This window comes from Dendronephthya gigantea, unplaced genomic scaffold (genome assembly GCF_004324835.1).
Source record: "Dendronephthya gigantea isolate DGI-Jeju-01 unplaced genomic scaffold, DenGig_1.0 000009F, whole genome shotgun sequence".
NCBI lineage: Eukaryota > Metazoa > Cnidaria > Anthozoa > Malacalcyonacea > Nephtheidae > Dendronephthya > Dendronephthya gigantea.
Window position 1 is genome coordinate 485,531 of NW_021163019.1, and position 137,222 is coordinate 622,752.

At 35.8% G+C, this 137,222-nt stretch overlaps 8 protein-coding genes, 1 long non-coding RNA gene and 1 pseudogene across 10 annotated transcripts; 7 read left to right on the plus strand and 3 right to left on the minus strand.

Moving 5' to 3' along the window:
• Window positions 1-203: 203 nt before the first annotated feature.
• Window positions 204-827, minus strand: LOC114517612 (neurexin-4-like). The gene has a single exon (XM_028537399.1). It carries the CDS (start codon window positions 825-827, stop codon window positions 204-206), a length of 624 nt encoding a protein of 207 aa, XP_028393200.1.
• Window positions 828-3,783: 2,956 nt separating this feature from the next.
• Window positions 3,784-4,403, minus strand: LOC114517769 (neurexin-4-like). Its single transcript, XM_028537586.1, has one exon. The coding sequence runs from the start codon at window positions 4,328-4,330 to the stop codon at window positions 3,833-3,835; it is 498 nt and encodes a 165-aa protein (XP_028393387.1). The 5' UTR covers window positions 4,331-4,403; the 3' UTR covers window positions 3,784-3,832.
• A 30,390-nt stretch (window positions 4,404-34,793) lies between these two features.
• LOC114517738 (isoaspartyl peptidase/L-asparaginase-like) lies at window positions 34,794-49,086 on the plus strand. Its single transcript, XM_028537549.1, has 7 exons — window positions 34,794-34,875; window positions 35,563-36,013; window positions 40,607-40,733; window positions 41,088-41,238; window positions 47,460-47,855; window positions 48,025-48,197; window positions 48,358-49,086. Exons 2-7 carry the CDS (start codon window positions 35,574-35,576, stop codon window positions 48,544-48,546), a joined length of 1,476 nt encoding a protein of 491 aa, XP_028393350.1. The 5' UTR covers window positions 34,794-34,875; window positions 35,563-35,573; the 3' UTR covers window positions 48,547-49,086.
• On the plus strand, window positions 37,110-40,119 carry LOC114517739. Of its 2 annotated transcripts, XR_003686417.1 has the most exons (4): window positions 37,110-38,031; window positions 38,237-38,768; window positions 38,868-39,012; window positions 39,376-40,119. It is a non-coding gene; the product is annotated as an uncharacterized LOC114517739 (long non-coding RNA). The 2 variants fall into 2 exon arrangements; XR_003686416.1 differs by having other exon boundaries at window positions 38,237-39,012.
• Window positions 49,087-56,205: 7,119 nt separating the features above from the next.
• Window positions 56,206-76,739, plus strand: LOC114517613. The gene is made up of 5 exons (XM_028537401.1): window positions 56,206-56,302; window positions 57,672-57,768; window positions 59,805-60,739; window positions 69,817-74,496; window positions 74,887-76,739. Exons 3-5 carry the CDS (start codon window positions 59,818-59,820, stop codon window positions 76,521-76,523), a joined length of 7,239 nt encoding a protein of 2,412 aa, XP_028393202.1. The 5' UTR covers window positions 56,206-56,302; window positions 57,672-57,768; window positions 59,805-59,817; the 3' UTR covers window positions 76,524-76,739.
• A 16,272-nt stretch (window positions 76,740-93,011) lies between these two features.
• On the minus strand, window positions 93,012-97,021 carry LOC114517586 (riboflavin transporter 2-like). Its single transcript, XM_028537372.1, has 3 exons — window positions 95,912-97,021; window positions 95,082-95,269; window positions 93,012-94,328 (listed from the first exon to the last, which is right to left on the minus strand). The coding sequence occupies exons 1-3, from the start codon at window positions 96,903-96,905 to the stop codon at window positions 94,134-94,136; spliced, it is 1,377 nt and encodes a 458-aa protein (XP_028393173.1). The 5' UTR covers window positions 96,906-97,021; the 3' UTR covers window positions 93,012-94,133.
• A 509-nt stretch (window positions 97,022-97,530) lies between these two features.
• Window positions 97,531-107,973, plus strand: LOC114517820 (annotated as a pseudogene).
• A 61-nt stretch (window positions 107,974-108,034) lies between these two features.
• On the plus strand, window positions 108,035-120,899 carry LOC114517711. Its single transcript, XM_028537512.1, has 4 exons — window positions 108,035-110,399; window positions 111,341-111,395; window positions 111,704-112,294; window positions 120,153-120,899. Exons 1-4 carry the CDS (start codon window positions 110,055-110,057, stop codon window positions 120,788-120,790), a joined length of 1,629 nt encoding a protein of 542 aa, XP_028393313.1. The 5' UTR covers window positions 108,035-110,054; the 3' UTR covers window positions 120,791-120,899.
• A 3,475-nt stretch (window positions 120,900-124,374) lies between these two features.
• On the plus strand, window positions 124,375-126,317 carry LOC114517615 (contactin-associated protein like 5-3-like). The gene is made up of 3 exons (XM_028537403.1): window positions 124,375-124,698; window positions 124,893-124,941; window positions 125,659-126,317. The coding sequence occupies exons 1-3, from the start codon at window positions 124,375-124,377 to the stop codon at window positions 126,315-126,317; spliced, it is 1,032 nt and encodes a 343-aa protein (XP_028393204.1).
• Window positions 126,318-134,465: 8,148 nt separating this feature from the next.
• On the plus strand, window positions 134,466-134,990 carry LOC114517616 (neurexin-4-like). Its single transcript, XM_028537404.1, has one exon. It carries the CDS (start codon window positions 134,481-134,483, stop codon window positions 134,988-134,990), a length of 510 nt encoding a protein of 169 aa, XP_028393205.1. The 5' UTR covers window positions 134,466-134,480.
• The last annotated feature ends 2,232 nt before the right edge of the window (window positions 134,991-137,222 follow it).

Sequence of the window (137,222 nt, forward strand, 5' to 3'; positions counted from 1 at the left end):
TAACTACAAACATAGAATGATCTATAAGATTATTTATATACATAATATTATACACAAAGTAATCTTAATATTTTTCGCGAATTCTAACTCCATGGGCAAATATGAACACGTTAACAAGCCTGATTTCACAGAAAGAAATTGGGCAGAAATTTCGCTCTCGCGACTAATTGTTAAATACAGTATGATCAGTTATTTGTTTTATTCTAACCCCAACAACGCAACTTTCCCAGTGTGTGATATCCTTCCTCTCTCTCAGCTACATCGGCCTTAGTATCTCCAAATGTCAGTTCAGTAACCGGAAGTGTGTTCTTGTCTGTCAGGTATCCACTGTCTTCACGCCATGTTTCGTCATTCTTGTCACAATTACATTTCTTTTTACCTGCACAGCTGTTGGTCATTCCGCAGGCACACTTTCCACTGTCGACTGCCGCTCCACCCCAGTAATTCATCTTAGAACCTTGACGTGATACCCACCAACCATAATATACATTTGTGGGGCTGTACCAGATAACGCTATGATAACATTCGTATTTTATGAACTGCTCGCAATTTTTTGACTGTTGAATAATGGCAACGATCGCCTCCATGGGAATTTCGTAATTAATAATTCTTTGGTAAGAACCTGCAGAAGCATAATCCTTCACAAATGTTTTCGATTCGCTGTCATGTCCAATCTCTGTCACGCCAACACTATTCTTTGAGGTCATATTACAAAATACCGAAACCGATGATTTAAGTCCTTGTGGCTTTAGAGAATACATTCCACTATCAGCTAAAGGGTCCTGTATTCGTAAAACGGTGCAAGAATTGTAGGTATCTCTCGACATACCTGTCATAACAACGGTCTTTGTTACTACTACAAAAAAATTGAAAATAACTTTGATCATGCAGGTGTTTTAGGTCTGGATTTAGAATGGACGCTTTGCATGTTTCTCTCTCATGTAAAGCGTGGATGAATTGTGGATGGACCAATGAAAAATATCAGCTATCTTTGGCATTATTAAAATGGTTGTATAAATTAAAAAAGTGATTTAAGATTTAGTTAAGAGGGAGTTTGAATTTCTCATTTTAAGAACATTGAATTAAGTTGACATTTACCGGCGGCATTAAATAATAACCTACTGCACTATAAAAAATTTTAAAATTTTTACTGGCTTGCTTCGTGAACTTGTTAAGCGTTATACCTGAGGAAGGATTTCCCGTTGTCTGAAGAGTGCTTGGTAGCGGGTCTGGTTTTGGACGAATCTATATAAAAGAAATAGTGTGTACCGAAATCATGGTGCAACTAATCTCCCCTAGACCCATTCGTTCAAAAGACAACTACATGTAAATTTAAGTCCTGTGAGAATTTTTTCACTTTCTTAATATTAACCGTGCAAGAAAAAAGTTCACATGTGAAACGGTCTTTTGTAATATAACGTGAAAATACCTACTCAAAGAAAACGTTTTGACTCAAATAATGCATGTCTTTGGCACTGTTCTAGACGTTTAATTGTTATAATTCTATATAGTCGATCAACCATCAACCATTTGTGACTTTCGAAAATTATTTGCGCAACAATTTGCCGATGTTGGGCGAATGAAGAGTGATAGGACCTGAATGTCACAAGATTTGCAAAATTAGCACATATTGTACGTTCAATCCTGCCAAAAAAACCCGCGGAAAAACTAATATAGAATATCGGTTCAAATTGGTCTGTTTAATTTTTCTTCTTTATAATGAACAAAATTAATAATGGTAATTGCACTAAGTAGAGTGCAATTTGGTGTGAAATCAAACGCGTGATTACAAAATCGCACGACCGCAAAGCGGGAGTGTGATTTGTAATCACAAGTGAGATTTCACACCAAAATTGCACGACACGAAGTGCAATTTCCACTTTACTATATTCATTTTGAAATCGTACAAAAGAGTAAACAAATTCAAAACGACTTATTGGCTGAAAGAGCCGAAAACGGTGTAGAATGTGAGTAATTTTCATCTATTTTTGCGGGGCATTTAAAAATACAAAATAATAAAATGTTGTGCCATTTTCCCTTGTAACTCGATTGGATAGTTACACTGAAATACTAAATCTGATTGGTTATTGTGGTGCCGAGCTTCAATCTCATCGACCTTTGCCGATTTGCTGACATACAAGACCCATCTTTTATGCAGTGTATACTGCATTCTAACTCAGTTTCAGCATGTTTTGTTTCGATGACATGATTCGCTAAATATTTGCCAGTAGTTTTACTGAAAAAGGTTTGGGCGAATGAGCAATTACCAAGCTGGAGTATTCCAGAGAATAAAATTAACGCACTAATGCCTGGCAAGGCAGCCATTCTGATAGTGAATGTGACGATCACTCACATTTGTGTGATTTTTAAATTAATTATATAGACGCAATATTGCATGATTGTTTGTCGTAACAACTTTAATTTATTTTCTAATTTAATTATTGGATGGCCATAGTCATAAATAATAAATATTAGTGTTAGGAAAAGTTAGACCAGGTGTTTTGAGATCACTATTAACGCTTTTATACAGTGAATTTGCTTGTAATTCACAATGCAATTTTTTTTAAGAGATTAGTGAAGTTCTTCAAATTGCGTAGTTGCCGAGTTAACATCTCTGAAAGATAGAATTTTATTACAAGTGGCATAAAAATTTGAAACGTGTATTACGGTCTTATAATTGGAAGTGATCCAATCTCGGTCTGAAAAGAACATGTCAAATTGTATTTTGCAGAGATGTTCAAATCGTATCTCAATCTCAAACAGCCCTAGAGTATTGTAACTTTGAAATAATAGATGCTAATATTGCATTGTAATATTATATAGTTACAGTCGCCGTTCATCAGTTTGGCGAACGATTGATTTTAACCGCCATGCAGTGTGGGAGTTGCTTCAGATAATTAAAAATTGAAAAGGCTGAAAGACTAAAAATATCATCCTGAAAGTCAAAATTCTCATCATCTTTTAGCTATAATGTTACAATTTTTCATCGCGTGTGACTGTTCATGCAACTGCATAATTATATTAATTAACGTTGCGCATGCAATGGGAAAATATGAAAAAAATGGCTCGAGGAATTACATAATTGTCTTTTTCTAAGTCTGGCTGCTCAATAAGAAACAATTTCCCCTTCATTTTGTCAAATTAAAGATTATAGTTCTATGTTATTACAAACAATCGGGCAAAAAAACCGACGTGATATACCCACAAAACATAACATAGCTAATATTATACAAAGAAATGTTTCTCGATCCTGATTGGTTGATTTCAGTGCATTTAATCCCAAACAGTATAGTGCAAAAATTTGTAACAGTGCAAATTTCTGTAACAACAGTGCAAAATCCTGTTACAAATATATTCTCGAAGATTTCCTTGCATATCATTACTACGTAATAGTAGAATTTCTCGTGCAAGTACGGATAAACACTCACTCGTGAGTTTTTAAAGACTCGTCCTTCGGACTCGCCCTATTTTGCAGCCTTTAAAAACTCATTCGTGCTTGTTAATCCGTAAGTGCACTCGAAATTATACTATAATATACTATAAATATTACCTATACTAAGTTGTCACCCAAAAAATGAAAAATTACTTATTTTTCCACTCTCAAAATCCTGAAACGAATATAATAAATCCGTTACATTGCCTATATAACTAAAGAATATTCTTGTCTTTGACGTTTCACTGATTAAATCTCGTTAGGTTGTTTACTTGGTTTTATGAGAATAAAAAGCATGCATGTAAATTAAGGTAGGAGGTATTTCGAAAAGAGGTCTGTTTGCGAGGAGATCGATCGTTTTTGAAGATATTTCAGCAAAATAGGTTTTTCCTCTTTATGCTAACCCCAGCATCTTAACTTTCCCAAAGTATGATATCCTTTTTCACGTGATGGATCCGAGGTATCTCCGAATCTCAGTTCAGTAACCGGAAGCGTGTTCTTGTCTGTCAGGTATCCACTGTCTTCACGCCATATTAGGTCATTCTTGTCACAATTACATTTGTATCCACCTGCGCAGCTGTTGGTCATTCCACAGGCACATTTCCCACTGTCGATCGCCGCTCCTCCCCAGTAATTCATCTTGGCACCTTGACGTGATACCCACCATGAATAATACGTATCTGCAGACTTGTATCTGAAAACGGTATGGTGGCATTCGTACTTTATAAACTGCTCACAATTCGTGGACTGCTGCACAATGGCGACAATGGCCTCCATAGAAATATTGTAGGTAACTTTTCTCTGGTAGGAACCAGGTTGATGATATCCTGTCACGTAAGTTCTCGATTCACTATCATGTGCAATCTCTGTCACACCAACACTATTCTTTGTAGTCATGTTACAAAATACTTCAATCGAGAAGTTGAGTCCTTGTGGTTTTATAGAATACAATCCACTACCAGCTGAAGGGGTATTGTTTCTTAAAACGGTGCAAGATGTCCCCGGTGTCTGCGAAGGGCTCGCTGGATCTGAATTCTCTAATATCTTTGTAAAAAAGAAGAATATACACTATAGCCACGCATGGACTGTCTTGTCAGCGTTAAAACTGTTAAGACCCAGACAGACAGGACCTGATTTGGCAACGCGGCGCGATTTTTCAAAGATTTTATTTTCAAAAAGCAAATAAAGTTTAACCTTCATTAGATTCTTGTTGATTACTTAACGATACTACATTTTTACTGCTCTGGCGGCCATATAGCTACTCCAAATTTTTGGTACCAGAATTTAATTTATATATGCTTCTGAAAGCTAAAAATTCGCGACGCGTTGCCGTGCATCGCGTCCAGTCTGTGTCGACCTTTATATAGGTATATTTGGTACTGCGCTGGACCAGTTTGTCAGTGACATGCATGCTTTAAAACCAAGCTTTCTAAACTTTTATTATTTTACATATCGTCAACAAACGTATACTAAAATTTGCTGCCAAAAATTCTGTAGATTTATTCACTTATTTTTCAAACATAAAATAATTTATATAATTGTTATATAATCGTTTTTTATTTCCGTACAGTGGCGTAGCCAGCCAGACGATTTTGTCCCGCTATGTAAATTTCGAGTTGTTATAGTTATTCATGTCTTTAGAAATCTATTGTTTTCACAGTCAGTGAACAGTCCAGGGGCGCCGTGGGTGTGCTAATGTAGGGGTGGCCAAAGGCAACATTATTCCGACCAGCATGTTTTTTTCCCGACATCTTTATAAGAAAAAAGTAATGAATATTGATAAAACTGACAGGGGGTTTTGGGCAAGGACGCGCATGCATTTGCTATGACAAAGATCACGAGCTACGTCTACTAATTTAAATTGACGCTTCATGCACAATGAATATGACCGATAAATATTCACGTTTTACATACGCTTTTCAATTGAGTAGTTGAATAATTTTTGACACAGTTAACTGTTTTTGGGAAAACTGTATTACAGAGATTTCTAATCCACATGCATTAACAAATAAGGCGATACGTTATTTCACGATACTCTATTATAGCTTTGTAACCCCTTAGTGGATGAACATACAGCGTATTCTATACGCAACATTTGTTTATAACCAAAATATAAACATATTCGCAAATGCTTCAATCCTCTCATCAGTTTACTTCTTCTGCTGTACTATCGTGGTACCTTATCTTTGTATAAACTTCAGGAACCGTTTGACTAAAAGTACTATAAACTTGAAAAGGATTTGCTGTAGCTCCAGCATTCTGATACCAAACATGCTGGTGTTTCTTTAGACAGTCACCATATAATGCAATAAACTCACTCAACAATAAATGCGGTCGAAGATACATCGCCATTCATCGCGATTTTATCGCGCCAATCTCCGACATTTCGAAAATTACATTCCTTGCGTAATGTTATATTAATAGAAACTATGCATGTTTATCGGAAACTGGAAACGTTCGGAAGAAACAGCTAGTTTAGCCTGCGCGACAACAGTATAATAAAAACTTGGGGTAGTGTCGTACCGTATGATATTAGAAATAACCGCGTCTATTTTCTGATAGTTCAAATACTTTTTGGTTGTTCAGCATAACACAGCCACAAATGCAAAAATAGCTTAGTCTCTGTTATGATTGATATACTCCGACAACATGCAATGTTCGTAAATTTCCGACAGGTTTGAATCCTGGAGGGGGCCATGGCCCCCCCGGCCACGGCGCCCCTGAGTGAACACTAAAATATTAGCATAGCGGGGAAAATCGACAGGCTGGCTACGCTACTGTTTCCGTACTTTCAACTTGTTCAATTTAATTAAAAAAGCAAAATTAATAATTTATAAATTTATAATAGATTATTGTCATTTTTTCTTTAAATCGCGTGGCAATCAACTATGGGTATATGTCTTTTATATGATTTAAAAAAAACAATCTGCAAGAGTTGTAAGTAAAGATCGCTGAATATTGCATTTCTATATATTATTGAATATTGCAACAGAATATTGCAATTAACTTATACATGAATATAAGTAAACTTTGCATATAAAATTAAAACAACGTCCTAAATTTTTAATCACTTTCCAATTTGCGAATTTTTTGTTAACTTTGAAAAATTTTTTTCGGTTGGAAGCGTTTTTTTAACAAGTTATACTATACAATATTATACAAAATTTGTTAACTTCGCATGGCTTTATTTTCCGCAATCTACATACAAAATTTCGCAACCGCAGAACAAACAATTTTATATCTCGATTTTTTTACTCCTTACCTTCTTAACAACGTAGATGTGCTTGAACTCTGGGTCGCTCTTGCATTCAGCATTGTTCGATGTGTCTTGAAGGGTCTTGCTATTGAGCTCACATCGACCTTTACCGATTCCTGAAATCTTGTAATTAGCAGACACACACGATATATGTCGAACGCAATGCATACTGCATTCCGACTCAGTTTCAGTATGTTTTGTTTCGATGACATGATTCGCTAAGTATTTGCCTTCGTTTTTGCGAAAGAATGCTTGGGCGATTACGCCTTCGCCTGGTTGGGGTATTCTAGAGATGAAAACCAACACGTAAATGCCCAGTAAGACAGCCATGTTACCGGGAGTGAAAATACAGGTCTTGCGCAAACTAAAATTGCCACATTTATTAATCATGTAAAATATCATTTACAAATCCTATTAATTTATTTTCTCCACCCATATATAATTGATTTTCACTGCTATGAGAAAATGTTTGCAGCGATTGTAAAGGGTTTCTAGATCGATTGTTTATGCCTATATACTTGATGCGATTGAAACTGACACACAAGTTGTTAGGTTTTGTTTAAGCTGAAATATTTCCAGCGATTTACCGTAATCGTGACGTGATTTATTTCATCTTCGACTCGTTTAACTTCGTTGTAAAATTAACATAAAACGGATATAAAATATGATATATCTAAGTTATATAATTCGATTCGCTTATATCATAGTCGAGCAATCCCATGCAGAAGTATCATCCAAGCATCGTAATCCAAAAAAGCTTTATATCATAAGCTTTAGCGCTATTTGTGCGATCACGCAACAGCAGGCATCTTTATCCAAACCAATTAAGTCAAAAATTAATCTCCTGAGTGACAATTATTGTTTTCCCACGTCTGCCTTTTTAATTTATAGACAGTTTTCTTTATTTTGTTCACTTAAGAGTAGTCCTATAATGTGGCTCATATAATTGTATAAAAAGAAAGATATAGGTATAGCCGCTATGGGAATTTGACATTATTATCTCTAAATTCTGTTCGAGCTAAACGTTTTGTATTACGTTCGGTCTATCTAAGTGAAATAGCGACTATTTATTTTAGATAGATCGTATTTATTTCAGATAGATCATATTTAGAGCCTGTAAAACGTTTAATACTGGACAATTTACTTTATTCTAGTTCCACTTCGAGGCAAAAATATTTTGAAGTAAATAAAAGCAATTCCGTCTTTCCTGAGTTAAAACCTAGTTTGTTATCGTGTTTACAAAAATCGTCTATTTTCCACCATTGGATGTGTCTGGTGTGGGTAACTATAGTGATTGAAGATTCCTAAAAGTATTTTTTCACTCAGAGCATCTTGGCTTGCAATATATGACATGAACATATTTTTATATTTTTCCAATTTTTCTGTAGTGGACCACCTTAAAATTGAATGCTAAAATCCGGAAAATAAAATATAAAAACTGTCAACACTTCACATATATGCGCAATCAAAGTAGAAGATTATTCGAAAAGAGTTATAGTTAGCAAGGAGATTGTTTTCGAAATTCCCATGGGTGGCTATTCTTTTTCGCTGTTTAAAATGTTTCTGTAAGTTTTTTTTTCTTTTATTGTAACCCCAGCATCGCAACTTTCCCAAGTATGATATCCTCTCTCCTGTGTTGGATCTGCAGTATAACCAAATCTCAGTTCAGTAACCGGAAGAGTATTTTTGTCTGTCAGGTATGCGCTGTATTGCACTCAGACGAACGATTTGCTTTAATATTTTATTAGTTTTTACAACACACAATGCCTTGCATTATTTAAACTATACGTAACTCACTTCACTTGAATATATTGATTTAATTGATCCTAAAGAATCCTATATGTCCCAATTTACACGCGGTACCAGTTCGGTATGGGAACAGATCAAATTTCGTAATTATAATAAAAAGCCGTAAACGCTTTTATCAAATTGACAAGAATTTGCTATGATCCGACTAGCAATTCTGATAGGAACTATGATCCGATATAAATTTTCTATAATTGACTATAACAACAAAAAGATGTCAATATGAAAATAATGTAATATTTTGATGTGAATTAAAAGAGTTAACCATCGGCTATTATGGTCAACGTCTGATCTAAAGTTTTGTTAGTCAAAACTATCATATCAATCATATCAGAAGTGTTACTACACATATTCGTCAACCCCAGCAACGTAATTTTCGTAGCGTATGATTACCATGCTCAACAATAGCACCAGTATCTCCAAATCTTAGTTCAGTGACAGGTAGTGTGTTTTTGTCGGTGAGATATCCACTGTTTCACGTAATACTTGATCATTTTCGTCACAATTGCAGTCTCCTCCACCTTCACAGCTGTTGTTCACTGCACACCCACATTTTCCACTGTCAACTGCCGCTCCACCCCAGTAATTCATCTTTGAACCCTGACGTGATACCCACCAACTCTTTCGTTCACCCTCGTATACAAATGTGCTTCCAAGGCATTCATACTTTATAAACTGGTCACAATTCTTAAACTCGTTCATAATGGCACGATGAACGATCTGCTCCATGGAAATTTCATAGTTCATCGTTCTCTTATAAGAACCTGTAGCTTCATATCCGTCCACAAGTGTTCTTGATTCACTGTCATGTCAAATCACTGTCACACCAACACAATTCCTTGAAGTCGTGTGACAAAATACTCGAAACGAGAAGTTTAGTCCGTTGGGCTTAATAGAATGCATTTCATTTTCTTCATTTTCAGCTGATCGATTTTTTCTTCGTATATTTTTGCAAGAATTTTCTAAACATAAAAAAAATATTAATCTAGCTGGAGTTACGTTTCCCTAGCCCAGTCTTAGTATATCATCCTTTTTGAACGGGAGATTTTTCCTTATATAGCAAATTCTATATTTGTGGTGAAGCACGTCAATACAGGGGTTGATCCAGCACTAGTGCACTAATTTACATGACACAAGAAAACTGCGAAAAATAACCACTTTGTTTTGTAATGCAAATTAGTGCACTAGTGGTGGATCCACCCCTGCGTCAATAGTCTACCAAAACTTCCATCAAATGAACTGTATACATCACGACTACGTTCCATGAGTTAACTTACAAAAATTTCAAGTTTTGCCAACATAATAATTCCAATTGGCGTAGAGTATGGGGGGGTTGAGGGGCTGGAGCCCCCAGAGAAATCTTATTGTTGGGGGGGAGGCTTTTGATAAAAAGTACAATATGTACCAATTTATATCAAGTATTTAAAATTTAGGCATTCTGATTGGCTTTGCCTAAAAAATGTAAACAAATATGGCAATTGATTCAAAACGAAATTCCTCTTTGTTATACCTGTAAGGACATTTTCGGATGTCTTTGAAGTATTTGACGGATCTGGAGTCGTAGGTATCTAAAAGGCAAGACTATGTCGTAAATACCAATACAACTGTCATCGCGAAGCAATTTCATTCAAAGCACAATATTGGCCATTCCCATGCAAGTTGCAGTTGAGGACTAGGCCTTGATAGATTGTGACTTTTTAGGGTTTTGAGCAAATTTTTGAGTTTTGACGAACCGCCAAAAACTTTTATCATCTGAAGCAACTTTTATCGGATCAAGAAACAAATGGGCAACTTTAATTTTTTGCACTTCAGATCAATTATTCTTTTCCCAGAATTTACTAGCACAATCGATCAAAGTTTATTGAGGAAAAGATACTATATAGATGTTTTCAAAAATCACTGAAAACTGTGTATAAAATCCCATAAGGTGGAACCTATACAGTTTGCTGTTTAACTTATTTTGTACTTCCCTTTCGCCTTTTAAGGAGTGTTTAATCATTTTGCTGCTGACGTCAGCATAATTTAAAAAATTGTTCTGCGGTAACTAAAGTAAATTTAAAATGCGAAAAAAATTATAATACGCGTACAAGGCCTCTTTTAACCTATCAATATGAAAGGGCTAAGGCCGTCTACATGTTGGCACCCACAGTGGAGAATTTTTACCCTTAGTAACACAGTCATTTTCATAGACAGTGACATGAAGTAAAGATTACTTTATTATCAACATTACAGGGAGAGGCCCCATTTTTGTAGCAGGTCTTGTACTCGTAACGCATTACTTAATTCATTTACTGTCATACAATACACTCCCTCTTCACTGCGCGAACGTAGCATAGATTAGCTTTATCTTAATTAGCCCAGCTGTCCCTAAGAACACCTGCTGTGTAATTTAAGAGTAGCGTAGCCAGCATCGATAATATAATTACTAACATAACATAAAGTATATGAATATAGCCCGCTACTACAATTTGCCAACGTGTACGTTAGTACGTATGTGTTTATAACTTATCTGAATTGGCGACATTCAATCCGTTATATGGTATGAATTTCGTGCATGTTCTGCAAATCTGTATTAGCTGCATGATACACAAGCAAAGCATAACACCGAGGCTTAATTAACCCGCAATGCAGGTCCCTTTCAGCGGTTACTGCACAAAATTTCAAGGCAAAATTTTTCTCTATTTTTCTACGTGAAGTATAGACGTTATAGCTAGTTTCCAGCATTATTACCTAAAATGACGTCGAGAATAGTAATACAACTGAAAGGGACGTGATTGAAACGACTGCCCAGCAATGCGAATCAAGACGAAATTTAGATTTTAATTCGGGTCTTGTTTTGAAGCATATATTGCACTTTTAACATGACTTCAACTCACGAAATTAGTTCTTTCACTTTATTTATTGAATATATAATTATGAGCTTGTCATGATTTTGGACGACTTTTTGGATAACACAAGTTTTGGTCTACAGCACATTTACACCGCAATCAAATACAATTTAAAGATCGAAATATATTTTTTCAGCACCCTGCCCAATGCCCAATTTACTGTAATATGCTTAAGCACCAGCGCTCGGTACGGCTCTAGGACGAATCGTCGGGCGGTATAATCAAGACATACGAGGTTGTTTCTCACCTCTTGAAATATATCAATGTGTTCGAATTCCGGGTTACTCATGTATTCATTGTCGTCAGGTGTGTCTTGAATGGTTTTGCTGTTGAACTCACATCGACCTTTACCGATTCCAGAAATTTTATAGTTGACCGAGACACATGATCCATGCGCAACGCAATGCAAGCTGCATTCAAATTCAGCTTCCGATGACATGATTCGCTAAATATGTCCCAATGTTTATTCGAAAAACTGCTGGAACATTTAAGCAACAGACTAACTGGAAGGCTCTCGAAATGAAAATAAACGCACAAATGCTCAAGAGAACGGGCATTTTGAGATATAACGCACTTGCCTTCAACGCTTATTAAAATGAATATTAAAAGCATTAAAGCACTCTTTGTTTGTGTATTATCGGGTTTTACATGCACTCGTTCACGAACAAGGAACTCGAAGTTCAATACTGCGGTCGGCTTCGCCTCGTGCAGTATTGAACTTCTCGTTCCTTGTTTGTGAACTCGTGCATGTAAAACCCGATAATGCACTCACAGAGTGCTTTAATCCTTAATTACTCATCTTAATTCCGTACATAGTTTTGAAAATTCTTTAAGGCAATTTTGTTCTACAGGGTGTCCCAAAAAAAACGAAAACTATTGAAATGACCCATAACAATGTAATTGTTAGAGTTTGAATGCCTAAGCACTCTGTTGGGACCCACAGGTGTATAAATGTTTGCCATAAGCATTTTTATGCATGCATATGATGCAGTAAAATTTGCTCGTACGTGAAAATGATATTTATTAACAATATTTAAATGTGCATTTCAATCACCATGACCTTCGACATGTCCCCTTTCTGTAGCAACACAAAGCATTTAGCATTTTACTGAGTTGCATTAAATCCCCATGGGCTAAAATTCGTGAACACGGCATTCAAATTTTAACAATAAGTGATTTCAATAGTTTTCGTTTTTTTTGGGACACCCTGTAGATGATTGCATATAATTCCTTAAAACAAAAGCAAGAACTTGCAGTTGTTCGAGAAGGATATCGAAAGCTCATCAAAGAAGCTATTAAGTCTAAGAAGCTATTAACTAGTGGCAGCTTAACGATCTAATCGCCGCTTGACAATCGTAAAGTGACAGTTATACATTTATATATCGTAAGTACTAAGCGTTTAATGAATTATGAAGAAAATTGCGAGGATGCTTTCGTTATATTTTACGAATGGGAACTCCTGTAATGGGGTTCCTGCTCGTAGTCAGGACTGAGTTTCAGCATCTTGATCACGAGGTTGAAACAGCCAATTGCGGTCCGTGACACTTACCAAAACAGTGCAGAAGATATATTATAGAGCAAGGTTTTACGATTATACTAAGGTATAATCATGCACTGATAATACCACAATACTCATGGCCTTTTAACTTTTGCGACAGTGGGATTTTAATAGCAAACTTTTAGAATCAGGCTTCCCTCAAGAGGCCCTTTTATTCTGGCACTTCTACTCTCAAACAAGACGGTTCTTAGATCAGGCACGTCAGGAAATTTGAAAATTGAACGAAATATTACTTATATTTTAATGTGCATGTCTACGTGGCAAACGCTTCAGTGAGTCGTTAATGCAGAATTCAAATTTAGTTAGGCAAATCCGGTAGTGGGAATTAGTAAAATTGAGTTGAAAAAAATCAAAAGTGAAAGTTGTCAAAGTCTTTAAGGTTTTAAAGGATTTTCAATATAACTAGTAAGTAGGTTTCAATCAAGAGTGCTTAAATAGAATTTTAGGCAATTTTAATTGCTTAAAGCTTAAAAGCTTTCTTTTGTCTCGACTCTCATCTGAAGCATCGATTCAATACAATGAATAACTGTCAAAATAATGACACCCCATGCAGGCATGAGACGACACAGCTGTTAATTGCGATAGTTAACTACGACAGTTAACTATATGTTCCTATCTTTTGCCAAAAACCCATAGATGTATCAAAAAGAACTAATGTTTCAAGTAAGATATCATTAGCTATTGTAGTAACGTGACGTCGACAGTTGAGGATAATTTGCGTCGCAACCAGAGAATAACCTTGTTATAAAGTAAAACCACATTATTAAGTAAAACTCCGCTAACGCTAGGTTCAAGGACTCACGTGCACGAGAATTAAAATTTGCGACAAACATAGCATTAGCAACTAAAAGTTATATTGAACTAATAGCGCTTAAGCATCGGCTAGACATGCAGGCGGTGTATTTTGTGTACATTTTGACACATATATTTAGCTTATACTCTGCTTCACCAAGCTTATGCAACTGTGTACATAATTGGCACTCAATAACACACTGAATAAAAGAAAAAATCGCTAACAAAAATCTCGTCGGTGTGATTGGGCTTTAAGAATACAACCATATCATACCATGCAGTTATTGCCTAAATTATACCTCTTTAAGGAATTTTAAGAAAAAGTTAGTTGTAGTAATTAGAATTGCACAAAATAACTTTTTTATTGATCAATTCGATAGGAGCCTTTCCATTTTTTCAGAAATTGTTCGAATGAATAAATGGATTCAGCAAGTGAGCAGTAAGAGATTGTTCGGACGTGCCTCCATAATTGCACGATTGTATATGAAATATGCATTATCATATTAAAATGTCTTATAATATGCCTATCTACTCTGCAGTATCACTAAACGCGGCAGTAGTGGACGAGTTATCATAGTGGATGTTAACCGTTAATTAAAGGAAAGTTACATGAAGAAACTGATTCAAAAGTGTTCCAAACGTTAATAGGCGAACGGGTTCACCTCAAGATTGCAGTTGAAATTGTTGACAAAAGAACAAATAGATGTCATGTTTCAAAATGAAATTTAGTTGGGCGCAAAAAGTTTGCTTTTATGCAAATCAGACGTTCTCGGTGAAAATTCTTGAGGTAAACCCGCTTTTAACGCTTGGAACACTTTTGAATTAGTTTCTTCATCTAACTTTTCCTTAAACGTTGACTTCCATTGAGATAAGTAGTCCACAACTGCCATGTTGTATGTGAATCAAATTCGTTGCGAAGTTCGCAATTTCGTTGCGAAGTTTGCGCCAAACCACAGTAGCCCTCTAAAGGCCCACAACACATGCAGACCGGATGCGATGCGGCAACGCGGCGCGAATTTTCAACGTTTTTAATTTTTTTAAAATCAAATAAATTTTAAACCATCATAATATTCTTGTAGATTACATAACAATAAAACATTTTGACTGCTCTAGCGTCCATAGTTTCTAAATTTTGCTTCCAGAATTTAATTTATATGCTTCTGAAAACTCAAAATTCGCGTCGCGTTGCCGCATCACGTCCGGTCTGTATATCGATTTTAACAGGCGCGCATGCACGCCATAGTATGTGACTGGTATTATATTTATATTAAGTAAATTAGCTTGTAGGTACACCACGTAAGTTTTTAATACTGCAAAGCTTCCGGTCGTTCACAGTTAATGGAAGGGGGATGGCTAGGCTACGTACCACGTGACAAAATATGTTATTGTCCACTTTTTATTTTGGTCATGTGACCAATAAGCGGTATCAGTTAATCAGAGCTATAAGCTCTATTACATTCACAAGCGTGTTCACTGAACTCTTCCGAAAGTATTTTGTATTTCGTCCTTGTTTCGCTGCGTTGAATTTTTCTTTTGTTTCGAGGCGTATTGTGGTCATGGATGATGGTATAATCGCGCTTTTTTGGCCGTTCCACTTGCGGAAAGCACGATCTGTCGCTATTTCCGATTCCGCGTGTGTCTGCTTCTGATAGTGATCATACGAAGCAACTTAAGCAAACAGCCCGCGAAGAATGTCTTCGTTTAATATTAAGAACTGCAGAAATTACAACAGACCTAAAGAAAAGGATTGAAGCAAACAACATATTTTTTTTGTGAACGGTATTTTAAGCCAGAATGTATCACAGCTGGTAAGCGTACTTATAGTCTATTACTTGTTTGTATGTAGTTTGTTTGGCAAGAACAAATGAAATTGTTACAAACAACCAAGATGGGTAGAAGGTACTACCCCCAAACTATTCGTTTTGCCCTTTCCCTCCATGAAAAATCTCCGTCAGCTTATCGAGAGTTACAGGAGAGTGGCGCCCTTAAGCCGCGTTTACACTATATATATATATATATAATATATATATATATATATATATATATATGTATATATATATATATATAATATATATATATATAATATATATATATATATATATATATATATACACCCGTTTGCAAAAACGTTGGCCGCAGATAGATATATAGATAGATACTCGAAATCTAATTAGAATTGCATATGTTGTGTAATGTGATTGAAATCCCATGCAAATGTAATCATATGCAATTCTACGTTTTTGCAAATGGGTATATATATATATATATATATATATATATATATATATATATATATAATATATATAAATATATATTAATATATATATATATATATATATATATATATATATATATATATATTATATATATATATATAAAGAGCCAGCCTTTCAACATACTTGTATATACATCAATATACAAAAAAGTAAAATGAAATAATAATTTTATTTTACGTTTCGGGGCAAGCCCCTTCGTCAGAAACGAAATAACAATCTGTTCACCGTCCTTCAAACCTATATAGCCTAATTACCTGAAAATTAGCATAACCATACACTTAACAATCTTTCCTCTCATTTAAACCTAATGGCACATAACATTGAATTTTTCTATCCAAAACCTTTCCCTTTCGGTCGGGTTATTAGCATTTGTATTGTCAATAACTCGAACCATAAATTGAAATTGGATTATGTAATTGATCTTGACAGAATGCAATAAAACATCGGTTGTTGCTAAAGGGGATGGACGAGAGGTAGGTGACCGTGAGAGGTCTGGGTCTGAGTTGCGTGTTTATTGCGTGTTCGTGGTAAGCGCGAGAACATCTTAATGAATGGAAATTTTGTAATTTTGGGATATATTTTCAAAGTCAAACTTCACAAAGTCAAAGATTCATTTAGGTTCAACTGCACAAATGAAACCAAACGATGTTGAAATATTAGAAAGATCTATATGCTATATAATCGAACATTTACGCAAGTATTAATAGGGCAAAATGTAGGATTAATGTTTTAACACGCAATTATAAAAGGCATGTACCGTGCGATATGGGGTTTCAAATGCTTTTATTTTCTGCATGCAGTTAGAAGTAAAACTGTATCCACCTTTATAATGGTAAAGCGATTTGCATTATAGTACAAAGTGGCACAGTGCTGAGACTAATTGTTTATTATATGTAAAGATTTACCATAACATCAGTCTTGTCTCCTAAATATATAGCTCCCACCCCCATCAGAATGTAATTTTTTAAGTTATTAAGTCCTTCCTTCACATAAAAGACAAGTACTTTTGTAACATCTAATGGTTTTCTTTACAATAACACTTTCTGTGTATGTATGGCAGTGTGCCAAATCATTTCATAGTTAAATAAATCCACACAAAATAAATAAGCCCCCAGCCTCTCAACCCCATTAAGTGGAATGTACCAACAAGTAGGCACAGGAGTACTGTCTGTATCACAATAAGATAGATTTATGAATCTCAGGCTAAGGTGCAGTACTGTGCAAAAGTTTTAGGCCCCCAGTCAAATTGTCACTTGTTAGTTAAATTCATGGTATTGCAAGACATGCTTGGTAGAAAGACTTGTAGTGGTCTTGCACTTGGTACAGCCAGAGACCATTATTGCGGCACAATGCCCACTCATTGACCTAACAAGCTTGTTTGTTACATCTGGATCAACAGCCTCACGTGATGCGAAAATGGTCTCTTTCATTCTTCCAGATGTCGAGATGGGCTTCTATCTGACCTCTTCCTCACTTATTCCCAAAAATGTTCAATGAAGTCTACGTCAGCAATCTCTTATAGCCCTGGGCAGGTCAATATCACTTTCTTTCAGGCTCTTTTCTGAATGAAATGGTGCCCCCATCTTACTGAAAGATATAATCTCCACCACAAAGCCATCTCATCTATTAGGAAAGTTCTAGATACAAGTCAAAGATACCATTTTCCGTATCTAGTCGAAAATTTACGATCTTGGGACTTTCTAAAAGGTGGAGAGAGCTTTGCGGTTGAGACTTCATCTTTGAACAAGATAGGGCACCATGTGACAGAGAAAAAAGCCCCACCGAAAGAAATATCAATCAGTTCAGGGCAACGAAAGAATTCTGACCTAAACCTGTTCGAATATCTCTGGGAATAAGTGAAGAAGAGGTCAGATAGAAGACCATCTCGACATCTGGAAGAATCAAAGAGACCATTTTCGCATCACGTGAGGCTGTTGATCCAGATGTAACAAACAAGCTTGTTAGGTCAATGACTGGGCATTGTGCCGCAATAATGGTCTCTCATGGTGGCTGTACCAAGTGCAAGACCACTACAAGTCTTTCTACCTAGCATGTCTTGCAATACCATGAATTTTACTAACAAGTGACAATTTGACTGGGGGCCTGAAACTTTTGCACAGTACTGTATGTGGGCAAGTAGTCCCTTTTTTCTCCAAAGGAGTTAATTAAAAATTAAATTCATCTGGGGACATTAAAGATTGAGGCATTAGAGTTATTAGTTACTATTATTAGCCATTATCTCAGGCAGAAGACTGCTATTCCATCTTTCCCCAGTAAATGTTTTTTACTTTTCACTCAAAAATTGCTAATATGACTATGCTGGTGTACATTAATCATTTAATTATGAGGTTACATGTCTGTACGTAGTATAACAAGAGAAACCTTGTTCAATAGAAACCTTGTTCAATGACAATTTGCGATTTTAAGAAGAAATAAAGTTGAGTAAATTTAATGTTGTGTGTGTAAATCTTTTCAACACAGTATTGTTACGCAAGGCTTCATTGTGTTCAGAGATACGTATATAAAAATAGCTATAGAAATAGAAGTAGCAAGAGCATGACAGGGATTAGTGATTAAGTTTTGCCACAAGATGCCTGAGTAAATATAATTTCGGCCCATTCGCAATCATTAATCACATTTCCTTTGATGCATGACATTTCGTGGGATTGAATAAAGTAGTAAGGTGAAAATATCAATCATCCTGTCAGAACGTGCACATCTGGATCAACAGTCGTATGTCGTTGCCAAGTTTAACTGTCATAATTGAAAATATGTAGGCTTTAGGCAGCTGCGAAGCTCTTATGTCAATCAAATGTGTTTTTTATAATGCGCGGTCGAGCATTTTAAGGATTACGTCAGAGAAAGTTTAATTCGATTAAAATAGTAGAATAAATAGTTAAGTTATAAAATAAGGTTCATAGAAACAATGTTTGATAATTTTAATGCTTGTCGATGATAAATATTTTAAGTTGTGAACATTAGAAAGTATTGATAGATAGAGCTAAAGACCAACTCGACTAATGCGTCTACGCCTTTTACAAACAAGATATGAGAGCTGGAACGAGCTTCTAATGCCAACCCCCATTTCTAACTAACAACGCTGATTGGTTGGATAAGGATCAGCCCACTCTGGTTGATGACGTTTACAGATGTCTCTCAACCGTTACTATAAAAGGGCGTGCACAACACTCCAACCTTCAGTGGACTGAACACGAGAGTGGACACAAGAACTTCAGACGGAACCCCGAAACGAGAGTGGACTAGCTTAGTAAAAAGCATATGAAACGTTAGGAAGCTCAACCTTTACAGAACCAACGACCGAAGACAAGAACGCAAAACGAAGATCGAGAAGTAGAGAAGAGAAAACGGAGAAAGAAGAGAACATTATTGAACTGTAGTAAAACCATTGTAAAAGATCTCCTACCTCGCGTAAATAGAAATAAAATCTACATAACAGTATATAATTAGCAACATTCTTATTATCTGATTTACAATGTGAGCTTAACATTTCACCCAAGAATGGCATGAATTTGAATTATTGGAATAGTAAGGTTTTTCTTGTTATATTAATTACAGACATGTAACCTCATAATTAATGTACACCAGCATAGTCATATCAGCAATTTTTGAGTGAAAAGTGAAAAAAATTTACTGGTGAAAGAGGGGAATAGTAGTCTTCTGCCTGAAATAATGACAAATAATAATAACTAATAACTCTAATGCCTCAATCTTTAATTTCCCCTGCATTTAATTTTAAATTTACTCCTTTGGAGAAGAGGGACTACATGGCCACATACCTTAGCCTGAGACTCATAAATCTCTGTTATTGTACACAGATAGTACTCCTGTAATTGCTTGTTGGCGCCTCTGGATATTGTTGAAAAATGTTTTTCTTCTAACTGCATGCAGAAAATAAAAGCATTTGAGACCCATATCGCACGGTACATGCCTTTAATTGCGTGTTAAAACAATAATCCTACATTTTACCCTATAAATACTTGCATAAATGTAAAAATACTTTCTAACATTTCAACATCGTTCGGTTTCATTTGTGCAGTTGAACCTAAATGAATCTTTGACTTAGGGCCTGTTCATATGAGCCGGGCCAGCCCGGTTGAGCCGGGCTAGCTCGCTTTTGCTGTTTTCATATGAGCCCGTTAAAGGCGAGATCTCGCTTTGTTCAGGCGAGATCTCGCCAAAGCCGGGCTGGCCTGGTTCCATATGAATGCAATTTTACAAATAAAGTAAAATAATATGTGAAGCGACATCCCGCCACTGCCGTGCTAGCCCGGCTAAACCGGGCTGGCCCGTCTCATATGAACAGGCCCTTAGTGAAGTTTGACTTTGAAAATATATCCCAAAATAACAAAATTTCCATTCATTAAGATGTTCTCGCGCTTACCACGAACGCGCAATAAACACGCAACTGAACCCAGACCTTTCACGGTCACCTCTCGTCCATCTCCTTTAGCAACAACCATTCTGCCAGGCGCTTCATTTGCCGCGTCCTCCCCAAGCACCCCTGCGCGCTCGCACATCTCAGCCACAGATCTCTATATTACGCTGAATGTTTTCCAATAAAGTGCCTGGGTACGAGGCTGTCCACGCGCCAGTACGCTCTTCAGGATTTCTTTTCTTGCTTTGCAACTTCGACAGACGATTGGTCGTCCTATAAGATGGTCTGTTCTACTGCGTTTAATGTAGCGTTGACCACTGCTTCCTTCAATTTTCTTCGCTTTCAGGGGCCGGTTGTATAAAACTCTTAACTACGTTTTAACTAATTCGATTTATTTGCCTTAAATGAAACTCTCAACAATTTCTGATGTGATATCATCCGAAATAACAGATCACGCAAAGGTGGAGGTGTTTGTATATACCTTCGCACTTCTATTAATTACCAGAAATACGTGCATGCAAAATCCCCTCGCCTGAAGCAATAAACATATATTTCCATCACTGAAATTTTTAGCGAAATTTCAATTCCTTTTTTAACACATTCACATTTAAAAATAAATGCTTTCCCAATAAAAATCATTTTAACGAAATTGAAGAATAAATTCAAAGGTGTCGTACGTTTGTTGATAAATTCACAAGTTAAACTTACAAAATACTTTTATGCTTTAAAATACAAAATCTACCTATTTACCTGTTCAAAAACACTCCAAAAATGCTTTAAAATCGTAGATTTTTCACCATCTATTTGAATCAAAGTTTCCTTATCCGAAAGCATCTTTTACTTTATATTTTAATCATTTTACGTAAAGCTTTCTTTTGTCTCGACTCTCATCTGAAGCATCGATTCAATACAATGAATAACTGTCAAAATAATGACACCCCATGCAGGCATGAGACGACACAGCTGTTAATTGCGACAGTTAACTACGACAGTTAACTATATGTTCCTATCTTTTGCCAAAAACCCATAGATGTATCAAAAAGAACTAATGTTTCAAGTAAGATATCATTAGCTATTGTAGTAACGTGACGTCGACAGTTGAGGATAATTTGCGTCGCAACCAGAGAATAACCTTGTTATAAAGTAAAACCACATTATTAAGTAAAACTCCGCTAACGCTAGGTTCAAGGACTCACGTGCACGAGAATTAAAATTTGCGACAAACATAGCATTAGCAACTAAAAGTTATATTGAACTAATAGCGCTTAAGCATCGGCTAGACATGCAGGCGGTGTATTTTGTGTACATTTTGACACATATATTTAGCTTATACTCTGCTTCACCAAGCTTATGCAACTGTGTACATAATTGGCACTCAATAACACACTGATAAAAGAAAAAATCGCTAACAAAAATCTCGTCGGTGTGATTGGGGCTTTAAGAATACAACCATATCATACCATGCAGTTATTGCCTAAATTATACCTCTTTAAGGAATTTTAAGAAAAAGTTAGTTGTAGTAATTAGAATTGCACAAAATAACTTTTTTATTGATCAATTCGATAGGAGCCTTTCCATTTTTTCAGAAATTGTTCGAATGAATAAATGGATTCAGCAAGTGAGCAGAAAGAGATTGTTCGGACGTGCCTCCATAATTGCACGATTGTATATGAAATATGCATTATCATATTAAAATGTCTTATAATATGCCTATCTACTCTGCAGTATCACTAAACGCGGCAGTAGTGGACGAGATCATAGTGGATGTTAACCGTTAATTAAAGGAAAGTTACATGAAGAAACTGATTCAAAAGTGTTCCAAACGTTAATAGGCGAACGGGTTCACCTCAAGATTGCAGTTGAAATTGTTGACAAAAGAACAAATAGATGTCATGTTTCAAAATGAAATTTAGTTGGGCGCAAAAGTTTGCTTTTATGCAAATCAGACGTTCTCTGTGAAAATTCTTGAGGTAAACCCGCTTTTAACGCTTGGAACACTTTTGAATTAGTTTCTTCATCTAACTTTTCCTTAAACGTTGACTTCCATTGAGAGTAGTCCACAACTGCCATGTTGTATGTGAATCAAATTCGTTGCGAAGTTCGCAATTTCGTTGCGAAGTTTGCGCCAAACCACAGTAGCCCTCTAAAGGCCCACAACACATGCAGACCGGATGCGATGCAGCAACGCGGCGCGAATTTTCAACGTTTTTAATTTTTTTAAAATCAAATAAATTTTAAACCATCATAATATTCTTGTAGATTACATAACAATAAAACATTTTGACTGCTCTAGCGTCCATAGTTTCTAAATTTTGCTTCCAGAATTTAATTTATATGCTTCTGAAAACTCAAAATTCGCGTCGCGTTGCCGCATCACGTCCGGTCTGTATATCGATTTTAACAGGCGCGCATGCACGCCATAGTATGTGACTGGTATATTATATTTATATTAAGTAAATTAGCTTGTAGGTACACCACGTAAGTTTTTAATACTGCAAAGCTTCCGGTCGTTCACAGTTAATGGAAGGGGGATGGCTAGGCTACGTACCACGTGACAAAATATGTTATTGTCCACTTTTATTTTGGTCATGTGACCAAAAGCGGTATCAGTTAATCAGAGCTATAAGCTCTATTACATTCACAAGCGTGTTCACTGAACTCTTCCGAAAGTATTTTGTATTTCGTCCTTGTTTCGCTGCGTTGAATTTTTCTTTTGTTTCGAGGCGTATTGTGGTCATGGATGATGGTATCATCGCGCTTTTTTGGCCGTTCCACTTGCGGAAAGCACGATCTGTCGCTATTTCCGATTCCGCGTGTGTCTGCTTCTGATAGTGATCATACGAAGCAACTTAAGCAAACAGCCCGCGAAGAATGTCTTCGTTTAATATTAAGAACTGCAGAAATTACAACAGACCTAAAGAAAAGGATTGAAGCAAACAACATATTTTTTTTGTGAACGGTATTTTAAGCCAGAATGTATCACAGCTGGTAAGCGTACTTATAGTCTATTACTTGTTTGTATGTATTTGTTTGGCAAGAACAAATGAAATTGTTAAAACAACCAAGATGGGTAGAAGGTACTACCCCCAAACTATTCGTTTTGCCCTTTCCCTCCATGAAAAATCTCCGTCAGCTTATCGAGAGTTACAGGAGAGTGGCGCCCTTAAGCCGCGTTTACACTATATATATATATATATATATATATATATATATATATATATATATATATATATATATATATATATATATATATATATATATATATATATATATATATACACCCGTTTGCAAAAACGTTGGCCGCAGATAGATATATAGATAGATACTCGAAATCTAATTAGAATTGCATATGTTGTGTAATGTGATTGAAATCCCATGCAAATGTAATCATATGCAATTCTACGTTTTTGCAAATGGGTATATATATAATATATATATATATATATTATATATATATATATATATATAATATATATATATATATATATATATATATATATATAATATATATATATAATATATATATATATATATATATATATAAAGAGCCAGCCTTTCAACATACTTGTATATACATCAATATACAAAAAAGTAAAATGAAATAATAATTTTATTTTACGTTTCGGGGCAAGCCCCTTCGTCAGAAACGAAATAACAATCTGTTCACCGTCCTTCAAACCTATATAGCCTAATTACCTGAAAATTAGCATAACCATACACTTAACAATCTTTCCTCTCATTTAAACCTAATGGCACATAACATTGAATTTTTCTATCCAAAACCTTTCCCTTTCGGTCGGGTTATTAGCATTTGTATTGTCAATAACTCGAACCATAAATTGAAATTGGATTATGTAATTGATCTTGACAGAATGCAATAAAACATCGGTTGTTGCTAAAGGGGATGGACGAGAGGTAGGTGACCGTGAGAGGTCTGGGTCTGAGTTGCGTGTTTATTGCGTGTTCGTGGTAAGCGCGAGAACATCTTAATGAATGGAAATTTTGTAATTTTGGGATATATTTTCAAAGTCAAACTTCACAAAGTCAAAGATTCATTTAGGTTCAACTGCACAAATGAAACCAAACGATGTTGAAATATTAGAAAGATCTATATGCTATATAATCGAACATTTACGCAAGTATTAATAGGGCAAAATGTAGGATTAATGTTTTAACACGCAATTATAAAAGGCATGTACCGTGCGATATGGGGTTTCAAATGCTTTTATTTTCTGCATGCAGTTAGAAGTAAAACTGTATCCACCTTTATAATGGTAAAGCGATTTGCATTATAGTACAAAGTGGCACAGTGCTGAGACTAATTGTTTATTATATGTAAAGATTTACCATAACATCAGTCTTGTCTCCTAAATATATAGCTCCCACCCCCATCAGAATGTAATTTTTTAAGTTATTAAGTCCTTCCTTCACATAAAAGACAAGTACTTTTGTAACATCTAATGGTTTTCTTTACAATAACACTTTCTGTGTATGTATGGCAGTGTGCCAAATCATTTCATAGTTAAATAAATCCACACAAAATAAATAAGCCCCCAGCCTCTCAACCCCATTAAGTGGAATGTACCAACAAGTAGGCACAGGAGTACTGTCTGTATCACAATAAGATAGATTTATGAATCTCAGGCTAAGGTGCAGTACTGTGCAAAAGTTTTAGGCCCCCAGTCAAATTGTCACTTGTTAGTTAAATTCATGGTATTGCAAGACATGCTTGGTAGAAAGACTTGTAGTGGTCTTGCACTTGGTACAGCCAGAGACCATTATTGCGGCACAATGCCCACTCATTGACCTAACAAGCTTGTTTGTTACATCTGGATCAACAGCCTCACGTGATGCGAAAATGGTCTCTTTCATTCTTCCAGATGTCGAGATGGGCTTCTATCTGACCTCTTCCTCACTTATTCCCAAAAATGTTCAATGAAGTCTACGTCAGCAATCTCTTATAGCCCTGGGCAGGTCAATATCACTTTCTTTCAGGCTCTTTTCTGAATGAAATGGTGCCCCCATCTTACTGAAAGATATAATCTCCACCACAAAGCCATCTCATCTATTAGGAAAGTTCTAGATACAAGTCAAAGATACCATTTTCCGTATCTAGTCGAAAATTTACGATCTTGGGACTTTCTAAAAGGTGGAGAGAGCTTTGCGGTTGAGACTTCATCTTTGAACAAGATAGGGCACCATGTGACAGAGAAAAAAGCCCCACCGAAAGAAATATCAATCAGTTCAGGGCAACGAAAGAATTCTGACCTAAACCTGTTCGAATATCTCTGGGAATAAGTGAAGAAGAGGTCAGATAGAAGACCATCTCGACATCTGGAAGAATCAAAGAGACCATTTTCGCATCACGTGAGGCTGTTGATCCAGATGTAACAAACAAGCTTGTTAGGTCAATGACTGGGCATTGTGCCGCAATAATGGTCTCTCATGGTGGCTGTACCAAGTGCAAGACCACTACAAGTCTTTCTACCTAGCATGTCTTGCAATACCATGAATTTTACTAACAAGTGACAATTTGACTGGGGGCCTGAAACTTTTGCACAGTACTGTATGTGGGCAAGTAGTCCCTTTTTTCTCCAAAGGAGTTAATTAAAAATTAAATTCATCTGGGGACATTAAAGATTGAGGCATTAGAGTTATTAGTTACTATTATTAGCCATTATCTCAGGCAGAAGACTGCTATTCCATCTTTCCCCAGTAAATGTTTTTTACTTTTCACTCAAAAATTGCTAATATGACTATGCTGGTGTACATTAATCATTTAATTATGAGGTTACATGTCTGTACGTAGTATAACAAGAGAAACCTTGTTCAATAGAAACCTTGTTCAATGACAATTTGCGATTTTAAGAAGAAATAAAGTTGAGTAAATTTAATGTTGTGTGTGTAAATCTTTTCAACACAGTATTGTTACGCAAGGCTTCATTGTGTTCAGAGATACGTATATAAAAATAGCTATAGAAATAGAAGTAGCAAGAGCATGACAGGGATTAGTGATTAAGTTTTGCCACAAGATGCCTGAGTAAATATAATTTCGGCCCATTCGCAATCATTAATCACATTTCCTTTGATGCATGACATTTCGTGGGATTGAATAAAGTAGTAAGGTGAAAATATCAATCATCCTGTCAGAACGTGCACATCTGGATCAACAGTCGTATGTCGTTGCCAAGTTTAACTGTCATAATTGAAAATATGTGCTTTAGGCAGCTGCGAAGCTCTTATGTCAATCAAATGTGTTTTTTATAATGCGCGGTCGAGCATTTTAAGGATTACGTCAGAGAAAGTTTAATTCGATTAAAATAGTAGAATAAATAGTTAAGTTATAAAATAAGGTTCATAGAAACAATGTTTGATAATTTTAATGCTTGTCGATGATAAATATTTAAGTTGTGAACATTAGAAAGTATTGATAGATAGAGCTAAAGACCAACTCGACTAATGCGTCTACGCCTTTTACAAACAAGATATGAGAGCTGGAACGAGCTTCTAATGCCAACCCCCATTTCTAACTAACAACGCTGATTGGTTGGATAAGGATCAGCCCACTCTGGTTGATGACGTTTACAGATGTCTCTCAACCGTTACTATAAAAGGGCGTGCACAACACTCCAACCTTCAGTGGACTGAACACGAGAGTGGACACAAGAACTTCAGACGGAACCCCGAAACGAGAGTGGACTAGCTTAGTAAAAAGCATATGAAACGTTAGGAAGCTCAACCTTTACAGAACCAACGACCGAAGACAAGAACGCAAAACGACGAAGATCGAGAAGTAGAGAAGAGAAGAACGGAGAAAGAAGAGAACATTATTGAACTGTAGTAAAACCATTGTAAAAGATCTCCTACCTCGCGTAAATAGAAATAAAATCTACATAACAGTATATAATTAGCAACATTCTTATTATCTGATTTACAATGTGAGCTTAACATTTCACCCAAGAATGGCATGAATTTGAATTATTGGAATAGTAAGGTTTTTCTTGTTATATTAATTACAGACATGTAACCTCATAATTAATGTACACCAGCATAGTCATATCAGCAATTTTTGAGTGAAAAGTGAAAAAAATTTACTGGTGAAAGAGGGGAATAGTAGTCTTCTGCCTGAAATAATGACAAATAATAATAACTAATAACTCTAATGCCTCAATCTTTAATTTCCCCTGCATTTAATTTTAAATTTACTCCTTTGGAGAAGAGGGACTACATGGCCACATACCTTAGCCTGAGACTCATAAATCTCTGTTATTGTACACAGATAGTACTCCTGTAATTGCTTGTTGGCGCCTCTGGATATTGTTGAAAAATGTTTTTCTTCTAACTGCATGCAGAAAATAAAAGCATTTGAGACCCATATCGCACGGTACATGCCTTTAATTGCGTGTTAAAACAATAATCCTACATTTTACCCTATAAATACTTGCATAAATGTAAAAATACTTTCTAACATTTCAACATCGTTCGGTTTCATTTGTGCAGTTGAACCTAAATGAATCTTTGACTTAGGGCCTGTTCATATGAGCCGGGCCAGCCCGGTTGAGCCGGGCTAGCTCGCTTTTGCTGTTTTCATATGAGCCCGTTAAAGGCGAGATCTCGCTTTGTTCAGGCGAGATCTCGCCAAAGCCGGGCTGGCCTGGTTCCATATGAATGCAATTTTACAAATAAAGTAAAATAATATGTGAAGCGACATCCCGCCACTGCCGTGCTAGCCCGGCTAAACCGGGCTGGCCCGTCTCATATGAACAGGCCCTTAGTGAAGTTTGACTTTGAAAATATATCCCAAAATAACAAAATTTCCATTCATTAAGATGTTCTCGCGCTTACCACGAACGCGCAATAAACACGCAACTGAACCCAGACCTTTCACGGTCACCTCTCGTCCATCTCCTTTAGCAACAACCATTCTGCCAGGCGCTTCATTTGCCGCGTCCTCCCCAAGCACCCCTGCGCGCTCGCACATCTCAGCCACAGATCTCTATATTACGCTGAATGTTTTCCAATAAAGTGCCTGGGTACGAGGCTGTCCACGCGCCAGTACGCTCTTCAGGATTTCTTTTCTTGCTTTGCAACTTCGACAGACGATTGGTCGTCCTATAAGATGGTCTGTTCTACTGCGTTTAATGTAGCGTTGACCACTGCTTCCTTCAATTTTCTTCGCTTTCAGGGGCCGGTTGTATAAAACTCTTAACTACGTTTTAACTAATTCGATTTATTTGCCTTAAATGAAACTCTCAACAATTTCTGATGTGATATCATCCGAAATAACAGATCACGCAAAGGTGGAGGTGTTTGTATATACCTTCGCACTTCTATTAATTACCAGAAATACGTGCATGCAAAATCCCCTCGCCTGAAGCAATAAACATATATTTCCATCACTGAAATTTTTAGCGAAATTTCAATTCCTTTTTTAACACATTCACATTTAAAAATAAATGCTTTCCCAATAAAAATCATTTTAACGAAATTGAAGAATAAATTCAAAGGTGTCGTACGTTTGTTGATAAATTCACAAGTTAAACTTACAAAATACTTTCATGCTTTAAAATACAAAATCTACCTATTTACCTGTTCAAAAACACTCCAAAAATGCTTTAAAATCGTAGATTTTTCACCATCTATTTGAATCAAAGTTTCCTTATCCGAAAGCATCTTTTACTTTATATTTTAATCAATTTTACGAGTGAATTTTTTGTATATTTTCAAAACCATCCAAATGAAAAATATTTTTGAAAAAGTTTTGTATATCAAAATATCAGTTATGCTGACGCGAACCAAAATTTTAATTTAGCCAATCGCACGCAAGCGCAAACGTTCGCTAGTTATCCGTTTTAACTTGTCTTAAAATTACGCATGCGCATAACAAAAACACCCAACGTCCATGACATACACAGCCAGAAACGCGCAAGTTGCAGCAGGCCAGCTGCAGACTTGATGCAAGTTGTGAACTGCAGACTTGATGCAATTTGTGAACTGCAGGCTTGATGCAATTTGTGAACTGCAGACTTGGTGCAATTTGTGAACTGCAGGCTTGATGCAATTTGTGAACTGCAGACTTGATGCAATTTGTGAACTGCAGACTTGATGCAATTTGTGAACTGCAGGCTTGATGCAATTTGTCAAAAAGCGAAGTGAGGAAAGCGCCTTATGAAGCTTCGTATATCCACAATTTTAAACAAAAAACAGCCAAACGGTAGCCATCGAGGTTGCCATACTTCGGTCGAGACTTCGGTTTTAATGTTTCGTAAAATATCAAGCATTTTAACACTTGTGAGATAAGTTTCAACTGAGCAAAACAAAGAAACAAAATATTTTTCTTTAAAATAGTACATACACAAAGCTTCAATAAGGCGTCTTCCTCGTTACAGATTTCTCTTAAAATTGGAAAGAAATTCAGTAACGAATTTCATATTCATATCAACGATGTCGATGTCGTTCATGTATTTTTTTTGTTAAGCTTTAAATCATGTATTTTCGTTGCCACTTTCTTCAAAAATCAAACCAGCTTTGAGCTTTCTTCTTTTGAGATTTCTTTCTTCTTCGCTTTATTTGATTTTGCGAGGATTTTAGTTCGCACTTCGCACTTGTTAAAAACTTGAAATTTTGTTGACTCAAAATGAGACAAAAACAACCATAGACAATCCAGAAGACACGTGTCTTCTGGATTGTCTATGAAACAACCGAACTTGATTACGTGTTTAATATCTTTGTAATATTTCGTCCAATTGCAAAGAGGATTAATGGCGAGTGCATACGCGCTTATCCAGCCAGATTAAAGAAACTGAAGAAACGTAACGATAGTATACGTCAGCAAGTTGTTCCTAAATTTCAATTTTTATAAAATTTTTAATTATTGCGACTTGCGAGAATTTTTCTACAGCTGTCCATTTCAACTCATCTAATTTTATTGATTAGAAATAGCTGTATGGCTAAATAAAGCAAAATAATCTTTTTGATTTAAAATACAAAAATCTCCATTAACAATATTCATGTGTAGAGCAATAAAATAATCGAGGAAACTGCTTTTCACGGCCGAAGCGAACAATAAACAAACCTGTTATAAACTGTGAACCTCGTTGTGAACAAATCAAATAAACTTGTTATCAAGTTGCCATAGCAAACGGCAAATATCAAGTTGCAACAAGCCTGATTCTAACGACTTGCTGCAAGTTGTTATCAAACTTGTCAGGACTTGTTAGCCACAACCATGCTGCAAATTGTTTGAACAACTTGCAGCAAGCCTGTAGATAACAACTTGCCTCGAGTCTGATTTTCTCAACTTGCATCAACATTGATGTGCTCACAGACTTGCTGCAAGTTGTTCCATCAGACCTGTTAAAACTTGATATCGACAGACTTGATTCAAGTTGATGAAACAAGTTGCATCAAGTCTGCAAGTGACAGCTTGCAGCAAGCCTGCTTTTCTCAACTTGCATCAGCATTGATGCGCTCATCAGACTTGATGCAAGTTGTTCCATCAGGCTTGCCGCAAGTTGACATTTGCAGACTCGATGCAACTTGTTTCATCAACCTGCATCAAGTCTGCAAATGTCAACTTGCAGCAAGCCTGATTTTACCGGCTTGCTGCAAGTTGATGACGTCAACAAGCTTGCTGCAACTTGTTGACAACTTGCAGCAGGCCGGTAAAACCCGCAACTTGCAGCAAGTCTGTGGCGTTTCTGGCTGTGTAATGTAACTTTGATTTCGCATTTGCATTCCCGGGCGGAATTGGTACCCTTGCTCGGGGACAAAGTTCGAAAAGATCTGGTTCCGGATAATCTTGAGGCAGTTTGCTTGGATCAATTGACAATGAAAACAAAGAAACCTATATATTAGGTGATCTTAATCGCGATGTGATTAAGGACAATGTGAACCAGCCTTCAAAAACGCTTAATGGTATCCTTGAATTCTATCAACTATCACAACTTGTTACTGAGTTATATTAGGCAACCCTGAGAAAATATTGTTTTGCAAACAAATAGAGACTGTATGTGGGAACTTTGGAAAGAGTTATTCCTGGAGATTTTAGAAAAGTATGCCCCAATCCACCACATCAGAAAAATATCTCCACCTATTCCATGGCTTATTGCTCAGATAAAAAACCTTATTTATGACAAAGACAAAAGTAAACAGAAAGCCATGATAACTAAGTGCCGGGGATTATTATGAAAGTGGTAGAAACAGGGTTAATATTTCTTTATGTGACACAAAGTCGAATTATTACCGCACTAAAATAGCTACTCAAAGAAATAATCCCAAAGAAGCTTGGAAAACAATTAACAATCTATTGGGACGATCCAAGACTCATTTGGGTGTAAATGAAATAATAATTTATGATGAAACCACCTTTTTTCCTCTTGAATGGAAAGTAGCTAGAGTACTAACTTTTCATAAAAAAGGTCCCCGAAATCAACAAGAAAACTATAGGCCAATTTTTATTTTGCCTGCTATTATAGTGAGGTAATGGAAAGAAATCTTTATGATCCGAGATTTATGATTATTTGCAAGAAAACTCGATTCTTTCTAAACACCAGTTTGGATATCCGGCTTTGAGGCTGTTGTTATTAGCATATATTTGCATTCGCCCGTCGCCCGTCAAATCGATTTAGAATTTCGAGCCTATTCATATTCTCATTTGTTGTATTGATTATTCGCATTACCCAGATTCTTCTTGCTGGCATTGTATAGATTGTGAGCTAGTGTAATAATCTGTAATTTGCAGTTTGAAAGATTTAGAAAGCTATGGATATTTGCGAAATCATTATAATATATAAATATAAAGCAATTTCGCTTTGACCAAATTCAATGATAACGTAATAAACCTGTGTTCTTACATTTCACTAGACAATAACATTTTAAGCTGAAAATTTCTTGAGAGATCTGTTCGAAGGGGTAAATTTCTACCATTATTGAGATTTGACTATTGCTATAAAACATGCATTTTATACCCACAAAACGTCCCTTTTTAAACCTTCCATTTCAGTGCCTACACAATGTTTTGTGTGGCATTCAATAGCTGTGCCCTAGGAATTTAGCAGACTATAACCTGGCATTAAGCTTGGAAAGCCTCACAAATTTCATAAATCTGGCAGGGGGAGGACGATTGGTGACGAAAATTGGCCTACGAAAATTTTGACTAACGTAAAAAAATCCTAGATCCGCCCCTGGGATATCGTGAATATCATTCGACAACTTCGGCACTTTTTGACAGTAGAAACAGCTGGTATGTGAATATGGATCGTCAGTTGTTCAACCTGGTTGTGTTTTTAGACTTAAAAAGGCATTTGACACGGTTAACCATGATATATTATTGCATAAATTAGTGCTGTGTGGTATAACTGGAAATGCCTTGTCATTAATGCAATCTTACTTCTCCAATCGTAAACAAAAATGCCAGCTAGGCGATGTGAATCATATTTTGAGTCCAGAGAAACAAAATATGGACCGGTCCAGTCCAGTCCAGTCCAGTCCAGTCCATATTTTGTACTATGCCCTTTAGGGCTTGTTTATAGGCCAGAAACATGCACTTAACTATATATCACACACAATTAATTAAAACTTAGCTAGTGAAGCTTTTATTTATGGCTCAAGCTTATATCTTAAACGGAATTGACAGACAGACAGACTCTCCATCGACACTGCATGCAATGTAAACGGGACTTAATATTCATTAGCTGATTAAAAAAAAACGATATTAAACTCACGCTGTTCAATATGCTAAGGAGACCGCAGTTTGCCTTTTTGCGGCGTTTTGTTCTTTGTTACCTAGAGATCCCGGAGAGATCTTTTGCGGTATTAGTAATACTACCTGCGTGTTATTTTAGAACCTTTAGATATATATAATATATATATATATATATATATATATATATATATATATATATATAATATATATTATATATATAAATTTAAATTTACTGAGATAGTATGAGGAGCTACAAGCAGGACATCATATCACTATTGCTTACCATGATCAATTCCACTTTAGCTACATACAATAATATTCCTTCCCCTCACCGATTTCTCATTCCAGGCTTGGGACTGGACAATGGCTGGTTTAAAAGGAGGAAGGAAACCAACACACAAACATAAAAGAGATTTTATTCATGATATGAAGATGTGATGTTATTGTATTATATTACTAATGTGGGATTATTACTAACACGCATTCACGTGTTATTCACATGAGCGGGACAATCAGTCGCGAGCTGTCATACAAAATTTACTATAACGAGAGTGCACAAGCCTAAGCGTGCTTAATATCAAAATTTAGAAAGGTTGTTATAGCAAATCAAGAGTGCACAAGCCCAAGCGTGCTTTATTTAAATTTAAATTTACTGAGATAGTATGAGGAGCTACAAGCAGGACATCATATCACTATTGCTTACCATGATCAATTCCACTTTAGCTACATACAATAATATTCCTTCCCCTCACCGATTTCTCATTCCAGGCTTGGGACTGGACAATGGCTGGTTTAAAAGGAGGAAGGAAACCAACACACAAACATAAAAGAGATTTTATTCATGATATGAAGATGTGATGTTATTGTATTATATTACTAATGTGGGATTATTACTAACACGCATTCACGTGTTATTCACATGAGCGGGACAATCAGTCGCGAGCTGTCATACAAAATTTACTATAATGAGAGTGCACAAGCCTAAGCGTGCTTAATATCAAAATTTAGAAAGGTTGTTATAGCAAATCAAGAGTGCACAAGCCCAAGCGTGCTTTATTTAAATTTAAATTTACTGAGATAGTATGAGGAGCTACAAGCAGGACATCATATCACTATTGCTTACCATGATCAATTCTACTTTAGCTACATACAATAATATTCCTTCCCCTCACCGATTTCTCATTCCAGGCTTGGGACTGGACAATGGCTGGTTTAAAAGGAGGAAGGAAACCAACACACAAACATAAAAGAGATTTTATTCATGATATGAAGATGTGATGTTATTGTATTATATTACTAATGTGGGATTATTACTAACACGCATTCACGTGTTATTCACATGAGCGGGACAATCAGTCGCGAGCTGTCATACAAAATTTACTATAACGAGAGTGCACAAGCCTAAGCGTGCTTAATATCAAAATTTATCAAAATATATATATATATATACAACGTTCAAGAAGGCAATTTACACGTAAAAAACTACAAATTTGTTTCGAGAGCACTCTAGCGAGTACTTTCTCGTCAGGTCTAAAGTGCGCCAGCTAACTTCGGTCTTATTTATACTCGTTCGCTACACGTTCTTTAATAAAAGCTTTTCTCCGTGACTGCATTTGTTAGAAAGTTCACTTCTATAGTTCTACTGTTTAATGTACACATCATGGGGTTTGCAAATGATAAAAAATTTCTGAGTGATGCATAAATTACATCGCTTGCTTAGATTTGTATGCGGTTGTGCTCTGGGGATAATTTTCCATGTAAACTGTAAGTTGTATAACAAATTTGTAGTTTTTTATGTGTAAATAGCCTTCTTAAACGTGGTATATAGCTTCTTTTGTTGAACACTTTTATGACAAAGGAAACCCCCTATACCAATATATATATATATAGAAGCCTACAGGTTATCACCTTAAAACTGTGCAAGCCATTATAGCGTTCAGCTATCGTATAGACTTATACAGTAGTGTCGTTCTTAACAGATAATTATGACATGTTGAATATGTATATATATCATATAAAACTTTAAAAATATTCTGGCCATATTCTGATACAGAATATCAAGTGTGCCTTATTCCGAGATATTCTGGTCGGAATACGACCCGTATTCAGGCAATATTCCCACAGAATATCACGGAATACGACAGAATATTGCCAATATTCAAGGTAATATTCGGAAGTATTGAGCCCGGAATACTCAGCTTGATAACTTTTCCCATTATATAAGTGAATGGTAAAATTACCATTTTAAAAAAAATTATATGTTCGCCATTCGCTTACAGACATTGAATGCTCTAAAACTTTCTAATGTGAAACACATATGTTACCAGCTTTTAAATATATAAACCAGATGCATGGCAGTAGCTTGTGGGAAACAAATATGCCTGACCCGACGGCAGGTGGTCTTGCGCACAAACATACACACAGTCTTCAATTTCATTTCTTACCAAATAGGAAGTTTTAAGATGGCAACTCAGGTTGTTCAAGGACCCCGTGCTTTAATTTCTGTTGGTGATTTTAAGTTCACTATCGACGCTGAAAGAGCAACGGTTAAAGACCTATTAGTGGCAGGTTCTGTTGTGACGGTCTCTCTGGGCGCCATGCTTGGAATATACAAGTATGTTACGTCAAGAGAACCGGAATTCAGTGCAGCTGTAAATGAAAGTCTTGGTGGTGATAGACCAGATCAACAAATGGGGGAAATTGAGCCGGGAAGTCTACATGTTTTACTGCATTGCTTCACGGACGAAAGATTTCTCGAGGTTTTAGAAGAATATAAATCTGGAAAAATAAAGGAACGTTTAGAGAGAGAATTCTCAGATATCGGAGTAGAAACGGAGGGATTGGTGGTTGGCATTGAGAATATTGAAGAAGTTGAAGAAAAAGCAGAAGCTGTAAAGATAAGGTAAAGTGCACTTCACCATGGTGGATTTTGTTTTAAAATAGTCCTCAATGTACCTATGTGTACAGCTCCTTTAACATCAGAGAGGTCAAATGCATGTGGACAGTTTTAGTGATATCTCAGGTTATAGCTCCGTGAACTTGTCTTGTATACCATGTATTATTATATACACAAGCGCTGGATATGAGCTAACAGGCAAGCTGATTGGTTATTTACTAGACAGATATTTACTCATATCTGTCTAGTAGAGAAACGTAAAAAAATCGCGGCAAGATCTGGGGAGACAAGCGACGATGAAAGTCAAGGTTTCTTTGATAAAAGTATACCAAAGTGCACCGAAAGGGCAACAAACTTTGAAACAAAAGTATTCAACGTACGATAGGTTTTATTCAGCGCTTGTGCATGTATATAATAAAACAGTTATTCTGCTCACTCTAGATAGTCGTATTTGAAAAATAGGCGAGCTTAAGATGCGACAACGCGCGCTGACGACTCGGCTGACCGGAAGTAAACTCTCCAATTTTTACTGACTGCGCATAAATATACCGCAAAACAAGTGCGTCGTTACTTTGTTGACGACGTACTTTCACAGATTTCACAGCGTCGTAAATTTTTATTTGGATTCTGGGAGATGTTGCTGATATGGCTGAAATTATACTGTCAACAAGCAAGAAGTAAGTAAATAATTATTCGCTTATATGAATTCTGAAAAACTATTCGTTAATTTTTAAATCCAAACGTAAGTGGAGAGTTAGTAAGGTGAACCGGAAGTTTGCGATCTGATCAGTATTCAATAAACATTGTTTATATTTTGGTTTGCTTACATATCGATAAACTTGCGAGTTGCGGCAGTTTTTTACTTTCTTATTTGTAAATTTTCTTGTCGTTAAAACACAGACGGAACTTAGCTCGGAAAATGAAATAAAGGCCTTTATCTTATTATGTTTTCTTTTTATGTCTATTGCTAACGTTTATAATAATAATACAATATAGTGATAATACAAAGGTGACCACCTTAGTGATAACGACTGTATATATATATATATATATATATATATATATATATATATATATATATATATATATATATATACACTGTAAAAACTGAATGGTTGAAATGACCAAAAAAAAAGGTTGCAACCATTTAAAATGGTTGTTTCAACCAATTAAATTGGTTAAAACCAAATTAAAATGGTAGAAATAACCAATAAAAAATTGGTAAAATGGATATGAAAGCTCATATTGGTAAAAACAACCAAATATATTTAGTAGCAACAAATAAAATTTGGTTAAATTTACCAATTACTCTTTGTGGTCAATGGGGTATATTTGTAGACTTCTGGTTCTATGTTCTATTGAATCCAATAAAATATGCTAGAATGCTATAGCACATTCTAAATCCTATGGCTATAGAATATTCTATAGGACTTCTTATGATCTTATGCTATATAGAATTCCATTGCCGTATTCTATAGAATTCACAAATCCTATAGAATTTACAAATCCTATAGAATATTAAATCTTAAAATTAAATTTCTCAGCAAAAATCACTCGTTTTGTAAGGACAAATCACACATGCATGTATCTGTAAACTGTCTTCATAATATACCTGTTCGCAGGTTACGTGGCGGGCGTTTTGCCCAAAGAGGACCGCAAGGTTATGTGGGACTTGTATAACCGACACGCGTTATTTTCAAATTTTGAGCGCGTCTTTGACTCTTTGTCATCGGTTCAAGGTTTTATAGTAGAATTTAGTGAGTTTTTCTTTCGTATTTTAACATAAAATACGCGTTATTTGAATTTGTCAATGAGTAGTCATGCGAAATTGGTGAAACACGCTGGATTAATATGCGAGGAGATCCGGATTATTTGTGAATAGTGACTGTGATCGCGAGGAAGAAGTAATTGTGTCATGGCCATGTGGAATTTCTAAAGTTGATAAGAAAATAATCAAAGGTTCCATTCAACTATCTACAATTTCAACAACAACATGTGTACAGCTAAAGTATTATAATTCAGTGGTGAGTGTGTTTGTATATAGTATATGTTTATATTTAAAATATTGACTATTTTTTCAGATCAGACTTTGTATGGCTGCTGGACACTTTTTCAAAACTTTGTCTAGCTGTCACATGCCTACTAGTATTAATTAAATATGAAATGCCCTCTATATATAACCATGCACTGAGTCATTTAATAAAAGATTACTTTATTCACTCCATCAAGGCTTCAAGATCACCTTTAAGTGCAAGATTCTTGTGACTGATGCTGAATCAGAAATCCTCAAATTCTGATGCTGAATCAGAAATCCTCAAATTCTGATGCTGAATCAGAAATGGCAAGTATTATTGTATTTATGCTGTCAAAACTCAACAACTGTAAATCCTACTTCTGGTGAATCATATAGATAATATAATATACCTTTTATTTATATCATTATAAATAGGGCCATTACAACTATTTCTGTCAATGCTTTTGCAGTACATTTATAAATTCTATAGCTATATCATGGCATCATGCTAAGAATGAATAAGGTGTCAAATGTTTAAATTTCATATTTACTGTTAAAATTTACAGATTTTCTTATATCCAAACATATTAACCAAAGGTCAAAATTTGGTTTATGCAATTATGGGCATGTCAAGGATGCAAGAACAACTTTGCTCTCATTCCATCCCTGGGAAACTTTCAAATTATGCCTTTAAAGAAAAGGATGCAAAACCCCAACTCGACCCAGAGAAAGTTAAGAGTATATGTGGTAAGTAGTAATTGTTAGTAACTATTTGTGGAAGTTAATATATCTTATATACATATCTTGGTTTATCTAATTGTTGACTTTTACTTTTTCTGTGTGTAGAGCATCATTTCGATGCACATGGTTAAGATGCCCAAACATTGATTCAAAGAAGCCATCAATGCTGGCTGTTCTGGAAAAGAACAAGAACAAAGATGTCCAACACATTATTGGTCTATTAGAGGATTGTCACCCGAACTAGAAAAAGGTATCTACAGATATATATGTATATAATATACAATGTTGAACTATGCAAATCACATTTATTATGTTGCCTGCTGAATCTTGTAATCAAACTTATTTAATAGAAATTGAAAACCATTGCATCTACACTGCCCCGCTGCATCAGTTGAGGCAGAGAAAGACCTGGACAATTATTTTGGGAAATTGTCCCTGTAAATATTAAACTATAGTTCAAGAGTTACTCCATAAGAACTAAAAATATGCTCAAGTGGCTGCTTGTCATGTGTAGGGTCTTGCTCTTTTGTGTCCCAGGATTTTTGCCATATGTAAATGTTTTATTTCCAAGCTTAGGAATATAAAGTTTTATAATTTTTAACTTTTATTTTAGGATGACAGTGGTGTTGAAATTTAGACCATTGTAAAAAAAGAACATTCCCGAAGTTGCTATTAACTGGATCTCTTGGTTACATCCATTCACTGGACCTTTTGGCTGAAGGCATGGTAGCAATAAAGTTTAAGCAGTTTTCCATCTTAAATGCTGTTGTGTGTTTGCTGACTGCATTGTATGTATCCAACGCAGAGAACCCTAAAGATGGAGGTGGGTAGACAAAGAATGTGTTCCTTCTTCTGGACCAGATATTACTACAAACAAACGGAAAAACGAACATTCCAATTGGAGTTAAAAACTTTTTACCGCAGCTTTGAGAACCTGGAAATGACTTAAGTATAGATAGATGAATCCTAGTAAGATAAGTGTTTGAATGTAGTACTTTGTATATATGTATAAATGCAAATAACCATTAGGATAATTTATTTATTATATTAGATCTTTTATAATACATATGTGTGTTTTGACAAAATTTGATTTGAAGTGCTCTGAATTTCAGGATAATTTAACCAATCCTTAATTGGTTGAAATAATTGGTCAAAAAAACCATTGCACATTGGTTACATTAACCAAATTCAATATAGGTTACATCAACCTATTAAATATTGGTAGATTCAACCAATATTAATATTGGTAATTTTAACCAAAACGAATTTGGTAAAAAAATAACCAAATTTTAATTGGTTGTCCTGGTTGCATCCAGGAGAACCTTTTTTTTTTGGTTGTTTCAACCATTCATTTTTTACAGTGTATATATATATATATTGTTTTTTTATAGAGCTTTCGACTGAGGTATTAACTGAGTTGTAACAAACTGTAACTACTCGACTGCTAGGATTATGCTATTCACTTATTTTAATAGCTCAAAATAATTTTACTCTATGTTAAATCCCGCGGGAAACCGGACTCATGCATGTATAGACAGCCCATCATATTGTCAGTCTGGCTCAAGCTCGTGCCTCAGGTTTTTGCCCCTGTATGGGACTATCTAGCCGCCTTTGTCTCACCAACGCTAATCTAGCTTACCTAACTAAGACTACCTAACTGATAAAAGAGATAGATATAGAATACAAAAAATATACTTGCCCTAAGGGCTCTTTCTGATTCGAATAGTGTAAAACATGCTACAATCCTGCGTGTTAAATTATAAAGACTGGGGACGCGATTTGGCAACACGAAGCGAATTTTTTTTTTAAAACAGTTTAAATCTTTCGAAATCTTTTGCATATAGGAAATTAAGCCCGCAGATCATTGTTCAGGGAGGTGCGTATAGGCAGCTTTTGTGGGATGATATCAAGGAACCAGAATTTATGGGGATAATCAAGAGGTCGGCCAAAACAGGATATCATGTTTTGACAGTAAGTTTTTATTGTATTGTATATATTCCTCTGTCGTCGAAGGTAAAAAATATTACGTGGTATTTCAAAATTTTTGATCAGTGATATTTATTAGTCATTTATCACGTTGAATACGGCATAAAACGCATACCAGCCAAATATTACTCCACGCGCTTCAATTCACCATGAATTAAAAGAAAAAAGCAAAATTGCAAACGTGCGATGATTTTCTGAAATTTTAAAAAAGCCAAGAATGTGCTAAATAATTTAGTGCTGCAATTGTATATTTGAGCTGATGCGCAAATTATATGGATTAGATACGGGTCCAGGATTTCTTGCCAAGGTATCACGAAAAGTATATACTATTTATAACAGGGTGGCGGAACAGCAGTTGATGCAGTAGAAGCGGCAGTTCGAGTTTTGGAAGATAGCGAGCTTTTTAATGCTGGTTACGGATCATTTTTAAGCAATGAAGGTGAAGTTGAATGTGACGCTATGATCATGGATGGAAACACGTTAAATAGCGGTACAGTCGCCTTTTTGTTATATACGTACGTCATGCAGTGTTTTTGAAAAAAATTTTTATAATTTTTTATCATCATATAATAACTCGCTAAATTTTGTTTGATTTAAGTTATCCAGGGCCGTATATTCATGTTTACATATTCCGTAGAAACAAGAGTTCTAATAAATAATCTCTCTCAATTCAATTCAATTCAATTCATTCAATTAAATTTCTAGCTACGCTTCTGTATTTAACTGTTCAACTTGCTTAGTGCCTGCTGCTATTAAGAATCCATGCACTGTAAAAAATGAATGGTTGAAACAACAAAAAAAAGGTTCTCCTGGATGCAACCAGGACAACCAATTAAAATTTGGTCATTTTTTTTACCAAATTCATTATGGTTAAAATTACCAATATTAATATTGGTTGAATCTACCAATATTTAATAAGTTAATGTAACCTATATTGCATTTGGTTAATGTAACCAATGTGCAATGGTTTTTATGACCAATTATTTCAACCAATTAAAGATTGGTTAAATTATCCTGAAATTCAGAGCACTTCAAATCAAATTTTGTCAAAACACACATATATATTATAAAAGATCTAATATAATGAATAATTTATCCTAATGGTTATATTTTCATACATATATACAAATTACTACATTCAAACACTTATCTTACTAGGATTCATCTATACTTAAGTCATTTCCAGGTTCTCAAAGCTGGGGTAAAAAGTTCTCAAGTCCAATTGGAATGTTCGGTTTTCCGTCTGTTTGTAGTAATATCTGGTCCAGAAGAAGGAACACATTCTTTGTCTACCCACCTCCAGCTTTAGGGTTCTCTGAGTTGGATACATACAATGCAGTCAGCAAACACACAACAGCATTTAAGATGTAAAACTGCTTAAACTTTCCTGCTACCATGCCTTCAGCCACAAGGTCTAGTGAATGGATGTCACCAAGAGATCCAGCTAGTTAATAGCAACTTTGGAGATGGTTGAAATTTCAACACCACTGTCATCCTAAAATAAATTTAAAAATTATAAAACTTTATATTCCTAAGCTTGGAAATAAAACATTTACATATGGGAAAAATCCTGGGACACAAAAGAACAAGATCCTACACTTGACAAGCAGCCACGTACTTGAGCATATTTTTAGTTTTTATGGAGTAACTCTTGAACTATAGTTTAATATTTACAGGACAATTTCCCAAAATAATTGTCCAGGTCATTCTCTGCCCCAACTGATGCAGCGGGGCAGTGAAGATGCAATGGTTTTCCATTTCTATTAAATAAATTTGATTACAAGATTCAGCATGCAGGCAACATAATAAATGTGATTTGCATAGTTCAACATTGTATATTATATACATATATATCTGTGTATACCTTTTTCTAGTTGGGGTTACAATCCTCTAACAGACCAATAATGTGTTGGACATCTTTGTTCTTGTTCTTTTCCAGAGCAGCCAGCATTGATGGCTTCTTTGAATCAATGTTTCGGTATCATAACCATGTGCATTGAAATGATGCTCTACACACAGAAAAAGTAAAAGTCAACAATAGCTAAACCAAGATATGTATATAAGATATATTAACTTCCACACATAGTTACTAACAAATACTACTTACTACACATACTCTTAACTTTCTCTGGGTCGAGTTTTTGCATCCTTTTCTTTAAAGGCATTTGAAGCTTTTCCAGGGATGGAATGAGAGCAAAGTTGTTCTTGCGTCCTCGACATGCCCATAATTGCATAAACTAAATCTTTCACATTTAATTTTGAAAATTAAACACTTGACACCTTATTCATTCTTAGCATGATGCCATGATATAGCTATAGAATTTATAAATGTACTGCAAAAGCATTGACAGAAATAAATTTTAGTTGTAATGGCCCTATTTATAATGATATATATAAAAGGTCTATTATATTATCTATATGATTCACCAGAAGTAGGATTTGCAGTTGTTGAGTTTTGACAGCATAAATCAGGGCTCTCACATCCTATTGTTTAGAAATCCTTAGACTAAGGACAAAAATTCCTCAGATTGAGTAAAATTTCCTTAAATCTCCGGGTTCCCAGATATGAAGCCTGGGACCTAGTGTAGTTTACTAAAAAGGCGGGAAAATTGTTTTGGTTTTATATTAGTTAGTGTAAAAAGCTGTTTTATTATTATCGGCCAGGTTCACGAACTGATCACAGAAGTTGAGAAGAGTTAAAAAATCATTGTAAGAATGGAGTAACAATTTTTAATTTTTGCCATGTTTTGTTCAGTTTTATGACTTTTGTAACGAAAGTAAATAATTTCGATAAAATTCAGAATTCCTTAGAAATTCATCCCCGAGCCGGGGCGAAGCGCCGTGCGAGGGTACTAATTCCGCTGGGAGATTTATTACACCCGGGTATTGTGACAGAACATAGCGGAATCCAAAGTTGCTCAAATTCTATGTCGTGGACCGTGGACGTTCAATGGTCATGGTACTTGTGCGCATGCGTGAAATGCGAACGAGTGTAGACTAGTAATCAACGAACGTTCTGATTGGCTAAGACAGAAAGTTTGTAATTCAATGAGAACGTCAGCAATTTATATTAACTGTCATTTCGTAAACATTTTTGTAAAAGCGTTTGATAAACTTTGTGCAAAGAAAGTAAAACGAGAAGAAACAAGATATATGAAGCATGACAGTTAGCAAAGATGAACGTGGATACGGTCAAGACAAAGCCGTGTAAGAGGAATGATTCATAATCTGCAAACTTATAAATGTTTTCAAAGACAAAGGGTACGTGTTTACTTTGTTTATTTCGTATTTGTTTCGCGATAAGAATGAGCCGTATTTGTATACTTTTCGGCTTTGTATGCCGTTCATTTGTTAAATTTTCAGCTTTTTCTGCAAACGCATAAACCTGTGAAGGGCTATTACACCTTTGCTTTAACTTCAAAAAGTGTTTTTGAAAGTGTAATTTGAATTTTGGTATCAAAAATACACACTATATTTATAAAGTATACTGAAACTTTTAGCCGCCGGCGTTGACTGCAATTACAGAATAAAATAACATTTGAAGTTTTTTCTTTGTCTGTGAAGATTTTGTACTGTTTTAATCGTTTGAAACTTCGATTTTAAACCGTTACTTAATTGCTGGCATGGTATAATGCAGCAAAATTGAACGGGCAATGTTTACACTAGCTTTGTGATTATTTTTGTATTGAATGATGGAAACTTTAAGACTGATTTGAGTTTTGTGTCATTTCATAATATAAAATTTAGGTCAGGTTAACTCAGGAAATTGTGTACTTCGTTTGAAATAGCGAGGGGTTGCTGCATGCATGTAATTCTAGTTAAAAAATAAAATTTCTCAAACAATTCCTTAAAAAGGTGAAATAAGATCAAAATTTCCTTAGTTTAAGGAAATTTCCTTAAAAGTGAGAACGCTGGCATAAATACTGAAATACAATAATCCCCGAGCCGGTGCGGAGCACCGTGCGAGGGTACTAATTCCGCCCGGAGATTAGGAATTACACCCGGGACCCGGGAGAACATAGCGGAATCCAAAGTCGCCTAAATTAATAAATTTGGACCATAGACGTTCAATGGTCATGGTACTTGTGCGCATGCGCGAAATGCGAACGAGTGCAGACTGGTAATCAACGAACGTTCTGATTGGCTAAGACAGAAAGTTTGTATTTCAATGAGAACGTCAGCAATTCAACTGTCATTTCGTAAACATTTTTGATTTTTTGTAAAAGCGTTTCATAAACTTTGTGCAAAGAAAGTAAAACGAGAAGAAACAAGATATATGAAGCATGACAGATAGCAAAGATAAACGTGGATACAGTCAAAACAAAGCCGTGTAAGAGGAATAATTCATAATCTGCAAGCTTATAAATGTTTTCAAAGACAAAGGGTACGTGTTTACTTTGTTTATCTCGTACTTGTTTCGCGGTAAGAATGAGCCGTATTTGTATACTTTTGAGCTTTGTATTCCTAAAGTATACTGAAACTTTTAGCCCCCGGCGTTGACTGCAATTACAGAATAAAATAACATTTGAAGTTTTTTCTTTGTCTGTGAAGACTTTGTACTGTTTTAATCGTTTGAAACTTCGATTTTAAACCGTTACTTAATTGCTGGCATGGTATAACGCAGCAAAATTGAACGGGCAATGTTTACACTAGCTTTATGATTATTTTTGTATTGAATGATGGAAACTTTAAGACTGATTTGAGTTTTGTGTCATTTCATAATATAAGTTTAGGTCAGGTTAACTCAGGAAATTGTGTACTTGGTTTGAAATAGCGAGGGGTTGCTGCATGCATGTATTTCTAGTAATTGCCATTTCTGATTCAGCATCATGAGAATTTGAGGATTTCTGATTCAGCATCAGTCATAAGAATCTTGCACTTAAAGGTGATCTTGAAGCCTTAATGGAGTGAATAAAGTAATCTTTTAAATGACTCAGTGCATGGTTATACATAGAGGGCATTTCATATTTAATTAATACTAGTAGGCATGTGACAGCTGGACAAAGTTTTAAAAAAGTGTCCAGCAGCCATACAAAGTCTGATCCGAAAAAATAGTCAATATTTTAAATATAAACATATACTATATACAAACACACTCACCACTGAATTATAATGCTTTAGCTCTACACATGTTGTTGTTGAAATTGTAGATGGTTGAATTTGAATTTCAAAATTTGAAAATAACGCGTGTCGGTTATACAAGTCCCACATAACCTTGTAGCCTGCGAATACAGAATCTATTTATACGCTTATTCCACGGTGGGGGGATAATCGCGTTTCCCCCCACCGTGGAATAAGCGTATAAATAGATTCTGTATTCGCAGGCTAATAACCTTGCGGCATCTTGCGGTCTTCTTTGGGCAAAATGCCCGCCACCTAACCTGCGAACAGGTATATTATGAAAACAGTTTACAGATATGTGTGAAATATGTTTGATTTGTGCTTACAAAACGAGCGATTTTCGCTGAGAATTTTAACTTTAAGACTTAATATTCTATAGGATTTGTAAATTCTATAGAATACGGCAATGCAATTCTATATAGCATAGGATCATAAGAAGTTCTATGGAATATTCTATAGGATTTAGAATGTGCTATAGCATTCTAGCATATTCTATTGGATTCAATAGAAAATAGAACCAGAGGTGTACAAATATACCCCATTGACCACAAAGAGTAATTGGTCAATTTAACCAAATTTTATTTGTTTCTACTAAATATATTTGGTTGTTTTTACCAATATGAGCTTTCATATCCATTTTACCAATTTTTTATTGGTTATTTCTACCATTTTAATTTGGTTTTAACCAATTTAATTGGTTGAAACAACCATTTTAAATGGTTGCAACCTTTTTTTTGGTCATTTCGACCATTCAGTTTTTACAGCGTGCAGGACGGTACCTGATGAAAGCCGGATAGCGCTATCCACCGTGTTACAATGAGCCGAAAATAATATATTTTGTCAAGTTATTACCACCAGTAGCTCTAAATACAAAATCGAAGCAAAATAGAAAATATGTTTGTTTCTATAGCACCATCCTGGCTGCGCCCGCATACTGGGGGTGCATACTTGATATAATATCTTGTAACATCCTCCCTCTTTTCACAGGTCTACTCGTCACTTTAAGAAAAGTTACATATATACCACTTATTAACCGAATTTGAGGTCCGTACTAGAGAAATATCAGCCCGAGGTCTTGACAGTACGGACCGGTCTTGGCTGCGCACGAGCATACTTGATGTAACATCTCGTAACACACCGGATAGTGTTTAATTTAATTACTTTAGAATCCCCTGTTGTTGGGTATAATTTTGATTAAATCTTAGCCCAAAAATGATGTTCCTCTTTATTATTTGTTGGTTTTTAAACCTTTCAAGCATTTTTAGACCTATTGAAGAAACACTATCCGGTGGATAGCGCTATCCGGACTACGGCTGTCGCTAGAAGCCTAATTATATCATTGTGGGGTGTATATTCATATAATCATGTTCGTAAAACCATAGAAACAATTAATAACAAAAGAATGAGTCGGGCATAACACGCATATATAAATATGCACCCGCCCCCCCCCCCAATTAAGCTTCTAGCGACGGCCCAGATTCAGACTTTGTACAATCGGCTCCAGAATTCAGAAAGTGATGAAATTAGGATGGACACAATATCAGCGTCCATCCAAGCTTGTCTTTACATTGTAGCTTACTTCCTGTATAGGATCAGTGACCTCTGGAGGCCACTTCCGTAATCCTGTTTCACTTGCCAAACTAATCATGAATGACTCATACCATTGTGGCTTGAGTGGTGAGGGAGCACTGAAATTTGCTAAAGAAAAGGGATTTCCCGCACTGAATGACAAAAAACAACTCGTAACCCAGCGATCCGAAAACGTGCGAATTTCCTACACGGATTTTGTTAAATACGTAGACTGTCGAATGCGGGGACTACTCGTGGGCGAGGCTGATGGGGATTCCTGTTGCGAGACAGCATCAGCTGTTCCTGGGAATACCAGTCGTGACACCGCATCAGCTGTTGCTAATGATGACAGTGGTGACACAGTATCAGCAGTTGCTAGAGATACCAATGGTCATTTCGCTTGCGCGGTATCAACAGGTGAAGATTCCTAGAGCTCTTCCTCTGTGGTTTTAAAACTGTTTTCCCTCTTAAACTTTTTTCGTGAAAAATCGTCATTTGACATGGTTTATAGACGTTTTTCATCAAGAGATTCTAAAAGCAGAAAATTTCCATATAATCAGTATTGTAATTGTTTTGCTTTTTGTAGGCGGTGTTGCAGGAAGATTAAAAGGCCGTGTTAGTGATGCATCGATGGTGGGTTGTGGTGGTTACGCAAATAAACACGGAGCAGCAACAACATCTGGACTAGGGGAATCAATAATTAAAATGACCTTAGCAAGAGATGTCGTTTACATGATGGAGGGTGGACGGAATGCTCAGGTTTGGTTCTGAAGTTTACAATTCTTTTAGCGCTATATTTTAGTATACCAAGGACTCTAAACCATTTTAAGAGGTAAATTACGTACAAACCCCATAAGACGGCAAACTGCTTTCCGAAAATCACAGTACCCCGCACTCAATATCCTTTTTTACACCATAGGATTCTGCAAAAGAGTCTTTGGGCAAGATGAGAAGACAGGTGCATGATGTAGGCGGTGTAATTGCGATTGATCAACATGGACATTTTGGAAAGGCTTCTACCACTGCTATGATGGGTTGGGCCAGCATCAAGGAAAACACAATGCAATTTGGCTTGCGACAAAACGACGTTGGGGAAGAGCAACTTTAAAAGATCGCAAAAAAACAATAGCGATAAAATAATAATATTGCACTTTTTATACGAACACTTCTTCCGTGGCAATGTAATGCAAAATTAACTTATACGGCCAACTAAACTGATTTAATAATCAACAGTAAGCCAACAGGAATTCATATATTCAATAATATCTTGATAATCTAAGTTTGTATTGTACTGTTTATACTGGACGCGAGGCGAATTTTTCTGTTCGGAGAAGAAAAACCAATCCTTGAAAGAAATTTTGACAACCATCGGAATTAGAGCTAAATGTACAATATTTTCGTAATTATCTAAAAAATCATAAACTGATTGAACTTATTTTCTTTTGAAAACTGAAAAAAATCGTAAAATCGCCTTGCGTTGGTGGATTGCGTCCATTGTGTGTCGGCCTTATATAAGGCACACACTACAAGTGGTTTGAGGTAAACGCACTGCGACATGTTCTGCTAATGGCATTAATACTTTACTCTTTAATTGTCTCAATTAAAACTTTTTTGAACATTGTTGTATCAAACACATTTAAACACATATAAGCACAATAGAAATAATGATTAATCAGTAAATGGTGGCATAATATTGTTTCACTCCCGATTTGTTAAGCAGGTATAAAATTTTTTGAAAAGGACACGCACGACTAGTAAAGGCAGGCCGAGTGTAGTAGTGTATCCTCAAATCTAGTCAAACTGTCAGTTTATTCTGCCACATTATTTTACCTGAGCCTGAGACGAACAATTGTTTTGAGTTTCATTGAGAGATCGTATAGTCTTTCGTTAAAATATGATTTAATTTCATCCACGTTTAATTTCCCAGTCTCTCATTAACACATCTCTTTCCCCAGTTTTTCCACGTCTTCTTTCAGTTGTTTTAATTGCTTGTCACGAATAGGAATATCTTCATTGGGATTGTTCAGATTTCCACCAAAGTATATCAAGATCATTAAAGCAAACAACATTTTGGTTGAAACAAAAGACATTTCCATCATTTCTGTTTATTTCGCCGGATAACTATATCTATAAACAAAAAAATAACACATTTTACACATCTAGGTTCGATTTGAAGGATAAGAACTAAACCAGTCTAGTGTAGTATCAGTACAACCACATAGAGCCAGTTTTTTATCAAAATAGAATGGTCTACACAGTCAAATGCTTTCTTCAAATCTAGACGCCCATGATCCATATTTACTAACCATCTACTTGTTACATTGAGCATTGCTGTTTCTGTTGAGAACTTTTTTCTGAAACCAGACTGTTGAGAAGAAATTATTCCGCTATTTTACAAATGCTGCGAGTTGATTAGATATTACTTTTTAAAAAATTTTCGCAACTGATGATAGAACAAATATGGGTCCATAGTTATTACATTCAGTTTTGCTTCCCGATTTATAAATGGGAGTAGTTATTGCTGTTTTCAAATCATCAGGGAAAATACTTGTATTGAGTGATTGGTTAAAAATTCTACTTAAAAGGGACAATACCTCCCAATAATTTTGATGAAATTCTATCATGTCCACATGTTTTTGAATCTTTCAAAGATTGGAGTAAATTGAGCACATCCCACTCTAAGACATTTTGCGATTGAAAATTTGAATTAGTGGGAGTGATGTACGATTCGGGTTTGTCGGTAGTTACTGGAAGTTCGCTTGCTAAATTTTGTCCAATTGTACTAAAAAATCAGTTAAATGAGTTCGAAATCTCGTTTGAATCTCCAGTAACGTTTCCATTAATGTCAAGCCTTGGGATGGAAGTTGTTTTTGATTTCTTATTATAAAATAACATGTATATAACGTGTGTTCTGATTGGTTGAAGCCCGTGTTTGGATCAGGCCATCCAAACACGGAAATTTCGCGGGAATTTAAAAACAAATTTATTATGGTTTGTTATTTTATAAAACAATTACTTAATGGTTTCCGTGTTTGAATGATCTGATCCAAACACTTGGGAATGTTGCTCGAGTTAAGAAAAGCTCGCAAAACACTCGCCTTCGGCTCGTGTTTCGCGCGCTTTTCTTAACTCTCGCAACATTCCCGCGTGTTTGGATCAGGCCATCCAAACACAGAAACCATTAAGTAATTGTATATTACTAGTTATCTTGTTGATCACTTTCCACATGTCCTTCGGGTTATTCTTAATTTCATTTAATCTCTCCGTAAAGTAATCCTTTTTTTATCCCAAATTATTCAACATGTCTCAGTCATATTGCTTATAAAACACTAGCAAATGCAAGGTCAATCAACGTGCTCGATGATTCAGTTACCCGATTGGGTTCTCGAATCAGTTGATCAAATTGAAAAGTATCAGGAATGTCTTTCAGCTTCATCGTCTGAGAGGTTGCATCATTAGTCAATAACTTGGTCCATCACAGTTATAATCTCGCACTAGAATAATTTCCTTATTATGAAACTTAATTAACTTCCTAGTTACGCCTGCCACATCTTCCGCCAGCATGGCCATCGTCGGACGTTTGCGAACTTTATTTCGTTCGAAATAAGATATTTTTTGCGAAATTTCTTTAATTTAATGGCTCAATTGCCCATTGTGGTCGAACGAACGGATTTACACGAGCGAATTTACGCAATAATTTACACGAATATGTGCGTTAATATTCAAGTTTATCGCTCTAGTGTTGGTTCACACAACAATTTTAGTATTTTACTGACTGTCTCAACTGTGCCGTCTTAATGGCTTTGGAATCAAACAGTATTGTTCTACTATAGTTCTATGTATTCCATTTGCCTTTCAATTAATAAACAGTGAATTGTACTGGTGGTATGTTCAATACTATCTTTGTTGGTTTCGAAACGGAAGAGACAAATCAACGGATGTTTTGTTATGATATTGTATATATTGGCAAAAACAGCTGACCTTGTTGTTTTCCGCGACAACCGCTAAACCAAAATGCGTAAGTTTTGTCAGCAAATGCGCAATGCGGTTTCCGAGCCTAGGGATGTCCGTTGCGCAAAACATCAATTCTAGATCTATTGCACTTTCCGGCCGGTATCGCTTCGCATAATTATAGCCAACTCAAGCAAACTTAAGTCCGTGTTTAACGTGGACCTGCTTGTAAGTAGGTAACTGTCGTTTGTGCTTTTATTAAAATAATCGCGTATCACTGATATATCTATAACTCTAGAAATATTCTGCGCTATCTTTCTATCAAAGTTTAGTGCGTGCGCAAATCAAAGTAAGTAAAATAGATATAATTGTTATTCTACGCGCTATGATTACATTTTGCGCTGTTTGTTTGTTTCAAGTGATGTGCGCGTAATTTTTTGTTAATTCTATTAGCTGCATGTTATAGCTATAGTAGTGATTTTGGGAAGTGGAACGGCAGCGGCAAAGGCAACGGCAAAATATATTCACCTAATATTGTGGTATTCAAGGAAAATATAAGTTAGTAATTGAATTGATTTGCCTCTTCAAGTTTCCTCTTTCTCTCAAACAGTTATTAACTGTATAACAAATATACTCGATCAACAAAGTTACTTTAACCACTTCAAACAACATCAAACACATCAACTGTTGCCGCGTGGTCATGCACCTTGAAATTAGTGGAAATCACGATGCCGTCTCAGCAACTACGGCAATGTGCATGCAACGTTAGTTGCATTTTCTTTTGTAGCCATTGTTGATGAGCTCGTTGCGGTTGCCGTTGCCGTTGCCGTTGTATTTCCCAAACTCACTATTGTTATTAGGGGGCCGGGGGGAGACACATATATGCGTATATTTATTTTAATATATCGATTTGACAAGAACGCACAACATAAATAGCTATATGAATTTGTGCCCATTGCCCAATTATCGTCCTTCCTACGTGTTTCCTAATTATTTGTGAAAGCTGTACATGACTTAAAGCTTGGAGCACACTAAAGCGTCACATAAACCCATCAGAAAGACAACGCCATTGTTTTTTGCGTAAATGTGATGCGTCATGAATCCACTCATGTTGTGCTGTAGTGCACGACCTCTACAATATCGGGTGATCCACAACTAGCCAAGCAGCGTTGCACGTTTTAGAAATGTGGGTTGGCTTCTGAAGCCCGCTCCAGCTCTCAATATTTTGTTTATTTAAGCTGTTGACGTAGGTAGCTATAAAATTGTTCACAACTTAACAACTTATAACTTTCGAATACTAACTTGTGAACAAATTAAACTAAATACACTAATAATCTCGTCGAATTAAGCCTTTTTTGTGACCTAATGCTTAATATGCTCGACAGCTGCCTCAGAATCCTCGCAGTTGAGATTAAAATTTGCTTCGCTTGGACAGTTGGACTCTTAAGTTACGTAAACATAACAAGTTTACCTGAACCCACATTTAACCTAAGAACGATTGTTCGGACAAAATGGTTAACACTAAACCATTATTACTCGAATTATTCACTTAAACTGTCATGCTTCGAAGGAAAACTAACTGATATTTGCGAATAGCCAAATAGTATATTTACCCATGCATTTTTGTGGCAAAATGGATTATATCCACGTCATTACAGATAGATATTTCTATTTTTACATTTTTATAATGCATTATAATAAATAATAAGAAGTGTATTAGCAATTAATAGCAATTAAATAGGACGGAATTTACAAAAAAATGCGCCTCCATTCATTTTTCGTTTTTAGCAGTTATGTCTTCTGACCAAGACATATAAAATTGTATCTGCGTGTTCTGCATGCAGTAAAGGCATGATTTACTAGGTATTTTTGCAAACTTTTCAAAAAATGGCTTGATGATTTAGCGTTCGTTTGGATAATGTATTTTGTAGATTGACCCACAAATGCCTGCATGTAATTTATTGAATTAACAACAAATGGAAGAATTTCGTGTCAAACGATCGTGCTTAGTAATTTTAGTAAGATTTAAAAGTTTGTTTGCGATATTTCGTTTGCTAGAATATTGTGTGATTAACCTTATAATCTTATGCGAACTTTTAGCAAAATTGAATGCTTAGTAAATCAATACGAAATGGCGCTTCAAAACGGATGAGACAGAAAAAATTTTTTCTTCAGGCATTGTTTTTAGGATAGTAGACAGGGCTTCAACAATGTAAGGAAATTTCCTTGCAATTGGCAATCTCTAGGGAGGAAGGGATCTGTTTTAAAGTAGATATATAGCTAAAAAAGTAAGTAGGAAAATTGTAGTAGACCTAAAAATAGAGTTATACAGTATAAGTAGGAAAATTTGTTTAAATTTTTCTTGCAATTGCAACAGTATGTATTTTCGCTAACATTTTCCTCCCACTTAACTTTGTAAAGATGGTTGAGTTCTGGGTTATACATGCAGCCATCAGTCAAACTAGTGGGATTGAGGCCCTGCGCATTTTATGGTTTGCTTATCCTGTCAGGTACTATGACATGGGACCCCTTTTGCAAGATCGGTCCAGAAATGTGCACCATATGGTGAATCTAATGTATATTCGGCTAACATCGCGGAACCAATCGATTTATTATTATTATTGTTTATTAGAACTCTTTTGCACTAATTACACTGAATTCACGAGTCTAATTATATCATTGTGAGGTAATATAATTTACACAGGGGCGTAACTTGACCAAGTGTTGGGGGGTTGTGAAGCAAATTTGCCCTATAAAAGGGCGTGGCGTACAACCAATACCCAGAAAAGGGCGTGGCACCCAATTGCAATTATAGCGTGCTTATGATAGTCTGTGAGCAAATCTGGCTGCATAAAATTGAAAGCGAGATGTTTTATATGAAAGCCTTAACCTGATTACTACATCTATTTACAAACCAGTGCGTTAATCATGCATTCGAATGTTTATTTAATATATAATCATGCATTCGAGTTTACCATGTACTCCGTTGTGCATTTGCAGCCTACTCTTTCTAACCTGCGGAACCCTTATTTAAACCGATTTTACTTCATCTTACAATTCCTATAACTGCGTTTAATATTTAAAGTTTTGTTAGTTTGTTTAGTAATCATATAATATTTACTCAACCTGAACCCTGCGGTCTGCCCGGACCGCAAATTGCCCCACCAAAACACTGTTGTCACACCCCCCACAACCCCCCCAACAGTTACGCCCCTGAATTTACACTAGAAATACATAATGTACAATGGGGTTGTAGAAGATATTTAAGTTAAAAAGTGCAATAAGAATTATTCAACAAAATGTCCCCTAGCTTATCTAAATCTATAATTCTATTTGTCGGTATGTATAGAGAAGGTATTAAAAATATTTGAAGGTAAAAAGTGTTTCAGATCTTAAAGTTCTGCACATTTACTTATATTATTAAACAGCACAAAATTATTTTGTTCAGTCCGCATATTATGACTGCAGTCACTTCTCTGACCTCTCGGAAGCAACATGTGAAGGGGGTGATTTTCATTCTTCATTTTTGCCATGTATCCTTTACAAAACTGTTCACGTCTGCACTCTAAAGTTGGTATTTTGACTAGGCAGATCGCCTCGTCATAATTATTATCAACTGAGGGATGATTAATCTGAAGTGCTCTTTTCTGCATGGATTCGATCTTTTTACATAAATATTCAGGTATCGCTTATTGGTACCGCATATTCCAACACGGGTCTGATGGTAGATAGATACACCTTTAATATTCGACTTTCGTAATCCATATCCTGTTTTCTAACATGTAATTCTTCTCGCCTTATTCACTCTCGTGCTTGCTTCGAAAATACTCCAATGTGTCTGATTTTTGTCTGTTTCGTTTTCTTCTTTGCCTTGGATGGTCTTCATCATCGCTACGAATAATATCGTCCTTTCTTTTCCTGGTTTCCCCGTTTCGGCTAAGCTTTACTCTGCACTTCTTTTGTTTTTCTTTTTGGCTTTCGCTCGCCATAGCTTTGGAATAATTCAAAGATTTCCTCAACCATCTTTCTGGTCAACTTCATCTGGTTTTGGGCTAATCCCACTGCCATTCTTTTGATCACTTTGGTTTCATTTGTGAAGTAATGAATTTCGAAGGATTGAAAAGAAAAAAGCAAAGGCACTGTCACAATAGCAACACACTCGACAGCGTATAGTTATGGGCCGAGCATATAAACATTTTTGTTCATACGTTCACATATAATACTTTAGGTTTAAGTTTATTATTATTTATTATTCAAACTTCATTAAAAACGGTAGCCCGGTCCTAATTGAAGATGATTTTCAGGACGGTTATTTCAGCAGGGACGCCGGAAGGACAACGGTTGTTATATTCGGTGCGAAAAAGAGATTTTAGGCCTAGGTCAAACATCGCTCTTCTCATGCGCCGAACCTAATACAAATAGAGTCATAGAGATTAGTGGCGTCAGGTTCGGTGCATGAAAAGAGCGACGTTTGACTTAGGGTGAAAATTAATAAGAACCAGTGCGTTAATAAGAATGCCCAACGCCCCCCCCCCCTTTTCCGGCGTGCCTGGTTGTTTGCACGCTATTATAACAATTCATAAGCACGTTCCCAGTTAAAATATTCCCCCCTATTTCTCTCTTGGACAGTTTTAAGTCAGATTGGACTTTGTTAAATTTCTGTATGACACTAGTCTTGCCAAACAAGTTAAGCATGCGCACACTTCTTTTAACAACAAGGATGTTTCCACCAATCAAATTTACTTCCGTTATTGGTTAGTTCCGAGAACAAAATTTCTCTGAATTAAATGTAAACAAAACATGGTAGAGCTTGTGAGTTTATGACTAAAATTTGCATACATTCCATAGCGACTGTAAAGTCATCATCGCCATTTAATCCATCAAAACATCTCAATTGCAAATTCATCATAAAGGTAAATTGAACGGATTTATTTTGTTCGCGCGAAGTTTACTGTATTGCCGAATAGCATGCAGTAACATATGTATATATAAATCTTGCAACTGCAGGTATATGTTAGATCGGACAATGGTTGCATTCATGGTGGCACAAAATAAATTGTGATTCTAATTAAAGCATTGACAACCAGCTCACAGCAACACCAAATTTTGTTCAAAGCATTTACAATTAATTAGTTTATAATATATTTCATTTTCTGGACTGTATATTAGTTTACATCAACAGCATAGAATTAATCATTGGAATTTAGATCTAAATCTAATTAATCCGAATCAAATTCTTGTTTCTTCTGCCAACAATAACACAAAACAAGAAACCCGAAGGGTTGGGATAATTTTGGCATGTATTTTAATGTTTTGTCTCTGTCAAGTACTCTGTCTGACCAGTCTGACAATACTCAATGCTTACTTCAAATTAACATAAAGTGATATGCAATTATATATATATATATATATATATATATATATATATATATATATATATATATATATATATATATATATATATATATATATAGGTGTGATTTTCAGTATTTTATAAAACATGCAGGTAGTTCATTCCATATTTTGATTGCATTATTATTGCTTGGATCATGCATTGCTATTTTAGTTGTCATATTACTTGGTGTAGTATTTAGTCTAGTTGTTTCCATTGAACTGTAAACAAACTGGAATGATAACTCAGGGAGGGAAATTGAAGCCAGTGCTTTTTACTCTTTCTAAGTTTTAAGCTGAAATACTTGATGCCAAATGTTGAGCCGTATAATGGCGTGTATGAAATTAAAGCTAATAAAATTTATATATTTCTTGTAGAAATTTTAAGACTTTAGCTAAAAGGGAAATATCTAAAAAATATTTGCAAATTTCCTGTTTTTTTGCCGGTTGGAAATTGTTTTTGTTTTTTTTTAATATTTCCTTTGTATTTTAAGTCTTAAAATTTCTACACCAAATATAATTTTTCACTAGCTTTAATTTAATTGACACACAGCCTAATGTCTGGCATCAAGTATTTCGTCTCAAAACTCAAAAAAACCATTTTGGCTGCAAGCTGAATGGGGATGTTTGTAAGGAGTTATCGTACCAGTTGTATAGAGTTCACTGGTTGTTTCCTAGATCATAACATAAGTGTATAAATTTATTTCAATTAACTCTTTTTTTTATAACCAGGAATCAAATAATATTTAGTAATGGCAATAGCGCTACAAAATTAACAAAGCTCATCACAATAATAATGCCATTGAAATATTGATTCAATGTCCCAACTTTAGAAAATGTGTTATTTATAACTATAATTTATAACCAGTATGTATATTTATTATGAAATAGCTGAAACTTCTGAAAACCCAACTCATTGCTTCCATGCCAAGAAGTATTGGACAGAAGTTTCTTTCACATTCTTCATCTTCTGGACTCTGTCAGCCAGGTAACTGATTTTGCCAGCATGTACTTTGTCTTTATAAATGCGATACTTTGGCTGGCATACCATTTCAGTACTGTCCCCAAAATTATGAAGTATTGTATGTCAGAAATATCAGATCTTGAGATTGATGCTGTGAGTTCTAAGTATTGCAATAAGCAGTCTGACAGGGACCATCTGCCATTGGTTGTTTAGTTGCACATTTTTTATTGGTATGTAGTTTTACGGGATTGTTATTAGTGGAGGTTCTAACTTTTGTGTAGTCCAACCTTCTATTTAAACTTTCCACTTTGTAATGGCTAGCTGAGGCAAAACTTAAAGAATGGATAAGATTTCCCTTTTTCTGTTGGCATCGATCATCGTGACGGATTTGCCTTAAGCAAAGCCTATATTGTAATTTTGTTAGCTTAGGGAGTAAAGTAAAAAATGACAGAGACTGCAAAGTAATTTTTGGGTTTAGGAAACTGAAAGAGATGCCTCCTTCATTAAATAGAAAAATTTTATAAGATAGAGAAATTAAACCCTTTATCTATGCTCTACAAACCCTGAATGAGGCTCTGTTGTATGGATCAAAGATTCTTGTCAAAGCAAGCTAGATCTAACCAAAATTAATCTGTGTGTACAGCGGTTCATCTGCTGCTTATCAATTATGTATATATGAAATATATGACATACATTTGCCTTAATTGAGTAGAGTGCATCGGTGTGAAATCAAACGCATGCTTATAAAAAAATAAATCGATAATTTGTAACAAGAAGATTTGATTATTTTCTCTTTAAAACTGCACGAAACAAAATGCAGTTACCAGAAATTATTTTATTTTTTATTTTGTAACAACAAACAATTATTCGTCTCAAAAACGACAAACTGACCGTTTGGTTAGATTTGAGGGTACACTACGTACACCAATTTACTCTATATGCCTATACTGGTTGTGCGTGTCCTTTTCAAAAAGGTGCCGGTTGCCGATAAAAAGAAACCTTTTCAAAAATTTATATCGGGTACGAATGCAATGTTGCATCAGTCAAGCGAGGATAGGCTACAGCTTTTGACGAGTTATGGTAATGGATTTTTTTCTCTGTAAAAATTAAGTGGAAATTGCCTAGCCTAGTTAATAGGCCTTCTGCCGCCGTTAATTAGTTACCAGGAAACGCCGAATTTCTTGACGGTTATATAAGCCGGCGCTATCTATATTCTGCGCGGCCGCTAATTACAAGAAGCAAGCAGGAAGCGAAAGGGCTAGAGTACTAGGCTAGAAATTGCCCTGTTCAATTGCAGAAAGTTTTTCATTTGTTGACAAAAATAATACCGCATGGACATGGGTAGAACAAGATTCTTCAATCAACTCTGCGAAAAAAAGATTTGGCACGGTAGACGATAGATTTGTTAACAATCAAGGTGAAGAACTTGTTGCATGTTGCTGCATGCAACCTCTCAAAATTACTGGCCGTTTTATTCTTAGTTTCTAGAGTGCAATGTTTATTTATGCGCTCGAAATATGGCTTTGAATACACACAATGAAGTCCTTTTTCTGTCATTTTGAGCGTTGGAACTTCGGAACTGCCTTTAATAATAGGCTGGGTTGACGCATTCGCTGATATTTTTCCGAGATTATCGTCGAATCATGCACTCATTGTATCAATCATAAATTGTGAGGGACCTTTTCTTCTTCTTGCGAGCAGCGTCTTGGAATATTTGCCAGCATATTTGGACCATGCCTGGGTACTGTACATTTTTACATGCGTATAGTCTTGCTGGAGAAGTGTATCGCATAGTTGCGGATAGTAATATGTAATTAAGTTATATCTTGCTATATTCATGGCGATATATAATTTTGGACGTGTGTTTGTGGAAGCACCACGTGTATTTAGTTTTGAAAGCTTTCGGTCCTATAAGGCCCGGACCATCATCAGTGCGAATCAAACTTTTTGTATAATCACCCATGTTTTATTTTAAAAGTGTCGTGATCAGCAAACAAACGTTCAAAGCTATATTCAATTAATAAAACTACGTATAAACGTATGAATTTGTTCCAATATAGCTAATGGAAGACAATGAGTTCGGCTGTCCAAGATTTACTTGAGAGAAAAAATAATCCTGAGCATCGTAACTGGCTGGCTGTTGGTGATGCCCTCCTGATTCTCAGTGATGGCATCCGAAAGTATGCTGGGACTAAACTCTCGGATCTTCATGCTGTTATAACCCTAAATGTTGGGGCTGGGGTCAGATGTCATTGCAGCTATACTCTAGGGAAGAAACCAAACCCTCATGGCCGAACAACAATCTGCAAATGGGCGGAAGAGCTAAAGAAGTTTCACAAGTTCTCGCGAAAAGAGCACATTCCTTGGCACCAAAGCGACAGTAGTCAATGGCATGATCCAGTGCGTGGAACCTGGGAGATCGCAAAGTTATTTATGTCTGAACTAGGGGAAAATACAGCAACAACTAAGGATCCGAACACAACCGATTGTGCATCGCTTTTAAACCTGCTAATTAATTGTAGCCATTTTAAGATTCCAAGTGCTGTACTAAAAGCTGTTAAAAATTGGCGGAATACATGGGCTCACGCACCTAATCAAAAACTTAGTGACAGTGGTAAACAAGATGCTTTTAATGCAATTTCTGTCTTGTTAAATGATCCCGAGTTCACTGGCAACAAAGATGTTCAAACATGCCTCTCGCTTATTAGAGATACAGAAAAGGCAGATTTTGCAGGCCTACAAAATCAGGTAACAATCATTCAAAAATATGCTCAAGAAATAAAGGACACATTGGACGAAATAAAACGAGAAATTCGACCTCCAAGAAAGGATGACATATTTTCAAATTTTATAATAGCAATAAGTTCTATTATTCTTGCTGCACTCCTGTCCACAGCATCCACCGTTCAGCGCAAACTTTCTGGAGTACTTTGGTCTTTGATGGCATTTTTTATGTTATCCCAAGTTGGGGACAAAAGTTTAATATCGGATTACGGTAAGACGATTTTAAATTACAGCCTGATTAACTGGTGTAAACTGCGGTTTTTGGTTTAGCGTTTTTTACTTATTATATATAATATATCGTTATACATATTTGTTTTTTCCAATCAAAGAACTGTTAAAATTATATATATTATACATTATAATTTTATATGATTTTTTTTAATCCATTTTTATCTATTCTCGTTCAATTAAAACAACTGTAAGCCTTTCTCACATAAGGCTAGTTTCCACTCAGGAAAATTCTCCTTTGGATCGGACAGGACAGGGAAGTTTCACTGAGCTATATAATAATTCCTGGAGGACCGGCTCCTAATGTTTTTGGCTAAAAAAGTGAAGCAAGAAACATGGCGGATTTTTCGTGCTGACGCCAGATATGGTCCCACTGGGCAATGGTAATGACCACTGACCAACCGCGATCCAAGCCAACAGACGTTGTTCTTCACCCTCCGGTTTTTTGCAAAAAATTTCCCGCCTTGAATAGTTTTTCAAAGTGTTTACACGCATTTAAAACGTTAACCAAGGTTTTTGAAAATTTTTCATAAATATGCCGCGTTTTTGTTCAGCTTTTGGATGCCGTAACCGATTGTCTAAGGAAAATATTTCCTCCCATCGGTAAGAATCTTCAGATTTACATTTCAAATAAATAATTCTTAGGTTTTTACAAGACTGCATTAACTCACGACAGCAAAACAGAGGATTAATATTGAAATAGGCTTGGATTTATTTCAGGATTAAATCGCTATAAATATAGTTTTTAACGATTTCATATTCTTTTATATTTTACGTATTGTATTTCTGTATATTTTAGATATTGTATTTCTGTATTTGCATATTTTAATTATATTTTGAAGTCACGAAAGACGCCATCACGTTCAACACGTCGCCGTGTAATTGCAATAATTTAGGTAGCCTATAAATGTAAGCGCCCTGATTTTACTCTTGAACTGAAGCTTGCTATAATAGGTTTGCAGACGATGTATTAATTTAAGTCAGGGTCAAGTACGGTCAAGGGTATAATCCTCATTTAATCTTTCTAACATTCACTTGCATGCATACAGTTAATGGATTTGGTTCATTTAAACACCAGCATTTAAATACTAATTATTGCACTGCATAGATCTTCTAATATCTTAGACCATTAGTACATTAATTGTTATTATATAGCTTTCCAGATATGAAAATTTATCCTGAGATACGTGCTATGTGGGTTAAAAATGTAAATAAGAACTCCCCAGTCCAGTTTGTACCTACAAAGGGAAGCCGATTATGCTCAGAACATTTTGCAGTGGAGACGAAACAGCAGACTGGAAGCAGAGTGATATTGAAGAAAAATGCTATCCCAACTATATTTCAAAAATCTCAGGTCAATACCAAATATTGATAGTACAAGATATAGTAATTATTTGCAGTAAATAGTTTGAATATGGTTAGATGCATGCCACTGGATGTGACAATATGAACATGGTGGGTCATTTTAGTATATTTGTCTCATTAAATTGGCTATATTGTTGAAATTATTAGGGGATAAACAATGGTCAGGAAGCTGTAAATGTAATGTTTGAGAAAAAAGGTTTGTTACAAAAAGTAAAATTGGTAAATGAGGTGAGTGAAGGAGCATTAGGTTTGGAGGTCAGAAATGTAATTGGAAACAAGGAAATTGAATATATGAGGGATGGCTCTGGGGCAATCACAATTGAAGACAGTGTAAGTATGGAATACAATGTAGGTAATGAAGACAGTTTAGGTATTGAGGGGGTCACTGAAGAAATTTCTAGTAGTAATGAAGGTGTAAGTATACTCGGAAGGAAAAGAAAACCTGAGGATGAAGTGATTTTGGATGAGGTAAGCACTGCTCTGAAAAAGGCTCATATTACTAGAACATCTGGAGCAGCGAATCATGATCACACATATCACATCAGTAAATCTCGTTGTAGTTTGAAACAACAAGTCGATGATTGTCAGCAAATTGACAAAGTTGCAGAAGAGGTATAAAGTATCCAAACAAAAGACTCGGCGCCTGAAGAGAAAGGTTGTGACTCTGAGTTCAGTGGTAAGTGAGTTAAAAAAGAAGAGTCTTATAAATAGTGATTGTGCCTCAATCTTGGAAACAACCTTTTCCGGAGTTCCAAAGGAACTGATGAAAAGGTTGGTGTCGCAAAAGAAAAATAAAAATCCTGGCGCATATCCACCTGAGCTAAGGTCATTTGCTCTGACCTTAAAGTTTTATTCAACGAAGGCGTACAATTATGTTCGGAAAAGTTTCAAGCTAGGGCTGCCACACGTATCTGTGATCCGATCGTGGTATACGTCAATGGATGGTGAACCCGGTTTCACGAAAGATGCCTTGACAGCTTTGAAAGCTAAGGTCCTCGCTGCAAAAAGAAAAGGTGAAGAAGTTGTTTGCGCTCTCACCTTGGATGAGATGTCTATACGCAAACACGTCGAGTGGGATGGTAAGAGAATGCGTGGTTATGTCGACCTCGGAACGGGCATTGAAGACGACTCTCTACCTGAAGCTACCGATGCTCTTGTGTACATGGCCGTTTGCGCAAACTCAAGTTGGAAAATACCCTGTGGATATTTTCTGGTGAATGGGCTGACTGGTGAAGAGAAGGCCAACTTAACGAAAGAATGCATTCGGAAATTGCACGAAGTCGGGGTGAAGGTGATTTCTTTCACATGCTACGGTCCATCGACCCACCAGGCGATGTTAAAGAAGCTCGGCGCAATTCTTACACCTGATAGCCTGCAGGCGTATTTTCCGCATCCGTGTGACCCAGAGGCCAAGATCTACGTGTTTCTGGACGCCTGCCACATGATAAAGTTGGTGCGAAACACAATGTCGGACTGGCAAGTTCTGAAGGATGAAGAAGGGAACACAATTCAGTGGCAATTCATCGAGAAATTGCATCAGTTGCAAGAATCAGAGGGTTTACATCTTGCTAATAAGCTTCGGGCAGGGCATATCAAATGGAAACCACAAAAGATGAAGGTAAACCTAGCAGCACAGGCGCTCAGTTCGAGTGTCGCTGATGCTTTAGAATACTGCGAAGGTAAGCTGAAATTGCCCCAATTTCAGGGATGTGGTCCAACTGTGAAGTTTATTCGTGTTTTTGATCGCTTATTTGATGTTCTGAATTCCAGAAACCGGCTGGCGAAGAATTACAAAGCGCCAATTAGGAGATCGAATTATCAGTACGCGAAGAAGTTTCTGGACCAGGCGAGTGAGTACATCCGAAATCTAAAGGGTCCTGATGGAAGATCGATCCTCAAGTCGAAAAGGAAAACCGGATTTCTTGGTTTTCTTATTTGCATCAAAGCAGTTTTGGGATTGGCTGACGATCTGATTATGCCGGAGAAACCTGTCCTGAAGTACCTTCTGACGTACAAGACGAGTCAAGATCACTTGGAGTTGTTCTTCGGTGCTGTGCGAGCATGCGGAGGACGGAATAACAATCCAACCACACGGCAGTTTGTAGCCGCGTACAAGCAACTGCTGATGAGGCACAATATTAAAGGAGGTCATGGAACCTGCGTTGCTCAAGATGACACTCAGATATTAGACTGCGTCAAAGACCAGTGTGAAATTGAAGAGACGCCGACTGGGATCTCAGACGTAGCGATTGCAAGGCGATACGACCTGGAGTTGAGAGAGCCAGCTGCCGTCGATCATGACTACTGTGATGTGTCTAATGCCATTGAACTGTCTGAGTACAAGGAGGCTGCAATATCGTATATTGCTGGATACGTCTCGAAGATGGTGACGAAAAAGATCCATTGCACCCAATGTACAACGGTGCTGACGACGACGAAAGAGAAAATACCGGACTTGTTCGTAACATGGAAAACGAATGGAGGTTTGAAGCTACCGTCACACGGACTGATTAAGATTTGTGAAGAAACGGAGAAGTGCATTAGGAGAATGCTGAATGCTAACCAAGGTGGTTTACCTCGTAGCGCTGGACTATCAGGAGCAATCGCGAAGACGGTGCTGGAAACATGTGTGAAGAGCGGGGTCTTTAGCACGTTAAACCAACACATGTTTGACTCAAGTGCAGTAGACAACCACCTGTTCACTCTGATAAAGTGCTGTTCTCAGAGTTATGTCACGATTCGAATGCATCATTTATGTAAGTTAAGGAATGCAAGTATGCATGAGAAGGTAATACGTAAGCAGTTTTCAAAGCTCGTGTTATTCAAACACCAGTAAAGCTGACACGTGACCTGGGCACAGCAGTGGTGCTTTCGAGGTTTGCCTGTATGCCTTTGGATGCAATGTCAATATAACTTGCATGAATTTAACTTTTTCATTTTTTTATGATGCAAAATCATTTGAAATTCCTTCGTTTTCCTTTACATCTTTAAATTTTTTTTAATCTTTACAAAGTTAAGCAAACCTTTGACTATAAAGACAAAAGTTGCTTATATTTGTAAACAATATTATTTATATCTGCAGCCTTGTTTCTAATGTTTCAGTTATAGACATTGCATTTTCGAAAGGTTGGGCGTATCCTGGCACAATCATTTGTGTTTCGAGGAAGTGTGCATTGTTGAGAATGCATTGTCAACGTAACCTGCACATTTTAGATGTGTCTAGGGGTTGACAGAAATAATGTGTATGTATGGTGTTTGATAACTGGACAAACAAATTATATATTTGAAATTTAATGATGTCCCTAGAGGTAATATTACATTTTTGTTTTCTAATTATTTTTTTTTAAATGTTTTTATTCAGTTCTAGTGCCATTAATTGTGTGCCTTTTAATCTATCTGTTAGGTTAAGAGAAAATGGAAAGATTTCACTGCAACCATGAATAATAAATTAAGAATCAAATTATAATTTTGTAAAATATATTGTAATATACTAATTATGTTTTATATTTATATATGTATGATGTAAACTTGTTCTTAAAATCTTATGGGCCTATAATCTGGGTGGTTTAATCAATCCAAATTAGGCTCTGAACCAGATCGAAATGACCTTATTTTGTGAGTCAAACAAAATATTTTAAACATGAATATAGGAACACAAAAACATAAAAACATTACATGTTATAAAAATACTGATGTTGACATTTGCCAAGCAAGTATTCCATTTTTCTTGACACTTTATATACTGAGTTGAGAACAACAATTAACTCACTGGAAAAGTAACACTCAGCCAAAAAAACACCTCAATTTTACTTGATCAACATGGTAATCAAAGTTTGTTGGAATATAATTTTACATCCAGTTTGTGGTATGAAAATCTCATTGACTTTATGCTTGACAAGAAGAATGGCATTCTTCTGCATTGAGAATTCATCCCAGTGAATATATGCAAGATGGTGAATGAATTTATCCTCACAGCTTAATACTGAAGAAAAAAGTGGCAATGTATTGACATTATTGCAAGTGTAATCCTTACAGCCTAATGCTGAAAAAAAGCCTAATACTGAAGAAAAAAAAGGCAATGTATTGACATTATTGCAAGTGTAATCCTCACAGCCTAATGCAGAAAAAAAAGTGAATGTGTTATCCTCACAGCTTAATACTGAAGAAAAAAGTGGCAATGTATTGACATTATTGCAAGTGTAATCCTTACAGCCTAATGCAGAAAAAAAGTCAATGTATAACAGCAACTGTTAGCATTACTGCATTTTATCAAGTTTATTTAAATATACAACTACCATGAAGAGATACCACACACTGCGCAAGCCATATGTGGCATCCGAAACATTGCCAAAATCACGGGATGATATGTATTATGTAATGAAGAAAACGGGTAAATGATATACTCTTGGCAGAGTGTCATTTGGTTGTGGGTAGTATATGATCGAAGAATTTTTCCTCTTCTGTGATCAATCATTTAAGCAAAGTGTCACAGATAGAATGGTTTACATGCTTTGGCACCCAACAACAGTAGATAGATTTTTAGATTAATTGTAAAAATAAAAATAGAGATAATTAAATACTAACATGTAAAATGTACTTTGCACAATACATTTATACTGTGTGCTTAATTTTTTAATAAGTTCACCAGTAAGTAGATTGTTCTTATCCTTTCCAATTATAACAAATACCATTATTTTTGTGGTACTTTAAGGCAGACAGTAATCCAATCTTCTGACCCTTGTCCCTATTTAGTTTTTACATACCATCAATCTCATTACTTCATGTTAGTAATAATATCTTTTCCACCGTCTGGGCCAATCAGATTGTCGTATTTTTTTCGCGCTCTTTTTTATTTTTTGTTTATTTCATTTGTAATTGACCGGAAATTGTATTAAAGTAATAAGGTACGAGCTGGTCTTTAAATATAATAAATTATATAGGGTTTTATCAGTTTATTATTTTCAACATTTGAGAAAAAAATTATATTTTAGAGCGCTAGAATGGAAAACGGAAAGAAAAACATCTTGAACGGTCGGTACATATGTGTTTCGCGATATACGTATTTCAAATTTAAAGCTTAAAATACCCTTAAAAAAGTTTAGGATGCCTTTCAAAAAAAGCTAATTGGGTAATAGTTGTTATAACTACCTTATTTACACTTCAGTAAATCGTAAAATTCTATATTGAAGGGCCTAACGAAGATGACAAAAACGGCGAGCCGACGTCCGCCGAGGTTGGCGAAGCCGAAGAAAATCGCCAAAATGGTATGAATTTTTAAGACATGTACTCGTAATAAGTTTGGACCGGTTTTTGATAAAATATATCATAGCTAGAGCATGCCTGTATGACGGTATCTATCTTTGTTTCTAAGCATATAGCCCGCAGAGCTACAGCCATGTATAAAAAACATGCTACCTTTCCTATATGTAATTAAAGGCTTAGAAACAGCATTGTTATGATTAAGGTGTTTTGTCCTGTCATATATAAATAATTTTTCACAAATATCTTTCACACAGATGATAATGAAAGAAGACAATTCCAAGGTAAACCATTTAAAATTTATTGCTCCCTTATAACAAATCATCAGGAATAAAATTATTGACCATAATTATTTTTATTTAGGAAAATGTTACAACTGTGGCCAAAGGGGCCATAGAGCTGCCACATGCAAAAGAAGTATGTGTTTTCAAAGTTTTTTGATATCACAAAGCACAAGTATTGAGGGGAAATAGGAAACATTTCACCTGTCATATGTATTTGCTTTTATTAATTACAATTAAAATATTGATTTATTTCAGAATTTAACAGGGATCACCACAAAAGTAAGAAATATTGTGCTGTTATACCATATAACAACTCTTCCACTGATAAACAAAGTCATATATCTTGCAACCAATAGGAAAAGTCACAAACTATTGCATGATTAATACTAGTATTTATGAGATATAAAATAAAACCAGTTACAATAATTGTTGTATGTATTTTGTAGAAAAAAAATGCTTCAAGTGTGGGAAAGTGGGCCACCTGGCAAGAAACTGTCAGGCCGAACGTCTTGGCCTGACATATGTTTTGAAAAATTGCAAAGACTGCACATTTAATGTTGCAAAATGAATTATTGTTGTTATTTATTATTTTTACATTTATATTATTCATAATTAATTGTTAATAATTTTAAAATTAAATTTCTAAAAGTCAATGTTAATTAAAGTTCCTAACAAAATAATCCATCAGTATTTTGTGATACCTTTCTTTTCAAACACATTATCAACACAGCTAGTTCATCAGAGATTGCATGGTTCTGCAAATATGTGATAATGAAAATGACTCAAAATACAGAAATGCTTCTGCATAGAACATAATTTGGACCTTATTTGGTGGGGACAAATAATATCATTAATATGTTGTGAAATACTAGAATTGGTGCATTGTAGCCAAACAAAAGTACTCAACAAACCCCACATACAACACATGTTTATTATATTTAGTTACCCTGGAAGTTCACAACATGAAGCAAGGGAAAAATATATTGGCCTCTTGAGGACTAAGAGGGATTCACCTGATTTAAACCTATAGACAAGGACAATACCATTTGTGTATTCCTTATTACTTGACTTGCCCAGAGAGGCATCAGGCGAAGCATATGGCATAAGCTAGTAACTAACTGACTACAGTTTTAGTTCAGATTATTAAGTAAAGTTAATAATTAACTGAAATACTTAAATACATAATATGATGGAAAAACCATAATATTTACATACCTGTCACCCAAACTAGCTTAAGATCAATTCAAATATCATTACCACTTTAGCCGTTTTTAGATTTCTTTGACTAGGCCTATAAAAACAAAAACGATTTAGAGAATCGGGAAGTACACGACAATCAAAAGTAAACGACAGATTTTCGCATGTTTTCAAATGGATTTATACTGTGCTTTCGTTTTTCATCTGTGATCAGGTATTAAGGCTGATAAGCGACGTGTATTTCTAACAATTCTTAAATAAATTTCTCGCCTACTACTAGATGAACAACGTTGTTTCTTTACTGATCGAAAACAATCTCAGCAGTTACATCTCAAGGATTTGCACAAGCAAATACAATCAAAAATAATGAAAATATCTTAACAAAATATTATAGAAAACTTTGTAAATACCTCTTTAGCTTTAAAATTGTCCCGATCCCTTGTGATTTTAGTATTTACTTAATGTCCGTTGCGGCAGGATTGTTTATAAAACATAAAAGTAAAACACACGTTCAATCGTTCACAAATTAAACAACGAATCCAAAACGTTGTTCAGTTGTTCACTGACAAAAAGTAACCGGGGGAAAAAATCACTGGTGTGGGCTCAATATTGAGCCGTGTCAGTGGTCATTACCATTGCCCAGTGGGACCATATCTGGCGTCAGCACGAAAAAATCCGCCATGTTTCTTGCTTCACTTCTTTGACAGGAGCCGGTCCTCCAGGAATTATTATATAGCTCAGTGGAAAGTTTCCTTTGTACAAACGCCGCCTGAGAACTCACCGACAAAGGAAATTTTTCTGTCCGTTCCGATCCAAAGGAGATTTTTCCTGAGTGGAAACTAGCCTATGCAGTAGATCACGATGATCGCGTGGGCGCTCGAGAACTATTGAGGTGGTAGCTGGCGCGCTAAGGTTCACAGTGCGTATTCAATTGGTTTGAATTTTTGCATTCTAGGTTGTCCGAGTGCAGTGATCAAATCACCGATAAGCCACTTTGATTTTCAAGAGTTTGATTTCTCTGCTTACCTAGCATATAAAAGAGAGGGATTCGTTGGTCGAAAGTGGTTTTTCTTTGAAATAGAAACTATCTTCGAGGAAAGCTTAAGAATTACTGGTGTTCTTATCACAGGAGAGCCAGGATCTGGAAAATCAGCCTTAATGTCTCAACTGATATGTTCACCATATTCCAGTCTGTTGATTCACGAAAACATCATTGGGTATCATCTGTGTGAATATTCTGAAAAGGGAAAACGCAGTGGGGCGAGATTTGTTCGCAATTTGGTTGATCAAATTGCTGCTCGGCTGCCAGAGTACGCCAAATATGTTGCAAACAATGAAAGAGTTCGAGCGGAATTGGATGCCCGTTGTCACAAAGACCCCACGGAATGTTTCTTCTCCACAATTGTTGGTCCTTTACGAAACTTGAAACCACCTGATAACCCCAAGTTTATTGTAATAGATGCCTTGGATGAATGCTTGGAAAGTGATGTACAAACGTCAGAAATTATAGATATTTTGAAAAATAAAATACTCCATTTTCCAAAATGGTTAAAGGTCATATTAACCTCTCGGAACCTGACCGCAGTCACATCTAGACTCCCCTTGATGCAGATCAATAGAACATCGTTGTTCGCCACAGACGAACGGAATATAAACGACATAAAATATTATGTATCCCGCTTCGTGTCTCAAAACTCGCAGTTCTCAGACAGGCTGTTGACTGCACTGAAAATTCATTCAGGGACTGAAGACATGAAAATATTCCTGGACGAAGTCATTACTCGATCAGAAGGAAACTTTTTGTTTGTAAAAACGACACTGCAATACATAAATGATGCTGGCGGGAAAATTAACCTTAAGTCTTTACCGACAAGTCTGTTTGATTTGTATACTATTTTCTTCGAGAGACAATTTGGTGTTGGAGGATTTGGGCCATTCAGGTATTTCTTTGAAGTGCTTTTGGCAGTTTATTCACCTCTCCATTTGCAGGAAGTTGAAGACATCCTTCGAAGCGAGTATGAAGCGGTTGGCTTTAAAAAACGTATTGGACACGTTTCGTGTTTTTTGCGATTTGGACGCGATGGAACTGTGCGAATCTACCATCAATCTTTTTCTGAATGGTTAAAAGGTCAGGCTACTGTTTTTTCGATCAACCAAACTAGAGGTCATCAAAGTATCGCTAGGTTTTCACTGCGTCGCATGCGCAATAGAAAGGAAGACATCACGTTTGGGGAACTAACTGAACTTTTCATGCATATCCTGTCGGGAAGATCTCTGGAAGTTCAAGAAACCGCTTTAAATCTTTTTAATGTCACCCAAATACGCGAGCATTGGACTAACCAATCCATTCTACATTATCTCGTTCGAAGACCAATTATCTACCAACCTGTACTTGATTTCTTCTTGCGAAAGTTTCAAACCGTCGACGTACTTGATTTCAGGAACAAAACGCCAGCATTCTACGCCGCGTCTGAAGGACTTGTTAGAAGTTTGCAAAGCTGTATAGAAAATGGGGCAGACATTAATGCCTTTTTGGAAGGATACAAGAAATTGGACCCAGTCACTGCCGTTGTACGAAATACTGGTATCGAGGAGTTCAGTTTGTTGCATGTTGCAGTTGCCAAGGGATACACGAATGTCGTTGAACTGTTGTTGAAGAGCAATATAACCAGTCCCGTTTCTGCTAAACATTACCCAACACCACTTCATTTAGCCGCAGCAAATGGTGACTTAGAAATGGTTAAAACTCTCTACGAACATAGAGAAAATTTTGATCAAGTTGCACTTCATCATGCGGCAGCAAGAAATCATTCAGCAATTGTGAGATTCATATTATCGACAGTTGGACTGCGCGATGCCTGCTTAGAATGTCAACATGAATATTTTTGGCAACTAAGCAAGAAAACAATACACGAAATCCATGCGTTCTTTTGTGAGACTGCTCTTCATGCTGCAGTATCCAGAGGACTTGTTGATATGGTTCAGCTCTTGTTAGATTTTGGAAAAGAAGCTCTAGAATGTAAGCACCATTCTGGGAAGACTGTTTTAATGGATGCCGTGGAAAGAAATGATACAGAAATGGTAGAATTGCTTTTAAAACATGGCGCAAATGCCACTGCAGTTTGCGGACAAAAAATTACAAGGGATATTAGCACTAAATTGTGTTCTATTTTTCACAAGCATATGCATGAATTTATGTATAAAGTCTACTGCGCTAACGAGATTTGTAATTGTGGTTACAGCGCCATTCACATAAGTGCAAAGTATGGTTTATGGAAAGTTGCAGAAATATTATTTAATCATGAACGAATAGAAGATCTTTTGGACTGTGCTGGGGATAGTGCAGCGCATGTCGCCGCCGTGTATGACCACCAAGATTTTCTTCAAAACTATAATATTTCACTAGAAAAAATAGGCCAGCACCTTGTTCGATCAAGTACCATCAGCCTAGCAGTTCAGTATTGTTCTGCTCAAGTGACGAAACTTTTACTGAATTATCCATCCGATGAAGATGAGAACATGTGGGAACTTTTATTGCGAAGTGTTAGGTGGTTCTCTCTTTCTGAAAAGATTTATTCTTCCTATTGTTTAAAAGCTTTTGCTGCTAATAGTCTTTCGGAGGCAGAAGAGATGCAAAAAGAATCGGAAAGGCGCTTAAACATGTTAAAACTATTAATTGATGCGCATCACGATAAACTTTTGGTTTTGTACAAGGAAGAAAATGAGATGACTCTTTTACATTATGCTGCTTCTTTTGGGTTCACAGATGCTGTAAAGTACCTGGTTGAACTTGGAGCTAACACACTGTTGACAGATAAAAATGGTAATACTCCATTAATGAATGCATTGAAAAATTCGCCGGTGAATAGCCCAACTGTTTCGTATCGTTGCTACACTACAAACGATGGTTTTTTTACTTCGTGCACAACTAATTCCTACGATGAGTCGGTAAGTTATCTAATTAAATCGCAGAGAGCCAGCATTTCAAAATGTGATCACAAAACTGCATTTATGCTGAAAAATGTTATTTTAAAGCGGATGCCTTTGAGTTTATATGCTTTATTGGATATTGGCGTTGATTGGAACTGTCGACTACATGATGATTTTTCTCCAATGTTATTTCATTTATTTACTGGTGGTTGGGAAATGACAGAATTACTGAAAATGTTTGAAGTTGATGGTTCTCTAAAATGTGGGGTTTCTTTTTACGAGTCAGAACTCCACCAAATGGCCTACTTTGTAAAGCCCGGTGAATTTGGTAATTTTTTTAAAGCTCGTAATCAGAAGCGTTTACCTTTACAAAAATTTATTGACCGTCATCCAAGAGGTGTTCGGATAGTAGACGAATGTTACGATGATAAAGGATTTTTACCATTGCACCATGCTATTCAAGGTGGCAATCTTTATGCCATAAAATGGCTTAAAAATATTGGAGCGAACTTGCTGCTTGAAACAAGAAATGGTTTGACTACTATTGAGTCCTCTATACATTGTTTAGGAGATGGTAATTGTCGTAGTGCCTATACCGATTCCTTGAACGATCTCGCAAACTTCCGCATTGAATGTTTTGAAGAAATATTGCGAACTTTTTTCGAATACTCGCGAAAAAATTATAGTACAAGTTTTTCGTCCGTTTTGTTTGACAATTCTCGTAATCCTGAACCACCTATTTTATCCCTTGCAAGCGAAGTTGGAGTAAACGTGGTGAAAATTGTGTACGAGAAAGCCTTAGCTATCATACCGAGTTTAAAAAGAAATAAATATATGATTCTCAATGAGCAAGATGCAGACGGAAATACACCACTTCATCATGCAGCGTCTCACGGTTTTGAAAATGTTGTTAAATATCTTGTGGAAGTTGGTTGTGATATTAATATTAGGAACAGGTTCAACAAAACGCCACTGCTGACTGCACTCCTAGGTGCTCCTCCTAATTTCATTAAATCTGAGATGAAACATCACTGCTACACCACAAGTGACGGTGTGTTCACCTCTTGCGAGACCACGCCCTACGATTTCATCGTAGGGTACCTAATCTCGTCACAGAAATCAAGAATCTCAAGATGTCACGATGAGAATGCATTTATATTAGATGTTCTGATTAGGAAACGTATGCCGCTAGGTTTGTATGCGCTTTTGAAAAATGGCGTCGACATAAATTGCCAAACGAATAATGAATCATTCTCTAACTTTTTGAAACATATAATAAAAGGTGGGCAACAAGTAAGTGAGGTGCTGAAAATGTTTGGAGTAAATGTTTTAGTCCAATGTGGAAAACCTTTCCTTTTGTCAGAGCTTCATCTTATTGCTTACTTACCAGTAAGTGATAATTTTGGCAATTTCTTTAAACCCTCTCAAAATGGTAAGCGTTCGCCTTTACAAAGATTGATTTATCGTTATCGCAAAGGTGTTCGTATATTAAGTGATTGTTACGATGCGAGTGGATATTTACCAATACACTATGCTATCATGGGTGGAAATCTTGATGCTTTAAAGTGGTTTAAAGAAATTGGAGCCAACGCGTACCTTAAAGAACGAGACAGCGTCAATGCTCTTCGTCTTTCTATATTATGTTTGGGGGATAATAATTGTTCAGAAGTGGAATCAGACTTGCTCAACAAGTTTTCCTCGACAAGTAAGAAGTATCAAAATAATTGTTTTCAAGAAGTGTTAAAAATTTTTTTGAATTCTTCAGATAAAAATTTCAAATCGAATTTTTCTTTTACTTCATTTATCAATTTCCGTCATCTTGGATTTCCTATTCTATCTTTTGCAAACGAATTTGGAGCAAAAGTGGTGAAGATTGTCTTTGAGAAGGCTTTGCAAATCATACCAAGTTTAAAAAGAAATAAATATTTACTCCTTAATGAGCAAGATGAAAACGGAAATACACCTCTGCATCATGCAGCGTCTCATGGACTTGCCAACGTTGTCAAGTATTTTGTGCGAGTTGGTGCTGATATTAACATTAGAAACATGTTAAACCATACTCCCCTGTTGATTACGCTGTCATCCTCTCCTGTAGATTTCGTTAAATCCCATTTAGATCACCGCTGCTACACTACAAATGACGGCGTGTTCACGTCTTGCGAAACAACACCGTACGATGAAATCGTTAGATACTTAATCTCATCACGGAAATCAAAAATTTTCAGATGCGATAATGAAACTTCATATATATTACATCTTCTGATTACAAAACGTATGCCACTGAGTTTATATGCTCTGTTGAATAGTGGTGTGGATATAAATTGTCGAATGGAAAATGAATCGAACTCCAACTTTTTAAAACATATGAAAAATGGAGGACAACAAGTGAGTGAAGTGTTAAAAATGTTCGAGGTGAATGTTTCGGTCCAATGTGATATACCAAGCTCCTTGTCAGAGCTGCATTATATCTCATATGTACCAGAATCCGGTAATTTTGGTAACTTCTTTAAACCTTCACAAAATGGAAAACAGTCTCCTTTAAAGCGTTTACTAGACCATCACCCTAGAGGTGCTCGCATATTGAATGAATGTTACGATGACGAAGGATATTTACCCATACACATGGCCGCGAAAGGAGGAAATTTTGAAGCTCTAAAATGGTTTCAGCGTAAAGGAGCGAACATGCATTTGAAAGCAAGAAATGGGCTTACTGCTCTTTATATTTCTATATTAAATTTAGGAAAAGCTAATTATGAAGTGATTAGTAGGAAGCCAAAATATCGCCGAAGGATATTTAAGCTCTTGTTGCGAACATTTTTTGGCGCAAATCCGGAATCCAAATTACTATGTGGTTCGAGCTTAGATGGACTATCTCTGTTACACATTGCAGCAGTGAAGGGGATGTCTGTGCTAAAATACGTGCACAAAGAGGCTTCCAAGTTTCTTCCGAATTTGCCTATAAACTGCATCAATAAACACGGGATTGATCCAATATTTTTAGCTCGTTTTTACGAGAGTGTCCTGAATGAAGGAATTGTTGAAGAAAGCTGGTTTGGGGAAACTTATGATATATATATAAATGACATAATGACATTTTTAAAAAGTGGTAATCAATGGGATAAGTCTGCTGACGAAATTTGGAAAGAAGCAAAGCCACATGAAGTAAAGAGACGTGGAAACTACATGAAATTGGATTTCGGTGATGACAATGTGCCTCCTGCCCAATACCCTGATCGCGAGATCATGAATATCATAGTATTCAATTACTTGTACCGTCCAATGGATACAGAAATAAATTCGCATTTTGAAAGTGAAAATAACCTTTTAACTGGTTGCCCAGGTTATTATAATACACTACCAGAACATAGAGACGAAGAGTTCAAACTAGATATTCCTGACTTATCAAAATGTTCTGAAATACGTGATGATTTTCATAAGCTGTTATGCACATTGGAAGTAAAAAGTAAACTCGTAAGAAAGATATGTTATCAAGGACGGAAAATACTTGAATTACTTTTAATACCGCGACGAAGGAGAGGCCGTCAGTTGAGTAGCTTCATTTTAAAAGTCTTGGGCTGGACCGATAGTTATCGTGAGGACAATGTTGCCCATCAGTGGCCATTTTACTTTTTACACAAAATGTTTCAAAAGAAATACGAGGCGTATCGATATATCACGGTTTTAAATGAAGCATTAGAATTCACGAGTATTCGCTTCGCTATGTTGAAATGAGCAGTTGGTTTATGAGAAGCCTGGCGATCAAGATGACGAGGTCTTATGTTGGAAAATTCCGTGGAATGAAATGCCAAGACCAGACCTAGAATAATGCATTTGTATTATGATTTACCTCTTGTTACATGATTACTGTATATTTTTATTCGACTTGAGTTTTCTGTGACGTTATAATTTTGATTATATTTTTGTTCAACTTACAGTGAGGGTCAAAAGTCTGAGTCCAGTCGATATTTTTTCTTAATTTTTTACAATACACTATATATCTTGTAAGTTTGAAAATGGATATCAGATATGTTGATCCTTAATCAATGGTGGAGTAGAATTAAACCAGAAGTGCTCACAAAACTGGTTCACCCAATGCCAACAAAACTCAAAACTGTTTTGAAACGTAAAAGAGGTCATACAAAATATTAGAACAGTGCCAATTTGTGTTGAATCATACAATTCTATTCCACCATTGATTAAGGATGGTCCACTGGTTTTCTTTCTACTTTCCTTTGCAGGATCTTGGTCTCGCAGATTTTCATTTAATTCAATACTAGCCTGATTCACAAAACGTGTCCAACTTTTTGTTCGATATACATATAACCTCATCTCAATTTCTGTAAATTTTTGAGACATCCTAGCAATGTTGGCTCTCTCTGCCATCTTTGGTCCACAAAAAGAATAATTAATACGCTTTTCTTATTCAACTTAAATACCATGGGAATTAACGAGAATTCTATGGGAGGCATTACTATCACAAAATACGCAAGTTGAGATCAACATATCTGATATCCAATCTCCAACTCATAAGATATCATGTATTGTAGATTAAGGAATTTGACTCATACTTTTGACGGCCACGGTAGGCATACCCAAGTCCGCCTCACAGTATTTTAGGCTTAGGAGTTCTAGGAATGGTATAGGGTGAGGGCGGTGGGAGGAGGCAGACTTGTTTCGTCTGCATATAATTTTCATTCTAATTAATTATTCTGGCGCGTAAATTGGAAGTGACATTTTTCACAGTTCTAGTAATTGACATAAATTATTGCAAACTATATATCAATGTTCAAATTAAAATAAAAATGAATCTAACTCCAACAAAAACGTATTCTAGAGTCCGTTGTACAGAGAATATTTGTATTCAGCGCGGAAAAAACATTGAAACGGTGAAAATTATTCAATGGATCAGTAAAGTCCTTGGCGTGCGCGAATTTCGAGAGAGTTGCAAGAGAAGTTATTAATGAAGAAAGTTGTTTATCAAGTATAATCTGTCGTATCTGCGCTGACAAAAATATGCGTTTAATATCTAAACTTGACGCTGCAAGAGAACAATTTAGCGTAACCAAATTACACTTGAGCGAAAAACAATCAGAAACCGTAACAAAACCCGCAGAGAAATGAAGACGCAGAGTTAAGCCGGTTTTCCACTAGCGATATTTTTCGCACGAATCGACAGTTTACTTTTGTTCCAGAGCTCTCAACTGCAACCATCTGGAACAAAGTGCTCAAATACAAAGGAATAAAGTCGCTTCGCGCGAAAATATCGCTAGTGGAAAACCGGCTTTAGGGTCGTCTAAAAATCCGATGAAAAGGCGGGTTTCATTTTCATCGCAAGTGACAGTGTTTCGACTGATCCCATTCTGCGAACAAATGAACGAACGACACAAACAGATCCTATTGAAACACCAGATAGATTTTCTTCAGTAAAGGTATGTTTCTATTACATGGAAGTTATGTTTATAGTGTACAATATAGAGCTTTACTAAAATAGATCATATTTTGCAACAATATAATTTGTACCAATTACATTTTGATCACAAGCAAATAGCAAAGGGAGTTTATGTATTTTTCGATGTATTTTAGCAATCTCGATAGACCCTGTTTTTTATGAGCGCATCATATAAAAGGCTTAACCTGATTAGATATATAGTCTTTCATTATATGCAGTTTTCACCTTTAGCCGGAATAACTCGCTCCATGTAAACAGGCCCTAAATCTGTATAATGCGACATTTTTAATAGTTTATACTCAATTACCCAAACTGTGCAACAAAAACAGTTTCCCTATCAACGGAATAGTACAATGTTACAAGAGAGTTAGCAATCGGTAATCCAAAAACAATCGTCTCAGCTCTTATGCGCATCGGTATTTTGAAAAACGAAGTCAACCCGAGGTATAACGAGTGTGGCAAAAGGAAACCATCGTTGCTACGTCAAACAACCAAAGATTATCTGAAAAATTTTACATGGAAGAATGTTAATGCTGAACTAAAAGAAAGAAAACCAGTGTTTCTGTGTTTCATTGAAGCAGCTGTACACAACCCAGCTGTTTATAAAAACAAAACATTTTACCATTTAAGTAGGCTTCAATCACCTCTTGTTGGTCGTCTCGTAACGATTCATAACCTAATATAACCAATTTGAAATGCCTCTTCGATTGAACACATATTTGCTGACTTTAGGCAGCTTTCCTATTCTTGTGGAAACTCTTCTCCAGACGTCTTTTCGGATGTATGTGGACTAGCGACGATTTATTGCTTTTGTAATTTGTACACCAACCGAAGTGAGTCGTCGAAGAGTAACCAAAACCGAGTGGGCCCCACTACAAAGTTTTAGAATAATTCATACGAAAACTAAGACTAATAAGCTACTAGATTATTTGATGAAGCAAATGTCGTTTTAGTCGTTTCTGAACTGACATTTTGTTTGTTTCCGGATGATTTAATGATTGTAGATAAAATGCGAACGGAACTGTAAATTCTGTTTACAGGCCATCGGGTCACATGTGCTCGCTTACCACGGACAGAACTTGAATTTTATTCATATACGTACAGTATATCATTTCTAAAACCAGTTAAGTTGATAGAATACCTGAAAATCGGTATACAAATATCAATTTCGGTACCTATTATATCATAAGTGAAATGTAATTTCATTCATGTATAATAATAAAGAATAACATTTTATTCCAATTTATTCTAAATCGCGGGTATTATTAATTTTTTATATCACTAATATCTGGATAACATGGAAATTAGATAAATTCCCTACTTCCCTTATATTCATACAATTCTCTCAATTTCGCCACATATTTTTGTCAAAAGTATGAGTTGCTTTTTTATAGATATCATTATTTTCTATATCGTTATATGTTACAATAAGTAAAATATAATTTAAAAACCGTAACATCTAGCAAAATATGAATCAAACACTTCTCAGTGATCATACATCAAAATTGCATAACCAGATATAGTAATTTTAAAGTACTATGTTGGTACTAAATCATTATCCTATTTTGTTTTCAATCTGACATGCTTATATCTGTTTTCATAGTTACAAAATAATAATGATAAATTATTATATATATATATATATATATATATATATATATATATATATATATATATATATATATATATATATATATATATATATATATATATATATGTATATCTGATATATCCATTGGTGTGGTGAATGCGGAATTAAAGTAGGTTTATTACCTTTTATGTAAATTCTAATACATCTATGGTTGAAAGCCTTTGGAAATATTTCCAGATGAGTTATACGTATGTGTATTGAACTTTATTGTATTTAAAGGTATATGATAAAAAATTTTCTATTAGGGAAGTCATAACTATTTTTCAAATTTTGGTCACATAATTTTCCCCTAAAATTACCCAAATCTGCCCACACTTTGAGGCAGCACTTCACTTGCGATAGTAACTTCTAGTTCTTATATAAAATCTTTACTAACAACTGCTATAGATTGAATCTAATCAGTGTTTGGATTACGTCTCTGCGCCGGTGAATTTGGCGGGGAAGATATTAAGACGTGGAAAAAGTGGTGCTACAAGTCTACACTGCCAGCTAAAAAGTAACTGATGCGCTTGTTTAAACGGAATCTGGAATCAGCATTGAGGTACTGTAACATAAACGAATTTATGTTTGCAAGTGTTAACTCCCCCACGACTTTCGGGAAATTGTACGCTGCATGTACCATAGCTAAATTGTCACTACATTATTGACACGAGAGTAGCATTCCAATCTATTCGTTAATTGTAAAGTTCATTTGCTCGTAGTTAATTGTAAAAAGAATGCGTATTTAAAATATGAGGCGCTCTAATAAAGAAGAACCTTGAGTCGAAAGCGCCAGAAATATTTCACAGACTGTATTATATACGCTAATGTGTACATATCTTGTGTGTTTCTTGAGTTTATTTTGGACGCTGCTTTTTAAGTATTTCTCTTCCCAATAAGCGCAAAATAGCCCCAAGTAAGCATATTTTCATATAAAACGAAACAATCTACGAATAACATCATCTTGCAAATCAAGATTTGAGTTATTAAAACACGCAAGGCGCAGAATTCTAGTAATGTATCGACTTTATTGGTTTGCTCGTTTTATATTTCATCAAACTGTCAACTGGTAAAGCGTATTTTTGAGGTATTTTCAACTGGGTCATTTCCTTAGGAAAGCGATCAAAACTACAAAACATGCATGGCTACTGCCCGTAACTATACATAACTATTTTGTCCGCAAGATCAAAAAGCCTTGCACTTTGCAGTAATTATATTTTGCAACTGTCGTTATAGCAACAAAGACTCTTTAAATAGCTGTATAAAATAGCTGTTATTTGCCATGTTTCTTAATTTTCTAAACACAAACTCCATCTTGCACTCATTTAAAGGTATAGTGAACCAAATTAGTGTTAAATATTCTGAAGTATAATCATTGAAAAATTATAGATCATAAATTTTATATGCCCAATCGCGCTGTCTCAAAACGACGATACAAAGGAATGATAATATTTACTTAGGTTAAATTAAGAAGGATAAATCAATTAAAATTTTGTGGCACTTTATTTCAAAGGGTTGGGATTCTTAGTCACGGAATAGAAGTATAATACACATCTATAATTCATGCAAGCCACGAACAGTTGAGAAAAATTATCAACCATCGGTCACTTGGCAGTTAAATACACTTAAACACACATTAAAACCAAACCGCTCCTTCTTGTCAGGCAAGAGCACTGCACCGGCATCGCAAACGCGTAGGTTAGACTCCTTCCAAAAGACTGATAATTGTCACAATTCTCCTAAGGGTAACTGTTCCTGACATATGAGATGTGTATAAATTTCACTCGTAAGTAAGCCTGACGGTTAAACTCTTTAAAAATCAAATTATCCTACCTATATTAGAGTGTGACAAAATATTTACCATCACCTATTTAGCTACAAGCATTACCATATTCTCAGTATACAGTTATAGAAACACGGGTGGGAGTTTGGGAGAACGGGAAATAATCGTAGGGAAAACGATCCTGTAGGGCGAGTTTTTCACCATTATTTCGAGTTCTCCCAACTCCCCACAAGTTTTTCTATAACTGTATAGAAACACAAGAAAAAAATGTTTTCTCTTTCTTTTATAATATAACTCGATTAAAAAAGTTTTGTACAAATATTATAATTCGATTCAATTACAAATTCTCATTACATCGCTTCGCTTGTCAAGTTCGGCGGGAAAATTCCCGTGTTTCTATGCAGTTTTAGTATACACCCGACTATTGTCTATTACAAATCCTACATTCTGATTGGCTAATCAACCATTGCCTATTTGTGATGGTGAACGGTCGGGAAAAATTCGTTTGCCGGACCGTATAAAATTGAATTAATTAAATTATTTTTGGGTGTAATTGCGGTGTATCGATTATTTTCTTGAAATTAATATATCTAGGTACAGGGTGTATACTAAAACAATTAGACAACTCGTCTTCGTTGTCTATGAGCAAATAGTTAACTCAGGGTTCGCCATCGTTGACTATTCGAAACACGCTTCTCGACTAGTCAGCACGCGCGTACTATAAATGTTACATTATAATGGATATTGTGAAATGAGTTTGTAATAAATAGATTATCAAATCAGTTACAAACACTAGTGGTTGCATTTTTCCGATACAGCCACTAGATACAACTGATTGTAACTGATTTGCATATTTATCAATCTTATTTGTATTAGGTATGCAGTGTGTGCATGTGACCTAACTCACTAAATTTTGTTGGGTCTCACCACAATGCACCAACACCTCTATCACGAGTATAGAATCATCTATACATGTCCAAAATGTCCGTGTCTGTTAAATTAGGTATAGCCGTATGGCCAATAACGATATTAGTTTACATTGTCGCTTAAACTTTGGGAACCATTTTTATCCAATTCGGTTGCCGTTTAACATGACAGTACCTTCGCAATCATTTTAAAATCATGTACATCAATAATTCTTCGAGTGATTGACTGTCTTGCATAGCAAAATATGTCTAGATTTTTTTGCTTGCCTACCACGTTATAAACTGTTTTGATTCCCACAATTCCTTCGCTTCAAGAACGTTCCCGAAAAATATCTTGAGTAAAAACTCGTCCCTAAGACGCTAGTGTTTTCATCACCAAGTCTTGTCTCCACTGAGTGCGCTCTCGTCATAAATTAAGCGTCATGTATTCAAATTTATCGAACAACGAATCGCAGTGTACGATTGAGAGTCTAACTGTACGTACATGATAGCTCAATTACGATTTTCATATTAAACGCTTGCCTTATAGATGCTTTACCTGCGATGTCAGTTTCAACAAGTTATAAAGCTATTTAGCCTTTAGAGAAGTTTAACTCATTGAATTTTTCAATATACACCCTGTAGAAATAATTGGAAAGAATGAGCTTGTATGTAAAAGATTTGTTCCTGAGAAGAAATGATCCTGAATATCGTAACTGGCTGGCTGTAGGCAATGCCCTCAAAAACCTTAGTGAGGGTATTCGGAAATATGCAGAGGTAGAACTATTGAAACTTCATGCTTTGATAACAGCAAAAATTGGGGCTGGAGCTATATGCCACTGCAGCTGTATTGCTGGAAAGAAACCAAACCCCCATGGTCGAACAACAACTTGCAAATGGGCACAAGAGTTAAAGAATTTTCACGTTTTTTCGCGGACAGGGAAACCTATTCCCTGGCATCAGAGCAATAGTAATCAATGGCATGATCTAAATCATGGTTACTGGGAGATTGCAAAGTTATTCATGTCTGAACTAGGAAAAAATACATCAACAACTAAAGATCCAAGCACAACTGATTGTTCATCTCTCCTAAACCTTCTTATAAATTGTAGCTATTTCAAGATTCAAGATGCCGCATTAAAAGCTGTTAGAGATTGTCGAAATAAATGGGCTCATGCACCTCATCTAACACTTAGCGGCATTGATAAAGAAGATGCTTTCCTTGCCATTGATAACCTGATAAGTGATCCTGAGCTTGTTAGGGTCAAAGAAGTTCAAGACTGCAGGCCGCGTATTGAAAGAGCACGAGAAGCGGATTTTGCAATCTTAGAAGATTCTGAGCTCCAGATTGTCCAAGAATATAGACGTATCAACGAACTAAACGAAAAATTAAGTCAAAAAATTAAAGAAGAACTAGAAGAATTAAACCAAGAAGTTAAAACACAGAATAAAGATGATATGTCGGTTATTATGAAAATGATAAGTTCTGTGATTCCGGCCGTTCTCGTATTCATAGCATCCCTTGTACGGCACAAAGTACCATGGGTACTTTGGTCTGTTATGGTATTTCTCATGTTTTATCAAGTTGGTGACAGAAGTTTGATATCGGATGACGGTAAGATAGACTTAGAAAAATGATTGACTAATTTTTGAAACGTTGATATTCAACAGTTATTGCATGGGGATGGTTCAATAATTCAGAATTCATCATAATTGGTTTAATATTCATTTAAAGTAATGAACAATACAGCATTATTCGCTCCCGTTTGTGTCGATTTCACATGTAGCATATGCATGACGTCACGACCAGGATAGAATTTATGTTTACCTTACAGCATGTCCCTAGACAGAAAATAGTGCAAGTTAGTTTCACGGTATTTAAAGTGATGCTGTTTCATGCAATGGACGACTTGCGCTTTAGACTGATTGTTGATGGAAGTAACTGGATTCACCACAGCTAGAAAGATCTTACTTAAATTAGTACAAATGCAAAGTTTAGCTGCGAAATTTTGTAAAATACGGAAAATATAGCCATGCGAAGTTGGCATATTTTGTTACTAAATTAGTTACAAAATTCCGGCCGTAATACATAAGTATACAAAAATCAACGACTTCGCATGGCTATATCTTCCGTAATTTACAACAAATACCAGCCAAACTTGGCATTTTTACTAAATTCAGTAAGCTCTTTTAGAAAATGTCCTTTTTATCGCCAATGTAAAAAATTAGTCTAAAGCGCAAGTCGTCCATTAATTAAAACATTAAACTTGCTACACTCTTAATGACGTCACTTACTGTGTTTTTTCCAAAAGGCTTACAAAGAAATGACATGGTCTTCTTTGTAACGAAGCAACAACAGTTTTTGTTTAAATCCCCTGTAAAATGATAATTTAATGCATTCCTAGACTTATCTCAGTAATTTGAAGTACTTCAATGCGAAAAGAAGGGCTCTGTCTGTTACTATTTCTTCACAAGCGTGGAAGACAATATGTTTTCTTATAGCCGCCTGAAATGTTATAAACACCGAGGCAAATAATACGCCATGCCTAAAACAGACCCGTAGCTGATTGATTAAATGACCCCCCCCCCCGATTTGAAAATAAATCCTCGGCAATTTCTTTCAGGAGTGCCCATCCTCCCCGCTGAAGTGAAGATCCAGCTACGGATCTGGTAAAATTATGCATTTTTGGCTATTGACTAGAAAGAAAACTAACAAAGTAAATTGTTTTTACATTCTAGGTTGTCCTAACGCAATGATCAAATCATCAATAAGCCACTTTCATTTTCAAGAATTTGATTTCTCTTCTTACCTGGCGTACAAAAGAGAGGGATTCGTTGGTCGAAAGTGGTTTTTCTTTGAAATGGAAACTATTTTTGAAGACAATCGAGGGATTGTAGGTGTTCTTATCACAGGAGAGCCAGGATCTGGTAAATCAGCCTTAATGTCTCAACTGATATGTTCACCATATTCCAGTCTGTTGATTCACGAAAACATCATTGGGTATCATCTGTGTGAATATTCTGAAAAAGGAAAACGTAGTGGGGCGAGATTTGTTCGCAATTTGGTTGATCAGATTGCTGCTCGGCTGCCAGAGTACGCCAAATATGTTGCAAACAATGAAAGAGTTCGAGCGGAGTTGGACACACGTTGTCACAAAGATCCTACGGAATGTTTCTTCTCCACAATTGTTGGCCCTTTACGAAATTTGAAACCACCTGATAACCCCCAGTTTATTGTAATAGATGCCTTGGATGAATGCTTGGAAAGTGATACACAAACATCAGAAATTATAGATATCTTGAAAAATAAAATACTACATTTTCCAAAATGGCTAAAGGTCATATTAACCTCTCGGAACTTGACCGCAGTCACATCTAGACTCCCCCCGATGCAGATCAATAGAACATCGTTGTTCGCCGCAGACGAACGGAATATAAACGACATTCAATATTATGTATCTCGCTTCGTGTCTCAAAACGCGCAATTCTCAGACAGGTTGTTGACTGCAATGAAAATTCATTCCGGGATTCAAGACATGAAAATATTCCTGGACGAAGTCATTAATCGAGCAGAAGGGAACTTTTTGTTTGTAAAAACGACACTGCAATACATAAATGACACTGGCGGGAAAATTAACCTTAAATCTTTACCGACAAGCTTGTTTGACTTGTGTAATATTTTCTTTGAGAGACAATTTGGTGTTGGAGGATTTGGGTCATTCAGGTATTTTTTTGAAGTCCTGTTAGCAGTTTATTCACCCCTCCATTCGCAAGAAGTTGAAGATATTCTCAAATGCGAGTATGGAGCGACTGATTTTGACAAACTTATTGAACACGTGTCATGTTTCTTGCGATTTGGCCGAGATGGAACTTTGAGAATTTACCATCAATCGTTTTCAGAATGGTTGAAAAGTCAGGCGAATGTTCTTTCTATCAACCGAACTAGAGGTCATCAAAGTATCGCTAGGTTTTCTTTGCGTCGCATGAGCCATAGAAAGGAAAACATCACGTTTGCGGAACTAACTGAACTTTTCATACATATCCTCTCAGGAGGATCATTAGAAATGCAAGAAACCGCGTTGAATCTTTTTAATGTCACAGAAATGCGGGAGCCCCAGACTAATCAATCCATACTACATTACCTCGTTAAAAAACCAAACATTTACCTTCCTGTGCTTGATTTCTTCTTACGAAAGTTTCAAACTGTTGACGTACTTGATGCAAGTAAAAAAACGCCTGCATTTTACGCTGCGAATCTGAAGGACTTGTACGAAATTTGCAGAGTTGTATAGAAAATGGGGCAGACATTGAAAGCTTTTTGGAAGGATACAAAGAATTGGATTCAGTCACTGCCGTTGTACGAAATACTGGTATTGAGAATTTTAGTTTGCTGCACGTAGCGGTCGCCAAAAGGCAAAAGGATGTCGTTGAACTTTTGTTGAAGAGTAATATAACTTTTCCACTGTCCGTTAAGCATTTTCCAACACCTCTTCATTTAGCTGCAGCAAATGGTAATTTAGAAATTGTTGAACTTTTCCATAAATTTTGGAACAATTTTGATCAAATTACTCTGCATCATGCGGCAGCAGAATCACATCTGTTGTGAGATTTATACTTTCAACAGTAGATCTGCGCGACTCTTGTGTACGGTGTCAACCTGAAAACTTTTTACAATTGAGTTCAAAAACAACAGTACAGGAGACACGCCTTCTTTTGAAACAGCTCTTCATGCTGCAGTATCCAGAGGACTTGTTGATATGGTTCAGATGTTGTTAGATTTTGGAAAAGAAGCTCTAGAATGTAAGCATCATTCTGGCAAGACTGTTTTGATGGACGCTGTGGAAAGAAATGATTCAGATATGGTAGACTTGCTCTTGAGACATGGGGCAAATATCTCTGCAATTTGCGCACGGGGAATATCAAAGGATAGTAGCAATAGAATATGTTCCATTTTTCAAAGTAGCAAGCAGGAATTTTTGTATAAGGTCTATTGTGCGAACGACAGTTGTAAATGTGGTTACAGCGTCATTCACGTGAGTGCAAAATATGGCTTGTGGAACATGGCAGAAAAAATATTTCGTCATGGGCGAGTGGAAGAAATTATTAATCTAGTAGATTGCAAAGGGAACAGAGCAGCAGATGTCGCTATTATATATGATAACAAACATTTTCTTCAAAAATATATACAAAGGGAGCATTTGAATGAATCAGAAGTCATCAATCGAGCAGCGTGTTATTGTTCGGTTAATGTCCTGAAGCTTTTTTTAAATTATCCAGCGGAGGAATATGAGAATGTATGGAATCTTTTATTGCTATTTGTCAGGTGGTCCCCGTGTAATCAGCCATCAATAGAACGTTCCTATTGTATGGTAGCTTTTGATGATAACAATCTTTCGAAGGCAGAAGAAGTAAAGAGAGAATCGGAAAGGCGCTTGAGAATGTTGAAGCAATTAGTTGAAGCGCATCAGGATAAACTTTCGATTCTATACAAAGAAGACGATGAGATAACCCTCTTGCATTATGCCGTTTGGCATGGGTTCACTGATGCGGTGAAGTATCTGGTTAAACGTGGTGCTGACATACGTCTAACACATAAAAATGGTTATACTCCCTTAATGCTTTCGTTAGAGGGGGCACCGTATAATGGCCATCATGCTTCGTATCGCTGCTACACAACAGACGATGGTCTTTTTAGTTCCTGTAACACTACATGCCACGATGAGACTGCAAGTTACCTAATTCAGTCGCAAAAAGCAAGTATCTCAAAATGTGATCACAGAACTGCATTTATGTTAAAAACAGTTATTAGAAAGCGAATGCCTATGAGCTTATACGCTTTGTTGGATATTGGTATCAATTGGAACTGCCGATTTAATGATGATCCAACCACGATGTTACTCCACTTAAGTGTTGGAAGCCCGGAAATTACGGAAGTACTAAAAATATTTGCTGTTGACGTCTCGGTAAAATGTGGAGTTTCTGATTCAAAGTCCGAAATGCATCAAATGTTCCTTTTTCCAACACCATATGAATTTGGCAATTTCTTTAAGTCCTCGCGTAATGGAAAACGTTTCCCTTTACAAAGATTGATCGACCGTCATCCAAGAGGTGTTCGATTATTGAACGAATGTTACGATGCCAATCAGAGATTACCATTACACTATGCCATCCAAGGCGGAAATCTTGATGCTCTAAAATGGCTTAAGAATATTGGAGCTAACGCCCTTCTAAATCCACGTGACATCGTCGCTGCTAGGGATATTTCTGTATACGCTTTAGGGGATTATAAATGTGCTACAAAATATTCGTATTTGTTAAACGAACTTGTTCCGTCGAATGCGAAATATCGAGTAGAATGTTTCGAAGAAGTGTTGCGAGCATTTTTCGACTCGTCACATAAGAATTACAGCTCAAACGTCTCTTCTATTTCATTTGACATATTCCGAAATTCTGCGTCTCCTGTTTTATTTTTGGCAAGTGAAGTTGGAGCAAGCGTGGTGAAAATTGTGTACGAAAAGGCTTTGCAAATCATACCAAGTTTAAAGATAAATAAATATTTGCTTCTTGATGAACAAGATAAAAACGGAAATACACCTCTTAATTATGCAGCGTCTCGTGGTTTTGAGGATGCTGTCAAGTATCTTGTACAAATTGGAGCTGATATCAATATTAAGAACAAGTTCAATAATACTCCACTATTGACTGCACTGCTGGCTGCTCCTCTTGATGTCATTAAGTCCCACTTGAAACACCGCTGCTACACTACAAATGACGGCGTGTTCACGTCTTGCGAAACCACGCCCTACGATGAAATCGTAAGGTACTTAATCTCGTCAAAAAAATAAAAAATCTCTAGATGCGACGAAGAAAATGCATATTTATTATCTCTCCTGATTATAAAACGTATGCCGCTGAGCTTGTATGCCCTTTTAAAGAATGGTGTTGATGTAAACTGTCAACTTTCAAATCAAACGTTGTCCAACTTTTTGTTACATGTTAAATACTGGGGCAAACAAGTTAGTGAAGTGTTAAAAATATTTGAAGTAAATGTTTCTGTCCAATGCGACATCCCATTCACTTTCTCGGATCTTCATTTCATCTCCAGCATACCAGTAACTGATGAATTTGGCAATTTTTTCGAACCTTCTCAAAGAAGTAAGCGATCTCCTTTACAGAGATTGATTGACGATCATCCTAGAGGATTTCGCATATTTGACGAATGTTATGATGCTGAAGGGTATTTACCGATACACCGGGCCGCCGAAGGCGGAAATCTTGATGCCATAAAATGGTTTAAACACGTTGGAGCAAACTTGCAACTGGAAACAAAACGTGGTCTCACTGCCCTTCACATTTCTATATTAAATTTGGAAAAGGATAAAAAGATGATTGGTAGAAAATATCGTCGAGAGGTGTTTCAATTATTGATGCAAACATTTTTTGACACAAATCCACAACCAGAGTTACCGTGCGGTCATGCGTTGAAAGGATTATCTTTCCTCCATATTGCAGCTGTCAAAGGGATTGCTGTGCTTAAGTACGTGCATAAAAAAGCTACAGAAGTGTTTCCGACGTTGCCGATAAACTGTGTCAATGAAGATGGATTAGATCCGGTTTATTTGGTTCATTTTTATGAAAGTGTAATGAGTGAAGGGTTTATTGAAGAAAAGCTGCACTGGGAAAGTTTTAATATTCCTTTAACAGACTTGATAACATCCATAAAGAATAGTCAAGGATGGTACAATTTAGTACTAGACAAAATTTCAAAGGGAGCAAAAAAACATAGGAAAAGACACAGGAAAAACGCGGAATCAGTAATCGGTGTGCCGCCTGCTCAATATCCAAATCTTGAAATAATGTTTATTTTAGTATTCCATTACTTGTACCATCAACCAATTGCTCAGTCTTCTGTAGTAAATTCCCTATCGCAAAATGAACATTTCCGTATAAGAGATTGTCGAGGTTATTATGACAACTTTCCAAAACTAGAAGATGCCGAATTTGTGCCCGATTTGGCTGATTTTTCAGAATGTTTAAAAAAACGTAGCCGTTTATCTCGGTTACTCTGCAAAGCGGAAGGACTTAAAAAAAAGTTAGAGCACAGTTGTTACCAAATAAGGAAAATACTTAAGTTAGTTTTACTGTGGCGACGAAAGAGCAACCGTCAACTGAGTAGCTTTATGTTAAAAAGCTTAGGCTGGAACGATGGCTATCAAAAGGAGAATATCGATTACCGCTGGCCATATTACTTTCTTTACAAAATGCATGTGAAAAAATATGAGAAATTTCAATATCTTACCGTTTTAAATGAAACGTTGGAATACGTGCTGCCTGCTTCTTTGAAAACGGCCAAATGACTTGACACGTTTTCTTCGCTACTTCTCAAATGAAATTAACTTCCCCACTAACTCACTATTATAAAAAGTTAGTAAAATTACTTTTTATTGGTAAAAAAAGTTTATCAATACATTAAGTTCATTTACCATATGTCAAAACAGGTATCCCAAACTCGTGTTTTCAAATCAGTCATATATTCGATAATTCATGATATATTTTTATGTGTATGTATATGTATATATCACTCCCCGTGTATCATAAAGAACGAAGTAGTAAGTGTAAATAATTAATTTTTTTGTCTTTTTGAATTTAATCATTATTCACTGAAGTTCTTTACTTATAACTGGAAAACATGAATGCAGCATCCCCTCGCCATTTTAAATGAAGCATAATATTTCCTGAGCTAGCCAGACCTTACCGGCACTAAGTGAAATTACTTATTAAATAAGCCGATAGCTGTTGTTTCAAATTTTTCGGAAACAAACACAGCCGTAAAAGTGAAGTAACGTCATATAAACATCAATTGGTGTTTGTTCATCGACCCGTTTTCCTGCTGTATAAACCTGCATTTCTTCACAGTTTATGCGAGAGTTAATAGTTTTTTTACTTATGATAGCTAAATCCTCAAAACAGCACAAATTAGATTCCCAAGCACTAAACGTCGAATGTCGTTTTTCGATTACTGAATTTATGCAATGATTGCAGTCGACTTTATAAAAGCTTTAAAGTGATCTTTTTTTATCAAAATTCCGAATTTTATGCACTTTCAATAACTCTTTTTAAAGTTTAAGCGATGATGTAGAACCTTAAATAGTAGAAAATGCAGAACCTTAGGTCTTCGCAAAACGACATATCAAGGCCCATACTTATGAAAATAAAATGGGAAACTCGCCTATAGACGGGATGGCGTGTTTATATGGAGTTCAATTTGCAGTGCAAGTTCGTTCAACGGCATGTTTTATTGTAGAAAACGAATATGCCAATATATACACATGCTCCAAATGTATATTTATCGCGAATCATCCCGGCCAAGCGGGATGGAGTGTTTATATGGCAATTTCCCGTCTCATCGCCGGGATCCCGGCACTTCTTCCCAGGCACTTCTTGCCGGAATCCCGCCTACGCGGGATGGAAAAGTGGTCATATAAACACTAATTAGTGTTTGTATTTTAAGAGGGATTTCGGAAACTGTCCCGTCCCGGCTAGGCGGGATCATATAAAGAGGCCCTTAGCCAATCCGGAAGTTGTAGGTTACTGTTCTTTTACTTCTTTACTCATTCAAATTTGATTCAACGTGCAAGGTCCATGACATAGGATTTGGGCAACTTTGGATTCCGCTATATGTTCTGTCACATACCCAATGTCATCCTGAATCTCTGGGCGGAATTAGTACCTTCGCACGGCGCTCCGCACCGGCTGGGGGATTAAATTACTTTTTCCGCCGTTAATGCTTTGAAACGGACTTAAGGTGGCTCCCTACACAGTTCTTAAGTTCTGCATGCTCAAAATTTTTAACTGCACATTTTAAACAGGGATGTTCAGCATCTAAACGGCTAGAAGACTAAAATTTCATATACCTTTCTGGCAACATCGCTAGAACGAAATCTACTCAGAACTTGTGTTTGCTAGTCGTTGCTATAACAACAGAGACGTTTCAAAATGGCCGCTAAACAGAATTTAATCGAGTTTATTTCGCAAACAAGTTCGGTGATTTTTTTTCATCAAAATTTGACACTAGAGTCAAAGATGCTTTATCGTGAAGTTTTAAAAAAATTGCGATAGTGCAATTTTTGAAAGGGCTAAAATAACGTTTTTTGCAATAGAAAAATCGCACTAGACAAAATATTTTTAAAACTTCACTATTGATTAATCATCTATAGCGCAAAATTTTGTTGAAAAAATATTGAGGTCACCGAACTTGTTTGCAATATAAACTCGATTCAAACCATAGTAATATACGAGGTTAAGCCCCGTTTACACTACAGTCAATTTATTGGCACGGCACGGCTAAATGGGTACCCATGCCCAATTTTATTAGTGTTCACGCCATGCACGAATGAAATGGGCACGGGTACCGACTTTTGCCGTGCCGTGCCAGTAAATCGAGTGCAGTGAAAACGGGGCTTTAGTTTACCGGCGTAGTTCACCAATAATTGTGGTATTATAAAGCTGTAATAGGCTCGGTGTTATATATAATGTACAGTATCAGTGAAATGGTATATCACAGTTCTTCAAATTTTAAAACATACAGCCCTATAGTTATGCACTGCCAAGTGAAATATCCTGTTTATAAAAAAATAATATAACATGCCAAAACTAGAGTTGCAAATACTGTATTCTATATATACCGTTAATTTCACGTGATAACTAATTATTTAAAAAATTTAGATTTTCTCTCGATGACCTTGAGAGAAATAACCTTCTCTTGATGACCTTGGTAGAAACATTAACGGGAATATATTATTTCGGATTGTAATTTTATTTATTTTATTTATTCAACCTGCCTTTCCTAAAATTAACTAATCACGATAAAGTCTGCAACAGGGACTACAAAACAAAGTGGTTATTTTTAGCAATTTTTTTGTATCATGCAAATTAGTGGTCCCCTGGTCTGCAATAAAATATATTGTCGTTTATTTTTCATGATCAGATTCATAAATTCGTGATTTTCATATTGTAAACTTGCCCAAAACAGGATTATATTGTAAACTTCCCAAAAATCGTGCCGACGTACAAAATGGAGCTCATAAATAGAAAAAGAACGTGATCATGCATTAGAGTTGTATAAGTATTACACTTGCAGATGCTGCAGGTATGTAACCTACACAATATGGGTATATAAATAATACAATATAGAATAAATTATTTCTTGCATAATACTTATCGCAATGCAGTAAACACGTAACCTATCTGTTGGAACAATGCTCATAGTTCTTTTAACAATAACGCAATGAACTGATATTATTTATATATAATATATTATCAATATAACTACCTCCTCCGCGGGCGCTAGGGAGCATTTCGGGCGATTTCGGAAAATGCGGGTTCCACCTGCAAAATATCATCGCCCGCCATATTTGCCCGGAAAAAGGCCTCCGCAGGAGGTAGTCAATATAATATTATTTTATAATTTGTTAGATATATTAATATACTGTACTATCCCCAATAGTAGAATGTGTAATTTCAATGACAGTACACTGTGATTATTTTTCTCTTCGGCAAAGCTGCGATATTATGGTCAGCAAACGTCCTTTCCATGGAAATCATGAAATACACTCACAAACGGAAATATAGTAAATGCACCTATGACAGATCCAATTTGAATACTCATCCCACACCAGTACAGCGCCCTTTTACTTTCTTCGCGCATAATAATTGATATCGTCAGACGAATATAAATGCCAAGCATGCTTGTTGTTAATCCTCCAATAACCTAGAAAACGATTTTATAATACATATACCATTTATAGTACGTGCGTGCTGATTGGTCGAGAAGTGTGTTTCTATAACTGTACAGAAACACGGAAATTTTCCCGCCGATATTGACAAGCGAAGTAATGTAATGAGAATTTGTAATTGAATAGAATTTAAAATTTTGTTCAAATTTTTTTTATTCAAATAAATATATTCTAAAAGAAAATAGACAAAATAACTTCCTGTACTCGAAATAACTCAGAATAACTCGTTTTCCCAACGATTTTTTCTTATTCTGGAAGAATAACTTCAATTAACTAATTGTTATTAATTGCCAATATAACCAAGGAGCAGCGTGGCAGCATCCTCAAACAACATCATACTAACTCTCCTGACGAAGGTCCTCAGTTCGAAACGTCAAGAAGTTTTTTGTCTATTTCAGGCAGTTGTTATACCACATTTGATGCTAAGTTGTTAATTAATTGTTTTAGTATAAATTTCGAGTTGTTTACAAAAATATTTCCAATCAACACAACAAATCAACATTTGAAATTTATTTTTTCAAATAGTATAGCAACAAAAAGCTATAGCAACATGACTATCACTTCAGAGACAGTGAATCTTGACCAATGTACGAAAATCAATAGTCAACTTTAAATTTATACCAAAAACTGTATAGAAACTTGGAAAATGTTTCCTATTTCTTAAATGTAAATTGTTGTTCTCGTTGTGGCTTTAAGCCCTGTGAAAAACTGGAAAAAATTATACTCACTGCAAGTGTCGCTCCAGTATCAGATTTACTCAGCCAGGGTGTTGGGCTTTGACTTGCTAGTATAACTTGATACACAGCAGCACACAAAAATACAAATGATGCAATAAGAAGTGTTTTTCTTGATTTGATTCGAAACCATATCGTAAAAAAGCAGATAAATGAGGAGGCAATTGGTCCCAGTGAAGCAACTAAAATAATAGGATAAAAAACCTTAAAACATAAATAATAAAACCAAAGGGCTTCAGTTTTTGTCATGCAATGATTGTGATGCAAATTGTTTGCAAATTATATCTTTTCTTTCATTGCATTCCTTTGGCTTTGAACTATTATTTCATAAAATATTCATATATACAAGTTTGGAAGGCAAGTGTACAATTAAATCAGTCTAAGGCTCTAATCATTTCATAAATGGTTTTTGAAGCGGCAATAAATTGTCTCATACAAAGCAATATTATACCAATAAATCATTGATATCTTAACATATAAGTATTAAGATAGGACAGCATGTTTATAACCCTAAACTAGAAATTGTGCCCGATTAGGAATTGACGTGCCAAACTAGCAATGGTATGTACACTTTCTTTAAACAATCACTCTGTGTGAAATGAGTGTTTATGAAATGTCAGTAATAATCATGTCTATGCTGTACTATTTAGCTGCATTCTAAAACTGTTACTTGGGACAAATTGTTACATTTACTGCATACATAAAGTACAGGAGTTAGAGTAGACCTGATTACCCTTTTCTGGGCATATTTTCTGGACCCAAATTTATATAGTGAAGGTGTTATTGATATGAATTGTGCAAAAATTTTATGTTATATTCATTACCTAAATGATAAGAGGGCATTCCATAAGGCTCAAAGGCATAAGGTGATAATGATGGAAGAATGCCAAAGGAAAAAGCTGACACAATTGCTTGTAAGAAAAACAGAAATGATAGTCCTCTGTTTGACAGGCATGAACTCCCACATTTAACTTCAGTTTCCAGCTCCTCGTTTATCAACTCTGTCCTGTCAGTGGCATCATTACAATGTTGAGGTACAACAGCAGCTGTTATCACTTCTGCTGATTGTTCTTTCACAGCAAATGGTAGAAAATTCAGAGCAAAAAATGCAGATCCAGAAAACAAAATCATTACCAGCAAAATGATGAAGTAGGCACTGGCTGAAAACAACAACCCAGAATCATCATATTGTTGCGATGTTGAGTTTCCAGAGGTGGCATCACTGCTATTGTTGCACACAATGGTTGGTGATCCTTGAATTATAGCCGCAAGACCAGGCAACAGGCCACAGAAGGACTCGCCAATATACAAGGCTGTGACGTACCGTGGGTCATAAAATGCCATGAATGTGAGAAAAACAACAGATGATGTACAGTCAACCAATGCCATGGTAAAAACTAGAACCATCAAGACAACACTATGGGGTTTGCCATCTATATTTGTTGTCGTTCTGTACCACATGGAGAGGAACAAACACGATAAAATGCCAATGAGAAAGATCAAATATATCGTCACTTTCTCGGTGAAAACCCGTGGACGAAGTCGATTTGCAAGCGAGAAGAGCAAGGGACCAGCAAATCCCAGTTGAATGATTACCACTGTGTATGATGCGATTTTCCATTTCTCAGGGGCATAAAGCACGATGACTGGCAATTCAGACCAGATACCATTGACTGTAATCCACGAACTCAACGCAAAGCAAGCAATCAATCCGTATGTCCGCCAGGATATATCAGTATTTACTAAAGCGTTCTTTGCATCACGGCAGCTTTCAACCAAACGCTCCATCATACGCGTGCAATATTGAGAAAATAACATGATTGCAGCAGTTAATTTATATCTACACAAATTCTGGCATTTAAAATAGCGTAAAACATATACCCACGGGAATATTCAATGATTAAATTTTCATTGAATCATACCTAATGACAATTTCAACAATAAATCTTCTCTGTCTTTTTATTAGAACCGGAAGTAGATTAAATTTGACTAAATTGTTAAGAAAATATCCTTAAAAGAAGGAGTTTTGCGAAGTATCTGCAAATAATTCAAATAGTAGTATTTTTTCAGGGTACTCGCAAAGAAAGATATCAATTTGGGGGCCTTTCTCCAAGGTTTACACCTCTTTTTAGCTGTTCTACCATAATGAGGTGGGAAATTCCTCTGTAGTGCCTACTGCCGCCGCAGAGAGCTTTACAACAAATGTCATGACATTTACTTATTGAAATGAGTGATCTTTATTTATTAGTTGAAACCTGGCTGCACTTATTGTCATCATTCTTGTTTGTTTAAGTTAAGAGGCTGGAGGCATGATCACCAGGCTCCAGATAAGGCACTAAAGGCAGATATTTTAATACCTTAAAAGATTAAAAAAAGCTTGTGGTATCGCCATCCTGTAGGAAATCGATAACTTGGAAAACCGTTGGAAAACTAAGGAAAATTTCAGAAAGAACTACAGAGATACAATAAGCTACCGACTGGTAGAAAATTGAAACAATGCCAAATGCCCAAATCAAATGAAAATGTTTATATTTTAACCACAAATTACAACAAATATTATTGTTTCCAAATGTAAACACATGACTTTTTAATACGTAACATGGCTAGGTTTACATTCAAACGTATGTGCAGGAGTATTGGAATTATTGTTCTTCTTGTTTTCATATACTCGTGGTTATCATTTGATGAAGAGAACAACATAGAATATTCAGAAGCTATGAAATCTAAAACGATGTTGGTGGATGATTTTTGGGTGCCAGAGAAGGGTTTATTGAGGAGTACAGGACCGGGTGATCATGGAAGCCCTGTTTACACCAGTGATAAAGAGGAAAAGCTAATGCAAAAATCCTACATGGAGTATGGATTTAACCAATTCATCAGTGACAAGATATCTCTTAACAGAACGATTCCAGATACAAGACCAAAGCAGTAAGTATAGTCACAGCTATTTAGAAGCTTTTAATTAGAGTGCCTTCCCTCCAGATAACTAATTAAGCCAGCATCCATAATTGGGGCCCATATTACCAAATTCATGTTAATTACTGTAAAGACAATTGATTTCAAAAGGAATTGGTCACACACAACATAAATATATAAATACCCCCCCCCCCCCCTAATTATCCATGACAGTTAGTGCTACACCACTGCACTAAAAAATAAGACTGTGTGTGTAGGGTATATTAACTGATTAATAATTTGACCAAGCGTGAGGTCTGTACTGTGAAATATCAGACTAATTGCCCCTTTTTTACTTGATCCATACTGTACTAAAAGCCTCTGTCTGGTATTTCACAGTACGGACCGAACAAGCGAGGTCAATAATCGGTTTAATATATATATATATATATATATAAGTTGTAAATTCAGCTAATTTTAGTAGAGCAAAGCAGGCCACAAATTACTGAGTGCCCCAGCAGTTGCATTGCACACTGAAATTAGGTCAATGTTATTGAAAAGAATATGATAGTTGGAAGAAGCCTGTCAATGTAAATATAAATCTCTTTTGGGTCCATTGATAATCCCTGTGTAGTTTCATGCACCCACACCTCAGGTGTTGTGATAATTCTATACTCAGTATATGGTTGCATGGTGACTATATATACAATACCTTAAGTATTGTAACTAGGTGACTATATATATACAATACCTTATTGTCGAGGGGCTAATATTGGTATTGATGGAATGGCTGTGTTCTTTAAGATATACATATAAGGTAAATAGAAAGAGATTATTCTATTATACCAACCTACTTTAAAATTTTTAAATTTAAAAATATCTACTCTGAAGGTTTTGTCACTTTCAAGAGGAAGTTTTTTAATGATTGTTTATGCAGTGATTATATGCATACTGCAATGTACAGTATATATACGTATGGGATACAGTAAAAATTATAGAATACAATACATCTTAAACCATGAAATATTCCTACAGCTAGAGGTAGATTATGTACATCACTTTCTATGCATTGATCAATATTTCTGCATACTCTTGCAGTGAGAATGGAAGGCCCATTTATATATTATAGATATACATTGCCAAAATGTTTAGCTAGATTCATGAAACACTAGCTCATATTTTTTTGAAGCAATTTATAAAGCAAACCAAAGTTTGCTATTTCACAAAATTCAAGATGTAAAAAATCAAATATTTTGTTATCATTACAATTATTGTACATGCAGTAACTCAATCTCAACTAATATATAGCTTTACTGAAATTAATCCAGATATTCTGTAGATTAGTATAATTACAGTGTCTATATATGTATATATATATATATATATATAATATTATATTATATTATATATATATATATTATATATAAATATATATATAAATATATTTAATATATATATATTATATATTATTATATATATTATTATATATATATTATATTATATATATATTATTGAGCATTGCACAAATAATTGTCAAACATATACTGCATAACTTTTTAACGAAAGAAGAAATTTCTGTCAAAAGTATTTATATACTACAATGAAACACGCAATTTGATTGGTTCGCATGCGTGCAGTATGAGAATCCTGCACGCAAATTTTACAATGCCGCTTTGCGCGGGAAATTTGACCGTCGTTTCATTGTAGTTATTTTATAAAGAAAATACTAGATGGTTTTCCGTGACGGATTGCGTGATACTGCACGGGACTTTCGGAAAGCGTGAAAAAAGTCTCGCAATTTCCCGCGTGCAGTATATAACGCAATCCTGCACGGAAAACCATTTAGTATTCCTTTAATAGTTTACTAGTGGTGTAAAAGCAATAGGGTTTTAAGTAACATATTTTCATACAATTTTTATGTGTTTTTTTAGATGTAAGCAACGTCGATATTATAAAAAATTGTTGAAAGCTTCTGTGGTAATTATTTTTCATAATGAGGGATGGTCAACCCTGATGAGAACAGTCAATAGTGTTTTGAACAGATCACCGCCCTGGATGCTAAAAGAAATTGTATTAGTGGATGATTTTAGCACCAAAGGTAGAATATTTCAATTACTTATATCCGAACCCGAATCAATTTTTCAATTCCCTTTGCTTATATTTTTGGAGGACTAGAGTGAGCACCACTTGAGTGATGCAAATGCAGTTGTGATACATACACCTGTGTGACATATATACATGCGCAGGGCCTTAGCTAGACCGCTTAATTGGGGGGACCCGGGTTACATTCATATATTCATGTTTACATATCATAGGAATAATAGCATACAAAAGCAATCAGTCGGACATAAGACGGATATATGAATATCCCCCCCCGCCCAATTAAGCTTTTAGCCACAGCCCTGTGCATGTGGTATGATAATTTTATAGGCATCTTGCCTATCGCAAATCGACCAACTTCATTTGATGATACCCGGCCTCCCTGTTACTGGCAGTTATAAGTTTAAAAAAGATTGAATTGAATATCGATCAAGCCACTCGCTTACATCTATAAAAATGGAAGTCACGCTCTAATTTTACGCATTAAATTTCTGTTTCAGATCACCTGGGATTACGTTTAGAGTCTCATGTGAACAATCTACAAAAAGTACGTTTGATCAGATCGAAAGAACGCCTGGGGTTAATTCGAGCGCGAATGCTTGGGGCATCCAGAGTTCGTGGGGACGTCGTCATTGTTCTTGATTCCCACTGCGAGGTGAACCAGGGCTGGTTGCCGCCTCTACTAGAGCCAATAACTTTAGACAGACATGTGGTGACTTGTCCCATTATTGATTCCATCGATCACAACACATTCGCTTATCAACCGATGGGTTCGTATATACGAGGGACGTTTAATTGGAGGTTTGATTACAAGGAACGGAGTATTACTGCAGAACAACGAAAGCGGAGAAAAGACACGACACAAGAAGTCTGGTAACTAATATATATAGTTTATATTTCGTTTTTCATTAAGAACAAATGCAACTTTGTTAATGTTCCGCGCGCTATTTAGAGTAGTTAGCTAGCGCGAGCGAACGATTGTCAGCGCGCGCTCACGATTGTCAGCGCGCGGTCACGATTGTCAGCGCGCGGTCACGATTGTCAGCGCGAGATCGCGATTGTCAGCACGCGCTAAGTGCTTTTAGTATACACCCGACTATCGTCTATTACAAATCTTACATTCTGATTGGCTACTCAACCATTGTCTATTCGTAATGGTGCACGCTTGGGAAAAATTTCGCTCGCGCGACCGTATAAAATTAAATTATTTTTCGGTGTAATTGCGGTGTATCGATTATTTTCTCGAAATTAATATACCTAGGTACAGGGTGCATACTAAAACAATTAGACAACTCTCCTTCGTTGTCTATGAGCGAATAGTCAACTCAGGCTTCGCCTTCGTTGACTATTCGCTCATAGACAACTCAGACTCGTTGTCTAATTGTTAAATATACGCAATATTTCAACCGTGTTTAAATTTTTTATTTTTCAACTGTCGCAAAGTGGACTGAAGATGATTTATATAGCCTTTCTCACGATGACGAATACGCTGCCATTTTGGGGCTATTTTTTTTAAAAAAAGTACTTTTTTTAGGCCCTTTATTCTTCAAATGGTCTGTTGATTCTAAAAAATTGCGCCTCATGGTGTTATAATTTTTTAAACCCATTTCAGAAAACTGAAAGTACCTAAAAACGTCATCGTCAGAAAGGCTACTTAAATCGAAACTAGTATCCACAATGATACTAGTGGTTTTAATGCGTAGAAAGACAAATTTATTAAGATTTACCTTGGATGACGAATAAATATAATGAATGGGACGTCTGCATTATACAGGCTGTCCCGAAAAGAATGAAACCCACATAAAGTTTACGTATTCGCTGTAATGAATTGTTAACTATCACCACTAATGATTAGTATGATCACTCACAAATAGTAGATGTAACTGCGATTTCCAGTTGAGCGGGTTTGCGAAAGTTTGTTCGTTACGTTTTGTAGTTTTTAAAGTATTTGTGACGTTATCTAATTATGTCACTAAGTGACACTCGCCACGTTGTCAAGGAAAAACCATAGGCAGCCCAGGAAGCATGCGAAAATTATGTATGCATGTTTATATACTATATATATTATATAAGGTAGGCAACTTTACAAGCTTTGAGAAGTATAACGATGTAAACAATTGAAAAATATAGCACAAATGCTGATGAAAACTAAAAAAAAAATGTTAAAAAAACAAAACAATGATAGTTTTCCTCAATTCTCATGCAAAAATTTTGTTCAAATAGAGTAGATAAGTGCGAAAATATAGGCAATGTTTAAAGCATTTGGTGCCAAAATTTCTTGTCTCGATGCTGAATGCCAAGGGTGCTGGTATTCGTCACTTTTTTTAAATACCACACGCAATATGATTGGCCCGAAAAGTGCATAGAAAAACATTCTGCCCAATCATATTGCGTGTTGTATTAAAAAAAGACGAATACCGGCCCCCTTGGCATCCAGCATCCAGACAAGAAATTTTGGCAGCAAATGCATTAAACATTGCCTATATTTTCGCACTTATCTACTCTATTTGAACTACATTTTGTCATAAGAACTGGAGTTTTCATTAATGTTTGTTCCTATATTTTTCAATTGTTTACATCGTATACTTCGTCAGAGCTCGTAGAGTTGCCTACCTTGTATAATATATATAGCATATAAACATGCATACACTGATAATTTTCGCATGCTTCCTGGGCTGCCAATGGAAAAACTGACAATTTTGTGAATATACAACGACCATAAATAGACTACAGCAGGGGCGGGTTGTTCAAAGCTAGGTTAGCGTTAACCCTGGGTTAAATTTTACTCAGTTGTTTTTGTTTATATGATTCTGCACTGCTGTTTGTTTCAATGCTTTGCAAAATAAGACTTCTATTCATCCACAAAATATTTATGAGAAAACATGTTTAACTGCATGACCGAGCGATTAATAATACTGATGTAAAAATTTGAGTTAACCCAGGGTTAAGCTAACCCGCTTTTGAACAACCCGCCCCAGAAAAATATAATGGCTATTCATCGCTATTCATATCTTTTAATTATAGTCACAAAATTGACAGGTTTTCTTTGACAACTTCGTGAGCGTCACGTAGCAAAATTATTAGATGAAGTCACAAACATTCCTTTTACACTACAAAACCTATCGAACCGACTTTTGCAATTGACGATAACAAAAAAGATGGCGGATGTACATTTTACCAGAATGCATTGCGGTCGGAAATCGTTTAAAAAGCGAACTAACGTCTTTTAAAGGACAGGCATAAAACAGAAAGTTATTTTCTTCCCTGTGTTAAAATTTCACGTCAGGAGTTTTTCTTGCCATCTTTTTTCAGTCAATCATTCTTAATGCCCGCAATGCATTCTGGTAAAATGTACATGCCGCCATCTTTTTCGTTACGTTCAATTCCACGCTTAACTTGAAATCGTAGTAGAATGAGAAAAGGAAATTTAGCCGTACCGTTGACGTTGTGAACACAACTTAAACTCCTTGATATCACTTTAACTGTAATTTTGCAGGTCTCCGGTGATGGCTGGAGGACTGTTTGCGATCAGTAAGTCGTTTTTTGACAAAATTGGCCAGTATGACCCAGGCATGGAGGTGTGGGGAGGCGAGCAGTATGAGTTATCTTTTAAGGTAAGTTACGATTCAAACAGCCAGTTGATTACAATTATTAGAGATGTAAAGAACATCAGAAGGGGTGTAGCATTGCAAATTTATTAAGAAAGGGAACGGTAGACGAATGTTAGACGAAACAGAGTCGCGCGTTTATAGAAATTGCATGAGAATATTGGGAGGAACTTGCATGACAGGGATTTTCTTATTTGGTAAAGAGAGTGCACAAGAGCCGCTTTAGGATGAATTTTTCGTAGTTCGTCTTCGTTTATTAACTGTGGTTTGTCCCAAACCGTATTGATACCAGGCGGATGATGATTCAAGACGTGCTACCCATTCAAATTCGTCTGAATAGACGAGGTATGGGGATAATTCGTGTTGAAGGATGAGCCGTCTGTTTGCCCGTGTTTACACACAGACGTACTAGAAGACGAACTATCTTTTGCTTGCCCAATGATGATCCGCGCACCTCTAGTATAAATCGGGCCAATGACAGCCTTATCCATCGCAACGTTCATGTTCATAGCTAGTTGGAGGCACCATAACTCGGTACTAAGGCACCATAACTCGCAGTGAAAATTGAAAATGAAAGTGCAGTGGTGTAAATGAATCTGTCAGGGATTTTTGGCCAATATCAAATGCGATAGATAGCGATATTTGAAGTCAAAGCTGGGCCTCGCTGATATTTCCACGATTGTTTCTCTTGATTTTCTCTTGATACGTTGTCCTTGTTATCACCTTTTGTAAATTGATACCTTGTAAATATATTACTAGTCTACATATTCAAATTATCATGTAATTTGTCATTTAGTCTGAAGATGTCTTAAGTTAAGACGAAACGTTACTACCAAATATATTCTTATTATTCTCAAATGGTTTAATTGTCTCTTATGGCTTTACTGAAAGCACTATGTTGGGCTTTAATATTTATACTTCGAATACGCTTCCCGCCCGGCACGTCTCTGGCAACAGTATTGAATGATTGTTTCTCTCTTCAGATTTGGATGTGCGGTGGAAGAATGGCGAATATCCCATGCTCCCGTGTTGGCCATGTGTACAGGAGAAATGTTCCCTACACTTACCCGAAGGCTAACGCTGTCTCGATCAATTTTCGCCGAGTTGCGGAAGTGTGGATGGACGAATACAAGTTGTGGCTCTATATCCGCCCCCAGTTTAAAGCTTGTTGATGAATACGGCGATATTAGCGAAAGAGTCGCCCTTAGAAAAAGGCTGAATTGTAAATCATTTAAATGGTACTTAGAAAATGTTGCAAACGATACGGTGTCCTTAGATTACGCTCTTTCAAAAAGCTATTCCGCGGTAAGAAATCCAGACTTACAGGTTGTTTCTCATTATGTTCGCTTTGCCTGCTCGTGCAGCCGTGACAGGCTTAAAAAATAAAGCGCGTTTTGCCCGCGCGGGCGAAGAGGACGTAATAGAAAACTGCCTTGACACCCAGATTGATAGTTGCCGCATGATTTGAAGAAGAGCAAGTGTATATGTACATTTCGTGTAAATTTCAAAATGAGCAGTCGCTTTATAGTCAAGTTTATCAAAGTTCACATGCAGCCATTTCTATAGTCAACTTTGTCAATTTTACAAAGTTCAACCTGGTGCCGGGAATTTGTTTTTAAAAAGATTAAAATAACTACAGTTTTAGTTGTAAAAAATTGCAAAAGAATTTCGGTCTACCCTAAAGGAGATTGGGGCGAGAAGGTGTGACGTCATTTTGGGAACACATAACTTACTGACAGCTTACTGCTTTTATAGATTCCAGGAAAGTCAATATAGTCAAATAAGAATTTAAAATACACTTGTAAATGTTTTGTTTTAAAGATTCTAATTTTGCCGCAATGTTTTCTTCAGGTGCGCAACCCGTCCACTAATATGTGTCTTGACACGATGAACAGGGGGGTTGGGGAGTTAATCGGCGTCTCGTACTGCCATGGTCTTCTTGGAAATCAGGTAAAGTGTTAATAGATACATGTTGTTGAATGAACTAAAATGGGTGTTAAATTGGGGGGAGGGGATAAGGGTAGGAAGAAGTAATTTTATTTCTTGCACTTCAGAGTGTGTAAATAGAATAAACATCTCTCTCACTTATTCAAAAAGCCAATTTTAAATAACCAACTAAAATACGGCTAAATAGCCAACCAAAAAAACAGAAAACAAATTCAGTCATTCTATTGTCATCGGTGTTGTTATGCAATGAGTAGATTTGCCTTAAGCACGAAAATACAATACTGTATATTATGCATGTGCGCTGTCTCTCCTACACTACAGGGTGTATCAAAAAAAAGGTAATCCAACTTCAACAAGCTATTGTACGTGAACTACTCAGTCTATGAGCGAATTGTTTTCACATTCGGAAAGATCAGGCTTTTAACTATCGGATGACATGTTTTTAATACCAAATGGTGAAAAAATGAGCACATACGAGGCTGATAAAAAATGTTAGTCGCAATCGCATATTTTCACCTTTGAGCCTAATTAAAGCAGTGCATAACAAAAGAAAAAAACAATTAATCATGAACATGTCACAGCATGCACTGGTTTTATGCCGCATTGCTTGGAATGTTCTCCTTATTCCTACTTAATATGCATATGCGGGTAGTTTATTCAAAAGCAAAAGTCCCAAAGAGAGTTAATTTTCAATGGTTTTAGTCCCAACTCTCAGAGGTGAAAATATGCGATTTCGACTAACAATTTTTATCAGCCTCCTATTTGCTCATTTTTTCACCATTTGGTATCAAAAACATGTCATTCGATAGTTAAAAGCATAACCTTTCGGAATGTGAAAAAAATTCGTTAATAGAATGAGTAATTCACGTACAATAGCGCACCAAAGTTGGATTACCTTTTTTTTGATACACCCTGTATATAGATATAGATCCTGTTTTAATATCTGTGTCATTTTTTTCTTTAAAGGGATTCATCTATTCTCACAAACGAGAGTTGATTCATGATGAAGATTGCATCGATATATCAAAGCCTCACCCTGGTGGGGCAGTTGCAATAGAAAGATGTCATGATCGTCGTGGAAACCAGGAGTTATTTCATACCGAGGTAAAATTATACACAAAGGTTTTTCAGTAGGAATTGTTTTCGCGAAAGTCACAAATGTTCAGATTTAAAGGGGAAACAAACCTTGCTATTTTTTCCAGAAAAAATACACGTAAACGTCGCTTTGTTACATAGTAACGAGGGATAACGGAAAGTATCGACAATATTTGCACAATGCTGAAATGTTTCTGTTCTTAATACGTAGGGTGCTTAATATTTTTTTCAAGAATTTGGGAAATGTTACATTGTTTTCTGAGAGTGAAGGAATTTCACACTTAAACGCTTCTTCCTCCCTGGAAGAAAATGACGCCAAAAGCAAAGAAAGTATTGCAAGTTGCACGTGTGACTTGGCCCTAAATGTCAGGAATGGTTTCTTTGCATGCTAGCATAAAATTATAAAAATTACAATGCTTTGCGCAACATTTATTTTCGTTGTGTGACCATGCATTATTGAATTTCTGTCGCATTAACTTTCTTGCAGAAAAAGACTCTATATTACAAGCCAGCTGGTCTGTGCTTGTCCATTTCGAAGGGCGACCGCGAAAAAGTTGTTATGGATCGCTGTGACGGTAGTGAGAGGCAAATATGGGAATTAAATTGAAAGCAGAAACGTGAGCTATATATTTCTAAAGAAATATTCACTATAGAGAGATGCACGTGCATGTATCTTACATAAAGTATGCGCACACAAACAAACACTGATCCATATGACTGACCTTTACACGCACAGAAACGTTCAGGTTGATGGAAGTTGTCAACAACTTGAGCAGAATACTGCAAAATGGCTTTTTGCGAAAAGTTCGCAAATCATCATTTCGCTAAATTACCCGTCGGTAATTTGCCTTTTCGGCGAAGTGTCTTTCGGCAAGGTGCATTTCAGCAAAGGGTATGTCTTTTAGCAAAGTGTCCAGTTATATGTAGGAGGCATTTTACAATTTAAAGAATGTTGATTGGGAAGCCTCAATTGTCGAGCGTTTTCTTCGTTTTTTCCGGCTGTTTTACGTTTTGCACGGTTGCCCTTTACGCATACGATCGCAATGGGATAAATCACCCTGTTGCAAACGCGTAATATTCAGTCCCTGGGGCCGGTTGTATCAAGCCCGTTTAGCTTAAACGGTGGATAAGTCGAAGTTAAGTACCACTCTTACAAATTAACTCTCTTGAATAAGTCAACTTGAATATTATGCACTGAATATATGTAGTTGTAAACAGTAGCTTTGTATTAAGGTCAAAAACATTTTGTTAGCTTGTTGAATAAAACGGCAGACTTGCTTTCTATTTTGAACTGATCCACCGTTTAAGCTAAACGGGCTTGATACAACCGGCCACAGATCATAAACAAGCTGTTCTCGTTATCGACATGCGACTCTATTTAGTCTATATTCAGCAGTTCTCGTTATCGACATGCGACTCTATTTAGTCTATATTCAGCAGTTCTCGTTATCGACATGCGACTCTATTTAGTCTATATTCAGCAGTTCTCGTTTTCGACATGCGACTCTATTTAGTCTATATTCAGCAGTTCTCGTTTTCAACATGCGACTCTATTTAGTCTATATTCAGCAGTTCTCGTTATCGACATGCCACTCTATTTAGTCTACATTCAGCAGTTCTCGTTTTCAACATGCCACTCTATTTAGTCTATATTCAGCAGTTCTCGTTCTCAACATGCCACTGTATTTAGTCTATATATATATTCAGCAGTTCTCGTTTTCAACATGCCACTCTATTTAGTCTATATTCAGCAGTTCTCGTTCTCAACATGCCACTGTATTTAGTCTATATATATATTCAGCAGTTCTCGTTTTCAACATGCGACTCTATTTAGTCTATATTCAGCAGTTCTCGTTTTCAACATGCCACCCTTTTTAGTCTACATTCAGCAGTTCTCGTTGTCGACATGCGACCCTATTTAGTATCTATTCAGCAGTTCTCGATTTCAACATGCCACTCTATTTAGTCTATATTCAGCAGTTCTCGTTTTCGACATGCGACTGAGATCTCAATCGATATGGGCGATTTAAGTTTACTGCGATTTTTTGCGGGCATAATAGCACGCGTATAATCATTTCTTACCGCAGTGCGCCTAAGATAGATAAAATGGAGAATTCATGGGGAAACGGAAGGCTATCACATCAGCCTACATACCAAATAGAAGCGACCAATCAGAGTATAAAGATATCGTTTAGTTTCGTTGATCTACAAGTATATTGTTACTAATGACTCCAACATGAGAAACCTAAATCTCCATTTTCAAAGTACAAGCATGAAATGTTTTCATACACAAGAATAAATACATTTGTTTATATTATACACTGACAGCTGGTCCATTATGTACCGCAGCACCTGCACGCAAACCATTAATTCATATCGACACTTTTTGCTGTAGATGAATGAGAATATTTACAGGCAGAGCCGCCTATGCATTTTCCCCGGACCCCATGACTTAAGAAAGAACCTAAATATAAAGACCTTAAAAAAATGTTAGGCTCGGTGTAGTATTCGCGCACAAGTCGAAAGTACGTGTGACAGTCTAAGATACGTTGATTTTGTTTGTACTGAAAAGTTTGTTTGTAAACCCTTTCACATCGCTTTGAAGTACTTTATGCCTCGCAGATATTTAAAACCATGCCGTCATAGAGCTCCTGAAAAATTTGTGCCCCGGGCCCCACAATTTCTCTCGGCGGCCCTGTTTACAGGTTCAAACAACGAACTCATTGTGATTTTGATTTTGAGTTAAGGGTATTACATTTTTACCTGCATACGACCTGCTACTGAGACAGGGAGAGTTCAAACAATTTCTCCAGATTCAAAATATAGTTAGATCGCTTCTGAATATAGAAACAGGTGAAATGCGTACCCAAATCGTGATATTTTAAACCATGCATGAAAAAGAAATTATTAACGGTCTTGAAAAGCAATTTTCTTAATAATATATAATAACCTTGCATTTAGGACAGACGTCAAATATACATCCTAACGCAATTACTGCAAGCGTCATGTATTTGTCTTTATTTTTCACGTGGATGTTTTTAATTTAAACTTTAGAAAACTTACATTTTCATCCTTATTACTTTGAAAGACTCAATCAAAATGGCTTTATTTTTCTAAATACAAGATGGGCAATTTTTTTCATTCCCACTAACAGGTACTTTGTATCCGACACACGAACAGGTGGTGCATAATATGTAAAAAAGTCGTCATACTTTATTAATGGTTTCAAATTTTGCATAAAATTGCATTTTAAATCGTAAATAATGCATCACAAAATTGTTGGACGACAGTTAAAAAGATGATGACTTGATGATGAAACTCAATGATCAACATGTCTCCATATATGGCTGTAGTGTTAAGCGTAAGTGCGTTTATATTCATCTCAAGAATACTCCAGCCTGGCGAATGTTTAGTCGCTCAAGCTTTCTTTCGCAAAAAAGATGGTGAATATTTAGCAAATCATGTCCTCGAAAAAAAACACGCAGAAACCGAGTTAGAATGCAGTATGTACTGCATTCGACATGGATCATGTGTGTCCGTTAATTACAAAACCTCCGGGATCGGTAAAGGTCGATGTGAGCTGAACAGCAAGACCATTGAAGACGCATCTGACGATGAAGGACGTATACGCGATCCTGATTTCAAGCACCTTTATGTAATCAAAAAGGTAAGAGGCCAGATATAAACGTGTATGTGAGATATAAGGAGATATATTAATATTGGACAGTGGGGTTGTTAGCGATACAAAAACATCCGCACCCAAACCAATACGCAAACGTCTGGGAGTTCTTGTGACTTAAATATAAAATAGATCCGCATTCAGAAATAATTTAATAAAAGCAAAGAAAATTCATCCTCCGCGCAAATTCTGCCTGTTTAGAGAAAATTCAGCTTTTACAAAACATTTCCTCACAATACACACATGCATTTACTTAAAAATTTCCTGTATCGTATCACTTTCAAACAGGACCCTTAGCGAAGGCCCCCGTTTAAAGTCTCTTTTAGAAAGGATTGGCAACTTCGGAATATGTTAGCTGCAGAGAAGGTGGTAAAGGGCACTATTAGCTATTTTAAATTTGTTTTTTAACCAAACTCATCATACAAGAAAAACATATTCCGAAAAATGACATCTTGTAAACTGAATATATGAGCTATAAGACAACAAAACAAGAATTTTAGGGTTATATTACGACCTTATTTCAAAGTTATTACAATGCGGGTATTTTAATTATTTGATAATGTAATAAGAAAATACGTTTTATTTAAATAATCAATGTTGAAATTACCTAAAATCGCTGGCGTTTCTTAGCAACAAGATTTTAATTGTTAGGTTTTAACAGTCCAAAAATGCTTCTTTTGAAATTCGAAAAGTGGCAATGACTCTTTGCGCGCGCCGAATACAAATTTACCCAAAATTTTCTTTGCACGGCTATATTTTTACACAAAATTGAAATATTTTACAACCAAACTGCTAATATTAGAATTTCCTTCCATTAATTTTCTTATATATTACTGATAGTGATGAAACTGTATTGCTGTACGTAAGAAACGGATAGAAGAGATGAGTTTAACTATATATAGCTACGATATAATTTTCTGTACTTATAGATACAACCGGAACCCGATCTAACAAGCACTCCACGGACACAAGATCTCTTCACCGGTAAAATATTTTATTTTTTTGAAAAAGACCTACACCCATTGACATAATTAATTGGAACGATATCTTACAAGAGCACGAATTCGTTTCGCATACAATGTTAACTTTCTATTTATAGAATAATGAGCTACACGTACCAATCGAAAAGTCATGTTTGATTGGTTGTTGCTAAACAGCTAAATAGTCAATTAACTAGTATACTGTAATACATGTATAACAATGCCTGGTTACTGATTATACCAGCCAGTTAGAAAGCGTACTCCGATCGGTACAGGATTACTCAGAATAATGAGAAATAGGGTTATTTTTAGGTGTTTTGAATCGTACAAACATATCACACCCAATGCCAATCGAAACGTCTTGCACGGCTATACGCATAAAGAATACTTCAGCAGATAGTGGTTTCTATTCCATAATGCCACAAGGACTCAACTTCTCGGTTCGAGTATTTTGTAACATGACTTCAAAGGGTGGCGTTGGTGTGACAGTGATTGGACATGACAGTGAATCGAGAACCTTTGTGGACGGATATGAAGCTGCAGGTTCTTACAAGAAAACCATAAAATATGAAATTTCCATGGAGCAGATTGTTGCCATTATGAACCAGTCTAAGAATTGTGAGCAGTTTATAAAATATGAATGTCTTGGAAGCACATTTGTATATAAGGGTGAACGAAAGAGTTGGTGGGTATCACGTCAAGGTTCAAAGATGAATTACTGGGGTGGAGCGGCAGTTGACAGTGGAAAATGTGCCTGTGGAATGACCTACAGCTGTGTAGGTGGGGGAAACTGCAATTGCGACGAAAATGATCAAGTATTACGCGAAGACAGTGGATACCTCACCGACAAAAACACACTACCTGTCACTGAACTAAGATTTGGAGATACTGGTCTAAGTTCAGGTACCAAGAAAGATGAGTATAGTTATCATACACTAGGAAAATTACGATGTTGGGGTTTGAAAGGTTGAATTCTGTTGTTGTCACGAAAGTTTATGAACCTGGATTTGATAGAAAAATTAGAAGTAATCTTTTTGAGTCCGAAGTTATACAGCAGAAATTAGGTTTCTATATTTACCTTCGTGCTTGAACCGTACCAACATGACTTATTGGGCTTCAACATCTGGAACTAGGACTTTACTGAATTAAGGATAATAATTTTGACTCTTTGTACTTTTGTTGCACAAGAAGCTTTGTTGAAAATTTTCTTGTAGATAATTGTAGATATTTAAAAGTGAAATTTAGTGAACGCAAAAATTTTGCGTTATGTTTGAAGAACTTAATATAAGTTACTATATAAACAAACTATGTAAGTAAACTAACTTTCTGATAGATTAGGATTTTTCATCGTTGTTATATGTATATATTCATTAGCGTATATAACTTTGTACCAAACGAGAGCATATTGACTAGTGGGTGGGTGTTTAGATCATGTAGCTTTAACCCACAGCATGACGTCGGAGTTTAAGACCGATAATTTTCAGCCATTAGAAAGTGGAAGTTTTAAACATGGTGTATAAACCGTATAATATATTTCGCGAAGGCCAACATTTTAGAAGATATTTTCGGTTGGGGCGTAAGTGGGCTTTCGACTTGCTACCCGGAATTCGAAATAACGCGGAACCCCCCCCCCTGCGGGCCCGTTTTCCCACCTATTATTTCTCGTTCTCCAAAACTCCCACGCGTGTTTCTATAACTGTATAGAAACACGGAAAATGTTTTCTATTTCTTGAATATTAATCTTTACATAATTTTTACAAGCGCTTCAAAAGAAATCAGCTGGGCATTACAGGAACGGCGCTGTGTTGGCTCAAGTCATATTTGACAGACCGAACGCAATACTGCAAAGTAGGGGGCCACACATCTGGACCACTTCGTGTAAAAACAGGCATTCCACAAGGCTCTGCTCTAGGGCCACTTTTATTTCTAATATACATAAATGATCTGCCTCAATGTCTAGAGAGAACAAGCACCAGCATGTTTGCCGACGATACCCAAATCGATAGATCTAGTGAAAATATTAATGAAATTGCAGAGAATCTTAACCATGATTTAGAAAAAATATCAACTTGGATGTCAGCCAACCAATTAACTTTAAACCATTCCAAAACGGAATACATGATATTAGGTAGCAATAAAAGAATTAATCAAATTGATGCACCTCCTCACATACATATTGATGGTAGGAAAATAGACAGAGTTAAAGTAACTAAATCTCTTGGTGTAAATATTGACGAAAACTTGTCATGGAATGCACAAGTGAACCTAATTACTAAAAAGGTAAATGCAGGCCTCAGCATCCTAAGACGGCTTCGAGAAATAGTGGATTTTAGAACACTAATTACAATATATCAATCAATTATTCAACCACACTTTGATTATTGCTCGCAAGTTTGGGGCTGCCTAGGAAAGGGTTTATCAGACAAATTACAAAAGCTCCAAAACCGAGCATTCCGAATTATAACACGCGAAAGCTATGAGATTAGATCTGCTGATATTCTGAAAAAAGTAGGGATCTCTAACCTTCAAGCCAGACGAGATCACCAATTAGCGCTTCTCATGTTTAAAGTTAAAAACAAAATGACTCCAAATTACCTGACTGAAATCTTTACTAATACCAATGCTATACATACCCATAATACAAGAAATAGCGAATACAATTTCGCATTACCTAAGCCTAAAACAAACAGCATGAAAAAGGCTTTCGCCTATAGGGGAGCTGAGGCTTGGAATAACCTCTCCACTGAAATAAAATAGCAATATCTCAAGCTTTAAAACTAAAATGAAACAAATATGTTAATGTTCACAATTGCCAAAATTTATATAATATATGTATATAGTGTATGCACTCGGCCTATTGGAAGATCACCCTTTTTCTTTCTCTTCTTTTAATTAATATTCTTGTAAATAATTATTTTGGTGAAATAGTACCGTTTTTAATAAAGTCAATAAAAGTCAATAAAGTCATTAGACGAATAAATCAATAATAATCGACCCCAAATTTGGCTTTTATACCTATGCCCTTTGCTAAAACTCGGAATAAGGCAAAGGCAAAATCTATGCAATGATTGAACAGTCAAAACTCCTAATCAGCTGCACTATCCTGCCTGTACCAAGGTATTGGCAGGTGGATTGCCAATAACTAATCAATTAATCAATATTGGATACAATAATCAAGTATTAGTTTACGTACGTTGTATTGTCCTTGTTCATTTGTTTTTTACACTAAGATGGATTAAACTTATTAAAACATTGTATTTCCATCTTGAAAAGCATTCCTCCGATATCTGAAGTAATGTATTTCTTTCTTTCGAAAAGCACCCCGAATTTGCACAAGATACTCACTAAAAACTTTTTAAAAAATGTTAACCCGCCCACAAACCAAAACAAATACTATCCTGCGGTAATTTTCATCGACGCGAGGACCTATATGACGTGAGCAACGGTGGGGATACATTTAGCCCCCGGGCGCTCAGTCCATCTACTATAGATAAGTCAGTGGTGTAGGCCCCCGGTTACTACACCGTCGCACATTTTGTAGTAATTTCCAGGCCAGTGTAAATGCCTAAGCAGCAGTTTTGTGTTAGCAGGGAGTTAAAGATATTGACGGACTACAGACTACGTTTGAAAACATTGAATGCTTGTCATTTAATTTGCCAGAGCTATTGCACTTACAAAAGAAACTGACCCCCCCCCCAAATTATCGTTCTAGTTTCGGCCCGATTGCTACATGCTGTAAAACATTCACCGATGAGGAACGTGACATGAAATCAGCCTGCAGTGTTCGGAACCTAATTTTGATTAGTTTTATATACAGCTCTGCCCTTGTTTACGAAAAGTCGATAATTTTTATTCCTGCTGTGAAACTGTGGACATGAAGACAGTTTACTTCACGTCCGCGTCTTGGATTTGGTGTATCTTAAGGTCCACAGAAACTGCGAGGGAAAAAATATGCAGACGACCGCGAGGGAAAAATACGATCGCAGTTGCCGTTCGCTTCCGATTTCCGAACGAAATGTTATGAACAGCTGAGAGCCTGAGAACGACAACAGAATTATCAAATCGAAAACATGTTAAGAAATGTCTATCAGACCGAGGTTTGACCTACGTTACCCGCTATTTTTTAGCTTATTTCTGCACAGTACTTCTGTATTTCTGCACAGCAACGACACATGAGGTTCTGCTATACTACCTTTATGCCTTTTGTATTATGCATACATGCATATATATGCATACATGCATACACAGGTTGTCTATTACTTAATGTTTGTGTGACGCACGCTTGTTAAAAGTATATAAATACTTAGGCGGTTAATTTAGGCAGAAATATTCCATTAGGCGAAGAAAATTTTTCAGTTTAAAGCTTTTAAGTTAATATTTTAGCTCGGTTTTAGTGATTTTGAAAAACGTTGTATCATATTTTTTTACACAGCCACTGGCATTGTTTATAATTTTTATTCTAAAGATAACAGATGGTGCATGACCACGCACATTCAGATATGAATATTGCATGGCAAAGCTTTTATCCCCTTTTTTAAAAAAGTATTCATGATCATCAACAAAAAATGTGTTCTTTTTACTTTGTGAAATAGTTTTACAAAATAGTTCGGGAAACGCCATTTAAATAATTTGCTTACGTTCTCAATTAAAATTTACAAACATTCCACCTTAACCAATTTTTGAAACGTTTTAAAACCCGAATTTTCAATGGAGATTCATATTTAATGCTTAAGTCGTTAAGACGAAGTTTCAGTCATTGAAAAGATGTGTGAGAGTATTTTTAAATTTTCTCATAACCATCGTTTAAACTAAACACCTTTCGAACAACTGCCTTAGAAACACAACCTGCTGGCAATGTTTTTAAAGGAATTTTAAACGATTTTTGGAAACCATTTGATATAAGAAAAAAGCTCCCAAACATGTTTATATATTGCGATTTAATACGCGGATATAATCGTATTAACCGTTGGTCTGAAATTAGGAACAAAGGTTGTTTATTCAGTCTCAGCATGACTCATGGCTGTCCTAGTCCCTATTTTACCACCAAAAGTACGATAGCATGATTGCTTCAACATGATCTGCCAAATGAAAAAGCTCTGCATGCGACAGAGATCATCTGTAAAAAACGTAATTAAGCTGATATCGTGACCATGTGAATCCAGTATGGTGTAAACGTTGTCTTAGGGAATTGTGCGTGGCCAAAAATGTTGCATAAATAATAAGCCTGCGCTTAAAAAGAAGCGTCAGCGACGGTCATATTCAGTGTCATTATGGCTGTTTTCGTAAGAGTTAGTGCGTTGATTTTCCTCTCAAAAATAATTGAACCAAGCGAATGCATTGTAGCTGTTAACCAAGCTTTCTTTCGCGTGGAAAATGGAACATATTTGGCGAATCATGTCATAGAAACAAAAAACGCTGAAACCGAGTTAGAATGCTGTAGTCATTGCGTTAACCATGGATCATGTGTGTCCGTCAATTACAAAACATCTGGAATCGGTAAAGGTCGATGTGAGCTCAACAGCAAGACCCTTCAAGACGCATCCAACGGTGAAGGAAGTACGATCAATCCTGAGTTCAAACACATTTTTATACTTCAAAAGGTAGGTTGCAACCTCGTACAAAAGGAGCTCGTTAACAACTCGCGAGAATGGCGGAACTTGTACTCATAGTCGTACTCATATAGTCACTCCTAAAGCTTGTAAATGTAACCTCGTCGGTGCGAATTTAGAAACCTTAGCTAGTCAGTAGCATCTACAACAATTTTATTTAGATTTATAGTTAGATTTGTGCAGCTCCAACCAGCGATGATACACCATACCGGGGAATTTGTACCTGAGTTAATCTCCATAGGAGTTTTGTGTAAGAAGGTTTCTGAGAGAATGCAAGTTGTTAGTTGTTTCACGCTTTCACACCTGGATTTTGTTTATACCACGTACTAGTAACCATTCATAACGTGAAAAAATGCATAAGAAAAACAACATAAGAAAAACAAATTATTAACCTTAATGGACTAGGACAAAATTTCAAACACTTCATATATACACTAAATTTTGTCTCAAAGATAGACTAACTGCTGATAAAAACGTCTTTCATTATACAAAAGTTCAATGAATATTGTAGGACCCCATTCCAAGATGTGATAATTACTTTTTCTAAAAAATAAAATTTACTGATGAAATAAAGTTCTAAATGTATGCGACACAGCCCCATGACATCTGCTGGTCGTCCCTCCCAACTCGTTAATGGATGTCCAGGCATTACACAGAAAAATAAAAGAGTATGCTGTAGTTGTTAAAAAATTTTAAACAATCCTCCAGGCTCTAGCTTTTCATGATCGATATGATTAAGCTCCGAAGTTGCAAAAGTAGACTAGTAAGAGTGTGTATTCCTCCTGAATACAACCCCATGCACGATGCATTGTCAATCAATATATTTTGTGTGACGAATTTGCATTACAAAGCCCCATGACATTTGCTGGTTGTCCTTCTCAACTGGTTATTGAATGAATATTTTATCATAAAGAAAAATAATACATATGCTGTGGATGTTAAAAAATTTTCAAAAAACGAAAAACAACAACATTAAACAATCATCTATATAGGCTTTAGCTTTTCATGACCTATATAATTATAAGCTCCGAAGTTGCATAGGTAGTAATAGTGAAATATTCCTTCTAAATACATTGCCAATCAATATATTTTGCGTGACGAATTTGCATTTCTAATTACAAGTTTTTCTTGATACAGATGCCTCCAAGCATGCACTCCACAGATATTACACTTATGTTATATTATAAATATATATATATATATATATATTATATATATATATTATATATATATATATATATATATAATATTTAGGCATTTAGGAGGAATAGTTCACTATTACTACCTATATAATATAATTGTCATTACATAAGTCATGAAAAGCTAGAGCCTATAGCCTATTGTTGTTTTCGTTTTTTGAACATTTTTTAACATCTACAGCATAGTACTGTATTATTTTTCTTTATAATAAAATATTCATTCAATAACCAGTTGGGAAGGACAACCAGCAAATGTCATGCATGGGGCTTTGTAATGCAAATTCGTCACACAAAATATATTGATTGAAAATGCATCGTGCATGGGGTTGTATTTATAGGAGGAATACACACTATTACTAGTCTAGTCTATATACCTATGCAACTATATATTTATATATCTAAAAAGATCGAATATGAAATCGTACTTATCACTTCGGAAATTAACTTCACTATATAAACATTACATTTAGTGCATGTTACGTAACTTACGTTAAGTTAAAAGCACGTAAAAATACGATATTTTACGTGGAAAAAATATCATTTTTACAAAGCAATCAAAAACGGCATACGAAAAATGATTGGCCAAACCGAACACCTGCTGTTATTTTCGAAATAAAACACAAACGTCTGTATTCTACGATATCACTCAAACTCATTGAATGGGAGATCTTATAATCTTCTCATAACATTTTCATGATGCAATTTTCAGTCGAATAGAGAGCTTGATTTTCCGTGGTTTACCTTAAATTTTTCCGTATATATTGATTAAGAAGGAAATTAGCATTGGTTGCAATAACAAAATTTCTATATCACATTCAATGAGTGTGAATGTAGGTGAGCTTTTTGAATACATCCGAAAGACTTTGTTAACTTGTTTACCAAAATTTATTTGTGCATGTATAAACAAGTAACTATATGATATAAGCTCTTTAATAATCCACCTTTTGAATTTTAATTTTAATTTAATAAAATTCGTCGCAATATTACATAATATTAACGACAGGAGGAAGGAACAGGACACAATGTCCCAATTGAAATCTACCGTCTTAAGATAAAAATTACAGTGGATTTACAGATGGTAAATACGTACAGATATTAAAAATTGATTAATCTAGAAGAGGTCCTATTAAAATCTAAAATACAACAAGTGTGTATAAACGTATCCGCCATTTAAGCCAAACAAATCGCGGTTGCCGTTCACTTCCGAACGGAATGTTGTGAATTGCTGAGAACGGCACCACATTAATTAAATCGAAAACGTCTTAAGAAATGCCTGTTCAACATCGGTCTCACCGCGGTTTGACCTAGGTTAACCGTGGTTTTTGCTAGGTTATTTCTGGACAGTATACTGTATTTTGCGTGAAAAATTTGCATTCCTAATTACGTTTCTTTCTTTATCTTGATATATAGATACATCCAAGCAATCCTCAGCCATCACAGAATCTCTCCACAAGTATGACTGCAATCCATTATATTATATGTATAGACCTATTCGGAAAAGAGCAAGCGCTACCTGTTACACCTGTAGCGAGTTACACAAAATTACAAAAACGAGGCTAGTCAGGTTTTCTTCTGCCAAAACAGGTCCAAAATTATTTGTTTTCGTAGCTTCTGACATGTCCAGCAGAAAAGTGAGAGTAAACACGATTTTGAAATTCAGAAAAATGAAAATCTGACTAGCCTCGCTTCCTTGTAATAGAAAGATAGGATAAGGAATTGTACTTTACTCATGCAGAAAGTTAACTTTATTTTATAAACATTTGTGTTGTGGGAGTTGCGTGGGAGTTTGGGAGAACGAGAAATAATCAGCGGTAACAGGGGTTTAAAGGGGGATTTGAGCTATATATGAGCATTAATTGTTCAAAAGTGGTGAAATTGGCGCTCCTAGATACTGTTGCTTACCAAAATCGTTTTGTGTGTGTATACTAGTGACTACGACCGCTATTTCTTCAGGTATTTTCAATCGTACCGACAAATCAGCCCCGATTGCATTTGAAACTTGCACGATTCTACGATCGGAAAATCATTCAGCGGACAGTGGAAAGCATTTCATAAAGCCACGAGGAATTAAGTTCAGGGTGCCAGCATTTTGTAACATGACCTCGAAGAATGGTGCTGGTGTAACAGAGATTGGACATGACAGTGAATCACGAACATTTGTGACCGGATATGAGGCCGCGGGTTCCTACCGACGAATGATTAAATATGAAATTTCCATTGACCTGATCGTTGCCATTATGAACCAGTCCAAGAATTGCGAGCAGTTTATAAAGTATGAATGTCACAGTAGTGTTTTCCACAATCATGATGATAAACTATTTGCTTGGTGGGTATCACGTCACGGCGCAAAGATGAATTACTGGGGTGGAGCGGCAGTCGACAGTGGAAAATGTGCCTGTGGAATGACCAACAGCTGTGCAGGTCAAAGAAAATGTAATTGTGACAAGAATGAATATACATGGCGTGAAGACAGTGGATACCTGACAGACAAGAACACGCTGCCTGTTACTGAACTGAGATTTGGTGATACTGGTAATACTACCACTGAGTATGGCTATTTTACACTCGGAAACTTACGATGCTGGGGTTAAAGAATGAAACATATATCCTGAAGTAATGTATGGGATTTTTGCTATAGCCTAAATAGTCAACATATGAATTTTCTTTTTGCACTAACTTTTCTTCCGCATATATTTTCACCGCACAGAACGAAGCACAAGAAAGATTTTGAATAATATTGCATCGTAATAAATAATTAATTGTAAATAATGTACATGTAGTTTTGATTATCTTCAAAGTACTTATATCTTGACCGTGCCATTTTTAACTAAAGCTTATATCTGGCATATATGGCCAAAAATAAAATATAATGCAGAGGGATTAAGTTGTATAACTAAAATCTGAGAATAAGTAACCGTGGATCAGACATGACATCTAAGATTCGTCACTTCCACGCCAAATTAGGTTGTTTGGCTTACCCAATCTGACAAAATTCGTAGGCGTTAGGCTAACGGGCTTTTAAATACAAATTTAGTCAACATGATCTTACTCAAAAGCTCGACGACTACGACAAAGAGTGGATATATAAAGAGGGTTGGCTCACCCTCTTTATATGCTTTAATATGTCACACGAATTTTCCGTGCCCACGTCATTTCCACGCCTTATTCACGCGATTCCGCGCCGTCGAAGGCAAATTAAATATTCCAAATAAATATCTAATATGCAGCAGCCAGTACCATTGCTGGATTTTCGATAGTAAATTAAGTACAGGAAAACGAAGTTCGAAGTGCAAAAAGTGGCTATATGAAAGAAACGATGCTTTAGATCCCTATATCAGAACAAAAATTTTGAACATTAAGAGTAAGCGATAATTTTTGTCGACTTATGGAGTACGGTTTAATGTTTGCGAAACGTTCACTTCGTTTTGAAACTTGAAGAAGCGATCTTCCCACAGTAGCCGCCATGCCGGTCCGTAAATGTTTTTTTTTCTTATTTTTATACGTTTAATTTCGTATTTCATGTACAAAAAAACACGAGGGAAAAGAAAAATAAGTTACATGCAAAAAATATCAATAACAACATGCACTAGGACATTGAGACGGTAGCCTCCTCCGCAGGCATCTCTTGTGTATTAAAAAAATTATAAATTCCTAATATAAATACATAAGAGATACCTGCGGAGCTAGGTGGCTAGTGAGACGGATAAAACAAGTGGATTTAGGAATAAAAGACGCTTTCGGTCAACTTCTGTTCTTAATTGTTCTTCACAAGTTCTGCATCATTTACAAGAAGTGAATTATGTTCCTACCCCATCATTACCATGCAAAATATTCCGAACGGCCATTTCTGAACATCGTGTGAGCCGACAGAAGCTACATAAGACAGCGCATAAAACATGGTATAATTAACACTTATTTACTGCGAACGAAGGAAACATTATGTTTTGTGGACCCGAGACCTGTCGTTATTTCACGAGGCGAAGCCGAGTAAAATATCGATGGTCGAGGGTCAACAAAACATAATGTTTTCTGAGTTTTCGGTAAATAAGTTTTTTATTATATACCACTTGTCAAAGAAAAACCAAACTACAAGGTAAACAACGAAATATCTATTTATAAAAGATATAATTTCAAATGGATAAAAGTTGTTATTTCCCAAGAGATAACACGTTATCTCACTCTGCAGGGGGTCGCGCTGGCGACATCAAAATTTCGTCACTCTCGCGTGATTTGCTCTCGACCAATGAAACGCTACGAAAACAAAACTTTGACAAGTGGTATATAATAAAACAACTTTTTCATCTTCTTTCGTTGTCAAAATATCCATTCTAACCCATTTTTGTTTAATTTGTCACGAAACAGCAAATCGCTTTGATAGTTTTGTTAAAATCGTTGTTTTTATGATAGAAATTGCATTTTTCCTCATGAAAAACCACCAAGTACTGAAAGGGAGTATTGCGTAATGCGTAATGTGGCTCAGCTATGCGTGTGACCGATTTTCACCAGAAGCGAGGCAGCAACCTAACCTTCACTGCTGGTTGGATTTCTCTGTAACTCACGCCAGTCTCGTCACGAATCTCCATTATGAAGAATTTTGGATGTCAGGATTTTCATAAACAATAGATTTATGACGTTTTGTGACGTATATGTCAAGGCGCAACAGCTGAGAAAGTTGTTGTCGCTGTGCAAAAAATTGCGGGCACACACTTTAACTTGAATAACCTATCAATGTCAACAAGTTAAAGTTGTTTCAGTTTTTGGTACGATGCTGATATATTGACGAATAGCCTGTTACCCATGCTGTTTGTTGCTTACCCGGTTTTCATAGAATTTAGCTGTTCATTGCTTCAATATTAATCAGTCTGTAATCTCAAAGAAGAAAAAAATGCTGTTTATAGGACATGCTCAGTCAATCTGACATCCAAGTTTGCCTATTTACAGAAGTCACAAATGTCTAGCTAGAGTTACATGTGCTGATGAAGGCTCGGGTTAACGGACCGAAAGCTTTGCAGTATTAAATACTTGCGCGGTGTACCTACAAGCTAATTTACTTAGAGTTACATCTCGAAAGATAGATATTAAGAAAATTTTTAAACTTGAGCCTTCCCCAACTACTAGAGCGAAATGATTAGATTAAGCTAAGGATTATATTTCAAGATTCAGAACATGTATCGTATATCACCAAAAGATTAATTAGGCTTCCACGCACGCTTGAAAGTTAGTAAATCAGGCAATAAAGGAAATTGTGTAAGCTATGGAGCAAACTAACAACGTGAAAGCAAATATGAAAGTGCTTCTTTGTGAATATTATTTTCCTGAAACTGAACTCTTCAAACTGGACTATGATATGAATTTCTCATTACAATCCTGAGGGAAGTTAATTATTACAATTTAAAGACAAAACTGGATATTTAATATGAATTAAGCTGCAGAAAATGAGTGCAACTATTATATATAACCAGAGAGCAGCGTGACAGCGTCTTCAAACAACTTAACATCAAATGTGGTATAACAACTGCTTAAAATAGACAAAACCCTTCTCGACGTTTCGACTTGAGGGCCTTCATCAGGAGAGTTAGTATGATACTAACTAATATATATGCCCTAGCGAATTAAAACAGAAGTTGGGAAAGTAAGTAAAATAAAAGCAAATATTGATTTTTGTTAACCTAACCGTGACTCGTATTATTCCAGAACTATGATTTATTTTATCCATTATTACTTTTTATGCATTAGTTTTAGTTTTAATAGTCATTGCGTAGACATCTCACATGATGAATTAATAATATACAATTCACTATACCGCCATGAATTAATCATTTAATGTTTTATGTACGTAAACTAGGGGTACAATACTGCACGCACATGCATATACGTGCAAGCATTGTGTAAAGAAGTTCATCCATTTCGTGGACCTAAATATGACTGTAAAAGCAGAATTTACAGTTTCAAAACAATTCCCGCAGATTTCGGTGTCGTTTTCAAATGTTTATAATTATACAAAACGGACAGACACAAGTCATAACATTGTCAAATTTGTATAAGGAGAATGGATCAGAAACATGAAATTTCCTTTTCAAAACGTTAATGCTATAGAGCTGAATATATCATCTTTTTTAATTAAAATTTGTAGGTATATATACCGTTGTAGAAACCAAATGTATTCAGCGCCAAAATGTCTGCGTTCGCAAGCATTTGTGCGTTAATTTTCCTTTCAATAACACTTCAGGTTTGCGAATGCTCAAACGTCCAAGCCTTCTTTCGTAAAAAAGATGGTAAATACTTAGCAAATCATGTCATAGAAACAAAACAAGCTAAAACAGAGTTGGAGTGCAGTATGTATTGCGTTCGACATAGCTCATGTGTGTCTGTTAACTATAAAATATCTGGAATTGGTAAAGGTCGATGTGAGCTCAACAGCAAGACCCTTCAAGACACCTCCGACGATGATGAATGTACGAGTGACCCTGAGTTCAAGCATCTTTATATAATCAAAATAGTAAGAGAAAACAAAATAATTTCTGCTAAATATAATTAATTCGATCTTAATCTTTGCATGCAAGAAATGTTGTGTAACCAATATTATTCGCAACTTCATAAGCCAGTATTAACAACTTCACGCAACTGTGGAGCTTCCACAAAATCAGTTCCACATTTTTCATCCGTAACGATCACTCTCAAAACTATTTTTAGAATTCGGAACCAACAAGCCCTTCAAAAACATCACGAAAGATCTCCACAGGTATAATAACATTAGATTTACGCATATAACGTCTTCCCTACAAGAGCTAACACATAATTTGAATTGAAACTACAATTACTACATGGAAATTTTAAACATTGACACAACAATACTGTTTAGTTCAGAAAGATTTATTGGTTATAACTATGGATTTTAAAATAGCCTTGTCTATATTTGTTATTTTTGTATTGCTCTTGAATATTGTTTAATATCAATCCCGAACTATACTGTATAATTAAGCTCCGAAGATCCATAGATAGACTAGTAATAGTGAATTGTCTCTTCTAAATACAGCCTCACGAATCACGATGCATTGTAAATCACCCAATATTATACTAATTCACTACTAGCTACAACGTGGAAATAGCAACATATTTTGCGTGTGACGAATTTGCATTTCTAATTACGACTTTTTCTTCATCCTAATATTCGAGAATATTCCAGAAAATTGAAATTGTTTTCACATGATCTACTTAATAACTTCAACTTCATTAGCTGAAGCACGGAATTAACTACATTTAAACTTCATTCAACTCGATCGAAATTTAATATTCACAATGACTTCATTAGCTGAAGCACAGAATTGCCTTATGATAAATTTACAGGTTATTTTGAATTAAGACCATTATTGTACAACAGTGGGCGAACTCGGCGTTGCTACATACTGTTGTTTACGAAAATGTTTCATACTAGTAACTATGACCGCTATTTCTTCAGGTATTTTTAATCGTACCGACAAATCAGCCCCATTTGAAACTTGCACGATTCTACGATCAGAAAATCGTTCAGCTGAAAGTGGAAAGCATTTCATAAAGCCACGAGGGATTAACTACACGGTGCCTGTATTTTGTAACATGACCTCGAAGAATGGTGCTGGTGTGACAGAAATTGGACATGACAGTGAATCACGAACATTTGTAACCGGATATGAGGACGCGGGCTCCTACCAACGAATGATTAAATATGAAATTTCCATTGACCTGATTGTTGCCATTATGAACCAGTCCAAGAATTGCGAGCAGTGTATAAAGTATGAATGTTACAGTAGTATTTTCTACACTACTAATGGTGAACAATTCGCTTGGTGGGTATCACGTCAAGGCAAAAAGATGAATTACTGGGGTGGAGCGGCAGTCGACAGTGGAAAATGTGCCTGTGGAATAAACAACAGCTGTGCAGGTGGAGGAAAATGTAATTGTGACAAAAATGATGCAACATGGCGTGAAGACAGTGGATACCTGACAGACAAGAGCACGCTGCCTGTTACTGAACTGAGATTTGGAGATACTCGTCGTGGTAATGAGACATGGCTATCATACACTGGGTACATTACGTTGTTGGGGTTGAGAGGAGCTACGTCAGTCTCTTGCGACTAATTTTTTTTCTCAATGTTAGACCAAGTCTAACTAATTCCAAGCAACGCGTTGTATGTAAAATACCTGTAAGTCGATATATCATTTACTTTTTATAACATTGCAATCTTGATTGTTTGATTTACCTGCAAATCATCTGCGTGAACAAAGTCACTGTATGTTTAACAACAAAGTTTCGTAAGAGCGAATAATAACCTAAGCATGCACATCGTTGTCAATTTAGTGAACAATTAATGGGACGGCTTAAGTGGCCATAGATTAGGATGAGTTTTCAAATATATTTCACGAAAATAAACTCGAAAGACATGCATCAGGAAAATAAGTGATAACGTCGACTGTTGGCATTAGTTGTTCAGGTGTAAAAACGATACTATAAATAAGCTGTCCGAAATTATAAATACGAGCAGTTTTGTGTATATGCTGTAATAATAAAGTAAAGTAAATGAGTGGTAATATCATTATTTTTTATATCATTTTTTATTATATCATTATGTATTATTATTTCAGTTAAGTAAATTGATCTATTTGCGTCGTCAGTACTTGGAAGGTGAGAGATTACTAGCTTTAAGAGCGTGCATGTTCTGTTCTTTCATCGTAACGCCTTCTCTCCCTCCCCTCCTCTCCCCAACGATTCATTCTCTTAGCTAATTTTGTTTTATCACACGTACAACCAGTTTCGAAAATAACCGGGGGGGGAGCGTTCTGGGACTCCCTCCTCAAAAACTCCTCAATTTCATATACCGAATTTTATTTATTTATTTATTTATTTATGCATAAATAAATGTCAATACCGATTAAGATCTATTAATATATAGTGGAGGGCTAGATTATTTGATTTTGACACAGTAGTCACGCTGTGATGCAAATTAAAACGCTAATAATTGAGTTGTAAATGTCTAACTTGTAGTGTAAATAATCGCTTTTCATCCCATGCCGACATGCTGAAATATTAGGCAAAACTAATCCAAAAAAAAGCATTTCGAAAAATAACGTTATTTGTTGGTTCAATGCAGTTCGTTCTGTATTTCAAATGTGAAAATGAATCCATGGAGTAAAAATTAATCTATTTTTGACATTATAGGTAAAACTTAGACAGTTACATATTAATTTTTAGCGCGTTCATGCATGGGTTTGCTTCGCAGTTTATAGTGTACAAAAGACACATTATTTCTTCACTCTATATTAATGGATCTTTTTTATAACCCGTGTTGAGAAACAATCTTTCTTTGCTCACATGCACGTGGAACAAAGATCTGTCAGTTTTAATTGTGATTTTCAAAGTTGAGACACTTGATATTTATATTAATCAACATGTTTGATTAAAAAGATTTGTATAAGTCCTAATTTCGTTTTGTCTGGTAAACTTTTGTAAAATATAAAGGCAAAATTGGGAAGTTTAAAACATTAATTTTTCCTACTTATCCAGAATTCAGAGTTGTTTCCAAAGGTTTACATATGAATAGACAGCCTATTAAGGTCGTAACATTGTAAAATTTGTATGAAGAAGATGAGTAAAAGATATTAAATTTCATTTTTATATTATTAATGGATGAACTAACCAATGTAATTAAAACTGGCGTTAGGGAAACAGTATATCTAGTGTAATAATGTCTGTCTTAGCAAGCATAGGCGCGTTTATTTTCTTCTCAACATTATTCCGGTCAGGAAAGAACTTAACTGTCCAAGGCTTTTTTCGTATAAATAATGGCAAATACTTCGCGAATTATGTCATCGGGACAAAACACGCTGAAACCGAGTTAGAATGCGGTATGCATTGCGTTGCTCATGGATCATGTGTGTCGGTCAACTACAAAATTGCTGGAATCGATAAAGGTCGATGTGAGCTCAACAGCAAAACACTTCAAGATACATCTGACGATGATGAAAGTCCGAGTAACCCTGAGTTTAAACACATTTATATAATCAAAAAGGCAAGAAAAAACATATTAACCTTCATTAATATAGACACAGTCTGCCATGTTGATGCACGTAATTATATACAGCACTGAAATGATCTCTTCCGTATCCTTTAATTTAGATAACAGATTTTGCAAGGACTTCACAAACATCAAAGCAACTCTCTTTTTGTGTGTCTATATACTAGTAACTATGACCGCTATTTCTTCAGGTATTTATAATCGTACCGACAAATCAACCCCGATTGCATTTGAAACTTGCACGATTCTAAGATCAGAAAATCGTTCAGCTGAAAGTGGAATACATTTCATAAAGCCACGAGGGATTAACTAAACGGTGCCTGTATCTTGTGACATGACTACAAAGAATGGTGTTCAGTGGCGTAGCCAGCCTGACGATTTTGTCCCGCTATGTAAATTTCGAGTTATTATAATTATTCATGTCCTTAGAAATCCATTGTTTTCACAGTCAGTGAACACTAAAATATTAGCATACCGGGACAAATCGACAGGCTGGCTACGCTACTGATGGTGTTGGTGTGACAGAAATTGGACATGAAAGTGAATCACGAACATTTGTGACCGGATATGAAAGTCCGGGTTCCTACCGACGAATGATTAAATATGAAATTTCCATGGAGCAGATTGTTGCCATTATGAACCAGTCCAAGAATTGCGAGCAGTTTATAAAATATGAATGTCATCATAGCGTTTTTAGGTATGGCTCCACAGGTACATATTATTGTTGGTGGGTATCACGTCAAGGTTCAAAGATGAATTACTGGGGTGGAGCGGCAGTCAACAGAGGAAAATGTGCCTGTGGAATGACCAACAGCTGTGCAGGTGGAAGAAAATGTAATTGTGAAAGGAATGACAAAAAATGGCGTAAATACAGTGGGTACCTGACAGACAAGAATACGCTGCCTGTGGCTGAACTAAGATTTGGTGATACTGGTTATAGGAGTATGGCTATTATACACTGGGAAAATTACGATGCTGGGGTTAAAGATTGAAACAAAACGCCTGATGTAATTTATGTGATTTTTGCTATAGCCTAAATATTCAACATTTGAATTTTCTTTTTCCACTGACTTTCTCTAAAAAATTTTCACCGAACAGAACGAAGCACTAGACAGATTTTGAACACTCTTGCATAGTAATAAAGAATTAATTGTAAATAATGTACATCTTCAAACTACTTATATCTTAACAGTTATGTTCTTTTATCAGACATACAGTCAGGATTTAGACCTCTTCACTCAACGCGTTGATTATTAACGCGTTAATTGCTATGCTTGCTTGATGACACTGATAAATAGTACACAAATATGGACAGTGGGTTGATAAAGGCTATTTTACTCATTGATTTGAAAAAGGCTTTTGATACCATTGATTAAAACATTTTGTTACGAGTGACGAATGGGGTAGTGTGGTTAATAAAATATATGAATATGTTGTGGTAGCAGCGTTCTTAGGTTCGACCAAGCAAGTAAATATGGTGGTTGTGTGCACGCAAATGTAAATCTAAATGTAATTTTCACAAGACTGACCAAGGCCTAAAGACAGCGGTTACTTGGCAAATAAAATACGCTGCCTGTTGCTGAAATACATGAATTAAGCTGCAGTAAATGAGTGTAATGTACAATTAAAACAGAAGTTCGAAAAGTATGTAGAATAAAAGCAAATATTGTCTGATTTTTGTTAACCTAACCGTGAGTCGTATTATTTCAGATCTATGATTTATTCTATCCATTATTACATTTTGTTCATTAGTTTTTAATTTTAATTGTCAATGCGTGAGACATATTTACATGATGAATTACTAATATACAATTCATTATATCGCAATGAATTAATCATTTAATATTATATGTACATAAACTAGCGGTACAATACTGCACGCACGTACATTATATACAGGCAAGCATTGTGTAAAGAAGTTCATCATTTTAGTGGACCTAAATATGACTGTAAAAGCAGAATTTAAGTTTCAAAAGAATTTCACCTGATTTCAGTGTCGTTTTCAAATGTTTATATATAAAATATGCAGACAGCCACGAGTTATAAAACTTATAATCTGTCAGGGGTGGATCCAGCACTAGTGCACTAATTTGCATGACACAAGAAAACTGCTGAGAATAGCAATTTTGTTTTGTAATGCAAATTAGTGCACTAGTGCTGGATCCACCCCTGTAATCTGTTATAACATTGTCAAATTTGTATAAGGAAAATGGATCGGAAACGTCAAACTTCCGTTTTCAAAACTTTAATGCCATAGCACAAGCCAGTATTAACAACTTCACGCTACTATCAAAATCATGCTCGCATTTTTCGTCCGTAACGATCACTCTCAAAACTATTTTTAGAATTCAAAACGAACAAGCCCTTCGAAGACATCACAAAACATCTCCACAGGTATAATAACGTTCGATTTACGCATATAACGTCTTCCCTCCAAGGGCGAATACGTGCATAATTTGAAGGTCACAAATAGCCTAGCCAAGATAACGCCTAGCCTTCTAAACGTCTCCAAGATGCATCTGTCCAAAAGCTTTAAGCCGCAGAAATAACATTCAAAATTATGGACAGCCCTATAGACAGAACTTATAGCAGATGTAGAAATTGTTTCAATTTTGCAGAGACTAGATCGAAATTTTAAACAATGACATAATAACATATTGTTTAGTTAAGAAAGATCCATTGGTTATATCTATGGCTTTTAAAATATTTGTCATTTTTGTATTGCTCTCGAATGTCGCTTAATTTTGTGATAAGAATAAAGGATCTAAGTCTACTAAGCAAAAAGCCAAAGCTAAATCTCAGAAGGAGAACGAAATAAACCAAGATGAGAAACAACTGCCGTTGCTAAATTAAGATGTACAGTCTAGCGATAAAAGTCAAGCATTTAAGAAGAAAGTTAGCTGGAGCTGTAATTGGGGACTCGATCATCAGAAATATTCAAGGCTGGCGTCTTTCAGCTTTCAATAATCACGTTGTCGTAAAATGTTTTGGGGGAAAAAATTGTACTGACATGCATGGTAGGTTATTTGAGAGGCCTGTAACTCGAAAGGAATCCGAGAGCGTAATTCTACATGTTGGAACAAATGATTTAAACAAACCTCGCCAAATGAAAAAGCAGAGGGAATTATTAAATTAGGAATACAGATCAAACAGGACTCTCCTCAAAAAATGTTATTATTACCAGTGAAATCTTACCTGGAACTGACAAATCAAATTCAGGGGCGGCGTGGCCCATCGGGAGAGCGGTAAACTTCCCGGTGAGCCCTGAAAATTTAGCCATAATGGGCCCTAAGCAGGTTAAAGCTGATAAATTAAAATATTTTGGCTCCAAATTTGTAACAAAGCATTACGAAACATTTAAAAAATCGAGTGCTACGTTGAAAGGTCAATGAATTTACATAGTGGTATAACAACTGCCTAAAATAGACAAAACACTTCCTGACGTTTCGACCTGAGGGCCTTCCTCAAGAGAGTTAGTTATACTAACTCTACTAAGTGAGTCTTATCAACAATGGCGTCGCCAGCTTGGTAAGTGGGGGGGGGCTTATTCATATATTCGTGTTTTACATTATTCATCTATTTTCAAATTGATTGTTTTAACGGTCTGTGAACATGAATATATGAATATGTCCACCCCACTTATGGATGCTGGCGACGCGCCACTGCTCATCAATGTGCTCAACTCCTTAAGGAACCTACTGGAGTTACAAATAGCTCTTCCACGTTACTCGATCTTTTTTGACTAATGAACCCAACATAACTTTATACCTCTGCATGCACCATAGTTCTTGGCATAAGTGACCATAATTTAATTTACGCTATTAGAAAACACTCTACTACTAAATCTAAGCCTATCTGTATTAAATCCCGCAGCTATAAAATTAATATTGTGAAATTTTTTTAAGCATGATATTGATTCTTTTGCGGCATGGCTGAACATAGTTGCTATTGATGATCCTATTTCTGCTTGGCAAATTTGGAAAAAACTGTTTCTTGACGTTGCTGATAAGCATGCTCTAGCTAGTAAAACAAAAACGAATAAAGAAAACTCATGCCCCATGGCTTTCTGTAGAAATCAAAAAGTTAATATGGGAGAGAGATCGACTAAAGCGGAAAGCAGTTATGCAATCGATGAAAATGATTGAGTTAACTTTAAAATTGTTATAAACTTATAGTTAACTACAAAATAAGAGATAGAAAAAACAATATTATAACTCCTTATTTTAAACCATTATAGGTCGAACTAAGGAAACCTGGAACCTTATCAATAGCCTTCTTTCACAATAAAAAAATTGAACTAGTAAATACCGAAAATTTTGCAAGGTGGAACTGAAATTACAGATCCAGTAGCAATTATAGTAATGTTTTCAATCAGCACTTTCCTGAAATCGGACCTAAGTTAGCGGCGGAAATCTCAGCCACTGGAACGGTTTCTTTTGACATTCCACAGTGTAATGAAGTTGTTGAAATTCCATGAAGTTAGTCCACCCGAAATGTTAGGATTAATTTAGAAATTAACACTTTCTGAAGCTCGTTGTCTTGATAACATTTCAGTCCGATTACTAAAACTAGTTAATTTTACTACTATTGTATCACTTACTCATATAGCTAATCAACCTTGTAATTCGTGAAGGGAAAATCCCCGTTGACTGGAAGTGTGCCAGGGTAACAGCAATTTATAAACACGATTCTAAACTAGACCTTAATAATTATAGGCCTATTTCAGACCTCTCCGTAGTTGCTAAAATATTTGAAAAGGTTGTTTTTGATCAAGCATATTTTCTTCTAAACGAAAATGATCTTTTATAAGGATTTAGACCTTTTCACTCAACGTTAACAGCTATGCTTGATGACACGTACTGACAAATGGCACACAAATATGGAGAGTGGGTTGATAAAGGCTATATTCTATTCAATACTTCGAAAAAGGCTTTTGATACCATTGATTATAAAATTTTGTTACAGAAGTTATGGTTTTAATGTTAAACGATTGATCTTTTTACAAACTATCTTTCAGATGTACGCAAATAACAGTTATCAATAACATACCGTCTGACACTTGCAAAGTAACATGTGGCGTTTTACTAACTTAACTTTAGCGGACAGTGAATCAGACAAGTCAATCTCCGTTCTAAATGATGATCTTAACACACTCCAATGTCCAAAATTCTCTTAATTTGAATAGATTAAGTGTGAATCCGACTAAAACTAAATGCAATGTAAATTGCATCCAGACAAAAATTAAGTATTATCCCAGAAAAGCCTAAAGTCGCTATATGTCCAAAATAAAATCAAACGAGTTAAAAATTACAAGTGCTTAAGCTTAGGACTGGATGACAGTTTGACCTGGGAGTATCGTGTTTCTATTATAAATTCCAAGGATTTTGGAGTCTTGCGAAAGCTTAACCATTAGGCCCTACTACCACAGTCAACCCTCGTCTTGATATACAACTCATTATTAATATGAGCCACACTTTGATTACTGCAGCATTGACTGAGATAGCTTGGGCAAGGGCCTTGGACAAAAGCTGCAGCGCTTACAAAAAAGTTTAATAGAGCTGCAAGAATAATCACCAGGTCCGATTATAATACCAGGTCCTCTGATATTTTATCAACATTGAATTGGACCAACCTTGAAACAGGGAGAACTCAACGGCTTAACACATCGATGTACAAAGCAGTTAATAAAATGGTTCCTAAATCGCTCGCCGAGTTTAGCTCTAAAATTTCCTTCAATTATATTCGAGATTATTTTTCTTTGCGTGTGCAAATTATTTAGTATTTTGTAATTAGGTATTTAGGTACACGTCTCCATTGATCCGAAGAGCACTTTTTTGTGAAATGGACTTGTTTTAAATAAAGATGATGATGATGATCATGATGATGATCGAGATTCTTGCCGAGAAACTTTAGAATTTCATACTGTGTGAATATGTCAGAATGCAATGCAATTTAGGTCATTTGTCAAATTTAATTATTTCAAGCTCATGCAAAATACTATTTTCAAAATTAGTTATAGTTGATTAGTAATTACTATTGTTAAAATACATTTTGTAGAAAAATGACAGAGATGTTTTTTGCAGCTGATTTGGATCATAGCAATCAGTCACTCACAATTGCAATGAAAACCTCTTGTACGACTTTGCGAACCAAAAACAATTTAGTTGAAAATGGAACGTACTCTATAAAGCTACCAGGACTCGACTCTCCGGTTCGAGTATTTTGTGACATGACTTCAAAGGGCGCTGTTGGTGTGACAGAGATTGGACATGACAGTGAATCAAGAACACTCGTGAAGGGATATGAAGTTCCTGGCTCTTATAATCGAACGATTAAGTATGAGATTTCTATCGAGCAGATTGTCGCCATTATGAATCAGTCAATCAATTGTGAGCAGTTTATAAGGTATGAATGTTACCATAGCAGGCTGTTAAAAGGCTCTTTTGGCTCGTGGGTATCACGTCATGGCACAGAGATGAATTACTGGGGAGGAGCGGCAGTCAACAGTGGAAAATGTGCCTGTGGAATGACCAACAGCTGTGCAGGTGAGGAAACATGTAATTGTGACAAGAATGACAAGGAATTGCGTGAAGACAGTGGATACCTGACAGACAAGAACACGCTGCCTGTTACTGAACTGAGATTCGGAGATACTGGCAGGACATTTGGTAATGGAAAACAAGAGCATCAGTCTGAGCGTGGTTATCATACACTGGGAAAATTACGATGTTGGGGTTGAGAAAAGTCACGTTGATAATTATAATGTAACTAAAACTATTTTCTTGTTAACTTTGATCACCGGTCTATCAAAGTGCGTATTACCATGCTTATTACAGTGCTTTTTGCGGTATTTTAATATATCAAAATTTTAAGGTTTTTTAAAAAACTTTGCAATGCATTTTGTTATTGAAAAGTTCTTTGTGGATTTATTAGCCATTAAAGTTAGCGTCAAAACAGGTATTTCGTGCAACTGATTTGCAATTCCCGATTTCACACCATGTCCATCAAGACAATTTTTTACAATAACAAAATACCTGACAGACAAAAACACGCTGCCTGTTACTGAACTGAGATTTGGAGACACTGGTACTGGTGATTAGGAAGGCTATCATACACTGGGTAAATTACGTTGTTGGGGTTGAGAGAAGCTACGTCAGTTCCGTGCGACTAATTTTTTGTCATTGTTAGTCTATAAGGCTACCTTTTTCCACGCGTCGCGTTATATGTAAAATGCATGTGAGTCAATATATCATTTACTTTGTACAACATTCTCTATTTTCGGGAGGAACATATTCATATATTCATGTTAACAGCCTTGTAAACACAATCAATTTGAAAAGAAATTGACCGTGCACAACATGAATATGTGCCTAATGTAATTCTTCAATTTTCTGTTCTAGTCGTTCACATGTAAAAACGATACAATTTAAAATAAGCTGTCCGAAATTATAAATACAAGTAGTTATGTGTATGCTGAAATAAAGTCAATTAATCTATTAGTGTCGCCAGTACTTGGACGAATGGACGGTGAAAGACTAGTTTTAAGTGGGCACGTTCCGTCCATAACGCCCCCCCCCTCCATAACGCCCCCCCCCGATCCTTCCCAACGGTTCATTCTCTTGCCTAATTTTGTTTTATGACAATGACCTGTCCTGATCAATTTCATTCACCGAACTTAATTTTTTTTATTTATTTATTAATACATAAATGTCAACACTGATTAAGATCTATTAATATATGATGGAGGGCTAGATTATTTGATTTTGACACAGTAGTCTAGCTGTGATGCAAATTAAAACGCAAATAATTCATATGTAAATGTCTATAACTTGTAGTGTCAATGATCGCTTGTCAACACATACCGACATGCTGAAATATCATGCAGGCAAAACTAATTCAAAAAAAGATTGTTTTCGTGAATGTTATTTTCTGGTTCAATGCAGTTCGTTCTGTTCTGTGTCCATGTTCAGAAACAATCTTTTTTTGTAATTTGCTCACATGTGGAACAACGATCTGTCAGTTTTAATTGTGTTTTCAAAGTTGAGACACTTGATATATAAAAATCAAAAAAAAGGAAAAACATGTTTGATTAGAAAGATTTATAAGTCCTGATTTCGACTTTTCCATGGTAAGCTTTTGTAAAATATAAGGCAAAAATAAGAAGTTCAAGGCATTAATTTTCCCTACTTATCCAGAATTCAGAGTTGTTTGCAAAGGTTTACATATAATAGACAGCCCAAAGTCGTAACATTGTAAAATTTGTATAAAGAAAATGAATAAAAGATATTAGATTTCATTTTCATATTATTAATGGATGAACTAACCAATGTAATTAAAACTATCGTTGGGGAAGCTATATATCCAGTGTAATAATGTCTGTCTTAGCAAGAATTGGCGCGTTTGTTTTCTTTTCAACATCATTCCGGTCAGGAAAGAGCTTAACTGTCCAAGGTTTTTTTCGTATAAATAATGGAAAATATTTAGCCAATTATGTCATCGGATGAATGCAGTATGCATTGCGTTGCTCATGGATCATGTGTGTCGGTCAAATACAAAATTGCTGGAATCGATGAAGGTCGATGTGAGCTCAATAACAAGACTTTTCAAGCCACATCGGACGATAACGAAAGTACGAGTAACCCTGAGTTTAAACACATTTATATAATCAAAAAGGTAAGAAAAAACATTAATTCAGTATATACAGCACCGAAATGATCTATTCCGTATCCTAATTTAGATAACAGATTTTGCAAGGACTTCACAAACATCAAAGCATCTCTGCACAGGTATATTTTTTTATTAGCTTTACAATCATGCATATATAATAGTTAAAAATATACACGTGTAGATATGATTGAAGGAATGAATAACAGAACTAGTTCGAGTCCCATACTAAATCCATCCTTCTAACTCTAAAACACAACATATTACTGGCAATAAATTGTCCACGACATCATACAGATTTTACGGG

What these genes read in the sequence shown, in the direction of transcription:
- LOC114517612 (XM_028537399.1), bottom strand. Translation starts at nt 827, where the DNA reads ATGTCGAGAGATACCTACAATTCTTGCACCGTTTTACGAATACAGGAC.
- LOC114517769 (XM_028537586.1), bottom strand. Translation starts at nt 4,330, where the DNA reads ATGACTACAAAGAATAGTGTTGGTGTGACAGAGATTGCACATGATAGT.
- LOC114517738 (XM_028537549.1), top strand. Translation starts at nt 35,574, where the DNA reads ATGGCAACTCAGGTTGTTCAAGGACCCCGTGCTTTAATTTCTGTTGGT. An exon ending in CAGGATATCATGTTTTGACA is followed by an intron (nt 40,734 to 41,087) that starts GTAAGTTTTTAT and finishes TATTTATAACAG; the next exon opens with GGTGGCGGAACAGCAGTTGA. An exon ending in TGGAAACACGTTAAATAGCG is followed by an intron (nt 41,239 to 47,459) that starts GTACAGTCGCCT and finishes CTTCCTGTATAG; the next exon opens with GATCAGTGACCTCTGGAGGC.
- LOC114517613 (XM_028537401.1), top strand. Translation starts at nt 59,818, where the DNA reads ATGAGTTCGGCTGTCCAAGATTTACTTGAGAGAAAAAATAATCCTGAG. An exon ending in AAGTTTAATATCGGATTACG is followed by an intron (nt 60,740 to 69,816) that starts GTAAGACGATTT and finishes TTTGCATTCTAG; the next exon opens with GTTGTCCGAGTGCAGTGATC. An exon ending in CAACAAGTTTTCCTCGACAA is followed by an intron (nt 74,497 to 74,886) that starts GTAAGAAGTATC and finishes CCTCTCCTGTAG; the next exon opens with ATTTCGTTAAATCCCATTTA.
- LOC114517586 (XM_028537372.1), bottom strand. Translation starts at nt 96,905, where the DNA reads ATGTTATTTTCTCAATATTGCACGCGTATGATGGAGCGTTTGGTTGAA. An exon ending in AATGCCCTCTTATCATTTAG is followed by an intron (nt 95,270 to 95,911) that starts GTAATGAATATA and finishes CTATTATTTTAG; the next exon opens with TTGCTTCACTGGGACCAATT. An exon ending in ATACTGGAGCGACACTTGCA is followed by an intron (nt 94,329 to 95,081) that starts GTGAGTATAATT and finishes ATCGTTTTCTAG; the next exon opens with GTTATTGGAGGATTAACAAC.
- LOC114517711 (XM_028537512.1), top strand. Translation starts at nt 110,055, where the DNA reads ATGATCAACATGTCTCCATATATGGCTGTAGTGTTAAGCGTAAGTGCG. An exon ending in GACACAAGATCTCTTCACCG is followed by an intron (nt 111,396 to 111,703) that starts GTAAAATATTTT and finishes GGTTATTTTTAG; the next exon opens with GTGTTTTGAATCGTACAAAC. An exon ending in AGATACTGGTCTAAGTTCAG is followed by an intron (nt 112,295 to 120,152) that starts GTACCAAGAAAG and finishes CTATTTCTTCAG; the next exon opens with GTATTTTCAATCGTACCGAC.
- LOC114517615 (XM_028537403.1), top strand. Translation starts at nt 124,375, where the DNA reads ATGTCTGCGTTCGCAAGCATTTGTGCGTTAATTTTCCTTTCAATAACA. An exon ending in ATCTTTATATAATCAAAATA is followed by an intron (nt 124,699 to 124,892) that starts GTAAGAGAAAAC and finishes AACTATTTTTAG; the next exon opens with AATTCGGAACCAACAAGCCC. An exon ending in ATCACGAAAGATCTCCACAG is followed by an intron (nt 124,942 to 125,658) that starts GTATAATAACAT and finishes CTATTTCTTCAG; the next exon opens with GTATTTTTAATCGTACCGAC.
- LOC114517616 (XM_028537404.1), top strand. Translation starts at nt 134,481, where the DNA reads ATGACTTCAAAGGGCGCTGTTGGTGTGACAGAGATTGGACATGACAGT.